Source organism: Protomyctophum bolini (genome assembly GCF_963924005.1).
Source record: "Protomyctophum bolini genome assembly, chromosome: 15".
Lineage (NCBI taxonomy): Eukaryota > Metazoa > Chordata > Actinopteri > Myctophiformes > Myctophidae > Protomyctophum > Protomyctophum bolini.
In genome coordinates this window covers 1,868,038-2,012,216 of record NC_137876.1, presented here as the reverse complement: position 1 = coordinate 2,012,216, position 144,179 = coordinate 1,868,038, and the positions used below count along the sequence as shown (strand labels likewise).

At 44.8% G+C, this 144,179-nt stretch overlaps 8 protein-coding genes across 9 annotated transcripts; 7 read left to right on the top strand and 1 right to left on the bottom strand.

The window, feature by feature from the left end:
• Window positions 1-333: 333 nt before the first annotated feature.
• Window positions 334-2,046, top strand: LOC308329193 (general transcription factor IIF subunit 1-like; the record flags this gene model as incomplete). The annotated part of the gene is made up of 2 exons (XM_080783396.1): window positions 334-1,315; window positions 1,445-2,046. 2 exons carry the CDS (start codon window positions 334-336, stop codon window positions 2,044-2,046), a joined length of 1,584 nt encoding a protein of 527 aa, XP_080639522.1.
• A 5,321-nt stretch (window positions 2,047-7,367) lies between these two features.
• On the top strand, window positions 7,368-18,626 carry pnn (pinin, desmosome associated protein). The gene is made up of 9 exons (XM_080783536.1): window positions 7,368-7,506; window positions 9,219-9,302; window positions 10,845-10,925; window positions 11,905-11,980; window positions 12,094-12,188; window positions 12,973-13,048; window positions 14,354-14,509; window positions 15,100-15,238; window positions 15,778-18,626. Exons 1-9 carry the CDS (start codon window positions 7,391-7,393, stop codon window positions 17,445-17,447), a joined length of 2,493 nt encoding a protein of 830 aa, XP_080639662.1. The 5' UTR covers window positions 7,368-7,390; the 3' UTR covers window positions 17,448-18,626.
• Window positions 18,627-35,005: 16,379 nt separating this feature from the next.
• fbxo33 (F-box protein 33) lies at window positions 35,006-50,269 on the top strand. The gene is made up of 6 exons (XM_080783860.1): window positions 35,006-35,929; window positions 41,402-41,509; window positions 45,865-46,061; window positions 47,483-47,691; window positions 48,068-48,395; window positions 49,787-50,269. The coding sequence occupies exons 1-6, from the start codon at window positions 35,316-35,318 to the stop codon at window positions 50,089-50,091; spliced, it is 1,761 nt and encodes a 586-aa protein (XP_080639986.1). The 5' UTR covers window positions 35,006-35,315; the 3' UTR covers window positions 50,092-50,269.
• A 15,793-nt stretch (window positions 50,270-66,062) lies between these two features.
• On the top strand, window positions 66,063-97,276 carry wdr91 (WD repeat domain 91). Its single transcript, XM_080784001.1, has 18 exons — window positions 66,063-66,119; window positions 67,257-67,379; window positions 68,104-68,283; window positions 71,737-71,944; window positions 72,390-72,472; window positions 73,700-73,845; window positions 79,475-79,661; window positions 80,670-80,831; window positions 81,863-82,047; window positions 87,426-87,480; window positions 88,016-88,111; window positions 88,339-88,433; window positions 89,593-89,728; window positions 90,844-90,952; window positions 91,460-91,572; window positions 94,252-94,359; window positions 95,565-95,654; window positions 95,778-97,276. The coding sequence occupies exons 1-18, from the start codon at window positions 66,117-66,119 to the stop codon at window positions 95,946-95,948; spliced, it is 2,250 nt and encodes a 749-aa protein (XP_080640127.1). The 5' UTR covers window positions 66,063-66,116; the 3' UTR covers window positions 95,949-97,276.
• Window positions 84,786-85,547, top strand: LOC308329124 (density-regulated protein-like; the record flags this gene model as incomplete). The annotated part of the gene is made up of 1 exon (XM_080783331.1): window positions 84,786-85,547. The coding sequence occupies one exon, from the start codon at window positions 84,786-84,788 to the stop codon at window positions 85,545-85,547; it is 762 nt and encodes a 253-aa protein (XP_080639457.1).
• Window positions 97,277-98,689: 1,413 nt separating the features above from the next.
• Window positions 98,690-104,926, top strand: LOC308329605 (uncharacterized protein). Of its 2 annotated transcripts, XR_013965414.1 has the most exons (4): window positions 98,690-99,025; window positions 100,065-100,268; window positions 102,278-103,691; window positions 104,365-104,926. XR_013965414.1 is itself a non-coding variant. In XM_080784002.1 (3 exons), exons 1-3 carry the CDS (start codon window positions 98,881-98,883, stop codon window positions 103,630-103,632), a joined length of 1,704 nt encoding a protein of 567 aa, XP_080640128.1. In that variant the 5' UTR covers window positions 98,690-98,880; the 3' UTR covers window positions 103,633-104,234. The 2 variants fall into 2 exon arrangements, 1 of the variants encoding a protein (XP_080640128.1); XM_080784002.1 differs by lacking the exon at window positions 104,365-104,926 and having other exon boundaries at window positions 102,278-104,234.
• A 7,494-nt stretch (window positions 104,927-112,420) lies between these two features.
• LOC308329192 (uncharacterized protein) lies at window positions 112,421-115,427 on the top strand (the record flags this gene model as incomplete). The annotated part of the gene is made up of 3 exons (XM_080783395.1): window positions 112,421-112,769; window positions 114,633-115,322; window positions 115,417-115,427. Exons 1-3 carry the CDS (start codon window positions 112,625-112,627, stop codon window positions 115,425-115,427), a joined length of 846 nt encoding a protein of 281 aa, XP_080639521.1. The 5' UTR covers window positions 112,421-112,624.
• Window positions 115,428-126,873: 11,446 nt separating this feature from the next.
• Window positions 126,874-134,250, bottom strand: LOC308329191 (uncharacterized protein; the record flags this gene model as incomplete). Its single annotated transcript, XM_080783394.1, has 2 exons — window positions 126,874-128,647; window positions 132,610-134,250. The coding sequence occupies 2 exons, from the start codon at window positions 134,248-134,250 to the stop codon at window positions 126,989-126,991; spliced, it is 3,300 nt and encodes a 1,099-aa protein (XP_080639520.1). The 3' UTR covers window positions 126,874-126,988.
• Between the last annotated feature and the right edge of the window lie 9,929 nt (window positions 134,251-144,179).

Genomic DNA, 144,179 nt, shown 5'->3' with positions numbered 1-144,179 from the left:
CAGCCAGCGTACCTCGGTTCATTGACCAATCAGAATCGATCGTGTCCCTGTGACGTCAGAGCCCCGGGCTGAATAAAATTCTCCTCGGTCCCTCTAGAGGCTCACACCTCTCAGTGCTCCCTGTGGTGATCAGCCAACCCGTCGCTCTCAATCTGACTCTCTTTGAAAAGGAGGAGATTAGAAGCAAAACATTGATCGATTTGATGATATGAAAGGTGCTCGTCATCATTAAGTCAAAGCACGTCATTATTGGGATACCTGTAGTGAGTACAGTAAACACAGAGCTTGCCTTGCCTTGTGAGACAGTCACAGATATACAGTACACACCCAGCCATGACGTCACTGCAGGGTTGCGTTAGCGGCGTAGGACACGCGGTAGGCCTACGAGTCCACTCGGACACCTCCAAGACGTACAGCGTCATGGCGTTCAACGCGGGCGACAACGTCGACTGTTCCAGCTGGACGCGCGCTCGCATGGGGCGAGAACCGGAGGAGGCGGAGGAGAGGCGTGACGGCGGCGCGGCGGATCCGGCGGCGGCTGGCAGGAAGCGGCGTTGGCGCCGCAAGAGGAGGACGACGACGAGCGACCTGAAGGCGGAGGACACGCCCTGGATCCTCAACGTCAGCAACAAGGGGAAGGCCGGCAAGAAGCAGTTCAAAGGTCAAAAGAAGGGCGACGTGGCGGAGAACGCCTCCTACTACGTGTTCCGTCGGCGTGCCGACGACGGGTCGTTCGACGCGTTCCCCGTCCGCGGCGGCTGGTACGCGTTCACGCCGCGGGCGAACCACCGCACGCTGACCGACGAGGAGGCCGAGGCGGAGTGGGCGCGGAGGAACAAGGTGCTGAACCACTTCAGCATCATGCTGCAGCGCCGCCTGCCCGAGGAGGAGGAGGAGGAGGAGGAGGAGGGCGGAAAGGGAGGCGAGAAGAAGAAGAACTGCGGCGGAGGCGACCTGCGAATCACCGACCCGGAGGAGGAGGAGGACCCGGGGATGAGCAGCGACGACAGTGACGACAGCAGCGTGGGAGGAGACGGCGAGGGCAAGGCCTCCAAGGTGGGGAGGAGGAAGGAGAGGGAGGGAAGCGACCTCGACGAGGCCGTGGAAGACAGCGACGATGGAGACTGCGAGGGCCTGGAGGTCGACTACATGTCGGACGAGAGCAGCAGTTCAGAGGAGGAGGAGGAGGCGGAGGAGGAAGGACCTAACAAGCCTGACAAAGGAGAGCAACTCCCCAAAGGAATTGACGAGCTGAGCGAAGAAGAGAGTGAGGAGGAGGAGGAGGAAGAGAAGGGGAGGATGACTCCAGTCCAAGGTGAGGAGGAGGAGGAGGAGGAGAAGGGGAGGATGACTCCAGTCCAAGGTGAGGAGGAGGAGGAGGAGAAGGGGAGGATGACTCCAGTCCAAGGTGAGGAGGAGGAGGAGGAGGGGAGGATGACTCCAGTCCAAGGTGAGGAGGAGGAGGAGGAGGAGAAGGGGAGGATGACTCCAGTCCAAGGTGAGAAGAAAAACAGCAGTGGCGAGTCGGACAGCTCCGACGACAGTGACATTGAAGAATCGGCTTCTGCTCTCTTTATGGTGAAGGCGCCTCCCAAGCGCGCGGCGACCGGCGACCGCGGCGGCTCCAGTCGCCCGGGGACACCCCCCCGGTCCATAGACTCCGCCTGCTCGACGCGGCGTGATTTCGCCGCCAGCAAGTCGGAGCAGCGAGGTAAGAAGCGCCAGCCTCCGAGTGGCGCCGGCACGGACACGCCGGCTGCCAACAAGAGGCTGAAGACGGAGCCCCTGCAGCTGCCCGCCTCTGGCAAACCGACCCCCGCCAGCGCCAGCGTTACTGGCGACCTCCTGCAGCCGATGGAGGCGGCGGTGCGGCGATACCTGCTCCGCAAGCCCATCAGCACCAGGGACCTGCTGAGGAAGTTCCACACCAAGCGCACGGGCCTGAGCGGCACGCAGACGGTCAACGTGCTGGCGCACATCCTGAAGAGGCTCGCCCCCCAGCGGAGGACCGTCAGCGGCACCGTGCACTTCTACCTGACCCAGTGAGTGACCCGGAGGGGCCCCATGCACTTCTACCTGACCCAGTGAGTGACCCGGAGGGGCCCCATGCACTTCTACCTGACCCAGTGAGTGACCCGGAGGGGGCACCGTGCACTTCTACCTGACCCAGTGAGTGACCCGGAGGGGCCCCATGCACTTCTACCTGACCCAGTGAGTGACCCGGAGGGGGCACCGTGCACTTCTACCTGACCCAGTGAGTGACCCGGAGGGGCCCCATGCACTTCTACCTGACCCAGTGAGTGACCCGGAGGGGCCCCATGCACTTCTACCTGACCCAGTGAGTGACCCGGAGGGGGCACCGTGCACTTCTACCTGACCCAGTGAGTGACCCGGAGGGGCACCGTGCACTTCTACCTGACCCAGTGAGTGACCCGGAGGGGCGCTCTGTGGACGGGACGAGAGGGGGGGACGGGGACGAGGGGACGAGGTTAGACGATGGGAGGCTGATGTGCATCATTGAGGACGCGAGGGAGAGACGAGCCAGGACAGACTGACCGTCACGTATAACCGCTGTTCTAATGGACATCGTTGCCATGGACGGTTAATTGGCCTTATAATAAAGTGTTTTAAAATCTACACAAACAAATAAATGTACTTTTGTTAAATGTATATTACGACACTTTAGCCTGTAGATTATGTATTATATGTATTTATGTTTAACTTTTTTTTTAACTTTTGTTAAATGTATTCAAGCACTTCCTTCTTGTAACGTGAAATATTAATAAATTGAACATTTTTAAATGACTGTTCTGTCTTCTTATTTACTAAATAGTAAGTGTGTATTTTTGGAGAGGGGGATGGGGGGGGTCCTTGAGGAGATTGTTGTGGTAGTAGTGGGTCCAGATCTTGAAGCTTTGATCTACAAGACCACAAGGGAATGTAATAATAATAAGAATACATTTGATTTGTAAGGGGAATGTCACCTCCTTTCTGTACGTGTATCTGTGCTGGCTGTGTCAGTGCATTCTAGAGTGACAGTTTATAATGGAACAATCACAATTCTTTGTATTTATTTGACAGGGACAACGCTCATTAATCAACATGTCAGTTTTCACCTCAATGTAAATGGGCCAGAGTTATAGCCAAAGCTAAAATTTCATCTGTAGTCCCTGAGCAGGCTCTTAAAAAAGGAATGATAAAAGACAGAGTGTATAGTGTGCCTGCATACAACACCATGCGTTGATGCCATGTGTGCATCATGTCCAACCACCCAACACTACGTCCATACAAAAACACAATACAGTACAATACAGGAACAGATCAACATGGTACAGGCCAGGGGACAGAACAAACTGCAAAGTGAAGTGAAAAATGACACCGGTGATAAATCACATTTATTGTCACATCACATGGTATAACAGGTGTAAATGAACACGGTTCAAATAGGCGATATGGACATCAACACGTCGTGAGCTTAAGTAGATCAGCTAAATGAGAAAGAGAGAGGTTACACATCAGCAATGGTTTTCAGTGGAGTGTTAAACCCAAATAAAATAAAAAGCTAGTGTTGTGTTATCTAGTTACGGGACCCTCGTCCGGTTCTGGCGATCGACGGTCCCAGGAAAACGATAATAACGGGACACTCAGAGACAGTATCTCGCCAAAGGTTCACAATTTATTATACATTCACAGAATCATATACAGCTCTGGATCCTCGTGTCCTCATGACGTGCCACTGAGACACAACAATAACAACCGGCTAGCAGCAAGTTGACCTTGCTCTCTGAGATTGGCTTCAGTGGCTAACTAGAATGTATGTTACAGTTCAGGCAATGCGAGTACATTTGTATATTCACGTACAAGTACACAGCATAGGCACTCATACACATATCAACACATATCATGTTGTATATTACAACAGGTATAGCACATCCAAAAATATAATAAATGGCGGACAAAGTAGCCCTATACTCACGTTTCCAACTAAGGAACTCTTACATGTTTGGGCTACGCAGCCTTCATCAGAGCATTCAAGTCAAGTGAATTCAAGTCAATTCATACAAAAGGGTCAGAGTTCACCTACAGCTGGAATCAATCAACAATTAAGGTGTATATCTAATATTGAGTGAGGTGTGTATCCACTGCATTTCTCTTTGGGCTTGTCTCTTTAGAATCTGCTTTGATCCATTCATAAATATGATAAATAAATGGGTAAATAAATATATGAGAGTAGGAAAACAAGATTTTGTTTCGTACATCATTACATAATTTAATGTTTTTTTTTTTTTAAGTAACCGGAAGTGATGTCATCACTCCAATATGGCAGAGTCACTGTTACTATGGGACTCCTGAGCCCTCATTGACTTGTTGTGAAAGGAATGGGACGGTACTTTGAAGATGATAGTCCGCCATTCATGACACTTTGCATCACTTATTCACAGCCAGTGCTTTGAACATATACTGTATGTAACACCAAAAAGGTGTAGGCTGAAGCCGAGGCCTTATTATGCCTAGTTTGCCCACCCTGTTTGAAGAGTAAAGACCCACTCATAGTCTGGATTTTCGGTGATGAGGTGACCACCGCTCCGGTGGTGAGGTGACCACCGGAGCTGAAATAACGTTGAGCGGTGGCGAGTAAAAACAGAGAGAAGGGCTGGAGCGGTGGCGGTGGTTTGATCTTCACCGCGGCTGATGTTGTAGTTCGATGGTAAACTAACCACAGAAAATCTGAGCCTTAACTTTCTTAGTTGCAAAACAAAACGCTTAGTTCAACCGAGTGGCGCGCCACGAGCTTGTAGGTCTGCTATTTTTGAAAAATCGACTGACATTCTTAGAATCTGATCTCAGGTCAGAATGGGTTAATCAGACCAGTGTGTGTCCAGTGGAAACCTCGTATGAATCTGATCTCAGGTCAGAATGGGTTAAACAGGAGTCTATGGGAGACATCAGCCAAGTGCTCACTCCACTGTAGCCATAATCAGCGTCACCATGGCAACGTACACAAACGTCTTGTCGACGTGCAACGTCACTCAGCGTGCCTCGGTTCATTGACCAATCGTGTCACTGTGATGTCAGAGCCCCGGGCTATATAAAAGGTCGTTGTACTCCATCCGTTCTGTTATGCAGCATCACCAAAGTCCATTGTTTGTTTTACAGATACTTTGAGAACTATCCTTTTTTTTATCCCACAATAAACCATCTTCAGCCAATCATAGCTCCACTGAGACTGAGCAGCATCATTAGAGAGAGAGAGAGAGAGAGAGGTAGAGAGTCATCAAGCTATAGTACAGGACATGGCCATGGCGGGTAACATGACCCAGCAGCAGCAGAGGTCATCCGATGCTGACCTCGGCAGCGGTGGCCTCAGGCGTTGGCGTTGTCCTAAATGTCCTCAATGTTCCGTCGCCATCAGGGGCATCCTCAGCGACATCGGGCTCAACCTCCGCAGGGAGGACGACAACCCGGCGGACGACACGTTCCGCTCCTCCTGCAGGGACGCCATCTTGGCCCACGCCGCTGCCGGCTGCCCGCACGCTGTCGCCATCCGCCCCATCGTCCACAGGCTGACGCCCGCGGGGTTTCTGACCTCCATGGGAGCCGTCGGGGGGATATTCCTGGGGCTGTGTTATGCTGTGGCCGCCGGGGCAGTTCTGTGGGTCACCGGGTATGATCTGTTGCTCATCGGACTCACATGTGTGTTTGCGTGGATTGGAAATGATATGCTGTGGTTTGTTGTGTTCAACTCGTGGTTGGAAATCCAGGCTGAATCCATGCTGAATCCACTGCTGTGGATTTCCCCTCCATCAGGCGCCCCGGCTGCCTAGGGGGAGGCAGTTTAGTGACCAGGATTACTGCATGTTTTTGTGAGGGTACCTACCCTAGGGGACACGGGGAGAACATGCAAACTCCACAAAGAAAGGCCCTTTCGCCAACCCCGCCTTCGGGTATGGGCACTGATGACGCGTATAATTGTCTTTCGTGAAAGTCTTGCTTAATGTTGTTGCTTATATATCATTTCCTGATCACTTTCACCTTCAAATTATTGACATTTTTATTTTACAGTATGCAGAATGGGTACATCTCACACGAAAGAACCAGAAAAACCACAAAGACTTTACTTTACGTTTACATGTTCAATTCATCAGAACATTAAATGACATTATACACTTCATCATACAGTTAAAAAAGGTAAAAAAAATAAAAAATAAAATAAAAGACATGGACAGTATATGGAAAGGAAAATAAGGGCCTTTGTCGCCCAAATGTGGACAAAAGGGGAAGTCTTCAATATAAATCCTGTTCAATCAGTCCAATGAAATAATTAGAAACGAGATGACGTCACCATGGCGCTTTATTAAAAAAAAGGAAAAAAAGGGGAAAAAAAGCTATTCAGATCTACAAGCTCACAGTGAGATGCATTGCCAGCTTGTAGATCTGCTATTTTAGGCGCACCATCCTAAAATGTCCTAACTATGATGTCACTGAGCATCATGAAGCCACTGAAAGACCCGCCCACCTCAGACATCAGCAACATTATGAAAATTAGGTTTGATTGATTGATTGAAGTAACAGTTTGGAGAATTACAGTACATTTTCAAGCACAACTCAATACAAAAACTGTTCACCGTGAGTGGACGACACCATAAAGCATTATACACTCGTAATATAATAGGGCCCACCGTTTTCAATTCATCAAAACATTTAGACATAGAAATATACACTTCCAAAAACAGGAAATCATAGAGGTCTACCTATATGGGTTTACTTTAGTGTTCTGGGTCGATAAGTACAAGTATCAATACTGCAATCCATCCAACGTAGAAATATGTTAGTAAATGTTAGTAAATGCAAAAATGTTAGTAAATGTAAATGTTAGTAAAAGCCCGGAATTCAACATTTAGCCTACTTGAGTAAAAGTACAAAAGCATTGCTATCAAAATGTTTTCAAACGTATACAATGAATAAAGATCTTTGTATTGAGTGCTTGAAATGTACTGTAATTCTGCAAACTGTTAATAAATACTTCAATCAATCAATCAATCAATCAATCAATCAATCAAAAAAGTAAAAATCTAGTGGAGTAGAAGTACAAAGTAGGCCTACTAGGAAAACTGGAAATACCACCAGGGCCAGGGTCACACACACGCACGCAAACTCACACACACACACACACACACACACACACACACACACACACACACACACACACACGCACACACACACACACACACACACACACACACGCGTCTCCCTGGAGGAGGAGGAGCATGACTGGGGAAGGCTGGTACAAGGAACGGGAACAGGAAGCAGAACAGGAACTTCAAGTCTTCAACTTGGTCATTGTAGTTCTTTTCGCCACACTGTTCCACACACACACACTCAGTGAAAGATGGCGGTGGTGGCGGTGCGGAGTCTGCAGGACCAGCTCGAGAAGGCCAAGGAAAGCCTGAAGAACGTGGACGATAACATCCGCAAGCTGACGGGACGAGACCCCAATGAATCCAGGTGAGGCCGCAGAGGAGACCGGTCGTTCGACACGGGGCCGTTTTTTATCCGTTTGTTTAGCAGCATGTCGTCTAGCTAAAAGAAGGCCGGGCTAAAGCCTGTGGTAGCCTGCTTAGCTCGCCGGCTAACGTTTAGCATTAGCATCATGCTAACGGTCGGTCCACCCACCGCCCAGCCCGGGGCAGCGCGTGCTGCTGCCCGGACCCCGGGCCGCTCGAGCGGTGCCTCGAGCCGAGAAGAAGCGGTTGAAATGATTCATGCTTGTCAGTTTGTCAGATAATGTTTTCGATTAAAAAATATATGCAAAGCGGTTTTATAATGCATGAAAGCGCAACAAAAAAAAACGACGTTTAAAACGTGTTTATTATGTTGTATTGTATTGTATGTTTTAGGAAGGAGGCCTGGTTTATTTATGCTGCGTCCAAAGAGAACAGATCTACAAGCTCACTTTGGGCTCAGCCTCTAAGCTGCCGAAATAATGGTCAAATTAAACTAACTAACTTGGCTTCTTTCTACTTGCAAGATCATTTAAAAAAGGATACACAGAGTCGGTAATAAATGTGAAGGAGTAGAATGCTTTAAACAGTGAACACACTACAGGGGTTTGAGAATGAAGATGCTTCCCTAGTTACTGTTTGTACATTAAATGGGATAAATTAAATTAAAATTAAGATTATTGCATCAGTGTTGAATATAATACACAACTATTACAAATAAAACTAGTCACAAAAAGTTCACCACCAGGGGAAATGTTGCATGGCATGGACCTCAGGTTCATTTGGTAGCACACTTTTTTATTGATTGAAATATGTATTAACAGTTTGCAGAATTACAGTACATTTCCAGCACAACTCGATACAAAGACTGGTAACTGTGAGTGGACGACCCAATAAAGCATTACACTTGTTTACAAGAGGGTCCACCTTATGCAATTCATCAAAACATTTAGAGACGTACAAATAGACACTTCTATATAGTCAACGAACCGAACAGGAATGAACCATAATGGAGGTGAAAAATAAACACATACAGTGAGGGGGAAAAGGGGGTTTGGGGGGGATTCTGAATTTACACATTACTGAAAGTATCTGGTTGTTACTTTAGAGAAAGGATTTCATATCCTCCTTGAATTCGGTGAGAACTGAGAAGACTACTCCCATATAGAATCAGAATCCATCTGTATTGTCAAATCACATTACAAGTAAGGTGGGTGAAAAACGTGGTATACTATGACATTTGTGGGAGAATATTAATAATATATAAAAGTCATGAATTAATTAAATGTACGAGTTATTATAAATAACGGGAGTCCCTATTAATCTACTTTGATCCTACACTTTTCTCTTCCAAATCATGACACTTTTCTGTTTCTATATGAAGTTTAATATTAAAACGTTTATCCCTGTGTTGTCCAGACCGGGTCAAGTGTTAATAATTAATCCATTTTGGGCGGGAACCCCTTTTGTGTTATGCTTTAGCTATCGAAAAATAGCAGTTTTAGCTATCGAAAAATAGCAGATCTACAAGCTCATAGCGCGCCACCGAGTGGCGCGCTACGAGCTTGTAGGTCTGCTATTTTTGAAAAATCGAAGAACGACTGACATAGAAACATAGCTTTTTCAGAAAACTGTCAGGATGTAGAAGAGTTTTAAAAAGAAATCTGATCTCCGGTCAGAATGGGTTAAATACCTGTGTATCTCTGTGTTCTCCAGACCGGGTCAACTTCGCCGTCTCAGCGGCCCATTGGCAGCAGGCCCAGGTGGAGGTGGTAGAGGCAGAGGACTCAACCTGCTCAGGTGTGTGTGTGTGTGGAACCACCTGGTACCGTTGTTTGTGTGTGTGGAGTGATGCAAATAAAGCCTGCATCCTTAGGGCCGATTCATACTCCTATTTTAGAGCCGAATAAAAGTCGGTTCGGATCTGTAGAGCCTACAATGTGACGTCATTTGGCTCTGTAGAGCCTACAATGTGACGTCATTTGGCTCTGTAGAGCCTACAATGTGACGTCATTTGGCTCTGTAGAGCCTACAATGTGACGTCATTTGGCTCTGTAGAGCCTACAATGTGACGTCATTTGAGGTTCGGGGGGGTCGGGTACCGTGCTAAAGTAGTCTCTTCGGTGCTACAGAACATTTCTGTTTCGGCACTACAGCGCAGAAACAGCGGTAAAATAGGAGTATGAATCGGCCCTTAGACAGAATCAACGTGCTCGGGACATGCGTAATAAGGGTTATTTACAGGGGTGACCTGGACCTGTAAGGGTCCATTTGGAACCCCCTCAGGTATCGTTTGATAAGCAAGTTATCAGTCTGAATCGATACTGGGGACAATTTTTCATTTATTGGTACATCACTAATTATTGTATTAATTCCAAAAACGGTTGGTCTCTGACTCTCTGTGCATATCAACTATAGTCCAGGGTTTTCAGAAGGTAATTTATCACAATGGGTTAAATGAAACTGGAACAGTTTCCTGTGTTTATTTCTGTGGACAAACCCCAACGACTCATTAAATGTTTGAACTTTGCCCTCCTCCTCACCCACTTGTAGACGAGCTAAGAGCTCCTATCTATAGTAGAGATGAACTGATGTATCGCTTTGTGTACACTGACATTAACCCATGGCAGTAGCACAATATCAACAGATAAATGCCGACATTTATCCCTCGATAAGCATACATTTTTGCGTTGGTTATGTGCAGCCCACCAAGCTGTACATTTTGAACATGTATTTCTTCTATTGAAGATGTATTTTTTCCCCTGGCACAAAAGGGGGTATCGTCTAAATTGTTGTTTTAAACATGGGTCTATATACTACTCTATATGTACCTGTACTTATCCTTAACATTTCTCCAATTGGTAAGAACTGTTCACAGCCACCAATGCAATAATTACTAAGAGATGATTTGCTAAAAAACGTTTTTTTGACATAGATTCCAGTTTCTGGTTGTTGAGGTGCATTCACACATCGGGTGTGACAATCTTATTATTTATTTAATCGCCGGCCCTTTTGTTGGACTCAATCTCTTGTTAAGTGTCTGGGTCGCCTAATTAACAAATCAAAAGATAACTAACGACCCGTCGAAACCCATTCATTCTGTGAAACTACAGTACTCATCAAGGTGATACCTGTTTATTCATGTCGGGGTTGAGTAGCTTCATGGGGCAATGGAGCCCAGGATGCAACACACTGAAGTCACAACAAAACGGTGACTAGCTGGCACTCAAAGTGTGTCGTATAGTGTGTGTGTACGTGGGTTAAGAGGTTGTGTGTGTGTGTGTGTGTGTGTGTGTACGTGGGTTAAGAGGTTAACACGTGTGTCTTTCTGTCGTGTCCTAGACGTGGTCTCTCGGACATGGGAACTGGTGGCCCCGGGGGCCCCCCTGCCAAGCAGAGAGACATCGAAGGAGCCCTGCTCAGGTAACTACACAACTACTGTGCTGTTCACTAAAAACGCCGGGACAACGCTCCACACGTCCCAAACTCTTCTCCCTTCTGGCTCCAAAACTATGGAATGCACTTCCCATTGCAGTCAGAACTGCAGCATCACTCCCAATCTTCCGCCGTAGTCTGAAAACCCACCTTTTCAGACTCTATCATGGCCCCATAGCACTTACCCTACCCCCTTAGATAGCATTTCTGTAGACTTAGATAGCATTTGATACAGACTTATAGCGTGTTATGTAGACAGCACTAGAATTGCATTGTATATAATCATAGCACGCCATAGTACATATGTATAGCATAGTAGTATATATGTATAGTTTATATGTATAGTTTCATTATATAGATATTCCACTGTTACTTTCTTAGCTTACGCATGTTTCATGATAAATGTTTTTATGTGATGTATTCCCATGCTTTTTTGTTCTTGCTTAATGTAAGTCGCTCTGGATTAAGAGCGTCTGATAAATGCCTACATTGTAAATTGATGTTGTAACTTGTTTATGTTGTGGTGCGTTCAGGTTGGCCGGGGACCAGCGAGTTGATGTGTTGTGTAACTTGTTGTGTTGTGGTGCGTTCAGGTTGGCCGGGGACCAGCGAGTTGATGTGTTGTGTAACTTGTTGTGTTGTGGTGCGTTCAGGTTGGCCGGGGACCAGAGAGTTGATGTGTTGTTGTGTAACTTGTTGTGTTGTGGTGCGTTCAGGTTGGCCGGGGACCAGCGAGTTGATGTGTTGTGTAACTTGTTGTGTTGTGGTGCGTTCAGGTTGGCCGGGGACCAGCGAGTTGATGTGTTGTTGTGTAACTTGTTGTGTTGTGGTGCGTTCAGGTTGGCCGGGGACCAGCGAGTTGATGTGTTGTGTAACTTGTTGTGTTGTGGTGCGTTCAGGTTGGCCGGGGACCAGCGAGTTGATGTGTTGTTGTGTAACTTGTTGTGTTGTGTTGTGGTGCGTTCAGGTTGGCCGGGGACCAGCGAGCCAGGAGAGACGTACGTCACGACAGCGACGCCGAGGATGATGACGATGTCAAAAAGGTAGCGGTCGGAGGACGAGAACATCGATGCTCTGGTACTTATTATACACACCCATATCTAGTACTTCCAGGCAGGTTGTTGACCCGTTTGTCTCCTGTGTGTGTGTGTTGCAGCCGGCGTTGCAGTCGTCAGTGGTAGCTACCTCCAAGGAGAGAACACGCCGAGACCTCATCCAGGACCAGACCATGGACGAGAAGGGCAAGCAGAGGTACTGTAGACCTGTCTTAATAGGGGGTTCACACTGAGGTACTGTGGACCGGTCTTAATAGGGGGTTCACACTGGGGTACTGTAAACCTGTCCTAATAGGGGGTTCACACTGAGGTACTGTAGACCTGTCTTAATAGGGGGTTCACACGGAGTTACTGTAGACCTGTCTTAATAGGGGGTTCACACGGAGTTACTGTAGACCGGTCTTAATAGGGGGTTCACACTGAGGTACTGTAGACCGGTCTTAATAGGGGGTTCACACGGAGTTACTGTAGACCGGTCTTAATAGGGGGTTCACACTGAGGTACTGTAGACCGGTCTTAATAGGGGGTTCACACGGAGTTACTGTAGACCGGTCTTAATAGGGGATTCACACTGAGGTACTGTAGACCTGTCTTAATAGGGGGTTCACACTGAGGTACTGTAGACCTGTCTTAATAGGGGGTTCACACTGAGGTACTGTAGACCCGTCTTAATAGGGGGTTCACACTGAGTTACTGTAGACCGGTCTTAATAGGGGGTTCACACTGAGGTACTGTAGACCCGTCTTAATAGGGGGTTCACACTGAGTTACTGTAGACCGGTCTTAATAGGGGGTTCACACTGAGGTACTGTAGACCGGTCTTAATAGGGGGTTCACACTGAGGTACTGTAGACCTGTCTTAATAGGGGGTTCACACTGAGACGGACTGATTTAAGTTGACTTAATTAAGTCAACTGAATTAATTGTCTCTCAAATCTGTTATGTGTGTTGTAAACATGTGTTGTGTTTTCTTGCTCCCAGGAATCGGCGTATGTTCGGCCTGCTGATGGGAACCCTGCAGAAGTTCAAACAGGAGTCCAACGTCGCTACAGACAGAGTGAGTAATGCTGATAAAAAAACGTTTAGACCTGAGGACGATTCCACAAAATGTACAAAAAATCCTGACAGTTTTCTGGTATGTTTCTGTGTCAGTGGTTTTCAAAATATTTCCATGTCAAGGACCCCCAAAGATTATATATAATCGACACCCCCCCCCCCCCCCCCCCCCCCCCATCTGAAAATATTCCAGGGAGGCAAAGATTTGAGTTGAAAACCTTTGCTCTGAAAGAATATACATTCAAAGATTTGCACCACATTTTCACGATTTCACGAAAAATAGCAGACCTACGAGCTCGTACGAGCTTTGTAGATCTGCTAATTTTTTTTAGAGCGAACTCCCTGGAAATAAAAACGTCTGTTTCCGAGGCTAGTCTGGTGGTAGCCTCGGAAACCCAGACGTTTTTTGAGTGGTGCAACCACTCCTACAATCAGCAATGTCCATGTACCTACCTGTGTGTACACCTGTGTACATGAGCCTGAGTATGTTACCGATTTATACCAGTAGGGGGCGGCAGAAACAGAGGGAGGGGTAGTGCTGTGTAATGAGAGAGAGAGAGAGAGAGAGAGAGAGAGAGAGAGAGAGAGAGAGAGAGAGAGTGAGGGGGGGGGGGAATTGCACCACTCAGTTCACACGTGTGTGATTTTTGAGTGGTGCAACCACTCCTACAATCAGCAATGTCCATGTACCTACCTGTGTGTACACCTGTGTACATGAGCCTGAGTATGTTACCGATTTATACCAGTAGGGGGCGGCAGAAACAGAGGGAGGGGTAGTGCTGTGTAATGAGAGAGAGAGAGAGAGAGAGAGAGAGAGAGAGAGTGAGGGGGGGGGGGAATTGCACCACTCAGTTCACACGTGTGTGATTTTTATTTCCAGGGAGGGAAAAAAAAGTCTGGGTCCGAGTCCACTTCAATACGGCATAGAGTAGCGCAAACGTCGATCCCTCTCTGCTGATTTCTGATCGTCTGCACCTTTGTTAAATTGACGCACACATGTACACACACACACACACACACACACACACACACACACACACACTCACTCCTCTCTCTGTCGCTCTAATTAATCAGTTTCATGTCGCGCAGCTGTGTCTAGATGCCTATGCCATTGAAAGCATAGGTGGACCCCAGGCTAGTCTGGTGCTAACTCTTCCCTGGTTCTTTTTTTTTTAAAATATTTTTTATCCCACGATTTTTGTAATCCATTTTTCACCCCTGTGTCAATCATCTAATGTGATCCTGTGATTCTGGTGGTGACTCTTCCCTGGTTCTGGTGGTAACTCTTCCTGGTTCTTCCCAACAGCAAAAGCGTCGTGTGGAGATCGAGCAGAAGCTGGAGGTTCAGGCGGAGACGGAGAAGAAAAGGGTGGAGAGTGAGAGGAGGGAGCTGTTTGAGGAGCGGAGATCCAAACAGACTGAGCTCAGACTGCTGGAGCAGAAAGTGGAGCTGGCTCAACTGGTGAGTTCTGTAGTTCTGACCAGGAGTGGACCAGCCACGACGCACACCTGGTCAATAGTTCTGACCAGGAGTGGACCAGCCACAGCACACACCTGGTCAATAGTTCTGACCCAGAGCCTTGGATATAGACAGAGTTACGCAAACTGTGTTCACTTCATGCGGCTTCAGTCCAATGGAGGCTCTCCTACATAGTCTTCTATTGAGAATGGGGACAACCAACTGGGACAAGTCCTGGACCCGGACGTATAGGCAGAAATGCATTGGACTCAGGGCAACAGCCCAGCTTTAATGATCTTAAATCCCTTTATTTTAGATTGTTTTGTAGTAATCGTGCAACATAAACATTAAAGGGACTTTAGTTGTCACTGTACAATACTTTAAAACAGTTGTCATGTTGCACACATGCTTTAAAATAGCTCTTATTTGCGCCGGCCCTGGTTTAAAACAATGTATTTCCAACTTCCAGCTTGTCTCAGTTCAGGCTGCATGAACAGCGCTCGTGTGCTCGGTTTCTGCCCCCTCAATGTCGTAACTCTTCTATTAGATGGTTCTGGTTCTAACTAACTAAACTAAACCTCTCTCTGTTGCAGCAAGAGGAGTGGAACAGCCACAACACTCACCTGGTCAAGTACATCCGCACCAAGACCAAGCCTCACATCTTCTACGTTCCGGGAAAGATGTGCTCTGCGTCGCAGAAGCTCCTCACGGAATCCACCAAGAAACTAACCGGTGAGTTAAAGAATCCACCAAGAAACTCACCGGTGAGTTAAAGAATCCACCAAGAAACTCACCGGTGAGTTAAACAATCCACCAAGAAACTCACCGGTGAGTTAAGGAGAGAAAAAGACAAGTGGAATGAAATATTTGTATATTACTGCAGGTAGTTCTTCTGACCAAAGAAATTGGTTGAAATGGCTGGGCTATCCAGCCGTGTTGAAATGAGCACGACGGCACACCTAGGCGTTAATAGAAGATTTGAGAACGGATGAATCACGTTATGAATATCATCAGGTGTGCTGATTAGTGATTAGACAGAGTTTTGTCAGAGCAGCAGCATTTATTGGCTTATGGGAATGGAACAAAAAAAAGGCAGGTATGCAGGTTTACGCTACTGTATATTCTATCAGTTATTATGGAGGTACTTTGGAGAGACAGATATTTTCTGAGGTGGTACTTCAGTATAAAAAGGTTTGGGAAACGATGGTCTAATTAACCTGTGTCTCTGTGCAGCTGTAGTCTTAACTAACCTGTGTGTTGTCTCTGTGCAGCTGTGTTTGAGGAGAGGCGCGAGGCGTTCGCCGAGCACCTCAACAAGATGGAGTCTCGGCCGCGAGGCCGCCAGCCGCAGCAGAACCAGAACCAGAACCGCGAGGCCAACAACGCGTTGAAGACGGAGCAGCACCAGGAGGGTAAGCAGCCTCTAGGACTAGGACAGGTAGTCAAGGTGACGGGTAACATGGAGGAGGAGGAAGAGGAGGAGGAAGAGGAGGAGGAGATGGAGGACGAGGCAGAGCAGGAGAGGAGGAGGAAGGAGAAGAAGGAGGCAGGGAGGGAGAGGATGGAGGTGGACAAGGAGGCAGGAAAGGAGACGAAGGAGGAAGGAAAGGAGAGGAAGGAGGCAGGAAAGGAGAGGAAGGAGACGAAGGAGGCAGGAAAGGACAGGAAGGAGACGAAGGAGGCAGGAAAGGAGAGGACGGAGAAGAATGAGGCAGGGAAGGAGAGGAAAGAGGCAGAGAAGGAGGGGGGGAAGGAGGTAGGAAAGGAGAGGAAGGAAAAGGATGCAGAGAAGGAAAGTGAGAAAGGGAAGGAGGAGGAGGAGGAGGGGGGGGAGGAGGAGGTGAAGGGGGAGGAGCAGCAGATGGAGGTCAGCCAACAGGCCAGTGAGACGAAGCAGGGGGAGGGGGAGGAGAACAGACCAGCAGGAGGAGACGTAGAGATGGAGAGGAGCCAGGACTCCACAGACCTCGCCCCCCCGGCCCCCCAGGATGACGCCCCCCCACGGGACCCCCAGCCCGCGGTCGTTGTGATCCCCTTACTGGGGCGGGAGGAGGACGCGGCATCGGAGGAGACCCCTGCAGCCCAGGAGGGGGTCTCGTCTCTCCTCTCCGCCGGCCCCACACCGGACCCTCAGCCCTTCCTCGTCCTCCCCGCCCTGCCCCCTGCAGGGGGCCCCGCCGGCCCCACACCGGGCCCTCAGCCCTTCCCCAAACCGGCCCCTGAGCCCTTCCTCGTCCTCCCCGCCCTGCCCCCTGTGGGCCCAGAGGAGACGATGGAGGAGGAGGAGACCACCACCACCACCTCCGACGGTCCTGGCCAGGACGCCTCCAACCTCGACCCCCTCCTCGCCCAGACCCTCCCCGCCGCTGCAGAGCCCTGTCCCCCAAACGACCTCCTCCCCACCGTCCCCCCTGGTACCCCCTCCGTCCCCCCCCCCTCTAAGGAGGAGGAGGAGCAGAGCAGAGGGAGGAAGAAGGAGAAGAGTCGCAGCTCGTCCTCGTCCGGAGGCTCGTCCTCCTCGTCCTCCGGCTCCTCTTCTTCCTCCTCCTCGGGCTCCTCGCGCTCCTCTTCCTCCAGCTCCTCCTCTTCCTCCTCCTCGTCGGGGAGCGCCCGGAGAGGAGGAGGAGGAGGAGGAGGAGGAGGAGGAGGAGGAGGAGACGCGGGCGGTGGCGGCGGTGGGAACAAGCGACGACACCACAGCGAGAAGCGCGGACGCGACCGCAACTCCTCCGAACGTCACCGCAAAAAGGGAGGAGGAGGAGGAGGAGGAGGAGGGTCGGAGAGGAGCGCTCGCCGTAAGAGAGGCAGCGGAGGAGGAGGAGGAGGAGGAGGAGGAGGAGGAGGTGGGAGGGACTCTAAGAGCGGCAAGGAGAAGAGGAAGGGAAGGGGGCGGGGCTCCAGGGAGCGCAAGGACCGAGACCGCAAGGACAAGAGGCGCTGACGTCTCTCTCTCTCTGTCGCTTCGCTCTGCCGTGGAACCCCCTCCGTTCGGTCACCCACCGCCGTGTGACACGGCTTTATAACCAACGCAGTGACGATGACGCTCAGACGTATTGATTTAAAACGTCGCATGCTTTAGGCTGCAGACCCCCCCCCCCACTCCCCATTTCATACGGTTTCCGTCTCTGACACGCCAGTCTTATCTATTCCATAACGATCCTCTTTGGTGTTGATTTAACTCGGAGAGAGAGTTTACTGTCCTTCGGCTTCATGACACGATGTCCGCCACTTCTATAGCGCCGTAACATTGTCCAACACAAAAACATGTTTTTTCTTTCTTAATTTTTCTTTTTTTTAAAACACTGGTAATTTGTCCCTGTTTTACTAACGGGGGAAGTAATGAATGTCCTTGTTTTTACCGATATTGACACTTATCTATTGACACTTATCTATGCTATCTGTTGATTCAGCAGGATTTCTGTGTTTTACTATGTTTGGAGGGGGGCGGGGGGGGGTTAATCGGACAATCTCTACAAAGGTAGGACATGTCAAAAGGTTGTCATTTTCTCCATGTGTCAAATGTCACACAGTTTCACCACGAGATTCAAATCTCTATCTGCCTCGTGTCATTCTCGGGAAGATGTTGATTCATCTGTCTTGTATCTCTGGAGAAGGTGTTTAAATTTAAGATGGTGAGGCTTCTCAGAACGATTCGTTTCACTGCCGCCTTAAAAAAAATCTCCCAACGCGTGCGTTCTGTTTTCGGTGGCGAACAGTCTTTTGGTTTAAAAGTGAGTCCAACGTATTTTTGATCTTCCTCCCCAACGTTTTATTATCATTTGTTTTAATTTTGAAGTTCTTTCTAGTGTATCGCGGCGGCAGCAACACCGGGCGGGAATTAGATGTCTCGTCGTCTCCTTAACCTTTTCTTTGGGATTTAATATACGGGCCGAGTTGGTCGTGTTCGTCTCTGTAACGGAATGAGTCGTCGAGGTTTAGTTGACGTCTTTAGTTGCTGTGAAATTGTGCAAAATGCTCTGCAAGGTTTTCATTGTCTGAGCAACGTGTCGCCTAGGCCTTCCTCCTGGTTCTAGGTAAGATGATGAAATGTACTGGCTTCTGGAAAGGATTATTCCCTTTTTTTTTTTTACCAATAAAAAATTGGCTTAAAGTTGATCATAATGGAATTTGTCTTGTGTTTTCTTTGTTTTGTGTGACTGTGTTCACCTGCTAGGTTTCAAGGTTGTACTTTGTTACTACTTGTGTGTATTTTCTTTGACATCACGATGTAGGCTACAATGTACAGTAATTTACGAGCAATAACCCCCACTATCTCCCAGACTCCCTCCACAGTCAGTCAAGGAGTTTGAATGGATGTAGAATTATGCGCACGATGTAATTTGCATACAAATTATTTTAGGTGAGACGCTACAGGTAAAAATGTCAACTAATAATAAGCTATCGCAATGAAACCAGCTATAGAGAAACTCCTTTTTGAGAGAACGTCCTTTAAAGATTTGTATTGTAAAATTCCAAAACGTTGTGAAGCCACTATTTTGAGACCAATACTTGACGACAACATATCACCTGTGGTTTGATCCAAATATGGTCATTCCCTTCGTATAGTAGGTATACTACTACGGTATAGAGAGTCCTTTAAAGATTTGTATTGTAAACATTCCAAAACTTTATGTGAAGCCAGACGATACTTGACGACAGATCACCTCGAGCTGACTGTGGTTCGATCCAAATATGGTCATTCCCTTTTGTACCAGCAACCAATCCATGAACATGGAGAGGGTGGATTTTCACCCACCAAAACGAGCTGTCATTGGCTAAAATAAACGTCTAAATGTGTATTTTGAATGTTTTATTTTGCATTAGTTTGAAAGAAAACATGTTTAGGAAGCTAAAATAGCACAATCTCAAAATTGAAAAATGATTTTTACCTGCCAAAACATTTTAAAATAAAGATGCCAGTGATCATACCCCTTCATGATTGGTTCTGAAAACGACGTACTTTTATTGTTACATTTTCTGTACAGGTGCATAAGAGTAACACTTTTTTTGTTTGGCTTCCTTCCAATCCACTTTATTTATAAAGCACATTTTTATACAACAGAGTTGAAACAAAGTGCTCTACACAAAGAAATACTAAAATATCAAAGAAAAAACAGGGCAACATATCTAGGGACAGTCACATAATGCAGTAGAACTCTTAATCAGTAGGCTTATATGTTCAAATGCCAAGGAGTAGTTGGTGAGTTTTCAGACGTGATTTAAACACGGGCAAGGTTTGAGAAGCTCTGACATGAGGTGGAAGCTGTGGGTGCTACAGCGGAAAATGACCTATCCCCACCGGGCGGGATTTCAGCTTTGATTTAGGGATCTTGAGAAGAAGTGACTGGTCAGTGAGTCGACCTCAGGGCCCTTAATGTCGATACTTTGGGAGCTACAAGTTCCGATATATAGACTGGTGCCAAAACCCAGACACAATGCAGCAGCATAGATTAAAAAACAAAAACACAGCAAGCACAGCAAACAAAGAGAGCAATCAAAGAGTATGTTTTCCCTGTAGTAGCAAAGTTAGGTAAACTTTTTGTGAACAGCTTCACATTCATGCATTCAATGACTCTTCCCTTTGAGTTTGTAGAGTGTAACTTGTAGCTTATTATTTACACAAAGTAGCGCCATCTCGTTTTTAATTTAATTTTGTGAACACTGGATTTATTGACGACTTCAATAATAAATCCCACTTTTGGCCACATGAGGGCGGCATAGGCCTTTGAATATAAACGGATCGGCGATGTAAACCAAGACTTTCATTTATATCACACTATTAGTTCAGTGGATTTAGATTCTATTCTATGTTGTGTTGTTGTACTCTCCCACTATTAGACGTCCGTATACAAATGGATTATAACTAGTCTAAAAGTTTTTTTAGACTTTAGTCTAATCTTAGCTTTAATATAATTAACAATTAGCAGTTTGTAAGGAGGAACACCAGTGCTCATTTCTGTGACCATGATGGTGATGATGGCCAGTATGCAAAGTGTTAAAAACACATTGAATTCAATACTACAGTGGTTCTCAAAGTGGGGTCCGGGGACCCCCAACTTGGCCCAAGGATTCCTTGAGGGAGTTCCAAGGGTCCACAGCTAAATTATAGCTTGGAAGCAAATAGTGTGTACAAATGGAACCAAATCCATTTTGGGTTTTACAATATGGGATCTCAGAGATAGAAATGCCATTAAATGGGGGTGTATGGCGACGAACTTATTAATGTACTGCCAGACGCGCTGCATGCCAAGGACTCACTTCTCCAGCCTACTGCGTTTTATTCATTTATTAAAGGTAGTTAAAAACAATGGCTTTGGCATCATAACAAAGTGCGTTGTGCAGAATCCTATACAGATAGCAGCATGGTGTTGTCTTAGCGTTTGTGTTTATAAAGCGGTCAGCAAAGTTGGACTTCCCCGTCATTCACCCCCTCTCCTTCCATTCCATTCATGAAACGCCACCTGGTGAACAGCTGACTTTACTACCTGTCTGACACCACCCAACACCACGTGACCATAGTAACCATAGCAAACCATCCCAGCTAACATGTCCATATGGGCCCCACTTGGGTTTTGATATGGGCTATGGGCTATGGGTTTTACCTGGGCCGTGCACCCACTTTTTGCACAGCACCCACCTGTGTTAGCCCATATGGGCTTACGTGGGTTTCTAACTGGGTCTTAGGTCGTATCCAAATGGGCCATTTGATGTCAGAACCATGTGTGCGCCACCTGTGTTTGCCTATATGGGTTTGAACTGGGATCTGACTGGGCCTTAAGTGGGTACCAGCAGGGTGAATTATATTTTACCCATGTAGGCCACACTTGTGTCTGCCCATTAAGGGCTCCAAGTGGGCCGTGCACCCACTTTTCACAAAGCACCCACCTGTGTTAGCCCATATGGGCTTACGTGGGTTTCTAACTGGGTCTTAGGTGGTATCCAAATGGGCCATTTGATGTCAGAACCATGTGTGCGCCACCTGTGTTTGCCTATATGGGTTTGAACTGGGATCTGACTGGGCCTTAAGTGGGTACCAGCTGGGTGAATTATATTTGACCCATGTAGGCCACACTTGTGTCCGCCCATTAAGGGCTCCAAGTGGGCCGTGCACCCACTTTTCACAAAGCACCCACCTGTGTTAGCCCATATGGGCTTACGTGGGTTTCTAACTGGGTCTTAGGTGGTATCCAAATGGGCCATTTGATGTCAGAACCATGTGTGCGCCACCTGTGTTTGCCTATATGGGTTTGAACCGGGAACTGAATGGGCCTTAAGTGGGTTCCAGCTGGGCAAATTATATGCGACCCATGTAGGCCAGACTTGTGTCCGCCCATTAAGGGCTCCAAGTGGGCCGTGCACCCACTTTTCACAAAGCACCCACCTGTGTTAGCCCATATGGGCTTACGTGGGTTTCTAGCTGGGTCTTAGGTGGTGTCCAAATGGGCCATTTGATGTCAGAACCATGTGTGCGTCACCTGTGTTTGCCTATATGGGTTTGAACCGGGATCTGAATGTGGGTTCCAGCTGGGCGAATTAAATGCGACCCATGTAGGCCAGACTTGTATCTGCCCATTAAGGGCTCCAAGTGGGTTTTCACCCAGTATACACTCAGGGCCCAGCTGTGGGTTTTAGGTGGGGTCCAAATTGGCAATTGTATCTCAAACCCATGTAGGCCTCACCTGTGTTTACCTATATAGGCTTGAAGTGGGATCTGAATGGCCCTTTAGTGGAGTCCAACTGGGCACTTTGAGACCGATGTAGATCCCACTTCCAGCAGCACAAGTGGGTAACACCCGGGAACTTTGCCAAAATGGGTTTCAAGTTGGTCCTGAAGGGATTTAAATGGAAGAATTTAGCAGTATATTGACATGAACCCTGTTTAACAACTGCAAACACATTGACACAAGATGTAAAAAGTGCCTAAGGTTTAGCCAATTTAAATTTTACCAGAGTGAAAAAGCTATATCAGAGAATATATCTTTTGACAAAGTTTATTGAAAACATGGTCACATGGAATCTATTGGTTGCAATATAAAAACAAGCTTTGTTCTTTCAGACCAATTTTCTGTTAATGTTTTAACATAACTGTCATAAATGAAACATATGAAAAACAAATTATTCACAAATTGTGTAAATAACACTTGTGTGAAGTGATGGGCGATCATATCATACATCACATTCCGTGCTCAGCCAATCAAATCATCGTACACATTGTTCAGCCAATCAAATTGTCGCAATGGGGTACACACATTGCTACGCCAATCAAATAATAGTTATGTGGAACACACAAACCTGGGCATAGGACGGGCTAGCACCCCTCAAAATAAATAAATAAAACACTATTGCAAGCTTATTGGGCAATGTTGATCATTTTCAAGAACTTGAACCATCAAGTGAAGATAGGGTTAAATTAAAGGATATTTAACTCTCAAACATGTTTGGGGTCATTCTAACATTGTGGTGTTTTTTGTCACTGTACCCATCCTTTAACAACTAGGAGTAAGGAGCAGCCATTATCTCTGGGAGCTGGCGCTCAGGCAGCAATTAGGGGTTACGAATTTTTCTCAGGGACACACTTTGACACATCGCTGGCCTAGCATCGTGCCAGGGACAACCAGGGGCTCTGGGTCCCCAGGCACGTTCACTAACTTGTGAGCACCCAGTTAAGTTGCTTGATTCAGTATTTAAATATTTGATATTCATATTATCAGACACGCCTCCTTCCTATGTAAACCTATGGTAACGTTAAAATCCATTTTAATCATGTTAGATTAATTGAAAACAACACTTAACCTACTGCAAGACATAGATACATTGACAGACAATATGGAGGAAGCACTTATAGAAACCCCAACTGAAGTACTAGGGCAGGACTGGAAGAAAAACAAACCATGGGCCACTGATAACATCCTAGATCTACCGGGAGGCAGTAAAGTGGATCACATAATCCATGTGTGGAAGCATAGATGCAGGGAGAAGACAGGGCAACAATAAAGCAGCCTAGAAAACACAAAATAAACTGAGGAGGACACAACAACATACAGCCACAATAATAGAAGACAAGCATGACTCTACTAACCGAGAAGGATCTTGAAAAAGGAGATATTCAAAGTCAGAATACTGATTGAGAAGCACCTTTAGCACCAGCACAACCTGTACCACAACAGGTAATCCAAGCACTATACCCAAGCAGTGCAGTTCTTATAAACAACATCATGGCGGAAGCACTCATAGAATATCACACCACCATATCCATCAGAGGAAGACCCTACCATCTCCAATGACATCAAACTTATGGCATGGAGATGAAGAGAAAAGTAATAACCTGGTCACCAGCCACAGCCATACAGTACATATATCACCAAGGAACAGGCCACTTGCCTGAAGGAAGTAAAGGGCTTGGGTCCTTTGTGAGTGAAGATGGCAGCTCCACAAAAGATAAAAGCAATAATTGGGATAGCAACATCAGCTATGACTAGACTATACAGTATTTGGAAACATAACAAATAATAAATCAGCTTCTCAGTGAAGCTGAGATTACAAGTCACTTGTAATCTCCACCCTATTCCATTGGCTCTGAAAGCTGGACACTTACAGCGGACACCGAGCACAGGATACAGTCATTTTAAAGCAATTGTGACAGAAGAATGCTACATATATCGTATAAGAAGACCAGTCAAATGATTATGTTAAGACAGTTTAGCTACCACCCATGCTGGAGAACAGGAGCCTCTACTCTCATGGTCATGTCACAAGACATACCCTCCCTGTCAAAGACAATAGTACAGGGGACAGTAGAGGGAAAGTGGAGAAGAGGCAGACAGGCAGATTAAGTCCCGAGTGGACAACATCAAGGAGTGGACTGGCTGCAGCTTTAAAACCCTGATATGCACAACAGAAGATCGAAAAGCACTGGAGAGTGCCCAAGCATCCACCATGACACCTGTACAACCCCCTAGGCCATGGGATGAGTGAGTGAAAGCAATTTAAACTGTATGGGGCGTTCACAGAAGCCTGTGTAGGCGTTAAATTGAGCCCAAACATGTTTGAAATGAAACTCCCCATAACTATTGTAAACAATAATTTTAGAATAGTGTATAAATTGGCAAACTACATGAGGAACTTAAATATTCTGAACACAAAAAGTAAGAGGAACCTGACACAATCACGACTTGACAATAATTTAAAATTGAACACAAAAAAGCCAACTGGAGAAAGAGACAGATTAAACTTGAACTCTCAACTTGAACTAAAATAAGAGGGTTCTTATGAGGAGGTAGTTGTTTGCGTGCGTGTGTGTGTGTGTGTGTGTGTGTGTGTGTGTGTGTGTGTGTGTGTGTTACCAAGACTGTCAGATGGTGTTTTTTCTATTGGGGCTGTGCCCCATTGTCCTATGTGTTCTCAAGTGCTCCCTCTCCCTCCTTCTGCTGAATGTCCTGTGTGACTGCCACTGTGTTCTTCTTTAGTGTCCCTAAAAATAAATAACAAGAAGCTGACTTAGTAATGCTAGCTTGATTCTTACATTATGAAACATCATGAGACATGTGTATATTTAAAAAATATATATATAATAGAGTGTGATTAGGGACTAATGGATTGGCCACCACAACCATCTTATTAAAGGCCTATTCATAGTCTGGATTTTCAGTGGTGAGGTGACCACCGGAGCTGTAATAACGCAGAGCGGTGGTGAGTAAAAACAGCAAGAAGGGCTCTTCACTGCGGCTCTGTGACGTCATGTTGTAGGTGCGGGGTCACCTCACCACCAATAAATCAGACTGAATAACGCTTAAGAATTTATCATGAAAGTTGTACTACAATCTAATCACACGGCCAAGTGCTACAATAAATTACATGATTAATTATACATCAATAATAGCTATGGTCTGTAAAGATATTTTTGCTGCATATTGAGGATTATTTTCTGAACAGAAGATTAAAAACAAACCAAAAAACTGTCATTTTAAATGTCTTGAGCTATGGTGGCAAATTTGTTTTCTATGTGAAATACATGGTGGCAAATTTGTTTTCGGTGGCCTCTGTTCAGAATTGTGATCCCTTTTCAGCAGCTACAGCTGTAATACTGTGGCATGCTTCTACTTGTGTACATCAAACATCAAATGTTTTGCCAAACACCATTTCAAGTTAGAATGACAAGAGGAAAGTTCAAGATAAATTTACAGTGGAGCAACCATTATGTGCATGCAATCAAAGGGCCAGATTCTATCGACTATGCATGTGATTGTGATTCGAAACTACATTTTGAAGTGAATATATTTCAACTTACAACTGGTTCCAGTAGGGCGGCTCTGTGTCCCACATTCAGGTGCTCACATTCAGGGTTCCAGCAGCTGATCAGGGTTTCAGTTGGGCAGCAATTCCACTGTGACCCAGGGTTCCTACACATCATTTTACATTTCAAGATGTCAAATTCTCAGTATGTTTATGTTTTTTTTAAATGAAATAAATCTAATTCCATAGTTTACATACTTGCATGAGAACCTCCAGGACACACACTGGGGCTGCTGGTCATACTAAAGTGGCGGACACAGTAGTCTCTCTGGGACACAGTAGTCAGTCCAACGCTGTTCATTCCACAGGGAGGTGTAGGTCACATGTCTTTGCGATGGCCTACAGTACATTCAATAAAGAAAACGTACATTTTAGCAAACATAAAAAACTAACTTTAAGCAGTAGCATGGTGTGGGCCACAATGTCAAACAGCTCAGGAGAAATACAGCATCACATCACATGACATGTGGAGGAGTGAGCGAGCAGGAGTGTGCGGAATTGGAATGTGGCAGCCTGTCAGTCCAACCTACTTGATTCATGCAGACTCACATTTAATCCTCACTTCCTTGCTCAGATCGAGGTGGGACTTATGCGTCTAATAATAGAAGGGAAATTCCAGGTTGTGTGCCAATGTACTTGGCAAGCACCCCAACACAGTGGTTTTTAAAGTGGGGTCTGGGGATCCCCAGGGGTCCTTGAGGGGATTCCAGGGGTCTCTACATAAATTATGGATAGTTGCGATCCGAATGGACCCTAATGTTGCTGCAACTCCGAGAACCAAATCCATTTTGTTTGACCACCATAACTGTACACTCTCAGATAATTATGGTGGTCCATATTCTAATGCAGGAGTTCTCAAAGTGGGGTGCGATGACCCCCACGGCCCTATATTGCCACAAAATATTCTTAGAACCACTGCCCTAAAACAGCCATTGTTACCTCCTCGGTCGTTTCAACATCAGTCTGTACATCAGATGGAGTCTCTGCTTCTGACGCATGTGTCTTAAAAAGAAAGATCACAAAAACAGGGGAAAGAGACATTAAAGTTAAAGCAATATTATGCCGAACCTTTGAATAGCATAGGGCTATCATACGCCTATCATATAGCCTCTCATTGCCTACTTACTTACACACGTGTTGTATTACACCTTGTAAAAGCTTAAAAGCTACTGGTGGGAAACTTGTCAAAAGTAACAAGTTGGGTTTATGATGACAATATTAAAAAACTATGTGAAACGCTAACGGTGGCCTATTTACAGATCTGTCGCACTCCCTATTCCACCAGTTACATAGCAGCTGTATGCTGTGGCATGCTTTTACTAGTGTACATCAAATGTTTTGCAAAATTACATCATTAACTCATTCTAGGCGGGAACCCCTTTTTGTAACGCTACCCTTCTGGTCAGGAACCCCTTTTGTGTTTCTCTACACTATGTACAGTATTCAAAAAAAAGAATGATGCCGCTATATAAATATTTGAAGTTTTTCAGAAAACTTGGGTCAGGATTTACAAGGATTTTTTCGGCCTCAGACCAAAATGGGTTAATCCATTAAGATCCGTCACTTTAGTGTTTAACCACATTAACAATTATTTTATACTTTAGCTAATGAGAGGAAAGCTGAGTGACAACGTTTCAGTCTAAAGCTGAAATAAACTGCGGCTCTATAAATTAATACAGTGTGCGGGACATCTTTCCTCTCATTATTTGCATTTTTTTGCCAGCTCTGTCCTTGTAGGTGTGCGCAAGGACTTTTCTCTACATACTTTAGCTAATGAAAAATAGCAGATATGCAAGCTTATAGATTTGCTATTTTTGGAAGAAAATGTAAGTCTTTGAATATATATTCTTTCACAGCAAACGATTTTAACTCAAATATTTGCTTCTGGTCGGTCGCTGAAACAAAATATTTTCAGCTTGGGGTCCAGAGGGACATGAAAACATTCAAGCACCACTGATAGGGTTTTCAAAAAACTGGCAGGACTTAAGACATTTTGTAGAATGTGGTCTCATGTAGAAATGTACATTTTAAAAACTAAATTTTACCTTATGCACCATGAAAAAGAAACAGGTTTTGGAACTTCTTGTTATGTCCAGACATGGACACAGAACACAGCTAGTAATTTGTTTACTGGATCACTGGACATCTTCATTTCCAATTTACTTAAACAAATAGACAAAGAGAAGAGAAGAATGAACCAAACACATAAAAACAAAAACATTGATTAATCGACGTTCGTTCGATAAATGCAAAATGCTGTAGGCCTACAGCACTTTGGTCAGCTTCTATTGTTTTAAATGTGCTATATAAATAAAGTTTGATTTGATTTAGGCCTATATTGGAGCAGGTGCTGGCAAATAACTAATTACTGTAATGCCAGTCAGATCAATTAGCAGAGCGGCGCTGCTCTCACTCTGCACTGTCTGCAGCACAATAACTGCAGATCTCTTCTTAAAGTTGACTTATTATGGTTTACTTTCAACCACAAACCATAATATGATTGACAAACCTTGGATTATAATTCTTCATCGACCAACAGCGCATGCAGCATAACTATGAGGTAACTTAACTATATGAAATCGCATTGCTTTTTCCCATGCCTGCGTATACGCACACTTACAGTCACATTAACTTTATGATCAATCAAATCAATTTTTTTGTCGAAGCGTCGATCTCCAAAACCGTGATCGAAGGTCAGCCCTACACTGTACCACCCCTCTGAGTGTACAGATTTGTACACTCAGAGTTAAAGACCTGTCAGGGTCCATTTGGTTCCATGTGTTACACTCTCAGACAGTTACAGACCTTATAAGGGTCTATTTGGTTCCTGTACTATCAATCATTTAGCTGGGGACCCCCTGGAACTCCCTCAATACAGTAGGACCCCACTTTGAGAACCATATGGTTATCCCACCTGGCTCCCACATAGGAGCCAGGTGAGCCCACCTCTAAACCACATGGGACCCATGTTGGCGTGCTGGCTGGGCACTGGAAACAGACCTGTAAATATATAGATATAGATTAACTGATATGTAAATATATCAGTTCATCTTATGTGCTGTATTTCAGGGTTGAGCTGCTTAACGACCACACTGTTTTAAAAACGTTTTACTACCGGTATTATTATTATAATTTGGTGGTACTATCAATCATTTGTGTTTCGGGACCGACACACATGCATTCATGGACACATTACTACTGTTGTTAGCTAAGCTTACCCAAGCACTGTATAGCCACTTCCAAATGCCAGCAGCTAACTCATTTTAGTTATTGAATCAAAATGCACAGCAGATAACAGAAGTTAAATGTAGATGTACTCATCGCAAAAATAATGATAGTCAAATGAATAGGCATGCTAGCTCTTACCTACATGTCCTGTAGCAGTAGCTGCCTGTAGGCTACATTGCATGGACACGCACCGGCGTCTCCTGGTTTTGTCGGCCATTGCTCCCTTCTCTGCTGCTGCTTCTGCTGCGAGACCTGACCTGAGCCCTGGTCGACGTCTTCTTTGTCTTTTTGCGGGCACGGCCCTTTCCTCGTCCATAACGCTGGTATATACAGTATAGTGTATAGTAGCCTATATTATATATAGCCGCGCCGCGCCGGTTGATCAACAAAGCCGCGCTTCTTCCATGTCAGTGACAGCCGGGCAGTGAAAGAAAGAAAGAGCGGGCTAACTTCGAGATAGTTGCCTGTTGACTCAGGAGCCAATCACTGCAACCAACGTCACACAGTCAGTCATAGTATGACCACACAGCCAATCACATCCAAGCGGGACTTGCAATGCACTCTGGGTGTTTTACTGGGTTGCCAAACCACCTGCCATTTCAAAGTATTTTAGTACATAGGCTTAATGGGGGGGAGATTTATTTATTTATTCAAACCTGGTAGTATGTGGTTTTAACTTGCACATGATAATGACAAGTTTGAATATTAAACTGTGGCTATATACATTTAGGCCATACTAGAGCTTTAACTCTTTCATGTTACACTCTCAGGAGTACCATTATAAATTAACATTGCATTTAAACAAAATATTTACACAATTAGAGAATGTAGAAGAATGTGTTATTTTGTTCAACGTTTGCCTGCAGCAGATTGTCCTAATTAATTAGAGAGACAGAGAGAATTGTGTGTGTGTGTGTGTGTGTGTGTGTGTGTGTGTGTGTGTGTGTGTGTGTGTGTGTGTGTGTGTGTGTGTGTGTGTGTGGCCGACTTATCCCATGCTTAAACTTTTATACGTTCTGTTATTTTTGGCAAGGCAAAACTGGCCACCCTTGTCTGGGTCCTGTATGGGTTCTGTATGGGCTAAGTGGGCCTGGGTTAGAACTGGTCACTCATGTCTGGGTCCTATATAGGTTATGTATGGGCTAAGTGGGCATGGGTTAGAACTGGTCACTCATGTCTGGGTCCTATATAGGTTATGTATGGGCTAAATGGGCATGGGTTAGAACTGGTCACTCATGTCTGGGTCCTATATAGGTTATGTATGGGCTAAGTGGGCATGGGTTAGAACTGGTCACTCATGTCTGGGTCCTATATAGGTTATGTATGGGCTAAATGGGCATGGGTTAGAACTGGTCACTCATGTCTGGGTCCTATATAGGTTATTTATGGGCTAAGTGGGCATGGGTTAGAACTGGTCACTCATGTCTGGGTCCTATATATGTTATGTATGGGCTAAATGGGCATGGGTTAGAACTGGTCACTCACGTCTGGGTCCTATATAGGTTATGTATGGGCTAATAATACATGGGTGACCAGTGCTAACCCATGCCCACTTAGCCCATTTAAACCCATAAGGGACCCAGGTTTCGTAAATGTTTCGTTATTTGTCTAACCTCTTTAACGCTTATAAGTCAAAAACCGTTCGATATTACGGGCCCATCTTTTAGTATGTTATATAGCTTGTCGGGACGAACAATCTGATATGTGGTTCGCCACACACGGTCGTGTGCTTTAGGAGCTTAGGGTTACACTTTGAAGCGCGATAGTTCCTCCCACAAAGGTCGTAAATAAAAGTTAGTTGCATCCACGCGTAGCTATCGATAAGACGAACGCCCTGATATGTGTCTCCTTGCTGGTACTCAATTTTAAATTTAGCATTTCAACCATAAACACACTCTTTGGTTCACTATGTCTATAAGGCTTCCAGACAGGTAACCCTAGGGTTACCTAGGGTTAGGGTTACGGGCTACGGGGGTCGCACGACAATGGCGGACATATCGGAGCGTAGATCTCGGAAAACTGAACACGCCCATGTCAATTACTTGGCTGACGGACGTATCGTTCTCGAGCTATCGCGCGTTGAAAACTAACCCTAGGGTTAGCCAATTAAGAGAACCGTAAGTCCCTGTGCTGGGAAACAGATATCAGCGTCTTCAGCTCGTCGTGCTGAGTCCGAAAATGGTCTCGGTTTTTTCCACAACATTTCGGGGGGCTGGGGACAGGAAGTTGGCGTTTACACCCACTTCCTGACGTCGTAGAGAGATAAGACCACCACCGTTGGAATCGGGGCAAAAAAGTAAGTGGGAATACATGCCCCTTCATTAGAAAAAATCACAGGAAATATGTTGTTTTTGGATGCAAAGGTGACATTTTTACAAACTTTGGCGCCCTTTTTCACCACTTTCCCCACAAGGGACCCAGGTGTGGATGCCCAGTTCTTACCCATGCACACTTAGCCCATACATAACCTATATAGGACCCAGACATGGGTGACCAGTTCTAACCCACGCACACTTAGCCCATATATATCCCACAAGACGCCCATATATGGATGACCAGTTCCAACCCACGCCCACTTAGCCCATATATATCCCACAAGGGACCCATACATGGGTGACCAGTTCTAACCCATGCCCACTAAGCCCATAAATAACATATATAGGACCCAGAAATGGGTGACCAGTTCTAACCCTTGCCCACTAAGCCCATAAATAACCTATATAGGACCCAGACATGGGTGACCAGTTCTAACCCACGCACACTTAGCCCATATATATCCCACAAGGGACCCAGGTGTGGATGCCCAGTTCTTACCAATGCACACTTAACCTATATAGGACCCAGACATGGGTGACCAGTTCTAACCCACGCACACTTAGCCCATATATATCCCACAAGGGATCCAGGTGTGGATGCCCAGTTCTTACCAATGCACACTTAGCCCATACATAACCTATATAGGACCCAGACATGGGTGACCAGTTCTAACCCACGCACACTTAGCCCATATATATCCCACAAGACGCCCATATATGGATGACCAGTTCCAACCCACGCCCACTTAGCCCATATATATCCCACAAGGGACCCATACATGGGTGACCAGTTCTAACCCATGCCCACTAAGCCCATTAATAACATATATAGGACCCAGAAATGGGTGACCAGTTCTAACCCTTGCCCACTAAGCCCATAAATAACCTATATAGGACCCAGACATGGGTGACCAGTTCTAACCCACGCACACTTAGCCCATATATATCCCACAAGGGACCCAGGTGTGGATGCCCAGTTCTTACCAATGCACACTTAACCTATATAGGACCCAGACATGGGTGACCAGTTCTAACCCACGCACACTTAGCCCATATATATCCCACAAGGGATCCAGGTGTGGATGCCCAGTTCTTACCAATGCACACTTAGCCCATACATAACCTATATAGGACCCAGAAATGGGTGACCAGTTCTAACCCATGCACACTTAGCCCATATATATCCCACAAGAGGCCCATATATGGATGACCAGTTCTAACCCATGCCCACTTAGCCCATATATATCCCACAAGGGACCCATACATGGGTGACCAGTTCTAACCCTTGCCCACTAAGCCCATAAATAACCTATATAGGACCCATACATGGGTGACCAGTGCTAACCCATGCCCACTTAGCCCATATACACCCATAAGGGACCCAGGTGTTGATGACCTGTTCTAACCCATGCCCACTTAGCCCATGAATAAACCACAAGGGACCCAGGTGTGAATGCCCAGTTCTTACCCATGCACACTTAGCCCATACATAACCTATATAGGACCCAGACATGGGTGACCAGTTCTAACCCATGCCCACTTAGCCCATACATAACCTATATAGGACCCATACATGGGTGACCAGTGCTAACCCATGCCCACTTAGCCCATATAAACCCATAAGGGGCCCAGGTGTTGGTGACCAGTTCTAACCCATGCACACTTAGCCCATGCATAACCTATATAGGACCCAGACATGGGTGACCAGTTCTAACCCATGCCCACTTAGCCCATACGTAACCCATATGGCACACAGACATGCGTGCCCAGTTCTAACCCATGCCCGCTTAGCCCATATATATCCCACAAGGGACCCATACATGTTGACCAGTTCTAACCCATGCCCACTTGGCCCATTTGTAACCCATATCGAACCCACAATATTTGCCCAGTTCAAGCCCATGCCCACTTAGCCCACATAGAACCTACCTGGAACCCAGTATAATTGCCCAGTTCTAGCCCATGCCCACTTGGTACCCATAAACACACATACACCCCATATGGTGCCCACATGGACATGTTAGCTGGGATCGAGCTGTCTAATCTGTCCCCAACTGGGGGTCCTTGAAATTTAACGGATTTGAGAAGCACTGCTAGATCCGTAAACATCTTCTCTTATGGGGGTCCCTGGCATATCTCTTCAAATGGGAGGGGGGGGGGGTCTGTGGGCTAATTAGTGACAATTTGGGGGTCCTTGACATGAAACCGTTTAGGAACCACGAACTACTACGTAGTTCGACTCAACGACTGCTATTGTATTAACCATGGCTCACATGACGCTCGTACTTCACGAGCATGACAGTCATGTTTCAGGGCTACTATAGATGATTGATGATGAAGCAATACTTATTCCATTATTGATTGATTGATTGATTGATTGATTGATTGATTGATTGATTGATTGAAGAGTTTTTTTAAAACAGTTTTGGAGAATTACAGTACATTTCAAGCACAACTCAATACAAGACTGTTAAACTGTCTGTGAAATCATACATTGCCAAAGCAAATGTACACAAAATAAAGGAGAAAAAAAAGCACAGACACAGCAGCGCCCTCCCGTGGCGCATGGTGGTATGGCAAAAATATCAGCGATTTGGACGAAACCAAAATGGGACAAAATAATCGCTTTAATATAGAAACATAATTAATAAATAAGAGAAGATAAACATGACCGATTCATATTATCATGTCCTTTTACATCGCAGAGAGCGGGGGTCAAATCGGTTCCGAAATGAATCAAGACGCATACCCCCCCCCCCCCCGCCGCCCCGCCCCCCCATGGAATGGTCCAGCAGTGTTGCCACGTCTGCCTATTATAAGAGACTTTGGGCTTGTTTCTAAAGTGTAGTAATAGTTCTGTTGCTTATTTCTGAGGTTCCCAAACTTTTTCATGTCAAGGACCCCCACATTGGCACTAATTAGCCCGCGGACCCCCATTTGAAAAGATATGCCAGGGACCCCCATAAGAGAAGATTTTTACGGCTCTAGGCTCATTTGAAGGACGGGCAGTTTAACATGCATTAGTCTATACTATGGGCTCCCATTTAATGGCATTTCTATCTCTGGGACCCCCAATTTATATTGTAAAACAATACAATGTTAATTTAACTCTGAGAGTTTACAAATGGAACCAAATGGGTCCATTTGTACACTCTCAGAGTTACAGTTGAAAATACATAATAGAAGTGTAATTCTAGTTTAATTATTTTATGGTGTCGTCCGTCCACAGTTAACAGTTTTTGTATTTTCCTACGAGGTGGAAAGCCTGGTGACACGAGGTTAGTTTTTGTATTGAGTTAATTGTGCTTGAAATCGAAATGTACCCATTCTGCAATCAATCAATCAATCAATCAATCAATCAATCAATCAATCAATCAATCAATCAATCCAAGCGTTGTGAGCTTGTAGATCGGCTATTTTCAAATAGCCCCCCCAGCAGCCAGGCTTCTTTTGGGCTTGTTTTACCTGGTTGTCGTATTTCTCTCACACAATCTGGCAACATTAACAGTGGAGTCAGGCTGCTCTCAGATCAGATCAGAGGCTCTGGTTCAGAGCAGGAGGCGGTGTGTGTGTTTTCATTTCCATGTCGTTGTTGTTGGAGTAGCAAGAGAACAACAACACCACACACACAACAACCACAAGAAGAAGAAGATCTAAACAATTATTAAGGATACAAAAAAACCCAGACCATTTCTCAGGCGCGATTCCACCCAATTCAGCTGGGCTGGTGGTTCTTCTGGTTCTGTAACAACAACAACAACAGACCCAGAAGAGAGGCGTGTGTTTCGGGCAGAGTAGCCCCAGAGAGAGGCGTGTGGTTCGGGCAGAGTAGCCCCAGAGAGAGGCGTGCGGTTTGGGCAGAGTAACCCCAGTGAAGAGGCGTGTGTTTCGGCCAGAGTGACCCCAGAAGAGAGGCGTGTGTTTCGGGCAGAGTGACCCCCAGTGAGAGTCGTGTGTTCCGGGGGGTTGACTCCATGGCTCTGTGCGGAGGCGGCGGTGTGGGAGCCATGGCTCTGCCCAGCGAGCTGATCGTGCACATCTTCTCCTTCCTCCCGGAGCGGGACAAGCTCCGGGCCTCGGCCGTGTGCTCCCGCTGGAGGGAGTGCCTCTTCTACCCGGCGCTGTGGACCGAGCTGCGGCTCCGGGTGCGAGGCGGAGGCTCCGAGGCGGCGGCGGGGGACCACAACAACCCGAGGCTGGAGTTCCTCATGCGGAAGTTCGGCTCGTTCGTGCGGGAGCTGCAGCTGGAGCTGGCCCCGGCGGACCCCCGGTTACCTGCCGGAGGACCAGCGGACCCCCCCCGGCTACCCCCGGTGGAGGACTCCTCCAGGCCGGACCCCCGGTTACCACCCGGAGGAGCCCCGGTGGAGGGCTGCCTCGGCCCGCTGTCCTCCTCCTCCTCCTCATCATCCCGGGGGCCCGGTGGTGGTGGTGGGGACGGGTCGGGGACCACCACCTCCTCCCCCGGTGCTACTCCGACCCCCGGCGGACCCCCGGACAGCCCTTGGCCGCCGCCCCGGTGGAAGGACGCCATGGACGGATACCTGGAGCAGCTGCTGTGCGTGCTGAGCAGCATCCGCAACAACAGGTTCATCACTTTGATTTGATTTGATTTTCTATTATTTCCATTTCAACCTCTTCTTATAATTTAGCCGTGTTGTCCCCTAAAGAGCACAGAAAGAAAGTGTGTTTTTTTAAATAAAAAATACATATTGATTCATTAAAGTTTCAATGCTACTCCTTGTTGCATTTTCCCAATATCTTCTAAATTATTTGGACAATTAAATAGCCTCTAGAATAGATCTACAAGCTCACAAAGCGTTGGTCGCGAGCTTGTAGTCCACCCCCCGCCCCCCCCCCCACAAACACAATGTGATTTCCATAATCATAATGCTAATAATAATAATAATACCATTTTAACGATATAATAATGAATTATCCATAAATGTTTACACTGAATGACTATAGTTGGTGCGTAGCTGCTATGCTAATGCTAGCATACCTTAGCATAGCATGGCTAAAGCTAGCTGGCTGTAAACAAACCGTGTCATTTTAACAGTTACGTAACGAGGTCGTGTCTCTCTGCAGGACCGTTATGTACAGTAACAGTACAGCAGTGGTTTTCAACCTGTTTCCATATGCAATGTCCATTATTTATTCAGTATTTGAGCCACGGACATGTTTTGATGAATTGAACATGAATTGGACCCTCTTGTAAACAAGTGTATGAATGAATGAAATCATTTTTAATTTCGTGTCTTGTCGTTTAATTAAGACCCATCCCTTACGGAATTATAAGACACCAACAACGTAAATAAACAATATCACACAAGTTCACTTCCCACACAGAAGTTACACCAAGTATCTGTCCGTATGTCTCTATATATTCTGCTAATGCAAATATATTTTGTTCGAAAATCCATCTCAGTCGCTCTGCATCACTTAACCACATGTCATGCTTCATGGTGTCGCCCACTCACAGTTAACAGTTCTTGTATTGAGTTGTGCTTGAAAATGTACTGTAATTCTGCAAACTGTTAATATATCAATCAATCAAGGGCCACCATTTGATGACATTTAGCCTCTCAGACCCATTTGAGCCACGGGCCACCATTTGATGACATTTAGCCTCTCAGACCCATTTGAGCCACGGGCCACCATTTGATGACATTTAGCCTCTCAGACCCAAAACTAAAGATGATTTTGTTCACAATTCCATGGGCTGTATTGATGTTGGTACATTAGGAGAGATACATTTATTCAAAATAACAATTCCTTCTACATTCTCTAATTGTGTATAATTAACTTAAAGAACCACTTCACCACTTTTCAACATCTCTTCATATAATTGGTCCTCACTAATGTTCATGATAAAACACCACAATTATTTCCTACTCAGTCTGTGTCTCATAGGAGGGCTGTGGGCAGTTCAGAAACCAGTCTGTGTCTCATGGGAGGGCTGTGGGCAGTTCAGAAACCAGTCTGTGTCTCATAGGAGGGCTTTGGGCAGTTCAGAAACCAGTCTGTGTCTCATGGGAGGGCTGTGGGCAGTTCAGAAACCAGTCTGTGTCTCATAGGAGGGCTGTGGGCAGTTCAGAAACCAGTCTGTGTCTCATAGGAGGGCTGTGGGCAGTTCAGAAACCAGTCTGTGTCTCATAGGAGGGCTGTGGGCAGTTCAGAAACCAGTCTGTGTCTCATAGGAGGGCTGTGGGCAGTTCAGAAACCCGTCCGCCAATGACATCATCGATGGGGAATCCAAGCTAATAGAAACTGAAGGCTTTCTAGTCCTGAAAAGTTGCAATGCAAAAATGGAAGCCATCGTTCTCACGATAATAAAAAATCTAATCTTTATAGTACTTTTGTAATTTTTTTTAACTCAAGTAAAGTTTGAATACAGATTGTACCGGAGTACTTCCATCACTGCTCTGTACAAAGTATTCAATTGTAAATACTAGCATTCAAAGAGCTTCTCCATGATTGATTGATTGATTTGATTTGATTGATTTAAAAGCACAGTAAAGTACAGTTCAACACACGAGGTCTGCTGCTATTAGAGGACTTTAAACCCAAGAAAGCGCTTGAAACGGCTTGTTTCCATTGAGGTCCTTCATATTCAATTCATCATAATATTCTGGGCCCGTTTTGGATTGGAAGCCTCCCGTGACACGGCTGTTTTGTGGTGTGTGACTGTGTGTGTGTGTGTGTGTGTGTGTGTGTGTGTGTGTGTGTGTGTGTGTGTGTGTGTGTGTGTGTGTGAAGTCCAAATAGCTTGCCTGTGTTTTTCTTTTGTATACAAACCCCCCCCCCCCCCCCCCCCCCAGCCCAGTCAGTGTAGCTAGGGTATGTAACGTTGCATTGGTTTTCATAGCACACACACACACACACACACACACACACACACACACACACACACACACACACACACACACACACACACAACAATGCTGCCCCTAGCTCTAACCCTGGAGAGAGAGAGAGAGAGTGAATGCTGATTGGTTGGGCTTTGAATTGCTGATATCAGCGATTGAAGCTTTTGATTATTATGTATGTATGTTTTTCCTCTGTTGTGTCTGAATGTATCGTGTACATACATTATATTCTCATAGTGTACTATAGTCTGAAACAGTGGCCGCTTTCTCGTGTAACTTTATGTATTCAACAAAACAGCCATGCAGAAAAATATTGACAGCTGCGAGGTGTCGAAAGCTTGCCGTCCTTAACAACGGTTGCTGAACCATACGGACGGATTGGCATTGGTTGGACAATGGCTTTTGGAGCGGAGGTTTAGCGAAGGGCTAATTGTCACTTTACTGTCATCTGGGCGACTCTTAACGACTTTAAACATCCGTCCTGTCTTCATGAAATAGCATCTCTACATAGCACGCACGCACCCACGCAAGCACGCACACACACACACACACACACACACACGCAAGCACACGCACACACACACACACACACACACACACCATCCCTTCTCTTCTGGGTTCTTTCTAGGTGTGTGTGTGTGTGTGTGTGTGTGTGTGTGTGTGTGTGTGTATGTGTGTGCGTGTGCGTGTGGGTGTGTGTGTGTGTGTGTGTGCGTGCGTGTGTGTGTGTGTGTGTGTGTGTGCGTGCGTGCATTGTTGGAACTGGAAGCCTTCCAGAAGCACGTGGCCGCTACTGTACTGTCTCTCTCTTACTGCTGAGAGCGCTGAAATGCACACACACACGCACACACACACACACAGTGCACACACACACACACACACACACACACACACACACACACACACACACACACACACACACACACACAGGTGATCAGTGTTGTAAGTGCTAAGCGTGTGATGGCCTCATAGTTCATTCATTGGGCGTGGGAGGTCTGATGATCGTGGAAAACAAGCTTGGACAATAAGTAATTAGTTAATTTACATAATCGCCCAATTATTTGGGATGATTGTTTTAAAGATATTTTTAAAAAATCGTGCGTGCGTGTGTGTGTGGGCGTGCGGGGTGTCACAGGCTAAACAAATGTTGACTGAATGGGTGGATGGATGCGTAGATGACAGGGAATCCCCATTGACGCCTGGTGTAACGTATACGTTGTTCTACCCTTGATGCCGGCCGCGCTCTCTGTGTCTCATCAGCTATTGCTATACACGTAGCAACATAAATATAAAAAAAAAAAATCATCAGAATTTGAAGGTTTTCAGAAACCTTAGGTCAGGCCCTAGAAGGCATTCCCAGATTTGGCCTCAGGCATCAATGAGTTAAGGGTCCACATAGAGTTAGAAATAATAGAGAGGACACCTCCCATCCACCCAGCGCGTCATTCCATTGTACAACACTGTTGCTCAACGACCCGCAGCCGCCCTGCCTAAAGCTGGCGAGCTCTTAACTCTTAACTCTTAACTCTTAACGGGGCAATCATCAAATCCTGTATTCTGTTGTAGTTGTAGTATCTCCAGGGCATCAGTATAGCCTCCTTTACACTGCAGTGGTTCCCACCGTGGGGTCCGGGGACCCCCAGGGGTCCTTAAGGGAGTTCCAATAGGAGTAGTGCATCCCGTGGATGCAGAGGTCGTTGTTTTATCGCGTGCCTTAACCCATTCTGAACGGGAACGCATTTTGGTGTCAGCATCATGTTATGCTTTAGCTATTGAAAAATAGCAGATCTACAAGCTCGTAGCGCGCCACCGAGTGGCGCGCTACAAGCTTGTAGGTCTGCTATTTTTGAAAAATCTAAGAACGACTGACATTTTTTTAGAATCTGATCTCAGGTCAGAATGGGTTAATCAGACCAGTGTGTGTCCAGTGGAAACTCTCGTATGAATCTGATCTCAGGTCAGAATGGGTTAACTGTACACTGCGTTTTGGGATGCAACATGCAGCCTATTTTAATCTCTGAAGGTGCTATATAATATAAATGCACCATTTACAATACATTACATACACTACATACTGATGTGTTAACCCATTCTGACCTGAGATCAGATTCATACGAGGTTTCCACTGGACACACACTGGTCTGATGAACCCATTCTGACCTGAGATCAGATTCTAAAAATGTCAGTCGTTCTTCGAATTTTTCAAAAATAGCAGACCTACAAGCTCGTATCGCGCCACTCGGTGGCGCGCTATGAGCTTGTAGATCTGCTATTTTTCAATAGGTAAAGCATAACATGATGCTAACACCAAAATGGGTTCCCGTTCAGAATGGGTGAACAGGCTGTACACATACAGTAAGTCATGGAATCATAAGATCTGGCATATTTTATTGCCCGGGAATCGGGATACTTATATCCCAAAATGAATGGTCATGTAATATGGATATGGATATGAACAGCAAAGACATATAGATGAAAGCAAATACGACCTGTTATACATCACGAATCAGATTGGATCACATCAGTCCGTTGGTCGGGGGGCGCCCCTCGAAGCGCAGGCCGGAGGGGGAGGGGGTCGTCTGTCCTGGAGAATTCTGACGTGTCTCTACTTTTTCAGACACTATATAGGAATCTTTCTGTCACTCTGTGAGCTTGCTTGAGCACAGCTTAGGGTGCACACTCTTATGAGTAATGGTAACTGCTTACAAGGTCTACTTTATCCCAACAATACATACATACATACCCAGCCGATCGCAGTAATGCAAGTAAACGAGCACGTAATCCAGATCCAAGCGATCAGATGCAATAGAACAGCGCTGCATCCACGATCAGAAATCAGCAGAAATAAAAACGTCTGGGTTTCCGAGGTTAAACCTCCCCTGTCTCTCCCGTACAGAAACCTGTCTCTGTGTAACATTATCCTATAGAAACGTGTATCCTGTCTCTCCCCTACAGAAACCTGTCTCTGTGTAACATTCGCCTATAGAAACGTGTCTCCTGTCTCTCCCCTACAGAAACCTGTCTCTGTGTAACATTCTTCTATAGAAACGTGTCTCCTGTCTCTCCCCTACAGAAACCTGTCTCTGTGTAACATTCGCCTATAGAAACGTGTCTCCTGTCTCTCCCCTACAGAAACCTGTCTCTGTGTAACATTCTCCTATAGAAACGTGTCTCCTGTCTCTCCCCTACAGAAACCTGCAGAAGTTGAGTCTCTATGGAGACACGTGCGTCCTTCAGGAGGAGGGAGTGGACAACTCCGGTCTGGACCAGATCCACCACGGAGACAAGAAGATCAAAGAGTAAGACCCTGACCACACCCCTGACCACACCCCTAACCACACCCCTAACCACACCCCTAACCCTAACCATCAGGCGAGAGAAGAATATTCTGAATTTTCAGAGTAAAAAAAGGGGAGAAAAAATGATAAACAAAACAAACACCTTCACTTGCGGGGAACCCACAGGGCTGTGCTATCTGTGTCACACACACACACACACACACACACACACACACACACACACACACACACACACACACACACACAGGCACTGATGGCAGAGCGTCCTTGAATGTGCTAAACATTATGTGGAGACAGACAGTCATGAACTGAGAACAACAACAGGAGTTCTTTCTCAGAACAAAAGCTCTTTCATTAGTTCAACCTCCGTCTTCCGGAGGAGAGAGAGAGAGAGAGAGAGAGAGAGAGAGAGAGAGAGAGAGAGACAGTAAGACAGCAGGCAGAGGAAGAGAGAGAGAGAGAGAGACAGTAAGGCAGAGGAAGAGACTGTTGAAGGAATGGCTTTCAAATGTTCTTTTTTTTTTTTTTTACATTGAATAGGTTTTCAATGTAATGAGTCCCGGGATGCAGGGATGATCTTTAAGAAATTAGTCCCACTTCAACCACGTTAGGAGTCATATTATTTTGCCATTAAAAAAAAATAATTTGCAGCATTTAACTTCATAATTTAATTTGATATGGTTATAATGTGGTTATATTCATGTAGAAAACAGAAGAAGAAATAATTATTATAACTAAAGATATAGCAAAAATAAACTAGAATATAAAAAACAGTACAGTAGTTACCGTAGTGCATCCCGTGGATGCAGAGGTCATTTTTATCGCGTCCCTCAACTATAAACCGTGTTTTGGGATGCGAAAGGCACCCTATTTTAACCCATTCTGACCTGAGATCAGATTCATACGAGGTTTTCACTGGACACACGCTGGTCTGATTAACCCATTCTGACCTGAGATCAGATTCTAAAAATGTCAGTCTTTCCTCGATTTTTCAAAAATAGCAGACCTACAAGCTCGTAGCGCGCCACTCGGTGGCGCGCTATGAGCTTGTAGATCTGCTATTTTTCAATAGCTAAAGCATAACATGATGCCGACACCAAAATGGGTTCCCGTTCAGAATGGGTTAATCTCTGCAAGCAGAGGAAGAGACTGTTGAAGGAATGAAGAGACAGTAAAGCAAGCAAAGCAAGAGAATGTTTTTTATTCAAAATGAGTTAACACAATTTTTACATACAACGCCTCAGGCCGTCATACGGATTCGAACCGAGAGGTGCCTTGGACGTGTGTGGCCGTCCTAGCGCACCCTCAAAGATACGGGGCGAGATAAGAATATTCAGAATTTTTCCTATTTTTTTTTTTTTTGTCAGTTCGCTTTTCGCCTGCCCTATGCTAACGCTCTGTGCAATTTTTAGCTTTCCGCTAAACTCCCATGTTAGCGTGGCGGAAAGAATGACTCGTATCTCCTAATCCAGGGCGCTGTAAGGATGGAGAAGGTTCTTGGTCACAAGAGCAGAAAGTGCTGACCGGCTGGTATTATCAAGGAGTTTGGTCTTGGCGATGTTCTTCAGTTTTGGGAGAAAATTAAGAATGCTTAAATTGCAAGGTTTAGTTTTAGAATCTCATACAGACTAGGTTGACAATTAATAATCGGACGGAGATTGGTGCTGGCAAGGTGCCTTATACAAGGAGGGAATGACGTCACAACTAGGTAGGCGTGACGACATCCCTGACAGGTGCTCTCCGTGGTGATGAAAGCATCGATATGCTGGCGCTTCATTTCTGCTCCTCATCCGTCTCTCCCGCAAAATATGAACACTTTTTGGATCATTATATCCAAACTTTTTTAGGAAAGTGTTTCCGGTTCATGGCTTTCAGAGAAAAAGCGATCAGACAACTCCGGCACCCCCAGAGCTCCTATTTTGAAGCACTTCCGGCACTAAAAGTTAATAGCACAGCAAGACACTAGACATACTAACTATAGAGTATGTCTGACAAAGTGAAATAAAAGCTTATAGTTATAAGAATAAGTGCTTACGTTTCTTTATTTTTTAACTTGACTTCAAACTTGACGTCTATAAGCGGTTCAATAAACTAATAAACTACTATATTAAAGGACTTCTTTAACACCTTTTTAATGAGATCCTGCACCGCCAACGAGGCCATTAACCCATTAGGAGAACAGGCAAACGTTGGTCAAAATAACATAAATATTCTATACATTCTCTAATTGTGTTTAGACTTCTTGTAAATTAAGTATCGTAAGATGTTTAAGAATAACTCAACTCTTGAGAGCGTGGAACGGAATGGACCCAGGAGGGTCCATTTGGTTCCATTTTACGCTCTAAAGTGTTCCAGATCTAATATCAGGGTCCATTTGGTTACCAACTGTCCATCATTTAGCTGCATGGGGACCACCTTGAACCCCCTCAAGGACCCCTGGGGGTCCCCGGACCACATGGTGGTTACCACCTGGAATCCCCTCAAGGACCCCTGGTTGAAAACCACTGCTAACTATCGATTCATCCTGTCCTAGTCTGCCCCCTGGTGGCCAACTCATGTACCTGTAATGTACTCCCAAACATAGATAAAGGTAGTAGGCAGTGATGAAAATATCGAATATTTTGGTATGGTCTTTTAGATGAGTCCCAGGGACATTCTATGAGTCCCACTTCAACAACATTAGGAGTCATATTTTGCCATTTTTTACAAATTGCAGCTCAAATTTCATTTAATGTGGTTATATAGAAAACAGAAGAAGAAATTATTATTATAACTAAAGATAGCAAAATAAACTAGAATAAAGAAACAGTACAGTATTACAGCAGTGCATCCCGTGGATGCAGAGGTCGTTGTTTTGTGAACTATAAACTGTGTTTTGGGATGCAAAATGGGATGCAAAATGGGATGCAAAATGGGATGCAAAATGCACCCTATTTTAATCTTTGAATAGATGTATATAATGGTGTTAATTAGTGACGCACCGAATATTCGGCTGCAGAAAATATTCGTCAGAAAATAGCTAAAAATGCATTTTCTGCCTATTCGGTTTCGGCCCCGAATAGGCAGAACATATATCACCGAATAGTGTAAATGCAATTAATGCATTCAAAAGAGCTGAATAAATGTTTTTATGGACCCATAATAGTGATTATTATTTAACTTAAGTTTTGCCATAACCATTTATTTTGCCATAAGTCAGGTAGCTTTAAAGGTACGGCCATGACAGCAATGGTAGGAAAAATGATATATAATAATATCAATCATATTCGGATATTCGGTTTTCTATATTTGGTATTCGGTTTCGGCAAGAATTTCCCTTTCGGTGCATCCCTAGTGTTAACCCATTCTGAACGGGAACCCATTTCGGTTTCAGCATCATGTTATGCTTTAGCTATTGAAAAATAGCAGATCTACAAGCTCATAGCGCGCCACCGAGTGGCGCGCTACGAGCTTGTAGGTCTGCTATTTTTTGAAAAATCGAAGAACGACTAACATTTTTAGAATCTGATCTCAGGTCAGAATGGGTTCATCAGACCAGTGTGTGTCCAGTGGAAACCTCGTATGAATCTGATCTCAGGTCAGAATGGGTTAATGAATATAATAAGATGCATAGAGCGTCACAGTCCCGCCCCCTTTCATGACGACGTGAGACCGACAGAAGTGAATTCCCCGTTCATTTTCCACCATAGACATTTAACCCATTCTGACCTGAGATCAGATTCATACGAGGTTTCCACTGGACACACACTGGTCTGATTAACCCATTCTGACCTGAGATCAGATTTAAAAAAATGTCAGTCGTTCTTCGATTTTTTCCAAAAATAGCAGACCTACAAGCTCGTAGCGCGCCACTCGGTGGCGCGCTATGAGCTTGTAGATCTGCTATTTTTCAATAGCTAAAGCATAACATGATGCTAACACCAAAACGGGTTCCCGGTCAGAATGGGTTAAAAAAGTATTTATTTAAAGACGTTTATACGCCGCGGACAAAGACAACTCGAGTCGTGACAAATCAATGACAACAAACACAACATTGTGGACCAAACAAATAATTACAAAGAAGAAAAAACAACAAGAAAAGTGTTGTAACCGGCCGTTTTCTTCTTCTTGGTTTTAGCATTACGTTATGCTTTAGCTATTGAAAAACAGCAGATCTACAAGCTCATAGCGCGCCACCGAGTGGGGCGCGCTACGAGCTTGTAGGTCTGCTGTTTTTGAAAAAAATCGAAGAACGACTGACATAGAAAACATAGCTTTTTCAGAAAACTGTCATTTTCAAACAGACATTTTTTAAAGAATCTGATCTCAGGTCAGAATGGGTTTTAATGAACAGATGTATCTATAACCTCCTCCAGGATCCAGCAGATGTTCCGGGACCTGCTGTCCAACAGCAGACAGATGACCTGGCTGTCCTGCAGCTTCATGCTGGGCCTGCTCACGCCCTGCTCCCTGCTCACACCCTGCTCCCTGCTCACGCCCTGCTCCCTGGCCTGCCTCTCCAACGCGTCTGCAGAGAGCCTGCAGCACCTCAGCCTCATGGACCACCAGCTGGGTACGCTGTCTGTCTGTCTGTCTGTCTGTCTGTCTGTCTGTCTGTCTGTCTGTCTGTCTGTCTGTCTGTCTGTGTTCACTCTGTTCACATCCTGCTCACTCTCTGTTAGTGTGGTTCTCTGTTAGTGTGGTCCTAACAGGGCAACCAGACTATTGTAATTGTAACACTTTATTACTTGCGCAAGCAGAGCGCGCAAGTAATAGTTTCGCCCGGCTCGTATGCACCGTCCCAGCCAACCCGCCACTTTTGATGCGTATGCACCGTCCCAGCCAACCCGCCACTTTTGATGCGTATGCACCGTCCCAGCAAAGTGTGCCTGATTTGCTGGGACCAGATTACATGGTGTGTATATATGTATAAACTAGCTCTCAATGATGACGTAAGAAATATGTGGATTAAAGGACCCAATGCCAGAGTGTAATTGGTTTTCGATGGTGACGTAATGACACATATACAGATCACCTAAAACAGACCTTTCGAAATTAAACACATTTCTCGAAAACATGGTAAAGTATCTATCATCTCCGACTTCTGCAATTATGATAATACGACATTTCAATGAAGACCAATATAGTGAGAAAGTATAAAGACCTTCATGTCAAGATTAGGCTTTAAACAATTAATCACAAATCCAACTACAGATTACGGAAGTATTTTTAGATCATGTATATTTTAACAAATGTTATTATTACAGAAATTGAAGTTAGAGACACCTATTACTCTGATCATGATTTAGTATTAATATCACTATAGTGATATAGTGAAATACATTTAAAACAATTGACAATTTACAATAAATAATAAAATAATGATACTGTATACGTGATAACATATTTTAATTCAGTTTATATACCTTTTTTCATCACATATCAATGATTTATTTTTCTTTGATAAACTAAAAAGGGACCCAGAATATTTCTAAATCGATAAAAAACTGTATTTCTTTTATAGATAGAAACTTGAACCATACTTAATAATACTAGTTTTTTACATGCATAAAGTAGGTAGGTAGCAAATAGTTACACCTAATAATTAGACATTTCAAACGCTCCTTCACAGAGATACTGAGATGTGACGGTTTACGGCGGTCGAAAGTACTTGCGCGCTCTGCTTGCGCACTAGTTGGCCATTCATGGCCTACTAGTGTGCAACAAGCAAGTATGCACTCGACAGAGTGCAGTTCTAGTTTATTCTAGGATTGTATGTTCTATGTGTCTTTTCTCACCTGTTTAATGCTAACACTGGGAGCTGCGCTCCAACATTTCCTATTCACTTTTGCAAATGGCAAATAAAGTCTATTCTAATCTGTTCTACCATAGGTTCTAACCTATGCGCTCTCTCTCTCTCTCTCTCTCTCTCTCTCTCTCTCTCTCTCTCTCTCTCTGTGTGTTCTAACCCATGCTCTCTCGCCCCTCCCTCAGCCCCTCTCATATCCCCGGTGGAGCTGGGTCGTCTCTCGTCCCTCCGCTCCCTGGCTCTGGACTTCAGTGACCTGACGTCGTCGCTCTGCCACCTGCTGGCCGACCCGCGCCGCGCGCCCCTGCACCGCCTCTCCCTGCTGCTCAACGGCCAAGGCCTGGAGTTCAAACCTCTGGACGGGACGGCCAGCGAGGACGACTGGAAGGCCCTGGTAAACCCCTCACTCTTAAAGGGACACTTCACCCTTTTTGCAAAAAGATATATGACGTTAAGAAGCTTTAGAACACTTTCCTGGGGGTATTTATGTGTGTAATATGTGGTTTTAGATATTTTAGATTGTAGCAGTGAGCCCGGTGTCTCTGATGTCATGGACACTGGGCTCACTTCCTTCCTGGACTACATGTAAGACAGCTCTCCCCCCTATCCACAAGGAGGAGCAGTGCACCAAAGAATTATGAGAATTGTAGTCCAGGAAGGTAGTGAGACCAGTGTCCATGACATCACTCAACAGTTTTGACATATAATAAGGGTAATAAATATTCAAATTTGCCCCTTAACGTCCTGCCCGTCCTCCTCTCCTCCAACAGATGGCGGTGAGTTCCAACCTGCGCGTCTACCTCATGGCGCTGGAGGTGGACACGGCGGACCTGCTCCGCGTCCTGAAGCCCAGCCTGCCCCTGCAGCGCCTCCACCTGGACAGCTACGGTACCGCGGTGAGCGCCGCGGCCCTGGAGCTCATCTCCACGCAGTACAACCGCACGCTCACGCACTTCCTGCTGATGAGGGACGACTGCGCGGACGCGGGCAGCGGCGGCGGCGCGCAGGACTTCCCCGACCTGAGCGGCGGGCGCAACGAGGACCCCCTGGTGCTGCTGGCCTGGCGCTGCACGCAGCTGGCCGTTCTGGTCGTCCACGGTGAGTCTGGTTGGAATCTGTGTTACGATTTATTAGGGCTGGGGCGGTGTGGGATTTTTATTACCGCGGTTATTGCTGACCCCCTATACCGCCGGTATGGTGGTTATTACCTACCCTTCTTTTTCCTTTTGGGAATAATAAGAGGGCTAATACAAATTACAGTTATGGTGTGTGCGATATTAACCCATTCTGACCTGAGATCAGATTCATACGAGGTTTCCACTGGAGACACACTGGTCTGATTAACCCATTCTGACCTGAGATCAGATTCTAAAAATGTCAAGTCGTTCTTCGATTTTTCAAAAATAGCAGACCTACAAGCTCGTAGCGCGCCACTCGGTGGCGCGCTATGAGGTTGTAGATCTGCTATTTTTCAATAGCTAAAGCATAACATGATGCTAACACCAAAACGGGTTCCCGTACAGAATGGGTTAATTGTGAGATTACCATAATGACGGTAATCATTAAAGGACCACTTTTCAACCTATCTTCATATACTAGGTCCTCAATAATAATCATGATAAAATGGCACGTTTTTTTCTACTCGGTCTGTGTCACTTTTCATTTCATAATATAAAAAAAAAAAAAAAGGTTTTTTTTTGTATTTCTTTCGCGGTAATGAACCCGATACCGACGGTATTGCGGTTATTGCACCCAGCCCTACGATTTATCAACATTATTCAAGGAGACTATTTAACATCAATATTAGGCTAATATAGCCATAGAGATATATATATATATATATATATATATAATAAAGCTAGATGGCGCTAGAATGGAGAGCGACGTCGCTACGTGGCGGCCATCTTACCTCAGGGCAGCGTAACATTGTGTCTATGGGGCGTGTACTTTATAAATAACCATAACATTGTGTCTATGGGGCGTGTACTTTATAAATAACCATACCATTGTGTCTATGGGGCGTGTACTTTATAAATAACCATAACATTGTGTCTATGGGGCGTGTACTTTATAAATAACCATAACATTGTGTCTATGGGGTATGTCGTTTTTAAATAACCATAACATTGTGTCTATGGGGCATGTACTTTATAAATAACCACTCATAACATTGTGTCTATGGGGCATGTACTTTATAAATAACCACTCATAACATTGTGTCTATGGGGCATGTACTTTATAAATAACCACTCATAACATTGTGTCTATGGGGTACTTTATAAATAACCACTCATAACATTGTGTCTATGGGGCATGTCGTTTTTAAATAACCATAACCTGCTCAATTTTCAACCGATTTTCAAACGGTTTGGTCTCTATGTCTCTCTCTGTCTCTCTCTGTCTCTCTCTGTCTCTCCCTCTCCCTCTCCCTCTCCCTCTCCCTCTCTCGCTCTCTCTCTCTCTCTCTCTCTATCCCTCTCTCCCCCCAGGCTACATCGTGTTCTCCCACAACCTGGTGGCCATCTCGCGGCTGCGCGGCTCCAGCCTGCGCGTGCTGTCTGTGTCGGAGGAGAGCATCGACTTCGACCCGGAGCAGGTGGAGGGGGGTGGGGGCGGTGGGGGGGAGGAGGGGGAGGGGGAGGGGGGGGCAGGCGACCCCGTCCACCACCTCGTCAAGGAGGTGTCCCTGGGCCTGGGCCGGGCCTGGCACCCCTGTCTGGACAGCAGCCTGGTGCTGGCCGAGCCCACCGCGCACTTCCACCGCGAGCTCCAAGCCTTCAGCGCCGGCCTGTAGTCGGCCTGTAGCCGGTCGGTCGGTCGGCCTGTAGTCGCACGGGTAGGTTTTTGTGGGTAGATTTAGTTTTTTTGCCCCCGCCCCCTACCCCCCGAATCCCCCGATTCCCGAATCATTTGATTTTGAGTATCTGAGTATCTGAGTATCTGAGTATCTGCCGATACCGAATTTATTTTCTTTTTCTTCCCCGATCCGATATATTTATATATATTTTTTATGGAACACTTAATTATGCCACAATGTCACAATAATAGTACAATACTGTATATCCCACACATCACAGACAATATCTATCCAGTCTCCATCCCATCTCCAACCGCTTATCTGTAGTCGGGTCGCAGGGGGAGCTCTCCATATCATGATATATGGATATGATATTTATACGATGTCTCGTCTTCTTTTTGCTCATTTGAAAAACGACGTGATCGGAAACCCACTTTCCGATCACGTGATCGCAGAGCCAAAACGGGACGCGACCCAACCCTGAAATGATCACAACCCCCCCCCCCCCTCCACCTCCCCCCAGGGTTTTATTATTAAAGTTTATTTTTTATATATATAAACATATGCAAATCCATCCGTTTACGTGTTTAGTTTTTCTCCTGCATTTACCCAGACAGCCGTATCTTAACGAACACATTGAGCGACGTGGACGGAGATCTCCGTCTTTTAAACTCACTCGGCGCCGAGATCGCCTTTTCACGCCTGTTTTAATATCCATCGATTACGGTGTAGTCCTGTATGCGCTCATAACACACACATCCGGTTCATACGGTGTAGTCCTGTATGCGCTCATAACACACACATCCGGTTCATACGGTGTAGTCCTGTATGCGCTCATAACACACACATCCGGTTCATACGGTGTAGTCCTGTATGCGCTCATAACACACACATCCGGTTCATACGGTGTAGTCCTGTATGCGCTCATAACACACACATCCGGTTCATACGGTGTAGTCCTGTATGCGCTCATAACACACACATCCGGTTCATACAGTGTAGTCTTGTATGCGCTCATAACACACACATCCGGTTCATACGGTGTAGTCCTGTATGCGCTCATAACACACACATCCGGTTCCAGGAAATGGAAAATCCGCTGTCTTGTGGCGACGCAGTTTTTAGAACGCTAGACCAGAACCAAGCTTTATTTTGTGCGTCTCATTTCTCGAAACGATTTGATCACCCTTCGCTTACAAACGGCATGTTTTGGGTGAATTAAATGACAACCGCGGGACATACGGTTACATAGCGGTTCGCGTAGCGATCTCTAATAAAAAAACTAGCTTTATTTCACGGCCCGAGTCGCTGGTATCTCGGATGGTCCGCGATCCTCCCACTGGTCCATCTGTGAGGGAGCTAACTTCCGGTTAAGACCCGGGGTAATTTTCACACCCTTGAATAAAATAAGGCACCTCACTTCATCATTATTTTTTATTTTTTGTTATTATTATTATTTTCAAATGATTTGTCAAATCTCTCTTTGAACCCGGAGAAGGTTGTCAGGTGTTTGAACCTGGGTTCAGAACCACCCCCCTTCCCCCCCCCCCCCTCCCCCCCCCCCCCCCCCCCCCCCCCCCACACACACACACACACACACACACACACACACACACACTCTCTCTTTATGTATTGGGATTTTGTTTTCTAGTTAGAATGTTTTTTTTTATTTTCTTCTCTGTACTGTGTCGTTTCCCCTGCCGGTTGAAATGTCTGTGTAATATTTAAATTCAACCCATAATAATATATAATAATTATAATAATTATTATTTTTATTATAATTTGCTCTGCTCACGACTACAAACGGGGCGGGCGGGCGGGGGGGGCGGGTCGAGTGAATAGTGGCGTTTGGAAAGGGGGCGGGGCTACTAGCTGTAGTTGTGTAAACTCTTAGTTTCTGTGTGTGTGTGTGTGTGTGTGTGTGTGTGTGTGTGTGTGTGTGTGTGTGTGTGTGTGTGTGTGTGTGTGTGTGTGTGTGTGTGTGTCGGTGATTCACTCTTTAGGCCCAAAAACCACACCCCAGTGCAACAGAACGGTTTTTCACGGAACCCCCTTTTGGTGTTTTGAAGCATTGTGTTTTGCTTTAGCTGTTGTAAAAAAATAGCAGATCTACAAGCTGGCTCGTTAGAGAACATCAATGAGGAGCTGTTGTGTTAGCCCATTCTGAACGGGAACCCTTTTTGGTGGTAGTTAGCATCATGTTATGCTTTAGCTATTGAAAAATAGCAGATCTACAAGCTCATAGCGCGCCACCGAGTGGCGCGCTACGAGCTTGTAGGTCTGCTATTTTCTTGAAAAATCGAAGAACGACTGACATTTTTTTTAAGAATCTGATCTCAGGTCAGAATGGGTTAATCAGACCCAGTGTGTGTCCACAGTGGAAACCTCGTATGAATCTGATCTCAGGTCAGAATGGGTTAACGTGGAAGCTACACACAGAGCTCTGCTTTTCTTCCTGGTTGACGCTGGTGGTTGAAAATATAGCTCCGTAAACCAGTGGCTCAGAAGTTCCTCTCAGTCGGTCACTCTCTCAGGCAAGGATTTGCAAAACGTCTCTCTCTCTCTCTCTGTCTCGGCCACGCCAAAAACAGCTACGGCTATGATGAAGATGAGGAGGAGGAGGAGACGGTCGTGTGTGAAACAATCATCCATTTGTCGTGTTATGTGCGTGCGTGTAATGCTGGTGTCTTGTTTTTAGGTTTGGACTCTCTGAGTCAATGTTGTTGCCTTTGTTGTTATATAAACCCTCTTTTGCGTTGTGTTTTCACCAGTTAATATCGATGATAATGTCGTGTCATATCTTTGCCATCTGAACTACCCCCCTCCCTCCTCCCTCCCTCCCCTCCCCACCACCAGGGGGGGGGCAGCGAACCTAAGTCGTACATTTGTTTTCAAAGATTAAGGTTGACAACGAGATCGGAAAGGATGGCAAAAATAACCGAGCTGCTCGTGTTAGATATCTGTGGCGTGCTCAGGGTGGAGCGCTGGAATCCATGCTGTTGGAAAAGGACCACCCGTTCTGGTGTGCTCAGGGTGGAGTGCTGGAATCCATGCTGTTGGAAAAGGACCACCCGTTCTGGTGTGCTCAGGGTGGAGCGCTGGAATCCATGCTGTTGAAAAAGGACCACCCGTTCTGGAATCCATGCTGTTGAAAAAGGACCACCCGTCCTGGCAGGGACATTACTTTGGCCCTACTATATATATATTATAGGTTTAAATATACTATATTTTTTATTTTCTCTGGGACAGATAAACAGTAGATGTCGGTATAGCTTTGCTTTTCTCGAGCAGCAAGCAAGCGTTTAACGTGAGCACGAGGACAGTGGGATGTCTTTGATTCAGACTCTTTGTACGCGACGTCTAGCAAGCATATGACTCCAACCAGCGATATGGCTAACGCTAGCTAGGGCTAATGCTAGCCTAGCCGTAGTACACAAGCATATGACTCCAACCAGCGCTATGGCTAATGCTAGCCTAGCTGTAGTACACAAGCATATGAATGCAACCAGCGCTATGGCTAACGCGGCTAGCCGTAGTACACAAGCATAGGAATGCAACCAGCGCTCGTGGCTAACGCTAGCCTAGCCGTAGTACACCAGCATATGAATGCAACCCGGCGCTCGCGGCTAACGCTAGCCGCTAGTGTAGTCGTAGTACACCAGCATATGAATGCAACCGGCGCTCGCGGCTAACGCTAGCCATAGGACACCAGTGGCAGAAAGTAATGAGATCCATGAGACTGTTGTGGCGTGTGGATCCGGTTGGAAGTACCGCCAACACCGTTTGTCTCCCAGGCGGTCATTCTTTAACCACTAGAAGAACCCCAGCATCTGTATTCTGTGGGGAACATTAGCCCAAATATATATACTAATATAGACAGTCGTGGATCGGCTGTTTGTGGCAAAGAAATGTCGGAGTGTGTTTTTTGATATAGAAGTGGTTTTAAAGTGAGTACTTCAAGGAACACAAAGCTCACCTTGTGATGGAAATGGTCTTGGATTGATAAGACGCGTCGATTCCTTCCAGTTTGTTGTTAAAGTTGTACTAGCGTAACATCCGTCGTTTTTGGTTGTTGTTGTTTGTTGTACTGGTGTACTGCTCTGTGGATGTCAGGGCAGCAAGCAGGTCCTTTAACAAGACCTCTCCATGACCAGGTGGGCTGACCTCTGGATGACCAGGTGGGCTGACCTCTGGGTGACCAGGTGGGCTGACCTCTGGGTGACCAGGTGGGCTGACCTCTGGATGACCAGGTGGGCTGACCTCTGGATGACCAGGTGGGCTGACCTCTGGATGACCAGGTGGGCTGACCTCTGGATGACCAGGTGGTCTGACCTCTGGATGACCAGGTGGGCTGACCTCTGGGTGACCAGGTGGGCTGACCTCTGGATGACCAGGTGGGCTGACCTCTGGATGACCAGGTGGTCTGACCTCTGGGTGACCAGGTGGGCTGACCTCTGGATGACCAGGTGGGCTGACCTCTGGATGACCAGGTGGGCTGACCTCTGGATGACCAGGTGGGCTGACCTCTGGGTGACCAGGTGGGCTGACCTCTGGGTGACCAGGTGGGCTGACCTCTGGATGACCAGGTGGGCTGACCTCTGGATGACCAGGTGGGCTGACCAGGTCGTTAGGAGAGGAATTCTGGTGTTGGTCCCCTAAACTGTGTGACCTCCCCAGTCCCCACGTGTGTGCGTGCGTGTGTGTGTGTGTGTGTGTGTGTGTGTGTGTGTGTGTGTGTGTGTGTGTGTGTGTGTGTGTGTGTGTGTGTGTGTGTGTGTGTGTGTGTGTGTGTGTGTGTGTGTGTGTGTGTGTGTGTGTGTGTGTGTGTCAGAGAGCACGCATGCACAACTCTGCTGTCTATAGAGCTGATCATCTCCAGAGCTTGGTTCATATCTCAGGATTAATGCACTTAGAAACCAAGAATCTCTTTTTCCGAAGGCTTTTCTAATGCGTGACTGGAGCTACACACAAACACACACGCACGCACACACACACACACACACACACACACACACACACACACACACACACATGCACAGCACACACTGTAGTCTGTATCATCAGCCCTTGTCTCATTATCTCTCTCTCTTTAAAGAGGCCGTGCGAGGTGTCGCTGGCATCAAGTCTGTATTGTGTGTGTGTGTGTGTGTGTTTTGTTTTTCTTTAATAAGGAAAACAAAGGGTGTTGGTTGGTGGGAGTGGAGGGAGGTTTGGCGCCACCTGTGGAATGTAATGTGAACTACTAGCCAGTCTGCTAAGCTAAAGCCCTCCCTCACCCCCCTGCTGCGCACACCCCGGGAGCCAGTTGATTATATGTATATATTCTTTGGAATAGCAACAAAAAAAAACACACAAAAAAAAGGATTGTAGAACAACAGACGGGAGAGGAGAGCTCTGTCCATCTAAGCATTGAGTGTTGTGCTTGTTGTTGTTGTTGGTGTTGTTGTTGTTAGTTTGCGTTTAGTGGAACCAGCTGCCGTTCCACCATCTGTTTGCAATTAGCGGCAGTATTTAGGCTTTTTTCTTTCTCGGCCATGTGCCTGTGTTTCCTCTTGTGTGTGCGTGAGATCATCGGAGATGATCTTGTGTGGCATCAGGCAGCGCGTGCGTTGACTCGGTATGTATCGTTTTAAATATGACTTCCACACAGGAAGAACAGGAAGTATAGCTCATTCTCAGCCTCGGTAGACTCGCGTAGGCCAGAATGTTCAGTCTTGCAATGTTCAGCAACGGAAGTAAAATATAAATGCTTCCGTCGTACAGTCTGGAGCAACGGAAGCTCTGATCATGAGTAAAATATAAATGCTTCCGTCGTACAGTCTGGAGCAACGGAAGCTCTGATCATGAGTAAAATATAAATGCTTCCGTCGTACAGTCTGGAGCAACGGAAGCTATGATCATGAGTAAAGCTGAAGTGGAGCCTCCTCCCCATTTCCATTTCATCTTTACAGTCGCACACCTTTATCCTAATATAAATAGAAATCATCTAAACATATATAAAAGAAAGAAGCTCTAAAGATATTTTCAAATATATTTTTGTGAACGGAAATGACAAACGGATCACTGGGATTTCGGGAGGTGTAGTTCCAGACTCTATATAGCATTCTGGGAGGTGTAGTTCCAGACTCTATATAGCATCCGGAGGTTTGGGGAATAGTTGCATGGCTACGAGACACTACAGCCTCAGGGAGGGAGGAACAGGAAGTGGCTCATTCTCAGGGTTTCCTAAGAGAAGGACAGTCCGTTGTCGGAATAAACTCAGGCTGCTAGCTTCACACTCCACTTGCAACGTGACCAATCAGATTGAACGGTACTCAACACTCCGCTTGCAACGTGACCAATCGGAATGAGCGGTCCTCACACTCCGCTCGCAACGTGACCAATCAGAATGAGCAGTCCTCACACTCCGCTTGCAACGTGACCAATCGGAATGAGCGGTACTCGACACTCCGCTTGCAACGTGACCAATCGGAAAAGGAGCTGTGGGTGTTTTGTTTTTATCGTGATTGATTTTCCTGCATGGAGGCTGCGCTCGCCGTGTCCATGCTGCCAAAGAAACACCGAAACCGACGGACCGCCACGGGCGCATAAACGCGCACGTTCAAGCGCACGCACACAGGGCGAGGCTGGACCAACCCGTTCAAACATTAGAGCATTTGCTTTTCTTTCGTTCATTTTTTTTCTCCCATTGTACTGCTGACATGTTCCAAACCGGAAGTGTACAGATGCTTGTCCGACATGATGGAACTGTTGCCCTGGACCAGATACCAAGGAGGGGTCACTGCTAAATTAACTGTTGCCCTGGACCAGATACCAAGGAGGGGTCACTGCTAAATGAACTGTTGCTGGACCAGATACCAAGGAGGAGTCACTGCTAAATGAACTGTTACTGGACCAGATACCAAGGAGGGGTCACTGCTAAATGAACTGTTGCTGGACCAGATACCAAGGAGGGGTCACTGCTAATGAACTGTTACTGGACCAGATACCAAGGAGGAGTCACTGCTAAATGAACTGTTGCTGGACCAGATACCAAGGAGGGGTCACTGCTAAATGAACTGTTGCTGGACCAGATACCAAGGAGGAGTCACTGCTAAATGAACTGTTGCTGGACCAGATACCAAGGAGGGGTCACTGCTAAATGAACTGTTGCTGGACCAGATACCAAGGAGGGGTCACTGCTAAATGAACTGTTACTGGACCAGATACCAAGGAGGGGTCACTGCTAAATGAACTGTTACTGGACCAGATACCAAGGAGGAGTCACTGCTAAATGAACTGTTGCTGGACCAGATACCAAGGAGGGGTCACTGCTAAATGAACTGTTGCTGGACCAGATACCAAGGAGGAGTCACTGCTAAAAGAACGGTTTTTCCTTATCGGCTGCATTTCTGCACGGCCAACGGCGTTGGAGACACAGTGGACCAAAGCAGAGCTGAATGTAGTCAGAGGTGAGGTTTGAGGTGACCGCCCCGCGTGGTTCCACCTCCCATCAGTTCGACCGTGCCTTAAGGTAGGCGACCGTGCGTTAAGGTTGGCGACCGTGCGTTAAGGTTGGCGACCGTGCGCTAAGGTTGGCGAACATGCGCTAAGGTTGGCGAACATGCGCTAAGGTTGGCGAACATGTGCTAAGGTTGGAGACCGTGTGTTAAGGTTGGTGAACATTTGTTAAGGTTGGCAAACGTGCGTTAAGGTTGGCGACCGTGCGTTAAGGTTGGCGAACATGTGTTAAGGTTGGCAAACGTGCGTTAAGGTTGGCGACCGTGCGTTAAGGTTGGCGACCGTGCGTTAAGGTTGGCGAACGTGCGTTAAGGTTGGCGACTGAACGCAGCCATCAGCACCGGCCATACTGGCACCACATTATCTGCCCGCGGCCACCTGTCGTTCAGTAACGTGAAGATTCTACACCAGCTGGCTTCTATAGAAATGTCAACGCACCTTACTTTACCTGCTGAAGGAATCTATTCTATTCTCTAATATATATATTTTTTACAAGTACTCCGATCCGTCGCGAGCTTAGATGTGAACCATCCGTGAAAACCAAAGTGACATTTGGTATCTCTAAACCTCAGACGGGAACTTCATGGTGGAAGTCCACTGAGCTTCCAGAGCAGTCTGGTGGCCAGACTGTTCAAATGTTTCCGCTCGTACAGTCTGGAGCAAACGGAAGCTCTGATCACGAGCAAGCGAAGTGAAACCTCCCCACTTCCGTTTCGTCTTCACAGTCGCTGCACATGTATCCTAATATGAATAGAAGTCATCATCTAAGCAGGCATATATATATATATACCTCGCTGCTAGTTGTGGAGTAGTTCCGGAGCGTCCAGAGATTGTGGAGCAGTTGTCTTGCTACGCGAGACGACACTGCCAGAGCACCGCTGCGTGTCTTTTAACATAAGAGGGTGGGTTAAAGTCACTGTGAGCCCCCTCCATGAAGCCCTGGGGTGCCTCCATGGACTTTCAGAGCCACTGGTCAACCGGTTCCATTTGGAGGTCTGCTCAGCATACTTTGTTACAATATCACTTCAGTTTTAGCCACTTTAAACCCTACATACTTTGGTAAGAGGGACCACCGAACCTCCTCGACGAAAATGGGGCATGCGTTTCCAACTTGTCTCATTTCTAAGTAGGCACAAGTAGGCTCTGGAGTCTAGTAGGAGATAAATGTCAGGTTCTATAAAGTATCGGTTAAATTCAGGTGGTGCCTTGGATGAAAAGGTTGTTTACAGGAATGACGAGACGAAAAACATTTCGAGCCACTGCTCGTAAATGGTAGAGGAACAGACCCACCATCAGAGAGATCCCCCTCCCCCCCATCATCATCATCTACTCAGAGGTGACTGACAACGTGGCCTGGTTCCTACTTGTCTCTCCGCCCCCCAAAAAAAACCGTTTGAAGAGCATCATGCAAGCGAGACGGTTCTGTCCAGACTGAGTCTCAAGCCAACCAGCAGCCCCAGTATGAGGCGAGACGGTTCTGTCCAGACTGAGTCTCAAGCCAACCAGCAGCCCCAGTATGAGGCGAGACGGTTCTGTCCAGACTGAGTCTCAAGCCAACCAGCAGCCCCAGTATGAGGCGAGACGGTTCTGTCCAGACTGAGTCTCAAGCCAACCAGCAGCCCCAGTATGAGGCGAGACGGTTCTGTCCAGACTGAGTCTCAAGCCAACCAGCAGCCCCAGTATGAGGCGAGACGGTTCTGTCCAGACTGAGTCTCAAGCCAACCAGCAGCCCCAGTATGAGGCGAGACGGTTCTGTCCAGACTGAGTCTCAAGCCAACCAGCAGCCCCAGTATATGAGGCTGCGTTCTCGGGTCTCGACTCCGTGGCTGCAGGTTTAAACGCATTTTGTTTAGAACCCGGTGCCGGGGCTTTTATATCGTGTCGCTGCCTATAGCGACGGCTAGCAGCGGAACATTCCATGCAATCGGCCAAAATGTCTGCACAACTGTACGTGTATTAGAATCTATTTTTATTGTGTATGTGTTCCGTTTGAGACTTTGTTGTTGTTGTTATGGGTCAGGATGACAACAGGCAGTACAGGTTGACCAGCTGGACTGACCATAATGGAGACCATTAGTTAGCATGTTGTCTAACGCTATGATGTAGCATTAGTTAGCATGTCGTCTGAGGCGATGTAGTAACATTAGTTAGCATGTCGTCTGAGGCTATGTTGTACCATTAGTTAGCATGTTGTCTAAGGCTATGGTGTAGCATTAGTTAGCATGTTGTCTAAAGCTATGATGTGGCATTAGTTAGCATGTTGTCTAAAGCTATGATGTAGCATTAGTTAGCATGTTGTCTGAGGCTATAATGTAGCATTACACTGTTACCAGCTCCACCTACAGACCAGAGCCAATCATAGACACTGTTATTAGCTCCGCCTACAGCCCAGAGCCAATCAGAGACACTGTAGGTTTTTCTTTAGTCCACATTCTCAGTAACGTGGCCATCCATTAATTTACTGCAGTAAGTGTCGTGACTTGTTGTGATGAAATGCCAACTGTGTGTGGGTTTTTTTGCCGTTGTTTGTTTGTAATATTATTATGTTGAGAGCATTGTTACATTTGGTGTAAATAGAAGACGAGGCTATAGCAACGCGCACGGTGCGTCCCAAAACGTCTGCAGCAGCCAAACCCTCTTCTTGTTCGTACTGGGTCAGCCCGACTGGCGTCGTGTTGAGGCAGGTCAGCCTAACGGAGCGCTCTATGCTAGTCATCGGTGAAAATAGCCTGGCGAAAAAGTTCCTCCCTAGAATACGGTGTCGTTTTAGCGTGGCTAAATAAAAGATCATGGCGGGGGTTTTAGCGTGGTTAAATAAGGGTCGACGTTTACGAGAGAGGGCTTCTACCGATCGATGTTTTCCTTTCTCCTTTTGTTTCTGGCAAAGTGCTGAAAACCCAGTGAGAGATCGTTCTAGCATAGCATACTGTACAGCCCCAACAGCTAGCATTCTGGAATACCCTACACACCACTATACAGCTAGCATTCTGGAATAGCCTACACACCTACAGCTGACAGTGAAGTCCCTCTGGCCTGCCTCACACACACACACAAACACACAGGGCCACCAAAGCTCATGTTTCTGATAGCATAACGTGACCCGGGTGGTTTTGTGAGTAACTGGCTATTAGCTACACATGGACTAGCTAGCCAAATGCTGGCTATACGTAGGATGGTGTGACGTTATAGAATATATAGAATAGTAACGAGACGTGACTTGTAATGTACAGTGTAGTACAGTAGCAGCCATGTTTGTTGGCTCCACCATGCGGTTCTCTCAGTGGGTCGTTACAGGAACCTAAACGGACCCTTAGAAACCCAAATGATCCTTGACATTAAATAACTTCTGGCCCGTGTAATGGTCTGTAACTCTGGGAGTTTACCAATGGAACCAAGTGACTTATGTTATGGGAGGATGTTGAAATGAAAGAATGTTTGATAAAAACCACTGGGCTACTGTTTTTTTTTTAGAAGGACGCTGACAGTGGTTGAGGAGATGGTGAGGAACTATATCCGCTGACTGTCGGTGTGTCTCTGCTGTGGAGTCATCTCGTCTCAGGCTGCTCGACAGCAGTGTGTCTCATGTGTAGAGTAATAAAAGGAGACTGAACCGGAGCGTTAGCCGGTATTCGTTTCAGTGGAAGTTGCTCAGTGGCGTTTTGAAGCACCCGGAAGAACCGTCTCTACTTCCGCATTTGCCAACAAAATTTTGTTTTGGTTCACGCTTCAAACACTAGGGCCGGGCCGAGTGGTGCTTCAACGCTGGAGAGCCTCACTGGGTGGGGGCGTGGTCTCATGGAGCGCTCTTAAAAAACGTCCTGATGAATACCCAGGCCGTCCTGCCCCGCCCCCAGCCCCGCCCCCCTCACACCACTATGCAAGAGGAATGCATACCAGCCGTTTATACGTTAGTTTCTCACAGTGAGTCGACCGCGGGGGGGTTATAGGAACAGGGACCCACACCATCTCTTAATTAACGATAAGAACTCGCACATAATAGACAACACGTTGGCCTTATATATCTATCTATATATATATTATACACTGATTCTATTTCTGACAATTTGTGTTTTGTTTTTCTTTTCTTTTTTTCTGAGATTGTTCTTATATTTTGAGTTTTAAGATCTTTATTGCTTCTGGTCAGTCAGCCCAGCGAGCGGAAACACGTACAGCACGCAGTGGCTAGCATACGGCGGGCTCACTCTTGGTCTCTGTGAGACTAGCTAGACAACGGCTCCAGTTTCATCTGAGATACTGGCTAGACATGGCCCCAGTTTCATCTGAGAGACTGGCTAGACAACGGCTCCAGTTTTATCTGAGAGACTAGCTAGACAACGGCTCCAGTTTCATCTGAGATACTGGCTAGACAACGGCTCCAGTTTCATCTGAGAGACTAGCTAGACAACGGCTCCAGTTTCATCTGAGAGACTAGCTAGACATGGCCCCAGTTTCATCTGTGAGACTAGCTAGACATGGCCCCAGTTTCATCTGTGAGACTAGCTAGACAACGGCTCCAGTTTCATCTGAGAGACTGGCTAGACATGGCCCCAGTTTCATCTGTGAGACTAGCTAGACAACGGCTCCAGTTTCATCTGAGAGACTGGCTAGACAACGGCCCCAGTTTTATCGTGGTACGAATGTTGTACATTTGTTTAAAATCAGGACAGTTTGCAATAACAGCAGGTGGCCACAAGGGGGGCACAAGCAGTGCTAAGAGCGCCCGGCTGCGTCTCATTGAGAAATCCTAGAGGGAAAAATGATGAATATATATTATAACACACAGTGCATATATCAACAATGCATTATGGTGGCATACCAACCGTACTCTTAATATGCAACATCTGTCCAAGTTCAATTTATGAACGTATATTGAAACTATATATTGAAAGAAATCAAAACGGTTTGTAAAAAAACAAAAACTATTTTTTTTCTTTTCTCTTTTGTGTGGCAACAAGAAGTGGGTTTTTTTAGCATCTTAACTGTGTAATACTCTGAGCTCTATGTTTCAGTGTGACTGTGGATTAGTGACATCTGGTTCTCAATGGAAGTGGGGATGCTTTTAGAGACGTTCACACACACAGGGCACCCTATAACAATATGGTTTTTAAAAGTCGTAATAATTCTAGTTCACACCACAAATATATATATATATAAAATCATGTAATACAATACCGTATAGTGCCCAGAGGTCCCTTTTTCACACCCCACACACACACACACACACACACACACACACACACACCTACATTTGAACCAGATTAATTTATTAAGATTCTTGATTCTTTTGGTGTGAAAAGGAACCGGTTCTAAATCCAAATTCCCTTTGGTGTGAAAAGGAACCAGTTCTAAATCCAAATTCCCTTTGGTGTGAAAAGGGGCCTAGTGTGAACCGCTCTTTAATAATATCTGTAACTCTGAGAGTGTATACAAACTTGAAACCAAATCTGGTTCCATTTTGTACACTTTCTGAGTTGTGGGGCTCCTTTTAAAACATAAATAAATAAAACCCAGTTTGAGAAGCACTGTCTTAGTGTTGTAAGTGAGCACATTATATTATAGCAATGAGTTTTATCCTGTAAACTGTAAAGAGCCACAGCCAAAATGCAGCCCCACTGTATTTCACCGTGTAAAAAAAACACCTTTTAACTTAAATCTGCATTTAACTCATTTATCGAGCAAAATAAACGCTCTATCCAGTCTTGAGTTGCGTTTGAAATTGCATTATATCACGTTTGTGTTACACAACATCGACTCAAACGTTCCAATTTTGTTTTTGTTTTTGTTTATTTGCTAATATCATATGATGACCTGAATATTGTCTGAAGTGAAATGTGTTGAAGTTGGAAAAAAAGAGGAGGATTTCAAAAAGCATATGAATATTGTTTTCAAATCTCTAACTGTACCTGTGAAGTATTTGGATGAACCCTTGTGATAAACGGATTAAAAAGTTCCAAAATAATAATAATAATAATCATTTTAAAAAGCATTCTCTCAAACGGAGATTTCCACTAGAATGGAACTTTTTAGATTTGTGTTTGAATTAGAGTCGTAAAGTTACGCTGTGCTGCTTTTTGTACATTTTTTTGAATTTGAGACATTGCACAGCGGTGGTTCTCACAGTATGTCTGCCGTCTGGCCTGGGGGAACCCCAGGGGGTCTCTGAGGGAGTTCCAGGGGGTCCCCCTGCTAAACGGGGAACCCCAGGGGGTCCGTGGTGGGGTTCCAAGGGGTCCCCCTGCTAAACGGTTGACATTTGGGAGGGGAACCAAGTGGACCCCTTGTGTGGGGGTTCTACGGCCGTAAAACGCATGCTAAACGACGTTGCATACGAGATGTTTGAGAACCACTGTTGTTATAGCATTTCATACGAGATGTTTGAGAACCACTGTTGTTATAGCATTTCAAGACGCTTGTTTCATTTGAAAGGTACTTTGTTTTTTGTTTTTTTTTGTTTTATTTTACTTTACGTACTGTTTGTAAAATCGGTGTGATTTGTCGTTTTGGCTGTGGGTCTGACGGCCAGCTGTTAAAGGGACATCAGGACACATTTGATTGGTCCATGCTGGTTGTAAGGGGAGGGGCTTGTTGAGTTGAAGTAAACACTGAATGAATGAAACGCTTCTCTTCTTTTAATCAAGTGAATAAAAAGCATCAGAAAATATAAAAAAGAAATAATGATGTGTCTTCATTGCTGTGTGTGTGTCTGTTATATAAAGATTTAAACAATTATCACAATATATCGAAGAAGAAAATGATTGTTTTGGCCTCAAGTCAGCTCCTTGTGACACCTGGGTTTGAACCGGCACGCTACGGCGGGCGCGTTCGGAGATACCGTTAGTATGGCGTAAGTATACCCCGCCCCCGGCCCCACACGTGTTTAACATGTTAAGACACACACTTCACAACATGTTAAAGGGACACTTCACCCTTTTTGCAAAAAAATATATGTTAATGACGTTTAGAAGCTTTAGAACACTTTCCTGGGGATCTTTATGTGTGTAATATGTGGTTTTAGATATTTTGGATTGTAGCAGTGAGCCCGGTGTCTCTGATGTCATGGACACTGGGCTCACTTCCTTCCTGGACTACATGTTTTCTCAGTAAGACAGCTCTCCCCCCTATCCACAAGGAGGAGCAGTGCACCAAAAATTATGGGAATTGTAGTCCAGGAAGGTAGTGAGACCAGTGTCCATGACATCAGAGACAACAGGCTCACTGCTACAATCTAAAATATCTAAAACCACATATTACACACATAAATACCCCCAGGAAAGTGATCTAAAGCTTCTAAACGTCATTAACATATATTATTTTGCAAAAAGGGTGAAGTGTAAAGCAGCAGGGGACTCCCCCATACCAAATTTGTGTTAACTGATTTTATTTCATTTATTAGACTCGCTATTATTTTCTAATATTAAAAAAATAAGTCACTTTTCCCCCAATATCTTTTTTTTTTTAGAAAATAGCAGATATACATGAAGTTCACAAGTCACAACTCGTCACATCATAAGCTATGATGACTAAAACTAAGACTTGATAGGCCTATAGAGGCTATTCACAATTTCTTCAAGTTCAACAAATAAAAACAATGTACGATTAAAAGTAACACTGAGGCTAGACTATAACTCCATGGAATTCAATTCAAAGGGCTTTATTGGCATGAGAAAACATACGTTTACATTGCCAAAGCAGAAAGAACAATACAGCAATACAATCAAAACAAAAATGATGTACACTGCACACTGCAGTTCACACAAACAGACAGCAGAGAGCAGCAGGGCACTTCACAACTTGAGTAAATAAAATATTGGCGGTTGGGGGTTGCTTTTTTTATCGTTATGTAAGCCTATATGTTTTTATTTTTGGGCTTTTTTTTTCTTCTAAAGTTTAGTTGCTTATTTGGGGGTTTGTTTCCTAAATGTGATTCTCACACAGTTTCATGTTAAAGGACCCCCATATTAATATTGTCCAAGGAGTAGGCCTATAAAGGACCCTAGGCCATATCTAAACATATTTTGTGCCAGGGATCCCCATAGGCCCATATTTGCGTTTTTTTTTTTTTAAATATTCCGAAATATTCTGCATGTGTCACTTTTGTTATTCTCAGTCGCTTCTTTTGGGTTTATTTTCATAGACCCCCAAGGCCGTTTATATCCCTCACACAATCTGGCAACACGGGTGAGCAGCAGGGTTGCCAAGTCTGCTTATTTCCCGCGACTTTTGTCTTGTTTTCTTTTTCCAGAGATCCCTTTATTTTCTTTATAGGCTAATTATTAGTATAACAAATTACTAAAACATTAATTATCATAGACATACATGGTATTTATAATGATAAATGCATCAACTACTTTTTTATTAGGATTATATGGTCATATTATTGGGTTTGTTTTGGCTTGTTTTTGGAGGTGAGTTTTCTTACTTCTCGCACGAGAGTTGGCAACACGGGCGAGCAGCGTCGCGTCACATGACTCTGGTCTCGAGACGCCTTGAAGTAAACACGGAAGAGGTTCTGTTGTTCATGCATGGTAAAACTATATTTATCATTATTATTATTATTAATTAACACATTGTTATTATATTATAGTTACATTGACATACTAGTAAACATACTCGCGTGTAGAGAAGTTGGAGAATATCTGCTGCTACAAAGAACGTCAATAATAATAGTAGTACTAGTAGTAGTAGCATTAACATGCTAGCATCATTCTGAACATGTAAGGACCCCCATCTGAACATGTGTGTCGTGCCAAAGACCCCCATCTAAACATATGTTGTACCAGGCACCCTCATCTGAACATATGTTGTACCAGGCACCCTCATCTGAACATGTGTCGTACCAGGGACCCCCATCTGAACATGTGTCGTACCAGGGACCCCCATCTGAACATGTGTCGTACCAGGGACCCCCATCTGAACATGTGTCGTACCAGGGACCCCCATCTGAACATGTGTCGTGCCAGGGACCCCCATCTGAACATGTGTCGTGCCAAGGACCCCCATCTAAACATATGTTGTACCAGGCACCCTCATCTGAACATATATGTTGTACCAGGGACCCTTGTAGATATGCTTTTTTATTAGGCTTGTTTCTAAAGTGCAGTGGTTTATTTAGGCTTGTTTCTAAAGGTTTTGCATGGGTTTGGTTTTCATAGAGCTGGTTTCTTATTATTGTTATTATTGTTATAAGCCTACTCTCTCCCTGATGGATTAAGTCAGACCTCCACCATTTGTGTAAATACACTTTTCGTCCAGAAATAAAACACTCCTCAATAACGGGAGACCTTTTTTTTTTTCATTCACTCAGATGATCTGGTGTGGTTGAAAAAGGACCAGATCTGTAGAGTGAATATAATAATTATGTCTGTCTGGTGGAAGGGCATGGTTGGCGTAATGTTGATTCATTTATTTTTCTGCCAGAAAGCTATTTTAATGATGTCACGTGAGCTTGGCACGAGTACAGTACGTTGCTTGCATTTTATTTAACCCTGGAACAGTGGTTCCTGGCGTCCGGGGACCCCCAGGGGTCCTTGAGGGAGTTCCAGGGGGTCCCCGGCTAAATGACAGTTTGGAACCAAATGGACCCTCATGGGTCTGTAACTCTGAGAGTGTACAAGCTATCGTGTCATATATTTTCATATATATTGTGTGATATATTTCATTAGATGGGGTCTTCGGTTGAGAGGACGGATGAGAACGTCCGTGAGTATCTTCTCTACAGAGGGTTCACGTCCACCCTGAGACACCTGGACACGGAGATCAAAGTGGACAAAGACAAAGGATTCAGGGTGAGTGGAACTAGTTTCCTTTCTTAAACCCATCATTTAGGCCCGACATCGAAAAAAAAAAAAAAAGTCTTCTAAATAAAAGAAATCACACCTGTGTGAACCGAGTGGTGCAACTCATATATAGATATACAAGCTCGTAGCACGGCACCCAAATGCATTAACCGTTTCAGTACATAGGACGCACCTGAACGTCATAAGGATTGGAACCGAGAGGTGCCTTCGACGTGTGTGGCCGTCCTAGCGCACACTCAGATACGGGGCGAGATAAGAATATTCAGAAATTTTTTCCTATTTTTTTTTTTGGCATTTCGCTTTTCGCTTGCCGTATGCTAACGCTCTGTGCAATTATTAGCTTGTCATTGACTCCCATGTTAGTGCGGCGGAAAGAATGACTCGTATCTCCTCATCCAGGGCGCTCTCCGTGGTGATGAATGGATCGATATGCTGGCGCTGCGTTTCTGCTCCTCATCCGTCTCTCCCGCAAAATATGAACGCTTTTTGGAGCGTATATAAATAAATTAAGATGATCGGGGATTGTGAGGTCACTTTGTAAAGTCAACTTTTTTAAGAAAGTGTTTCCGGTTCATGGCTTTCAGAGTAAAATTGATCAGACAACTCTGGCACCCCGGAGCTTCTATTTTGATGCACTTCCGGCACTGATTGTGTTTTAAAAACTAAATACCATGTAAAATGCATTCCTGCCTTTCTGCCCCGTTGTCTACAGGTGGACAAGATGGTGGACCAGCTGCTCCACCTGGTGGCCACCTTCGACCTCGCGGGCCTGCGTGAATACTGGTCGTTTCTGGACCGCCGACTGTTCAGCCGCCTAGAGGACGTCTACAGGACTACAGTCAACAAGCTGCGGACCAGCGTCTACCGATACTATGTGGTTAATACCATACAGGTCAGCAGACCATGTAGTTACGTTAGTTATTAGAATACCATGCAGTTACGTTAGTTATTAGAATACCATGTAGTTACGTTAGTTATTAGAATACCATGTAGTTACGTTAGTTATTAGAATACCATGCAGTTACGTTAGTTATTAGAATACCATGTAGTTATTAGAATACCATGTAGTTACGTTAGTTATTAGAATACCATGTAGTTACGTTAGTTATTAGAATACCATGTAGTTATTAGAATACCATGTAGTTACGTTAGTTATTAGAATACCATGTAGTTACGTTAGTTATTAGAATACCATGTAGTTACGTTAGTTATTAGAATACCATGTAGTTACGTTAGTTATTAGAATACCATGCAGTTACGTTAGTTATTAGAATACCATGTAGTTACGTTAGTTATTAGAATACCATGTAGTTACGTTAGTTATTAGAATACCATGTAGTTACGTTAGTTATTAGAATACCATGCAGTTACGTTAGTTATTAGAATACCATGTAGTTACGTTAGTTATTAGCAGACCATGTAGTTACGTTAGTTATTAATACCATGTAGTTACGTTAGTTATTAGAATACCATGCAGTTACGTTAGTTATTAGAATACCATGCAGTTACGTTAGTTATTAGAATACCATGTAGTTACGTTAGTTATTAATACCATGTAGTTACGTTAGTTATTAATACCATGTAGTTACGTTAGTTATTAATACCATGTAGTTACGTTAGTTATTAGACCATGTAGTTACGTTAGTTATTAATACCATGCAGTTACGTTAGTTATTAATACCATGCAGTTACGTTAGTTATTAGAATACCATGTAGTTACGTTAGTTATTCATACCATGTAGTTACGTTAGTTATTAATACCATGTAGTTACGTTAGTTATTAATACCATGTAGTTACGTTAGTTATTAGAATACCATGTAGTTACGTTAGTTATTAGAATACCATGTAGTTACGTTAGTTATTAGAATACCATGTAGTTACGTTAGTTATTAGAATACCATGTAGTTACGTTAGTTATTAGAATACCATGTAGTTACGTTAGTTATTAGAATACCATGTAGTTACGTTAGTTATTAATACCATGTAGTTACGTTAGTTATTAGAATACCATGCAGTTACGTTAGTTATTAGAATACCATGTAGTTACGTTAGTTATTAATACCATGTAGTTACGTTAGTTATTAGAATACCATGTAGTTACGTTAGTTATTAGAATACCATGTAGTTACGTTAGTTATTAGAATACCATGTAGTTACGTTAGTTATTAGAATACCATGTAGTTACGTTAGTTATTAGAATACCATGTAGTTACGTTAGTTATTAGAATACCATGCAGTTACGTTAGTTATTAATACCATGTAGTTACGTTAGTTATTAGAATACCATGTAGTTACGTTAGTTATTAATACCATGTAGTTACGTTAGTTATTAATACCATGTAGTTACGTTAGTTATTAATACCATGTAGTTACGTTAGTTATTAGAATACCATGCAGTTACGTTAGTTATTAGAATACCATGTAGTTACGTTAGTTATTCGAATACCATGTAGTTACGTTAGTTATTAGAATACCATGTAGTTACGTTAGTTATTAATACCATGTAGTTACGTTAGTTATTAGAATACCATGCAGTTACGTTAGTTATTAGAATACCATGTAGTTACGTTAGTTATTAGAATACCATGTAGTTACGTTAGTTATTAATACCATGTAGTTACGTTAGTTATTAATACCATGTAGTTACGTTAGTTATTAATACCATGTAGTTACGTTAGTTATTAATACCATTTAGTTACGTTAGTTATTAATACCATGTAGTTACGTTAGTTATTGATACCATGCAGTTACGTTAGTTATTAATACCATTTAGTTACGTTAGTTATTAATACCATGTAGTTACGTTAGTTATTAGAATACCATGCAGTTACGTTAGTTATTAGCAGACCATGTAGTTACGTTAGTTATTAGCAGACCATGTAGTTACGTTAGTTATTAATACCATGTAGTTACGTTAGTTATTAGACCATGTAGTTACGTTAGTTATTAATACCATGCAGTTACGTTAGTTATTAGCAGACCATGTAGTTACGTTAGTTATTAGACCATGTAGTTACGTTAGTTATTACTTGCGCAGGCAGAGCGTGCAAGTAATGTTGTTTGTCCGTGGCTGCGTATGACGTAATGATTATTTTTTGCTTGGTATGACATTGGTTTCAGATTACATACGTTAGGGGCATTACCTTTAATCCACCCGACACTGAAACATATCTTTATTACTTCACCATAGAGAGCCAGTTATACCCTGGCATTGGTACATATCTTTATTGCGTCACCATTGAGAGCCAGTTATACCCTGGCATTAATAAACTTACAACTTACATAATCATACATGTATGTATGTAATCTGAAACCTATCTTTATTACGTCACCATTGCGAGCCAGAGATTTGAAAGTTCATAGCGGTCGACAGTACTCTCTGTAGTCGGTCATTTATGGCCTACTAGTGTGCAAAGCGCACTAGTAGGCACTCGACAGAGTGCAGTTCTAGTTATTACTAATTTAGGCATGTATCAAATGCATATAAATAGTCATCTAGGATCATAAATAAACCAAGAACCTATCATCAGTCTAACAGTAGAATATCCTCAGAAAATCTGGAATATGTACGTCATGTCATGATTTGATTATTCATATCATGATTTTTGTTAAACAGAACATGCACTTTCTGAAACTGGGATACCAATTTCATCCAACCAGGATAGAGAACTCAGTCAGGATTACAGATTAAACACACAAAATACGACGACACAAATAAATGAGCAGAACAACATTGGAACTGGAACAGTACACAAATAAACTCATAAATAGCTACTCTCTCCTGATTGGCTGAAATGTTGTCACCTATACCTGAAAATGTATTTTCTGTTTATCAACCCATTTAGACCTGAGCTCGATTCTACAAATATCTTCTAAATATAAAGACAGTTTTCTGAAAAACCCTATGTTTACTATGTCAGTGGTTCTGAAAGGGTTAAAACCCTATGTTTACTATGTCAGTGGTTCTGAAAGGGTTAAAACCCTATGTTTACTATGTCAGTGGTTCTGAAAGGGTTAAAACCCTATGTTTACTATGTCAGTGGTTCTCACAGGGTTAAAACCCTATGTTTACTATGTCAGTGGTTCTGAAAGGGTTAAAACCCTATGTTTACTATGTCAGTGGTGCTCAACCTTTTTCATGTCAAGGACCCCCAGAATTATCTTTATTTGGCCGCGGACCCCCATCTGAAAATATGTTGTTCCAGAGACTCCCTGGAAGCAAAGCAATTTGAGTTAAAAACGTTCGCTCTGAAAGAATATATATTCAAAGGTTTTCAACACATTTTCACAATTCTGTCTGTCTGTCTGTCTGTCTGTCTGTCTGTCTGTCTGTCTGTCTTGCAGAAAGGCAGCCTGGACAAGACACAGGAGTTCTTCCAGAAGCAGGGGGCGGAGCTTCATGGGCAGGCGGAGTGGCGTGATTGGTTCGTGCTGCCCTTCATCCCATCCCCCGAGCAGCACCCCGCCTTCTCGCCCTACTTCTCCCGCCAGTGGGCCGACACCTTCCTGGTGTCGCTGCACAACTTCCTGTCCGTGCTCTTCCAGTGCATGCATATCCTTTTACCCACAATGCACCTGGGTCAACAACAGGCCTATCGTGCTTAAGCAATTCTGACCTGAGATCAGATTCTATAAAAATGTCAGTCGTTCTTCGATTTTTTTTTAAAATAGCAGAACTACAAGCTCGTAGCGCGCCACTCGGTGGCGCGCTACGAGCTTGTAGATCTGCTATTTTTAAATAGCTAAAGCATAACATAATGCAAACACCAAAAGCTCTCCCACATTTTCACGATTTTTCTAAAATAGCAGACCTACAAGCTCGTAGCGCGGCACTCGGTGCCTCGCTACGAGCTCTCAGAGCTCTCAGAGTTACAGAACTGTAAGGGTCCATTTGGTTCCGTTTGTCACACACTCAGAGTTAGTTATATTATACATTTTATAATAGTTGATATTAATAGTTTTACTTGTAATATTATTCATCTTAACGGCTCCTTCACCCCAGCCTGCTCTGCTGAGTTTCGACGCTGAGGTTCAGAGAAGCAACGGTCTCACTGAAGAGAATGAACAGCTCCGACAACTGGTGAGAGGTAGTTTTATATCTAGGGTGGGCCACTTTGACCAGGGAGAGGGGCCACTATAGTTCCACACTCACTCCAGAGGGCCACTATAGTTCCACACTCACTCCAGAGGGCCACTATAGTTCCACACTCACTCCAGAGGGCCACTATAGTTCCACACTCACCCCAGAGGGCCACTATAGTTCCACACTCTCTCCAGAGGGCCACTATAGTTCCACACTCACTCCAGAGGGCCACTATAGTTCCACACTCTCTCCAGAGGGCCACTATAGTTCCACACTCTCTCCAGAGGGCCACTATAGTTCCACACTCACTCCAGAGGGCCACTATAGTTCCACACTCTCTCCAGAGGGCCACTATAGTTCCACACTCACTCCAGAGGGCCACTATAGTTCCACGCTCACTCCAGAGGGCCACTATAGTTCCACGCTCACTCCAGAGGGCCACTATAGTTCCACATTCACTCCAGAGGGCCACTATAGTTCCACACTCACTCCAGAGGGCCTCTATAGTTCCACGCTCACTCCAGAGGGCCACTATAGTTCCACGCTCACTCCAGAGGGCCTCTATAGTTCCACGCTCACTCCAGAGGGCCACTATAGTTCCACACTCACTCCAGAGGGCCACTATAGTCAGATATTGTCCTTCTAATGAACGTTAATGAACGACTGGTTGAAAACACACGTCTCTGCTTCTGGTGACTGATATTGTTCTTCTAATGCGTGATGTCACGTGGGAATGAAGAGAAAATTGTTGAATGAATTAACCTTGGCACTGGTATGGACTAGTTGTGTCATTATTAAAGAAAATGGTAGATGGTGCATTTATATAGCGTCTTTATCCAAGGTGCATTACATTCACACATTCATACACCGATTGCGGCGGAAGCCATGCAAGGTATACCAACCAGCACATCGGGAGCAATTTGGGGTTTAGTGTCTTTGCCCAAGGACACTTCTACATGTAGACAGGAGGAGGAGCCGGGATTCGAACCGCCGACCCATGGATCATTGGACGACCTGCTCTACCTCCTGAGCCACAGCCGCCCGAAATCACAGGATATATTCACGGATATAGTTATTGAATAAATCCCAGAGCGATACATTCAGGAATTGACCAATCATTATTCAAGAAATAACAGAGCGATAAATTCAGGTTGTTTGGACCAATCAGAATCATTATTAGTAAACTAGTTCAGGGATTATTAACCAATCGCAATGTGTTTTCAGGTGTTTGCGCTGCAGGGCTCCTCCTCCTCCTCCTCCGCTGGGTTGAAGGACCAATCAGAAAGCAGCACAGCAGACCAGGCTCCTCCCCCGCACCACAAACTGCCCGCCTACGTCCAGAACATGGACCGCCTGGGAGACACCGAGCTGTGAGATGTTTTTACCTATCTGTTAGGACCTTCTATATGCTTTACCTATCTGTTAGGACCTTCTATATGCTTCACCTATCTGTTAGGACCTTCTCTATGCTTTACCTATCTGTTAGGACCTTCTCTATGCTTTACCTATCTGTTAGGACCTTCTATATGTGTTTTTTACCTGTCTGTCAGGACCTTCTACACACCTTTAAATTAAAACACTATCCTGTGAGCTGTGAGGACCTTCAGCTTTAAACACTACAGGCTCTATTTTCGTCATCGCTAAACCCCTTATCCCTAAACTTCTTTGCCTTTATACCGAATACCGGTAGTTCAACTAGCCAATCTATTGCAAACATATATTTAACCCATTCTGACCTGAGATCAGATTCATACGAGGTTTCCACGGGACACACACTGGTCTGATTAACCCATTCTGACCTGAGATCAGATTCTAAAAATGTCAGTCGTTCTTCGATTTTTCAAAAATAGCAGACCTACAAGCTCGTAGCGCGCCACTCGGTGGCGCGCTATGAGCTTGTAGATCTGCTATTTTTAAATAGCTAAAGCATAACATGATGTGAACACCAAAACGGGTTCCCGTACAGAATGGGTTAATAAAAGGCAAAGAACTTTAGGGATAAGGGATTTAGCGGTGACGAAAAAGGAGCCCTATATACGGGTCCTATTTTCACCACTGCCTTACCCCTTATCCCTAAAAAGAAAAGAAGCCTTTTTTTTATATTTTTACTATTTTGAAAAACATTTTACAATAATTGTTCAACTGTCCGATCTACAGCGATCTACAGATCTACTATGAACACGTAGATGTTCATGTTGTAGAGAGCTTGTACAGTACATTGGCTGTTTGAACTATTTATTTTTTTATTTTTACGCCACGCCAAAACTTACGTCCGGTCGTTATATTGATACCGGGTATTCGATAAGCCCAAAGCTTTATTGATAACAGGTACTCTTCACACACCTTTTGTGCTATTCTCTTTTAACCCATTTAGGACTGAGGCCGATCCTAAAAACCCTGACCTAAATTTTCTGAAAAAGAAAATAATATATATATATTTTTTGTTGCTAAATACTGTAATGTAAATGGCCTGTTTAACCTAAATGGGTTAAAGTGTTTCTACTGCTGAAAACATGTGATCTGTGTTCTATGAGCTGTGAGGATGAAACGAACACCTTCTGCTCCACAACTCATTTATATTCTACAGTCTTTAACATGTTGATCTAAACATGCTACATTCTTTAACATGTTGAATTGAACATGCTACAGTCTTTAACACTCGCCTGACAGTTTTCCAACGGTGCTCAGTATCAAGAACGTCTCTCATTGGTCCAGAACGGTATCCCGCTGATATCCGCCGACGCTATAGAGCGCAGCAGGCCCGCCCCCTTTCAGAAAAGCGAGTGGCCCAGGAAATGAAACTCCAATGCATTTTTCCATCGGCACTTCGAATATAATTTATTTAAAGACGGTTACGCCGCGGACAAAGCCAATTTGGATCGTGACAAATCATGACAATGAACACAATGTTTTGGGACGATCAAATAATTTATAAGACGAAAAACAAAACAAATAGTGTTGTCTCCTGCCTTTATTTTCTTCTTTCTAATGATTTGATCGGCCCCAAAACATTGTGTTCATTGTCATGATTTGTCATGATCCGAATTGGCTTTGTACACGGCGTAACCGTCTTTAAATAAATTATATTAGAAGTGCCGATGGGAGAATGCATTGGGGTTTCATTTCCTGGGCCACTCGTTTTTCTGAAAGGGGGCGGGACTGCTGCGCTCTATAGGCAACGCTCTGCTCGCCTGTGGTCCGTCTATGAAATGCTTCCCCCGCCCGTCCACTGCCATGTTAACACCTTTGAGGGGCGCGTTGCCACATTGTCGCTACCTCGCGGTTACAATGTTTAAGCTGCCGATGACAAAAAAAAAAGAAATAGATTGCTAGATTAACTTTAGCTGATTTAGCTTCCGGTTCATTTTGGGGTCTTCAAAGCGATGGCAGGACATTCGTTTTTTTTTTAATACCGTACAATTTACAATTCAGCCATTTATCAAACGCTCTTAATCCATAGCAATTTACAGTAAGCTAGAACAACACATGGCAATACATCAAATACATAATAATCATAATAAAGTAATAATCATCTAGGATCATACGTATAATAAAATCAGTAGCATATCTCTACAGAGTACACACTATAGAGTGCTATGTCTACATAAAATGCTATTTTGCTAGTTTAGTGTTTGCATACGCCTGCAAGGTCGTCAAGGCTAGGGCAAGTGCTACGGCAAATGACCCCACTGAGCATTTTAACAACCGATAATCAACGTCTAATCTAAAAATAAACCTCTAAAAAACTTACATTTTTAGCCATTTTTTATCGCATTTTTAAATGGCCGTCTATTGCTCAGTGGGTACGTTCATACTTACATTATTATTGTATTATTTACATTATTTACATTATTATTTGTAGTATTAATGTTACAACACGCCCCAAAACCACAGTTTGCACGTGAAGCTTTATCTTATTATATTTTAATTTGTTTTAAACAATATGTTAATATTTAAATTGTTGTTGGAGCAGATTGACCATCATTATTAATTTGTTTGAACTAATTATATCAATTAAAAGCATGCGCTGTTTTTCTTTCCATAGATAATCTATTTATTTATTTTCGATAACAATGAGTGTTTTGTAAACAGCATGGAGTGTATATTTATTATTATTATTATTATTATCACATGTCCATTATGTTAATGATCATGAAATGTCTTTTACTAAAAGTTTATTAAAAAAAACAACGTCTTTAGGAAACATGAAAGTCTGGCCTTTGTTTACTTTGGACTGTGCTGTTGTTAATCTCACATTCAAACGTTTAAAAAAAAGAAAAACCTTATTCACTGGTCCTCAGCCCCCCCGGGACTTTCAGTCAGTGCGACGTTTTATTTTGAAAACCCCAAAATTCAACCGGACATAGTTGTCGGCCATTACGGATCTGCCGCTGGACACGTTGCTTTCACCAGGAGCGTTGATATTGTAACGGCAATATTGTTTCATTGAGCTCCTAACCTCGATGTATTATCGACTCTTAACGCCACTAACCCATTCTGACCTGAGATCAGATTCATACGAGGTTTCCACTGGGACACACACTGGTCTGATGAACCCATTCTGACCCGAGATCAGATTCTAAAAATGTCAGTCATTCTTCGAATTTTTCAAAAATAGCAGACCTACAAGCTCGTAGCGCGCCACTCGGTGGCACGCTACGAGCTTGTAGATCTGCTATTTTTCAATAGCTAAAGCATAACATGATGCCGACACCAAAACGGGTTCCCGGTCAGAATGGACTAAACATCGCGCTTCTAATGGAAATAGGACGGAGGGAAAACAACCCATTGACGGACCACAGCGGAAAGCGAGCCTTAGCCTTAGCCACCCCCCCCCCCCCCCCCCCCTCCCCCCCCCAGGTTGGCAGAGGAAGTGTAGCGCCCAGGATTACATGATTAGATAATTGGCACTGGGTGGGAAAAAATGGGTTGCAGAATTGTGGGATAATTTTTTTTTAATTTAAAATGCATTCAATGTCAAAGTCACACAGCATCGTGTTACTGTGGGACGGGACCCCAGGGGGTCAAAGTCACACAGCATCGTGTTACTGTGGGACGGGACCCCAGGGGGTCAAAGTCACACAGCATCGTGTTACTGTGGGACGGGACCCCAGGGGGTCCACACAAAGTCACACAGCATCGTGTTACTGTGGGACGGGACCCCAGGGGGTCAAAGTCACACAGCATCGTGTTACTGTGGGACGGGACCTCAGGGGGTCCACACATGATCTTGGAGAGAGGTCTCCGGATGATTCATAAATAATAATAATAATAATAATAGCTCAAATTTATATAGCGCTTTTCTAAATTCCCAAAGTGCTTTACAAGGGAACATAGGATTAGCTTAAAGGTCAGTTTTTCAACCCCTTCACATTCAGTGATCTTTTGTCGCCAGATTTCCTGGGATCTATAGTAGGATTATAGTAAATAATGAATAAAATAAATCGCTATAAAAGGTTGTAAAAATAAATGAATACATATTTAGCCCCATGCTCGAATGCCCCCGCCCCCCCTGTCAAAAACAGCTCAAATCCCTTAAACGAAAGAAAACAGCAAATGAAAACGTGCGGGCAGACGCAGACAGCATGATGGTGCGTTCGTACAGGGCAGACGCAGACAGCATGATGGTGCGTTCGTACAGGGCAGACGCAGACAGCATGATGGTGCGTTCGTACAGGGCAGACGCAGACAGCATGATGGTGCGTTCGTACAGGGCAGACGCAGACAGCATAGTGGTGCGTTCGTACAGGGCAGACGCAGACAGCATGACGGTGCGTTCGTACAGGGCAGACGCAGACAGCATGGATGGTGCGTTCGTACAGGGCAGACGCAGACAGCATGATGGTGCGTTCGTACAGGGCAGACGCAGACAGCATGATGGTGCGTTCGTACAGGGCAGACGCAGACAGCATGATGGTGCGTTCGTACAGGGCAGACGCAAAGACGAATGAGAGTATCGTTTGGAGCGGCTGCAATGTATTCGAGTAGGATTCGCAGGGGGAGGGGCCACAAGTGTAGTATGTTTGTGTGTGTGTGTGTGTGTGTTGGGCCACACGCACACGCAGAACATTTGTGGCTTCTCAAAATGCATTTTGTGCTCAAACACGAAGGATTTACGTAAATCATTTGTATACGGGTGTATGCTACCTTAGAATAAATGTAGACCTATTTGACAGTGCATAACACACACACGCACACACACACACACATGCGCGCGCGCACACACACACACACACACACACACACACACACACACTTGCCATCTGCAGAGCTCTAGTCTAAAGTGACTGGAGTCTGTCTCATTTCTCTTCAAAAGTCATTGAATATGATGGATTGTGATTAAGGATTACTGTCATTATGGTAATCTCACACTTCATATCACACACACACACACACACACACACACACACACACACACACACACACACACACATATATAACCCACTTAGAACTGAGACCAGATTCTACACAAGGTCTTCTAAATCGTGAGAGTTTTCTGAGAAACTCTATGTTTCTACGTCGGTGTCAAACATTCACAGTGAAAGAATATATATATTCAAAGATTTGCGCCACATTTTCAAGATTCTGTCAGAAATAGCAGATCTACAAGCTCTCGTAGCGCGGCACTCGGTGCGCAAGGGTTCAGGACGAGCCTGAATGGGTTAACCCATTCTGAACGGGAACCCATTTTGGTGTCGGCATCATGTCGTGCTTTAGCTATTGAAAAATAGCAGACCTACAAGCTCATAGCGCGCCACCGAGTGGCGCGCTACGAGCTTGTAGGTCTGCTATTTTTTTTTTTAAAGAACGACTGACATTTTTAGAATCTGATCTCGGGTCAGAATGGGTCGATCAGACCAGTGTGTGTCCATTGGAAACCGGCTCGTATGAATCTGATCTCAGGTCAGAATGGGTTAATATATTATATATATTATTATATTTCCTAGAGACATGGTAGCCAATCGGAAGACTTCATATTTTATATATTATATTTCCTAGAGACATGGTAGCCAATCAGAAGACTTCCAGCGTCTCGACCACTCCCTCCAGGAACTTCTTCTCCACTCTCCTGCCTCAGGGGAAGCGCTCCACACTGCCCCCTGCTGCCGGAAACAAGGTGGGCATGTCGCCCAGTCAGAGCGCAGTGGGCAGGAAGGAACCTTCTGCCCACGCCGCGGCCAATCAGGTGAGAGCAAGACGATTTAACTCCCGATTTAATTCGAACCCCGGTTGCCAACTGTGTTCAGAGTCGGCTTTTATTTTAAAGGACGATAAGTTCACGACCACCGAACAGGAAGTAAGCGTCATGGCCAAAGCATTTCCGGGGGTCCCCAGCCAATCAGCTTTGTGTGTTTGTGTGCGCCACATAGTGATGTTTTCATTGGCTGAGCATGGCCATGTGATGCAGTGTTGTTTTTTGTCAGCAAATTTCTATTCTGGTTTTAGTCGTAGTCTCTTGAATAGAGCGCCGAAGTCTGACGTCACTTCCAGTAGAGGGCGTCAGTCCCCAGGTTCTTGTTGCATTGAAATCCCCATTGAGGCGATTTTAGATCGCCTCATATAACAACTGTGTTTGAAAAAGAAACATGTCACCCCGGCCGCTTCACTCATATGGATATGAAGAATCAACTGACTGAGAGAAAACGCTAATGTTACTGCTGCTGAATTAGTTAGATTTTCCCTAGAAGCAGACTGTATCATATATGAGTGACTGGCTGTTGCAAACGATACAGAGAGACACCTCCCTGACAATAACACCGGGACAGCTTGTTTATTTTTGGACCACAACGCTTATAGTAGACGATGTTAAGATCACCCCATGTTATTCTCCATAGAGACATTACTTCCGCGAACCAGGGGAATCGAAGGGATGAGCGAGTTACGTCAGGACTTCGGTGCTCTATAGTTTTCATTTAGTTCTTTATTTATTTTCAGCATGCAACCAAGTGTAAAAAAACCAAGAGTAAAATAATTACTTACCGGTATACTGGACCTCTTGTCCACTATAGAGTCCCTTCCTAACATTTTAGTCTAGTTTTTATCTGTTGACGAAATTGTCAGTATATTTAGTCTTAGTTTAAGTCGCCGTAGCTTAGTTTTAGTCGACGAAATCAACACTGTGATTTATGATGACGATAAGAGCGCCCCTCACTTCACACAAGTGTGATTTCATTATGTGTTTTTATTCTTTCAGGCCAAATCCAAAGACGGCCCATCGGCGAAGGAGGTGAAACCTGTGTCCAATCAGGCGGCTCCCAGTGACTCCCAGGCCCCGCCCCCTCAGACCAGACAGAAACGAACGCAGGACCACGAGAAAGAACGCAAAGAGCTGTTCTCCAAGCCGCTCCTCTCCCAGGTCCTAGTGCCCTCCTCTCCCCTAAACCCTAAACCCTAGGTCCTACTGCCCTCCTCTCCCCTAAACCCTAAACCCTAGGTCCTACTGCCCTCCTCTCCCCTAAACCCTAGGTCCTAGTGCCCTCCTCTCCCAGGTCCTAGTGCCCTCCTCTCCCCTAAACCCTAAACCCTAGGTCCTAGTGCCCTCCTCTCCCAGGTCCTAGTGCCCTCCTCTCCCCTAAACCCTAAACCCTAGGTCCTACTGCCCTCCTCTCCCCTAAACCCTAGGTCCTAGTGCCCTCCTCTCCCCTAAACCCTAGGTCCTAGTGCCCTCCTCTCCCCTAGGTCCTAGTGCCCTCCTCTCCCCTAAACCCTAGGTCCTAGTGCCCTCCTCTCCCCTAGGTCCTAGTGCCCTCCTCTCCCCTAAACCCTAGGTCCTACTGCCCTCCTCTCCCCTAAACCCTAGGTCCTAGTGCCCTCCTCTCCCCTAAACCCTAGGTCCTAGTGCCCTCCTCTCCCCTAGGTCCTAGTGCCCTCCTCTCCCCTAAACCCTAGGTCCTAGTGCCCTCCTCTCCCCTAAACCCTAGGTCCTAGTGCCCTCCTCTCCCCTAAACCCTAGGTCCTAGTGCCCTCCTCTCCCAGAAACCCTAAACCCTAGGTCCTAGTGCCCTCCTCTCCCCTAAACCCTAGGTCCTAGTGCCCTCCTCTCCCCTAAACCCTAGTTCCTAGTGCCCTCCTCTCCCCTAAACCCTAGGTCCTAGTGCCCTCCTTTCCCATAAACCCTAGGTCCTAGTGCCCTCCTCTCCCATAAACCCTAAACCCTAGGTCCTAGTGCCCTCCTCTCCTCTCCCCTAAACCCTAGGTCCTAGTGCTCTCCTCTCCCCTAAACCCTATGTCCTAGTGCCCTCCTCTCCTCTCATCATCCTCTCCTCTCTAACAATCCTCTCCTCCAATCACGGGGAGAGGAGAGCAGAGAGTTAATAATGCTCTCGTCCTATCAGGTGGATAGGTGAGAGTTCAGAGGCGGCGCTAATAATCCTCTCGTCCTATCAGGTAAGAGCAGATAGTTCAGAGGCGGAGCCAATCACAGTTGAAGGTCCAGGGAGTGACGGTGCTCCTGAACCCTCCCCCTCAGTATCGACCAATGAGAAGGATGTGGGCGTGTCTGTGGAGCAGCCGTTCATCAAGCTGAGCCAGGAGGAGTACGGAGAGCATCACTCATCTATCCTGCACTGCAGGTAAAACAACTACAATAACCACAATGCACTGCAGGTAAAACAACTACAATAACCACAATGCACTGCAGGTAAAACAACTACAATAACCACAATGCACTGCAGGTAAAACAACTACAATGACCACAATGCACTGCAGGTAAAACAACTACAATGACCACAATGCACTGCAAGTAAAAACTACAATAACCACAATGCACTGCAGGTACAAAACTACAATGACCACAATGCACTGCAAGTAAAAACAACAATAACCACAATGCACTGCAGGTAAAAACTACAATAACCACAATGCACTTCAGGTAAAAACTACAATAACCACAATGCACTACACGTAAAAACTACATTATCCATGATGCACTGTAGTGTAAAAACTACAATATCCATGATGCACTGCAGTGTAAAAACTACAATATCCACAATGCACTGCAGGTAAAAACTACAATGACCACAATGCACTACACGTAAAAACTACATTATCCATGATGCACTGTAGTGTAAAAACTACAATATCCATGATGCACTGTAGTGTAAAAACTACAATATCCATGATGCACTGCAGTGTAAAAACTACAATATCCACAATGCACCGCAGGTAAAAAACTGCCCTGAACAGTCATATCTATTAAACAACGTCAAACTTACTCACCAGCATTGCAGCTGTACGGAAACCTTGAATGATCCTCTTTATATCCCATTGTTTCATCAAAGAACACTGTAGACTTTCCTTTGTTTAGTATTGGAGTAGGGAAGAACTCGCTTTTAGAAACAAAAGAACACTGTAGACTTTCCTTTGTTTAGTATTGGAGTAGGGAAGAACTCGCTTTTAGAAACAAAAGAACACTGTAGACTTTCCTTTGTTTAGTATTGGAGTAGGGAAGAACTCGCTTTTAGAAACAAAAGAACACTGTAGACTTTCCTTTGTTTAGTATTGGAGTAGGGAAGAACTCGTTTTTAGAAACAAAAGAACACTGTAGACTTTCCTTTGTTTAGTATTGGAGTAGGGAAGAACTCGTTTTTAGAAACAAAAGAACACTGTAGACTTTCCTTTGTTTAGTATTGGAGTAGGGAAGAACTCGTTTTTAGAAACAAAAGAACACTGTAGACTTTCCTTTGTTTAGTATTGGAGTAGGGAAGAGACTTTCCTTTGTTTAGTATTGGAGTAGGGAAGAACTGGTTTTTAGTAAAGCTACCTCCTGCTGCCTCCTGCGTTATGTGCAAATTGAAAACAGGTGGTACACAGGGGCTGTTGAGTGATATCCATCACGCACTCCCAAACTCTGACAATAACCTGCACAGAATGTATTGTACAGGAAGTAGCTCATAGCATGTCTACGGTGGATTTTTATGAAACAAAGACTTTACAGATTGAAAAAGGATAATTCAAGCTTTCCGTACAGCTGCAATGTTGGTGAGTTTGACGTTTGTTTAACCCATTCTGACCTGAGATCAGATTCATACGAGGTTTCCACTGGACACACACTGGTCTGATGAACCCATTCAGACCTGAGATCAGATTTAAAAAAATGTCAGTCGTTCTTCGATTTTTCAAAAATAGCAGACCTACAAGCTCGTATCGCGCCACTCGGTGGCGCGATATGAGCTTGTAGATCTGCTATTTTTCAATAGGTAAAGCATAACATGATGCTAACACCAAAATGGGTGCCCGGTCAGAATGGGTTAATACAATTAGACAGACTTTTCTGTTTGGATGAACGTACCGACTATGGAAGGTTACACCTAGTTAGCACCTCGCTGGCAAGATGGCAGCATCACTCGGAAATGGAGAGTCAGGAAGTGAACAATCACTATGTAACGGCTCCAGCGAATGTTAATCACACCTGTGTGAAGTGAGGGGCGCTCTTGTCATCATACAACATCATCTCACCATTTCTGATTGCTTAGCCGATTTGCTCGTCTACATATGATTGCGAATGCAGTGAGCACTTACTATGAGACCTAGCAGATCATGTCTGTCTGTCTGTGTGTGTGTGTGTGTGTCCCCTCTGTGCCCATATATGGAGCTGAGTGATTTGTTTGTGATTGATGCAACACACTCCATATTTGGACGTATAGCTGCTTTGGGGACTCCTTATATGGTTATGGCTAAGTTAAAAACGTAACTTAAAAATAACTTAACTTAAAAAAATAATAACTTAAAAATAAATCTTAAAAAAACCCAAATATGTACGAGCTGCGTTCGCTTCCCGCGTTTGCGCGTCTTACTGGTGTCAATTGTCCCTTCATTGTCAATGACATTTAACACTAGCCTATGTCTTAGAGGTCATTTTGACCGTTTACTTTAGATTATGAAGTTGATTATCTTTGGCCCGTGAAGCTTTCAGAAGGTTCCCCTTCCACGACCGTCGTCATCCATCACCGTTCCATCATCTCAGAAATGTCTGACATCTGAGATAGAAGATGAAGAAGTCCCGCTGAAGTGAACTCTCTAATGGAAGGCTCTGGTGCACGCCAGAAGAGTTGCGACATTGAGGGGGCAGAAAACAGCCCGGTCATGTGGTTCATGTGCGAGCCACCATAGACCAGGGTTTGCGTAACTCTGGTGCACGCCATCTGAAAGCCCCACTGGAAGGAAGTCCATCTTTGGGCGAGGCTGACCACATTTTGATGACGTTGGCGTGGAAGGTCCGTATTTGGGCATGATAGACACGCCCCCCCGCCCCCACATAACACGTTCGTTAAAAAGACAGCGTTTCTTGTTCGTTAGAGGAACATTCAACATGGCCGCCACAGAGGACCCCGAGCCCATCTCGACAGGAAACAAAGACACCGCAGGCGACGCCAGCGAGGACGAGACGCAGTGCGTCTCTCCGGACAACGACGGTGTCGCGGAGGCCGCCGCCGCCGAGGGCGGGACGGAGCGCGGCGTCTCCTCTCCGGAGGAGGAGCGCCGCGGAGGACCACCGGGGGGCGCCGCCCACGCCCAGTATCCCCTGAAGGTAACGTACTGCGGCGTCTGCTCGCTGCCCACCGAGTTCTGCCAGTTCACGCCCGAGGCGGCCAAATGCCGCCAGTGGCTGGAGAAGAACGTCCCCGACGCCTTCGCCAGGATGAGCCTCGGACGAGGAGGAGGAGGAGGAGGGGGGGGAGGAGGGCTGGACGGCCGCGAGGAGGAGGAAGAGGAGGAGGAGAGGAAGAGGCAGACACGAGGAGGCCGCGGTCAGATCAGAGCCAAGAAGAAGACGACGACGTCGTCGTCGTCCGCGGAGCCCCAGAGGGTGACGATCGCCCGCGTCCCGCGCGCCAAGAAGAAGTTTGTGACGCGCGTGTGCGGCCTGGCGGCGCTGGGCGTGGACCTGAAGGACGCCAAGCGCTTCTTCGCCCAGCGCTTCTCGTGCGGCGCCTCGCTGGCCGCGGCCGCCGCCGACGAGATCGTCGTCCAGGGAGACGTGACGGACGACCTGGCCGCCGCCATCCTGGAGCGCTGGCCCGAGGTCGTCCGCCCCGAGAGCATCCACGACCTGGGGGAGGTCAAGAGGTGAAAGGTCACGACCTGGGACGAGGTTCGAGAGGTGAAAGGTCATCATGACCTGACTAGAGGGATCGAGCCATGCCCCCCAAGGAGGTTGAAGCTGCCACTGCCCCTACTGGCCAGAGCTGGAACTGCAGCACGTTGAAGCTGCCACCGCCCCTAATCTAAAAAGGTTCTATTTGGTTACCAACTGTCCATCATTTAGCTGGGATGTGTAGTTCTCTGTATACTCTACCAGTCCATAGACATAAAGGCTAGAGGGCTCAAGGCGGAGTCTCTGACGTATAGTTGACGCGGCGGCCATCTTGCCTCAGGGCTACAGTACAGTACAGTACAGTACAGTACAGTACAGTACAGTACAGTACAGTACAGTACAGTACAGTACAGTACAGTACAGTACAGTATGTTCAACGGCAGCTCAAAGACAAACAGTCACAAGTCGCTCAAATCTGGACGGATTTGGTTTATTACGAACGTTATCAACGTGACTATGATTCAGGATTATTATCTGCTTAACCCATTCTGACCTGAGATCAGATTCATACGAGGTTTCCACTGGACACACACTCGTCTGATGAACCCATTCTGACCTGAGATCAGATTCTAAAAATGTCAGTCGTTCTTCGAATTTTTCAAAAATAGCAGACCTACAAGCTCGTATCGCGCCACTCGGTGGCGCGCTATGAGCTTGTAGGTCTGCTATTTTTCAATAGCTAAAGCATAACATGATGCTGACACCAAAATGGGTGCCCGGTCAGAATGGGTTAATGTTATTTTTTTTATATGAATGTCGCCTATAATAAAAGTATAACAGGCCGCGGTCTATTGTGCTTATATTATCCGCATACTTATATTACGAGTAAGACGCGCGAACGCACTCAGCTCCATATATGGGCACAAAAGGGGCCAGGTCAAACAAACAAATCACTGGCCCCTTTTGTGCCCATATATGGAGCTGAGTGGACCTGGCCCCTTTTGTGCCCATATATGGAGCTGAGTGGACCTGGCCCCGTTTTGTGCCCATATATGGAGCTGAGTGGACCTGGCCCCGTTTTGTGCCCATATATGGAGCTGAGTGGACCTGGCCCCCTTTGTGCCCATATATGGAGCTGAGTGGACCTGGCCCCTTTTGTGCCCATATATGGAGCTGAGTGGATTGCTGATGCAACACACTCCATATTTGGATAGCGGGACAGACACACGGACAGACAGACAGACGCACGCACAGACATGATCTGCTAGGTCTCACAGTAAGTGCTCACTGCGTTCGCAATAAAAGTATGCTGACGTCTCTATCACAAACCAAACCGTTTGAAAATCGGTTGTAAATTGAGCAAGTTATGGTGATTTAAAACGACATGCCCCGTAGACACAATGTCATGCTGCCCCGAGGTAAGATGGCCGCCACGTAACGACGTCGCTCTCCGTTGGCCAGCAGCGCGGGAGAGTCTTCTAGCTTTCTTATAAGGGGGACAAACCTGGAGCCCCCTCAAGGACCACTGGTGGTCCCCGGAACACTGGTTGACAACCCTTTGTTCATTTTGTCACTCACTCACAACAGAATTACAATCAATGTGTGAAGTGAGAGGCTAGCGCCACCCTGTGGCTGTCACATGACGTCACTGTTTAAAGATTTATATTAAGGGCACATGTGTATTGTGTTTATACAGGGTGGGTTGCTATATTAAAGGTGTGTGTATATATATTATATATATATATTTACACACACACACACACACACACACACACACACACACACACACTCATGTACACACACATTAAAGGTTTATATTAAGAGTGTGTTTATGTTTTAAAGGTATGTTAATGTGTTAAGGCCAGGGTGCGTACTATATTAAGGGTGCATGTGTATGTGTTTATAAATAAACAGGGTGGATTGCTCGGGGAGGAGAGTGGCCAGCCTGGACGTGGATGGAGTCGTGAAGGTACCGTTTATATACCTATATTATACATTGTTGTTAATTCAGTGATGTAAATAGGTTTATACGTTGTATGTTGTGTCCGTAATGTAAATAGGGTTTCAATGCCTCAGTGACCTCAGTACAGCATTCCTAACTAACTATTTAAAAAAAAGTGAGCGACACCCACAGCCACAACACTAGAGGGAGAACAACGACCTGGTACCACCCACTTTCTGCAGCACTTGCGTCAGGGATATTTGCATCATTGTTGTTTACGTGCAATATTCTACGTGCTATGTGGTATGAATTAATACATTATTGTATTTAATCCAGACCAGACTAATAGATACCGTATTTAATGTGTATTAAAGGTGTGGTCATCCAGACCAGACTAATAGATATTTAATGTGTATTAAAGGTGTGGTCATCCAGACCAGACTAATATATATTTAATGTGTATTAAAGGTGTGGTCATCCACACCAGACTAATATATCTTTAATGTGTATTAAAGGTGTGGTCAAACAGACCAGACTAATAGATATTTAATGTGTATTAAAGGTGTGGTCATTCAACCCGGTGATCCAGACCAGAGCCACCATCATGTCCAAATCTCCTCTACTGTCTCTGGAGTGGGCGACCAAACCTGACCGACTGGTGAGAGACAGAACCTCCATACGCCTCATTGTGTGTCACACATTCTGACCGGTTGCCATGCCTATATCCCCGTTTGGGGCGGGAACCCCTTTTGGTGTTTTAAGCATTATGTCATACTTTAGCTATCGAAAAATAGCTAAACGTGTGTGTGTGTGTGTGTGTGTGTGTGTGTGTGTGTGTGTGTGTGTGTGTGTGTGTGTGTGTGTGCACGCGTGTGCGTGCCTCAGTTGTTGCTAGGCAGCGGGCAGGGGACGGTCAGACTTTATGACACTGATGCCAAGAAGAACCTCATTGAGATGAACGTTGACGAAGCTCACCCACGGTAAACATTTTAAGTTTTATAGAGGTGATCCCGTCTCTAAAACACTCTGGACAACGCTCCACGCGTCCCAGACTCCTCTCCCTTCTCTAAAACACCCTGGACAACGCTCCACGCGTCCCAGACTCTTCTCCCTTCTCTAAAACACTCTGGACAACGCTCCACACGTCCCAGAACTCTTCTCCCTTCTCTAAAACACCCTGGACAACGCTCCACACATCCCAGAACTCTTCTCCCTTCTCTAAAACACTCTGGACAACACTTCACGCGTCCCAGACTCCTCTCCCTTCTCTAAAACACCCTGGACAACGCTCCACGCGTCCCAGACTCTTCTCCCTTCTCTAAAACACTCTGGACAACGCTCCACACGTCCCAGAACTCTTCTCCCTTCTCTAAAACACCCTGGACAACGCTCCACACGTCCCAGACTCTTCTCCCTTCCCTAAAACACCCAGGGCAACGCTCCACACGTCCCAGACTCTTCTCCCTTCTCTAAAACACCCTGGACAACGCTCCATGCGTCCCAGACTCTCCTCCCTTCTCTAAAACACCCTGAACAACGCTCCACACGTCCCAGGCTCTTCTCCCTTCTCTAAAACACCCTGGACAACGCTCTAAACTATGCAATTAACTCCCCATTGCAGTTAGAACCTCTTGAACTAGCAGGATGCAAGACTATTGAATTCACAAAAGTAGCTACGCTTTGCGCTACCAGAGCGAGCCACATAACTTCCTTGTTGTGCTCGGCAAGTAGGCTATGTGACGGGAGAATAGCGCTTGATGTTTTTACGGGGCTGCCTGGAGCCACACATTCACAGTCATATGAGCCAGGCGGTGCTTAGACGCCCGCACGGCATGTGTTTGTAAATCAATCAAGCGCTCCCCTTCCCCAGTTCAGCTACAAGGCTGCAGGATGATACAAAGTGATTGAAGGAGTGGGTTATCGGTGAAATTTACACCGGTCACGTGACGGTAACCAGCCAATCAGAATGAAGTATTGGGACTACCCGTTTTAGAAAATGTATTTTAGAACGCAGTTTATGTCATCTTATGTCAAGTACAATGTCATAATTACCAATCACATCAAATATGTGTGCAGTATGTACACATGCATGAACCAATCAATCAATAATCAACCAATCAACCAATCCCTGTGTTCCAGGATCCTGTCTCTGGCCTGCAGCCCCAGTGGCTCGTCCTTCGTCTGCTCGGCGGCCGCGGCGGAGTCGAACCTGCGCCGCCCGGCGCCGGCCGACGGGAAACTGCTGCTGTGGGACACCAAGACCGTCAAGGAGCAGGTTATTAACCCATTCTGACCTGAGATCAGATTCATACGAGGTTTCCACTGGACACACACACTGGTCTGATTATAACCCATTCTGACCTGAGATCAGATTCTAAAAAATGTCAGTCGTTCTTCGATTTTTCAAAAATAGCAGACCTACAAGCTCATAGCGCGCCACTCGGTGGCGCGCTATGAGCTTGTAGATCTGCTATTTTTCAATAGCTAAAGCATGGCATGATGCTAACACCAAAATGGGTGCCCGTTCAGAATGGGTTAATATTAATATTATTACTACAAACTGCTGCTGTGGGACACCAAGACGGTCAAGGAGCAGGTCGGTACTTTAGTTTATTGATGCACCGAATATAATCGGCCGCAGAAAAGATTGGGCAGAAAATGGCAAAAAAATGCATTTTCGGCCTATTCGGTTTCGGCCCGAATAGGCAGAAAATATATCACCTAATAGTATAATGCAATTAATGCATTCAAAAGAGCTGAATAAATGTTTTTATGGACTCATAATAGTGATTAATATTTAAGTTAAGTTTTACCATAACCATTTCTTTTGCCATAAATCAGGTAGCTTTAAGGTACGGCCATGACAGCAATGGTAGGAAAAATGATATATAATATTAATCATATTGGGTTTTCGGCCAACTGTTTCCTATATTCGGTATTCGGTTTCGGCCAAGAATTTCCCTTCCGGTGCATCCCTACTTTAGTTATTATAGTAGTAGTAGTAGTATTATTATTATTATTGGTATTACTGTTATTATTAACCCATTTAGACCTGAGGATAATTCTACAAAATGTCTTCTAAATCCTGACAGTTTTCTGAAAAAAAAACTCATGTCCCATATCAGTGGTACCTCCATATTTCATGTCACGGAACCCCCAGAAATATAATGTAATTGGCCGCCATCTGAAGATATCTTGTTCCAGAGAGAGGACCTCCCCCAAGAAGCAAAGATTTGAGTTAAAAACGTTCGCCAAGAAAGAATACATGTTCAATGATTATGAACAAGCTTATAGATCTGCTATTTTTGAATAGCTAAAGCATAACATAATGCTTAAAACACCTCTCTCTCTCTGTCTCTGTCTCATGTATTCTCTATGTCTCTCTACCAGCTCCAGTTCCAGTTAGAGCCCAGGCCCGTAGCCGTTAACTGCACAGCGTTTAATCACAATGGAAACCTTCTGGTGACCGGAGCAGCGGACGGAGTCATACGACTGTTTGGTAATTATTATAACTATTACTAGTATATATAACTAAACCTTCTGGTGACCGGAGCAGCGGACGGGGTTATAAGACTGTTTGGTAAATATTATAACTATTACTAGTATATATAACTAAACCTTCTGGTGACCGGAGCAGCGGACGGGGTTATAAGACTGTTTGGTAATTATTATAACTATTACTAGTATATATAACTAAACCTTCTGGTGACCGGAGCAGCGGACGGGGTTATAAGACTGTTTGGTAAATATTATAACTGTTACTAGTATATATAACTAAACCTTCTGGTGACCGGAGCAGCGGACGGAGTTATACGACTGTTTGCTAATTATTATAAACCTTCTGGTCCTCGCTGAACAAAATGAATGGAGTATTTTTTACGTCATAGTGTCTTTACTTTTGTCCTATATACACAAAGTAAAAACATCCCATTCATAGTGTCTGATGTTATACGCCCCTCCCTTCACAGGGGTGTGATTGTTTTCATTGTGACGTTTGTGTTCTCAGACATGCAGCGGTACGAGTGTGCCATGTCGTGGCGCGCTCACGACGGAGAGGTTTACACCGTGGAGTTCAGCCGCGACGAAAACACCGTTTTTACTGTCGGAGAAGATGGAAAGGTACCTGTGGTCCCCTCTCTGCATTCTATGGTCCTATTCTGAGACGCTACACCCTCTCTCTGCATTCTATGGTCCTATTCTGAGACGCTACACCCTCTCTCTGCATTCTATGGTCCTATTCTGAGACGCTACACCCCCTCTCTGCATTCTATGGTCCTATTCTGAGACGCTACACCCTCTCTCTGCATTCTATGGCCCTATTCTGAGACGCTACACCCTCTCTCTGCATTCTATGGTCCTATTCTGAGACGCTACACCCTCTCTCTGCATTCTATGGCCCTATTCTGAGACGCTACACCCTCTCTCTGCATTCTATGGCCCTATTCTGAGACGCTACACCCTCTCTCTGCATTCTATGGCCCTATTCTGAGACGCTACACCCTCTCTCTGCATTCTATGGTCCTATTCTGAGACGCTACACCCTCTCTCTGCATTCTATGGCCCTATTCTGAGACGCTACACCCTCTCTCTGCATTCTATGGTCCTATTCTGAGACGCTACACCCTCTCTCTGCATTCTATGGTCCTATTCTGAGACGCTACACCCTCTCTCTGCATTCTATGGCCCTATTCTGAGACGCTACACCCTCTCTCTGCATTCTATGGTCCTATTCTGAGACGCTACACCCTCTCTCTGCATTCTATGGTCCTATTCTGAGACGCTACACCCTCTCTCTGCATTATATGGTCCTATTCTGAGACGCTACACCCTCTCTCTGCATTATATGGTCCTATTCTGAGACGCTACACCCTCTCTCTGCATTCTATGGTCCTATTCTGAGACGCTACACCCTCTCTCTGCTTTCTATGGTCCTATTCTGAGACGCTACACCCTCTCTCTGCATTCTATGGTCCTATTCTGAGACGCTACACCCTCTCTCTGCATTCTATGGTCCTATTCTGAGACGCTACACCCTCTCTCTGCTTTCTATGGTCCTATTCTGAGACGCTACACCCTCTCTCTGCTTTCTATGTTCCTATTCTGAGACGCTACACCCTCTCTCTGCTTTCTATGATCCTATTCTGAGACGCTACACCCTCTCTCTGCATTCTATGGTCCTATTCTGAGACACTACACCCTCTCTCTGCATTCTATGGTCCTATTCTGAGACGCTACACCCTCTCTCTGCATTCTATGGTCCTATTCTGAGACGCTACACCCTCTCTCTGCATTCTATGGTCCTATTCTGAGACGCTACACCCTCTCTCTGCTTTCTATGATCCTATTCTGAGACGCTACACCCTCTCTCTGCATTCTATGGTCCTATTCTGAGACGCTACACCCTCTCTCTGCATTCTATGGTCCTATTCTGAGACGCTACACCCTCTCTCTGCATTCTATGGTCCTATTCTGAGACGCTACACCCTCTCTCTGCATTCTATGGTCCTATTCTGAGACGCTACACCCTCTCTCTGCATTCTATGGTCCTATTCTGAGACGCTACACCCTCTCTCTGCATTCTATGGTCCTATTCTGAGACGCTACACCCTCTCTCTGCATTCTATGGTCCTATTCTGAGACGCTACACCCTCTCTCTGCATTCTATGGTCCTATTCTGAGACGCTACACCCTCTCTCTGCATTCTATGGTCCTATTCTGAGACGCTACACCCTCTCTCTGCATTCTATGGTCCTATTCTGAGACGCTACACCCTCTCTCTGCATTCTATGGTCCTATTCTGAGACGCTACACCCTCTCTCTGCATTCTATGGTCCTATTCTGAGACGCTACACCCTCTCTCTGCATTCTATGGTCCTATTCTGAGACGCTACACCCTCTCTCTGCATTCTATGGTCCTATTCTGAGACGCTACACCCTCTCTCTGCATTCTATGGTCCTATTCTGAGACGCTACACCCTCTCTCTGCATTCTATGGTCCTATTCTGAGACGCTACACCCTCTCTCTGCATTCTATGGTCCTATTCTGAGACGCTACACCCTCTCTCTGCATTCTATGGCCCTCATTTATCAACCGCGCGTACGCCAAAATATGGGTGCACGCCGAAATTACCGACATTTTCGGCATTTACCATTTCCGCCAAAGCTTGAAATATAGCTTGACAAAGCTTCACAAAGTTCAAAACTCACGTCTGGTCGGGAGCTGTCGTACACTTTGTCCTCGCCTGTTTGTTCTGTCGTAGAACAGCGGAGCAGCATTGTTTGACCAGCTGAGAGGCTGTCACAGGCATCTAAACATAATGTTCTCACTCCTAAAATGTATAAAACTAATAATAGCCTATACATGTGAAAAGAATATATTTTGTAAAAGGCATGTCATATGAAATTGGTAGGATATTACCAATAGGTGTGCAAGCTTATTAAAATTGCGCAATTAAAAACAATGCTTTAAGCCAATTAAATAGTGTTTTGCATACTGAGCGCATACCGGTAGCCGCCCAATGCCTAGTGTGTGCGTGTGCGTGTGCGTGTGCGTGTGTGTGTGCGTGTGTGTGTGTGTGTGTGTTACTTTCTTAGCTTACGCATGTTTCATGATAAATGTCTTTATGTGATGTATTCCCATGCTTTTTTGTTCTTGCTTAATGTAAGTCGCTCTGGATTAAGAGCGTCTGCTAAATGCCTAAATTGTAAATTGTAAATTGTAAATTGTGTGTGTGTGTGTGTGTGTGTGTGTGTGTGTGTGTGCGTGTGCGTGTGCGTGTGCGCGTGCGCGTGTGCCAGTTCGTCCAGTGGAACATCCACCGCTGCGGGGTGAAGCAGGCGGAACAGGAGTTACCTCAGGACGCCACCGGGCCGTTCGTTCTGTCCGGATACAGTGGATACAAACAGGTAACCAATCAGCTGCCCTCCATTAACAAACAGGTAACCAATCAGCTGCCTTCTTGTTCCTCGTTTCTGGCGGACGTCGAAAATGATCTTCTAAATCCTGACAGTTTTCCGGAACGCCTCATGTTTCTGTATCAGTGGTGCTCCATATGCTCCTGCCAAGGACCCCGTTATGTATGTCATCAGCCGCAGACCCCCCCCGTCTCTAAATATGTTATTCCAGGGAACCCCACTTCCCAGTGTACACGTTCACTTTAACCCATATTGGGGCGGGAACCCCTTTTGGTGTTAGCGTTGTGTTGTGCTTTAGCTATTGAAAAATAGCCGATCTACAAGCTCATAGGCTAGCGGCGCGCTACGAGTTTGTAGGTCTGCTATCTTTGTGAAAAATCGAAGAACGACTGACATAGAAACACGGCTTTTTCAGAAAACTGTCAGGATGTAGAAGACGTTTTTAGAATCTGATCTCAGGTCAGAATGGAAAACTGTCAGGATGTAGAAGACGTTTTTAGAATCTGATCTCAGGTCAGAATGGAAAACTGTCAGGATGTAGAAGACGTTTTTATAATCTGATCTCAGGTCAGAATGAAAACTGTCAGGATGTAGAAGACGTTTTTAGAATCTGATCTCAGGTCAGAATGAAAACTGTCAGGATGTAGAAGACGTTTTTAGAATCTGATCTCAGGTCAGAATGGAAAACTGTCAGGATGTAGAAGACGTTTTTATAATCTGATCTCAGGTCAGAATGAAAACTGTCAGGATGTAGAAGACGTTTTATAGAATCTGATCTCAGGTCAGAATGGAAAACTGTCAGGATGTAGAAGACGTTTTTAGAATCTGATCTCAGGTCAGAATGGGTTAAACGCTTTTACATGGCGGCAGCGTCGCGGTACAAAAGGTACAAGTTACATCCAAAACGTGGAAGGCAGAAAATCCACCAAAGACAGAGATCCTGATCCTGGAGTCGGACTTATTATGGAGGTTTGAAAACCCTCCTTTCAACTGGTTTGCACTGTTAATATATTTGCATTCCCATAGTTGGAACGGCTGGGGGGGTTGCTATGGGAACCGGGACCAATGTTATAAAAGCTTTCCGTAGGCCTCAACCATTATATAGAATAGTTAATGATGTTATGAACTATTCATATTTATAATGATAATGTCATTAATTATTCATATTTATAATGATGATGTTATGAATTATTCAGGTCCAGGTTCCTAGAGGTCGTCTGTTTGCGTTCGACTCTGAAGGTCAACACGTTCTGACCTGTTCCAACTCTGGAGGAGTTATCTACCAGGTACCACACACACACACACACACACACACACACACACACACACACACACACACGGAGGAGTAATTTACTGGCTAAACGTGTCCTGCACACAGTCAGTGATCATCATTTTTTCCCTCCCTCCAGCTGACCAATGGGGAGGAGCCGTGGCTGAACAGCGTGCTGTCGCTGGGCGGACATCGCGTCTCCGTGGTGACGGTGGACTGGTGCTGTGCCGTGGACTGTGGCGCCTGTCTGACCGGCAGTATGGACGGGAAGATCAGACTGAGCACGCTCCTCAGCCACAAGACCTACTGAGCACGCTCCTCAGCCACAGGACCTACTGAGCACGCTCCTCAGCCACAGGACCTACTGAGCACGCTCAGTGGACACCAGGACCTACTGAGCATGCCCAGTGGACACCAGGACCTACTGAGCACGCTCAGTGGACACCAGGAACTACTGAGCGCGCTCAGTGGACACCAGGAACCACTGAGCGCGCTCAGTGGACACCAGGAACTACTGAGCGCGCTCAGTGGACACCAGGAACTACTGAGCGCGCTCAGTGGACACCAGGAACTACTGGACACCAGACATCAGTCTGGTCACTGATGGGTGGCCCAACCGATCGGTGCACCTTTAAGGCTCATACATAGTCTGGATTTTCGGTGGTGAGGTGACCACCAAACTACAACATGACGTCACTGAGGTGACCACCAAACTACAACATGACGTCACTGAGGTGACCACAGAACTACAACATGACGTCACTGAGGTGACCACAGAACTACAACATGACGTCACTGAGGTGACCACAGAACTACAACATGACGTCACTGAGCTGCGGTGAGGAGCAAACCACCGCCACCGCTCCTCAGCCCTTCTCTCTGTTTTTACTCACCACCGCTCAACGTTATTTCAGCTCCGGTGGTCACCTCACCACCGGAGCAATGGTCACCTCAACACCGGAGCGGTGGTCAGCTCACCACCGGAGCGGTGGTCACCTCACCACCGGAGCGGTGGTCACCTCAACACCGGAGCGGTGGTCACCTCACCACCGGAGCTGTGGTCACCTCACCACCGGAGCGGTGGTCACCTCACCACCGGAGCGGTGGTCACCTCACCACCGGAGGGGTGGTCACCTCACCACCGGAGGGGTGGTCACCTCACCACCGGAGCGGTGTGGTCACCTCACCACCGGAGGGGTGGTCACCTCACCACCGGAGCGGTGGTCACCTCACCACCGAAAATCCAGACTATGAATAGGCCTTTAGAGTGAAGAGTGTCAGTAGCTCCAACAGTGAGTGACTACACATCTTTTTATTTGTCATATCATTTTTGGGGTCCTTGTCACGAAGAAGTTTGAGTAGCGCTGATTTAGATTAGAAGATATTTGTAGAATTGGCCTCGGGTCTTAATGGTCAATCTTTGGTCCAAGACTCGAGATGGTTGACCACTGACTGGACGCGCTTTCCGTTAAAAACCCGGTGGAGAAACGTCGCTAAGAATCCGCGAAAAACACGCTCCGTGTGCCTTTAGGGACCTTTATTACTACTTTCATTTTTGATTCCTTACATGAAATACCTTTTGTTTGTAATTTACATTTGACTGTATGTGAAATATTAAAACAGATCCACGTGAATGTGCTTTGCTTTTGACTTGTTGTGGTCATTCAGGCGAGTTGTGTTTCTGCTAATGTATTATTGTATTATTCGTGTATCAAAAATATATATGAAACATTTCTAAAGGGAGCTAGGGGACAACTTCATGTTTTAAACACATTCAGGCCTGACATCGGGGGAAAAAAATCTACATCATTTATTTTTAATTTTCTGACAGATTTGATGCACATTTTAACCCATTATGACCTGAGATCAGATTCTAAAAATGTCTTCGATTTTTCAAAAATAGCAGACCTACAAGCTCATAGTGCAAGCTTGTAGATCTGCTATTTTTCAATAGCTAAATTATAACAACACCTCACTTTTCATTGTGACGTCATATGGCAGCCAAGTCTATGGACTTTGTGCGTGCCCACAAAGGCACCCCTCACTTCACACAAGTGTGATTTTTGAGGGGCGCTGGTCAACTCCAGCATGGCGGTGAAATATGTGGCCCTCTGGTGGACTTACACACACGGTTACATGCCAGCATTTCGACCTACCGCCATTTCGACGTATCGCGTGGAAGGAACACGTTATTCCGACCGGTTCCTTTCCCCTCCATCAGGCGCCCCCGGCTGGCTGGCCAGGGGGAGGCAGTTTAGAGACCAGTACTGCATGGTTTTTGTGAGGGTACCTAACCTATACCCTATAGGGGACACGGGAAGAACATGAGTAAACTTCTTATTAAAGGACTATATTAATTTTGCCTCTATTATACACGTGAATCCCTTGACTCCTTCAAAACTGCTCTCAAAGGGCACCTATACGGATGGCTGCAATTCGAAACTGGCCTCTGTAAAGTCGAGTCCCCCCCCCCACCCCCCTCGTTTCCCCTTGTACACAAGCCAATGCATCTCAGTTATGTCACAGGCCAGCGGTGAATACATTATTACTAAAATAAATAAATGACTCCTCCTCCAGATTCGGTCCAAAAATCCTGCAAATCGTTTCACAGTGTCATGTGCTCAAGACGGATCTGTCCCATATTTCATATTCCATCCTAATTGGCTATAATTGGCTTTCAAAGTTTGCATGATTTGGCCCGGTTGGAACCACACAAACAAAACAACTTTTAACACAATGATTTATAAACACCATGGATGTATATGACTGTATTTCCTTTTTCCATATTCATGAAATCCACATGTCACACAAAGATACACGATGCAAATTGCAATGCAATATAACTGTACAAACAAAATAACAATAACACAATATGACAATTGCATGATGGTAACCATGGCAACGAATGGTGTCTGTTTCCTGTTTCTGCACAAGGAGGGCGGGTGTATTTTCAACAGTTGTTTATACCCAACTTGATTCAGCTGGTATTTTCTCCACAGTGAGCGGTGGGACTGGGAGGGGCGTCTGGACGGCAGGCGGCTGTGGCGAAAACAGGAGAAAGGAACAATCAGTAAAAACGGGGACGCGTTTCAGACAGTCAGACAAACTATTGTTTAGCTCTGTTACAGACTACATTAGATTAGATTAGCATTTAGTCACTGTTCTGTCCACTACGTTGAACTTTGAGAGTTTAGTCAAGAAGCAGAGGCTGCAGAGCAGAGGACTGGGACAAAGACCACAACATGTCGGCGAGTAAAGTCACATCCCAGACGGTAAAAGCGAACCTCAAACGTGGACCATCGTCGGAGTGGACCGATGCTGCGTCAGAGAAGGAACGGATCCAGGCAGCCATGCTGAAGCAGCCTGTGATAAAGTTACACAGAATAAGTATGTGCATGTTTTCATGTCACTGTATTGTACACTTTGATTTAATCTTCAACAGACAGCACATGCACACACATTTTGTGCTGGAGTAACTGAGTAATGCTTAAGTTCCTCCTAGGAGTCCTAGCACTAAACTCAAACTGTAGTGAATTGTCTCCACCAGGCCGAAGGCATGGGGAGAGTATGTTTTGCACTCCGTCCGTCTGTCTGTCTGTGGACAGCTCATCTCTGGCACTGTTTGCTTGATCGCAGCCAAACTCTGCACACACACACTCTGTGGATGCCAGAGCTGAAGCTCTATTCGTGTTTTAACTGCACCAGATTGTAAAGTAAAACGTTGTATGCACACTCCCTAGAACCGTTGCCCTGTATTGTTCACATCTGCTGTTTATAGCGCCACCAGGAGGCCGTGTGTAAAACCTTTCTTTTATTACTCCTTCAGATTTGATAAAAAAATACACATGATCTTTGTAGTCATGTGATCAACAAGGGTCTGTTTGATTTCTCATATTCTAGACCAGTGTTTCCCAACCTTTTTTCTGCCAGTGCACACTTTTCATAGTCAAAAAATCCCAGGGCACACCTAGATGTGGGGGGGGGGGGCAATATATATATGCGATTTGTAAGCCCACCACAGCCGCTTTTGCAACACATGTGTGTGTGGGCTTGTAGGTCAGCTTTAAAGATCGACACCAGCTAAAAGCAAGCTCCACGTGATCAACTCACAACGCGTTTTGCATCGTTTGATTCGTTTCAACCGCACGTGGGAATTCACCAGCAGGAAAACACTGAAAGCCTGGTGACGCGAGGTTAGGAATGCACAGAGGCAAGCGGTGTTTTTTGATACAGTACATGCCAGACGAGTAGGTGATCCCCTCATGTAAACAAAGCCACACATTAGCATTTATATGGACTATACTGTTCCTAATTGGAACCCAATTTCGGTACCCAATAACCATCACGAAATACCAACAAAACTTGCATGTTATTTTTAAAACATCTTATTTAGCCTCTGTTTCTCTCTCCTCATTCTCCATCCCAGATGTCTTTCCTGCCAGAGGCAGAGGCTGCAGAGCAGAGGACTGGGTCAAAGACCACAACATGTCGGCGAGTAAAGTCACATCCCAGATGGTAAAAGCGGACCTCAAACGTGGACCGTCGTCAGAGTGGACCGATGCTGCGTCAGAGAAGGAACAGATCCAGGCAGCCATGCTGAAGCAGCCTGTGATAAAGTTACACAGAATAAGTATGTGCATGTTTTCATGTCACTGTATGTATTGTACACTTTGATTTAATCTTCAACAGACAGCACATGTACACACATGTTGTGGTGGAGTAACTGAGTAATGCTTAAGTTCCTCCTAGGAGTCCTAGCACTAAACTCAAACTGTAGTTAATTGTCTCCACCAGGCCGAAGGCATGGGGAGAGTATGTTTTGCACTCCGTCTGTCTGTCATCATCTCTGGCACTGTTTGCTTGATCGCAGCCAAACTCTGCACACACACTCTGTGGATGCCAGAGCTGAAGCTCTATTCGTGTTTTAACTGCACCGATCGTAAAGTAAAACGTTGTATGCACACTCCCTAGAACCTTTGCTCTGTATTGTTCACATCTGCTGTTTATAGCGCCACCAGGAGGCCGTGTGTAAAACATTTCTTTTATTACTCCTTCAGATTTTATAAAAAGAATACACATGATCTTTGTAGTCATGTGATCAACAAGGGTCTGTTTGATTTCTCATATTCTAGACCAGTGTTTCCCAACTTTTTTTCTGCCAGGGCACTTTTCATAGCCAAAAAATCCCAGGGCACACCTAGATGTGGGGGGGGGGGGCAATATATATATATATGCGATTTGTAAGCCCACCACAGCCGCTTTTGCAACACATGTGTGTGTGGGCTTGTAGGTCAGCTTTAAAGATCGACACCAGCTAAAAGCAAGCTCCACGTGATCAACTCACAACGCGTTTTGCATCGTTTGATTCGTTTCAACCGCACGTGCGAATTCACCAGCAGGAAAACACTGAAAGCCTGGTGACGCGAGGTTAGGAGTGCACAGAGGCAAGAGGTGTTTTTTGATACAGTACATGCCAGACGAGTAGGTGATCCCCTCATGTAAACAAAGCCACACCTTAGCATTTATATGGACGAGGGTCGTTAGACTGGTGGGGATGGGCAACAATGATGCAAATTGTAAAAGGAGGAGGAATGCAGAGCGTGTGCTCGGACTATTCCAGCTGTTTACTCCTCCATTCGACGGTGTGTTACAGAGAGACACGCAGCTATACATCTCCGTACAACGGTGTGTTACAGAGAGACACGCAGCTATACATCTCCGTACAACGGTGTGTTACAGAGAGACACGCAGCTATACATCTCCGTACAACGGTGTGTTACAGAGAGACACGCAGCTATACATCTCCGTACAACGGTGTGTTACAGAGAGACACGCAGCTATACATCTCCGTACAACGGTGTGTTACAGAGAGACACGCAGCTATACATCTCGGTACAACGGTGTGTTACAGAGAGACACGCAGCTATACATCTCCGTACAACGGTGTGTTACAGAGAGACACGCAGCTATACATCTCCGTACAACGGTGTGTTACAGAGAGACACGCAGCTATACATCTCCGTACAACGGTGTGTTACAGAGAGACACGCAGCTATACATCTCCGTACAACGGTGTGTTACAGAGAGACACGCAGCTATACATCTCCGTACAACGGTGTGTTACAGAGAGACACGCAGCTATACATCTCCGTACGACGGTGTGTTACAGAGAGACACGCAGCTATACATCTCCGTACAACGGTGTGTTACAGAGAGACACGCAGCTATACATCTCCGTACAACGGTGTGTTACAGAGAGACACGCAGCTATACATCTCCATACAACGGTGTGTTACAGAGAGACACGCAGCTATACATCTCCGTACAACGGTGCTTTACTGGAGTTTGCTGTTAAATAAATAAATAGTGCTTGACTGCACGTTTAGGTCAGGAACCGATAGGCAGAACCGAAATTGAATTATTTCTATGGGTACCCGGTACCAACCATGTGTTCATTGGGTACCTGGTACCAACCATGTGTTCATTGGGTACCCGGTACCAACCATGTGTTCATTGGGTTCCTACTTGGAACCCAATTTCGGTACCCAATAACCATCACGAAATACCAACACAACTTGCATGTTATTTTTAAAACATCTTATTTAGCCTCTGTTTCTCTCTCCTCATTCTCCATCCCAGATGTCTTTCCTGCCCAACTCAAACATGTCTACAGCAGAAATAGACATGTCAACCAACACCAGATAATTCATACAGGAGAGAAGCCCTATGCCTGTGACCAGTGTGGGAGCAGGTTCAGCTGGAGTAGTCACCTAAAACGTCACCAGAGAATTCATACAGGAGAGAAGCCCTATGCCTGTGACCAGTGTGGGACTAGGTTCATCCAGAGCAGTGAACTCAAAAGTCACCAGAGAATTCATACAGGAGAGAAGCCCTACGCCTGTGACCAGTGTGGGAGCAGGTTCAGCCAGAGCTATGAACTAAAACGTCACCAGATAATTCATACAGGAGAGAAGCCCTATGCCTGTGACCAGTGTGGGACTAGGTTCAGCCTGAGCAGTCATCTCAAAAGTCACCAGAGAATTCATACAGGAGAGAAGCCCTACGCCTGTGACCAGTGTGGGACTAGGTTCAGCATGAGCAGTCATCTCAAAAGTCACCAGAGAATTCATACAGGAGAGAAGCCCTATGCCTGTGACCAGTGTGGGACTAGGTTCAGCCAGAGCAGTCAACTAAATGTTCACCAGAGAATTCATACAGGAGAGAAGCCCTACGCCTGTGACCAGTGTGGGACTAGGTTCAGCCAGAGAAGTCATCTCAAAATTCACCAGGGAATTCATTCAGGAGAGAAGCCCTACGCCTGTGACCAGTGTGGGACTAGGTTCAGCGTGAGCAGTGCTCTCAAATGTCACCAGAGAATTCATACAGGAGAGAAGCCCTACGCCTGTGACCAGTGTGGGACTAGGTTCAGCGTGAGCAGTGCTCTCAAATGTCACCAGAGAATTCATACAGGAGAGAAGCCATACCACTGTGACCAGTGTCGGCGTAGGTTCCGCCAGAGCAGTGAACTCAAACGTCACCAGATAATTCATACAGGAGAGAAGCCCTACCACTGTGACCAGTGTGGGAGTAGGTTCCGCCAGAGCATTGAACTCAAAAGTCACCAGAGAATTCATACAGGAGAGAAGCCCTATGCCTGTGACCAGTGTGGGAGCAGGTTCAGCCGGAGCAGTCATCTCAAAAATCACCAGAGAATTCATTCAGGAGAGAAGCCCTATGCCTGTGACCAGTGTGGGAGCAGGTTCAGCGTGAGCGGTCATCTAAAAGTTCACCAGATAATTCATACAGGAGAGAAGCCCTACGCCTGTGACCAGTGTGGGACTAGGTTCAGCCGGATCAGTAATCTCAAACGTCACCAGAGAATTCATACAGGAGAGAAGCCCCATGCCTGTGACCAGTGTGGGAGAAGGTTCAGCCGGATAGGTACTCTCAAATATCATGAGAGAACTCATAGAGCGAAGACCAGCTACCACTGACTCTGTAGTTCTGTAGATTTCTCTGTAGTCTCACCTCAAACAACATCCCATCTCTGGTAGTGGTGCACCGTGCACACTTACCCATGCACAACATCCCATCTCTGGTAGTGGTGCACCGTGCACACTTACCCATGCACAACATCCCATCTCTGGTAGTGGTGCACCGTGCACACTTACCCATGCACAACATCCCATCTCTGGTAGTGGTGCACAGTGCACACTTACCCATGCACAACATCCCATCTCTGGTAGTGGTGCACCGTGCACACTTACCCATGCACAACATCCCATCTCTGGTAGTGGTGCACAGTGCACACTTACCCATGCACAACATCCCATCTCTGGTAGTGGTGCACCGTGCACACTTACCCATGCACAACATCCCATCTCTGGTAGTGGTGCACAGTGCACACTTACCCATGCACAACATCCCATCTCTGGTAGTGGTGCACCGTGCACACTTACCCATGCACAACATCCCATCTCTGGTAGTGGTGCACAGTGCACACTTACCCATGCACAACATCCCATCTCTGGTAGTGGTGCACCGTGCACACTTACCCATGCACAACATCCCATCTCTGGTAGTGGTGCACAGTGCACACTTACCCATGCACAACATCCCATCTCTGGTAGTGGTGCACAGTGCACACTTACCCATGCACAACATCCCATCTCTGGTAGTGGTGCACAGTGCACACTTACCCATGCACAACATGCCATCTCTGGTAGTGGTGCACAGTGCACACTTACCCATGCACAACATGCCAGTGGTGGAAAGTAACTTAAGTACAATTTTGAGGCATTTGTACTTTACTTTACTTGAGTATTTCCAATTTCCAATACTTTTACTTCTACTCCACTACGTCTCGGAGACAAAGTTTGTACAGTTACTTCACTACAATTATTTGAAAACTTTAGTTACTTTGGAGATTTTAATTTTGATTAGAAAACATACATTAACCACTTCAACCCTATACATTTCAGGCCATTTGAAAATAGCCGATCTAAAAGCTCACACATTCTAAGCTTGTAGATCTGCTATTTTCAATAGATTTTGTACACATTTTTAACTTGTGACTGAAATGGCACATTCTGCACAATGAGTACTTTTACTTGTAGTACTTTAAGTACATTTTGATGCCGATACTTTTGTACTAAACAAAGTAGTAAAATTGCAGTATTGGTACTTTTACTTAAGTAAAACAATTGAGTACTTTTTCCACCACTGCAACACGCACGCGTACACACACACGCACGCACGCACGCACACACACACACACACACACACACCCCACCCTAGAACATGATCATCAGGTCTTATTGTTATATAAGGAGGAAGATTTTTTTTTTAAATGTGAATTCACATGTGAATCCCTAGACTCCTTCAAAACCGCTCTCAAAGGGCACCTATACGGACGGCTGCAATTAGAAACTGGCCCCCGTAAAGTCGAGTCCCCTTTTTCCACCCCTTGTTTCCCCTCATTGTGTGTGTGTGTGTGTGTGTGTGTGTGTGTGTGTATATATATTTATATATATATATATATATATAATTATCCTTTTAACCTCCTTTTATGATGATTTACATTTTTATATAGAAGTGTATATTTGTACGTCTCTAAATGTGCTGATGAATTGAACATGGTGGACCCTCTTGTAAACAAGTGTAAAGCTTTATGGTGTCGTCCACAGTTAACAGTTTTTGTGTTGAGTTGTGCTTTTAGTTTGAAATGTACCCATTCTGCATATACTGTTAATAAAATACTTCAATCAATCAATCTACATCTCAGAGACTTATTGTAGGCTATACCTTTAATTATGCCACTGCAATTTAAATGGAACACTTTTATTTAATTAGTATTGTAAAGAGCCATTTCCTTTCTATGTTTTTTATTTCTATAATTGACGTCACGGTCAAGGCCAAGGCCAACGCCCTGTCTATATGAGGAAGTGAGCAACAAGGCACAGGTGGCGCTACTGAAGGGAAAGAGGCAACAGTTTGTTGACCGTATCGAATCATGAGAACAAAGGCTGTTGAATTTGTCGTTGTTTAAACCTGCTGAGTGACGGTAAATAAATACCAGTTCAATTCAAAACGAAGTCATACGTTTGGACATCAGTTCTTTGTTTTTATTATTATACACAGACGTCTAAACTAGATCTTTCAGTAACCAGCCAGTGGTGTCAGTTCAGGACTGACATTACAAGTATTATTATTACAGTGGTTTATGCTTGTTCTGACTGTAACCTGACCTGCGTCAGATTATTATTTGTATTTTTTTTGTTCTACTTGTGTGTAGGATGCACTTAATCTGCATAACCACTAGAGGGCGATGCAAGCCAATGCATCTCAGTTATGTCACAGGCCAGCGGTGAATACATTATTACTAAAATAAATGGCTTTTGAAGTTTGCATGATTTGGCCCGTTTGGAACCACACAAACAAAACAACTTTTAACACAATGATTTATAAACACCATTGATGTATATGACTGTATTTCCTTTTTCCATATTAATGAAATCCACATGTCACACAAAGATACACGATGCAAATTGCAATGCAATATAACTGTACAAACAAAATAACAATAACACAATTGCATGATGGTAACCATGGCAACGAATGGTGTCTGTTTCCTGTTTCCGCACAAGGAGGGCGAGTGTATTTTCAACCGTTTTTTATACCCAACTTGATTCAGGGCTCCGTCTTATGAGCTAATTTAGAACTTCCTGTCTGAGAGCTAGCTAATTTAAGACATCCGGTTGCCTTCAGAATAAAATAAGGATATTTAATTCGTTATTTAAATAATTATTACACTACATTATTAGTATTATTATTACATTACAGTTATTGTAAAGACACACATTATGTTTCTGTGTAAAAATAAGTAATTAAATAACATAAAAAAGTTATCTAAATGGATAAATGCTATTCACTGGAGTGCATGGACTTTATAAAGTGGACACTGGACAAAAGACGGCTCCGCGAGGCAACTATCTGGACATACCCACGCGTTCGGGAAGATGTCCTCTACCACCCCACAGTCTCCGCTAAGCGGGAGAGGTGTAAAATTCACAGCAGCAGAGCTTCTACTGGGGTCAATGCAAAAAAATGTACCGTTTCCGGACCCAGAATGGACACTGGACAAAGAGGCCTCCGCGAGGCAACTATCTGGACATACCCACACGTCCGGGGAGATGTCCTCTACCACCCCACAGTCTCCGCTAAGCGGGAGAGGTGTAAAATTCAGAGCAGCAGACCTTCTATTGGGGTCAACACTCAAAAAAGTGCCGTTTCCAGACCCAGAATGGACACTGGACAAAGAGGCCTCCGCGAGGCAACTATCTGGACATACCCACGCGTCCGGGGAGATGTCCTCTACCACACCCCACTCTCCACTAAGCGGGAGAGGTGTAAAATTCACAGCAGCAGAGCTTCTACTGGGGTCAATGCAAAAAAAAATACCGTTTCCGGACCCAGACTGGACACTGGACAAAAGACGGCTCCGCGAGGCAACTATCTGGACATACCCACGCGTCCGGGGAGATGTCCTCTACCACACCCCACTCTCCGCTAAGCGGGAGAGGTGTAAAATTCAGAGCAGCAGACCTTCTATTGGGGTCAACACTCAAAAAAGTGCCGTTTCCAGACCCAGAATGGACACTGGACAAAGAGGCCTCCGCGAGGCAACTATCTGGACATACCCACGCGTCCGGGGAGATGTCCTCTACCACACCCCACTCTCCACTAAGCGGGAGAGGTGTAAAATTCACAGCAGCAGAGCTTCTACTGGGGTCAATGCAAAAAAAAAATACCGTTTCCGGACCCAGACTGGACACTGGACAAAAGACGGCTCCGCGAGGCAACTATCTGGACATACCCACGCGTCCGGGGAGATGTCCTCTACCACCCCACAGTCTCCGCTAAGCGGGAGAGGTGTAAAATTCACAGCAGCAGAGCTTCTAATGGGGTCAATGCAAAAAAAAATACCGTTTCCGGACCCAGACTGGACACTGGACAAAAGACGGCTCCGCGAGGCAACTATCTGGACATACCCACGCGTTCGGGGAGATGTCCTCTACCACACCCCACTCTCCGCTAAGCGGGAGAGGTGTAAAATTCAGAGCAGCAGACCTTCTATTGGGGTCAACACTCAAAAAAGTGCCGTTTCCAGACCCAGAATGGACACTGGACAAAGAGGCCTCCGCGAGGCAACTATCTGGACATACCCACGCGTCCGGGGAGATGTCCTCTACCACACCCCACTCTCCGCTAAGCGGGAGAGGTGTAAAATTCACAGCAGCAGACCTTCTATTGGGGTCAACACTCAAAAAAGTGCCGTTTCCAGACCCAGAATGGACACTGGACAAAGAGGCCTCCGCGAGGCAACTATCTGGACATACCCACGCGTCCGGGGAGATGTCCTCTACCACACCCCACTCTCCGCTAAGCGGGAGAGGTGTAAAATTCAGAGCAGCAGACCTTCTATTGGGGTCAACACTCAAAAAAGTGCCGTTTCCAGACCCAGAATGGACACTGGACAAAGAGGCCTCCGCGAGGCAACTATCTGGACATACCCACGCATCCGGGGAGATGTCCTCTACCACACCCCACTCTCCGCTAAGCGGGAGAGGTGTAAAATTCACAGCAGCAGACCTTCTATTGGGGTCAACACTCAAAAAAGTGCCGTTTCCAGACCCAGAATGGACACTGGACAAAGAGGCCTCCGCGAGGCAACTATCTGGACATACCCACGCGTCCGGGGAGATGTCCTCTACCACCCCACAGTCTCCGCTAAGCGGGAGAGGTGTAAAATTCACAGCAGCAGAGCTTCTAATGGGGTCAAAAAAAATTTTGAAGGGAGATGTACTTTCACTGACATCCTCAAAATCACCAAAGAAGTCATGATCAATCACAGTGTCATATGGACTGTCTTGTCAATCATGCTTTGTATCAACATTTTCTTTCTGTGGCGCTAGTTTCTGTGTCTCAGACATGATGGTGTCAAGACTGGCTTGCACCACGCTAGAGTTCCTTTTACTACCAAGTACAATACAAGCAGCTTGTACTATTGTACTTGTTTGTTGTAGTGTTTTGGCATTAACTAAAGTGCTGAAGATGTACATAGCCAAATTATACCTCTTATCTCTGTGTATGTATTGTTGTTTGCAAATGTGACTTGCCTGTTTCATCAAATGACTTTTACATGCCCTTATGGTACAGAAATCTAAATCTTTGTTATCTGCCTTTCCTACCACTATTCTCCAGCAGCGTAACAAGTACATACTCATGCTATCTTGATTGAAGATACGCATACTGGCTTTTAAAAGCACTATGGACCTGTCACTATTAATCTGAATCGGTGTTGTGTTTGTACCAAATATCTCCTTCTCTTTGCATCTCAATTGTGTGAGTAGTTCCTCTATAGCCGATTGAGTATGTTCTTCAGAGATCATGAATGCAACAGGAGTTGATGAATTAAATGAACTTACTATACAGTGTCCCATTCTGAAGACTTCAAAGTAAAGGTAGTAGGTTCAATGGCACTGTGTTTGAAGGGTCCTAATGTAGCACTAGATAGTCCCATGACACTCTGAACAGTACCATCATCTAGACTCAGAGTCTGTACAGACTGATTATGTACAGTGCTATACGAGTGATCTATTTCTACAGCATCTAGACTCAGAGTCTGTACAGACTGATTATGTACAGTGCTCTCATGAAATGCGTGGTGCACAACAACTGGCTTTATAGGCACATGAACACTGCTGGTTTGATTTAAATGTGATTCATCTACACTAGTGCTGTCTTCCTGCACATGAACACTGCTATTCTTTTCAGTATATAAAAACGGTAAACGGTACATTTTTTTGCATTGACCCCAGTAGAAGCTCTGCTGCTGTGAATTTTACACCTCTCCCGCTTAGCGGAGAGTGGGGTGTGGTAGAGGACATCTCCCCGGACGCGTGGGTATGTCCACATAGTTGCCTCGCGGAGGCCTCTTTGTCCAGTGTCCATTCTGGGTCTGGAAACGGCACTTTTTTGAGTGTTGACCCCAATAGAAGGTCTGCTGCTCTGAATTTTACACCTCTCCCGCTTAGCGGAGAGTGGGGTGTGGTAGAGGACATCTCCCCGAACGCGTGGGTATGTCCAGATAGTTGCCTCGCGGAGCCGTCTTTTGTCCAGTGTCCAGTCTGGGACCGGAAACGGTAATTTTTTTTGCATTGACCCCAGTAGAAGCTCTGCTGCTGTGAATTTTACACCTCTCCCGCTTAGCGGAGACTGTGGGGTGGTAGAGGACATCTCCCCGGACGCGTGGGTATGTCCAGATAGTTGCCTCGCGGAGCCGTCTTTTGTCCAGTGTCCAGTCTGGGTCCGGAAACGGTACATTTTTTTGCATTGACCCCAGTAGAAGCTCTGCTGCTGTGAATTTTACACCTCTCCCGCTTAGCGGAGACTGTGGGGTGGTAGAGGACATCTCCCCGGACGCGTGGGTATGTCCAGATAGTTGCCTCGCGGAGGCCTCTTTGTCCAGTGTCCATTCTGGGTCTGGAAACGGCACTTTTTTGAGTGTTGACCCCAATAGAAGGTCTGCTGCTGTGAATTTTACACCTCTCCCGCTTAGCGGAGAGTGGGGTGTGGTAGAGGACATCTCCCCGGACGCGTGGGTATGTCCAGATAGTTGCCTCGCGGAGGCCTCTTTGTCCAGTGTCCATTCTGGGTCTGGAAACGGCACTTTTTTGAGTGTTGACCCCAATAGAAGGTCTGCTGCTCTGAATTTTACACCTCTCCCGCTTAGCGGAGAGTGGGGTGTGGTAGAGGACATCTCCCCGGACGCGTGGGTATGTCCAGATAGTTGCCTCGCGGAGGCCTCTTTGTCCAGTGTCCATTCTGGGTCTGGAAACGGCACTTTTTTGAGTGTTGACCCCAATAGAAGGTCTGCTGCTGTGAATTTTACACCTCTCCCGCTTAGCGGAGAGTGGGGTGTGGTAGAGGACATCTCCCCGGACGCGTGGGTATGTCCAGATAGTTGCCTCGCGGAGGCCTCTTTGTCCAGTGTCCATTCTGGGTCTGGAAACGGCACTTTTTTGAGTGTTGACCCCAATAGAAGGTCTGCTGCTCTGAATTTTACACCTCTCCCGCTTAGCGGAGAGTGGGGTGTGGTAGAGGACATCTCCCCGGACGCGTGGGTATGTCCAGATAGTTGCCTCGCGGAGGCCTCTTTGTCCAGTGTCCATTCTGGGTCTGGAAACGGCACTTTTTTGAGTGTTGACCCCAATAGAAGGTCTGCTGCTGTGAATTTTACACCTCTCCCGCTTAGCGGAGAGTGGGGTGTGGTAGAGGACATCTCCCCGGACGCGTGGGTATGTCCAGATAGTTGCCTCGCGGAGGCCTCTTTGTCCAGTGTCCATTCTGGGTCTGGAAACGGCACTTTTTTGAGTGTTGACCCCAATAGAAGGTCTGCTGCTCTGAATTTTACACCTCTCCCGCTTAGCGGAGAGTGGGGTGTGGTAGAGGACATCTCCCCGAACGCGTGGGTATGTCCAGATAGTTGCCTCGCGGAGCCGTCTTTTGTCCAGTGTCCATTCTGGGTCTGGAAACGGCACTTTTTTGAGTGTTGACCCCAATAGAAGGTCTGCTGCTGTGAATTTTACACCTCTCCCGCTTAGCGGAGAGTGGGGTGTGGTAGAGGACATCTCCCCGGACGCGTGGGTATGTCCAGATAGTTGCCTCGCGGAGGCCTCTTTGTCCAGTGTCCATTCTGGGTCTGGAAACGGCACTTTTTTGAGTGTTGACCCCAATAGAAGGTCTGCTGCTCTGAATTTTACACCTCTCCCGCTTAGCGGAGAGTGGGGTGTGGTAGAGGACATCTCCCCGAACGCGTGGGTATGTCCAGATAGTTGCCTCGCGGAGCCGTCTTTTGTCCAGTGTCCAGTCTGGGTCCGGAAACGGTAATTTTTTTTGCATTGACCCCAGTAGAAGCTCTGCTGCTGTGAATTTTACACCTCTCCCGCTTAGCGGAGACTGTGGGGTGGTAGAGGACATCTCCCCGGACGCGTGGGTATGTCCAGATAGTTGCCTCGCGGAGCCGTCTTTTGTCCAGTGTCCAGTCTGGGTCCGGAAACGGTACATTTTTTTGCATTGACCCCAGTAGAAGCTCTGCTGCTGTGAATTTTACACCTCTCCCGCTTAGCGGAGACTGTGGGGTGGTAGAGGACATCTCCCCGGACGCGTGGGTATGTCCAGATAGTTGCCTCGCGGAGGCCTCTTTGTCCAGTGTCCATTCTGGGTCTGGAAACGGCACTTTTTTGAGTGTTGACCCCAATAGAAGGTCTGCTGCTCTGAATTTTACACCTCTCCCGCTTAGCGGAGACTGTGGGGTGGTAGAGGACATCTCCCCGGACGCGTGGGTATGTCCAGATAGTTGCCTCGCGGAGCCGTCTTTTGTCCAGTGTCCACTTTATAAAGTCCATGCACTCCAGTGAATAGCATTTATCCATTTAGATAACTTTATTATTATTATTATTATTATTTAATTACTTGTTTTTACACAGAAACATAATGTGTGTCTTATAGCATCATTTAAATGCTTAATTTGTAGTTCTAATGTGCAAATTAAACTTTTTTTCAACGCTCTAGAGGGTACTCTTATTTTGAAGAGATCGTCCACCGCAAGTCTTAAATTAGCTCACTAGATTAGCTCACTAGACAGTGCCTTGATTCAGCTGGTATTTTCTCCACAGTGAGCGGTGGGACTGGGAGGGGCGTCCGGATGGCAGGCGGCTGTGGCGAAAACAGGATAAAGGAAGAATCAGTAAAAACGCGGACGCGTTTCAGACAGTCAGACAAACCATTGTTTAGCTCTGTTACAGACTACATTAGATTAGATTAGCATTTAGTCACTGTTCTGTCCACTACGTTGAACTTTGAGAGTTTAGTCAAGAAGCAGAGGCTGCAGAGCAGATCGAGGACTGGGACAAAGACCACAACATGTCGGCGAGTAAAGTCACATCCCAGACGGTAAAAGCGGACCTCAAACGTGGACAGTCATCGGAGTGGACCGCTGCTGCGTCAGAGAAGGAACAGATCCAGGCAGCCATGCTGAAGCAGCCTGTGATAAAGCTACACAGAATAAGTATGTGCATGTTTTCATGTCACTGTATTTATTGTACACTTTGATTTAATCTTCAACAGACAGCACATGCACACACATGTTGTGGTGGAGTAACTGAGTAATGCTTAAGTTCCTCCTAGGAGTCCTACCACTAAACTCAAACTGTAGTTAATTGTCTCCACCAGGCCGAAGGCATGGGGAGAGTATGTTTTGCACTGCGTCTGTCTGTCTGTCTGTCTGTCTGTCTGTCTGTCTGTCTGTCTGTCTGTCTGTGGACAGCTCATCTCTGGCACTGTTGGCTTGATCGCAGCCAAACTCTGCACACACACTCTGTGGATGCCAGAGCTGAAGCTCTATTCGTGTTTTAACTGTACCAGATCGTAAAGTAAAACGTTGTATGCACACTCCCTAGAACCTTTGCCCTGTATTGTTCACATCTGCTGTTTATAGCTGGGGAAGATTTTAATCTCTGGCCTTTCACCTTTAACCTCCAAGGAGGTACAGACAGAAAACCAGATATCAATACGCGTTCGTTTTTCATGATTAATATTTCCCATAATTGTACCAACCTCTGGAATAAATACACAGCAAAGAGTTATAATTATCTATACGTTTTAATAATCAAAGCCCTAATAACTAGTGTACATTTATGTTTGGTCCTATAGTCTACAACAATATAATATGAGCCTATTACAATCATAAGGAATCAAATATGGATGTGGACAATGTTACCGACAGAAGTCACCGGAATTAGCCACCGGTAGACCTCTGGACTCTCCATTCCGTCAGTGACCTCGGTGCCACATCGTTACTAGAGAGTGAAGCAGTGCCGGTTCTAGGCCTTTATAGTGGCCCCAAGCAACATAATATTTTGTCCCCCTGGGTCCAGAAAAATCTGTAAATTTGCCATGAAAATGCTTCAATCTGGTGCACTTTGAGATAAAAATTAAGAAGCTAGGTGGGGGCCACATGTGGCCAGTATAGCCCATGTAAGGGATAGGGGATACATACATTTAAAAAAATCTTCTCCCTGTGATGAGGCCCCCTCAGTGGTTGAGGCCCCAAGCGACCGCTTAATTGGTTCGCCTATGCCTAGAACCGGCCCTGAAGTGAAGATTCCATGGGATCGAGATATATTTAATAGTTCCAAGTTGTGAATATAGTCCAATCAGAATAGTTCATTTCTTCAGCGGGTGCATCCTCCCTCTTTTGTCGCGTTGGTCCTCTCTTCCGGACTCTGCTCCCTATGTGTGGGTGTATGTGATGTGTTTTGTTCAATTAAATGTGCCAGTCATTATGAGATCATGTTTATGTGTGTGTATGTGAGCTTTCTTAAATGTGCCAGTAGATCAACTAGTGTGTGTGTGTGTGTGTGTGTGTGTGTGTGTGTGTGTGTGTGTGTACCCTGTACCCTGTGTACCACCCTCCCTTATGTGTGAGTACGTTTCCCCAATCCTGCCATCTCATTGTTTGCACAGTCCAGTCGAGAGGCCGGGCTGACCTGTTTTGGGGACCTGAGAGAGAGAGAGCGAGTGTGTGCGTACACCAGCGTGCACACGTGTGGAGAAAGATGTGTCTGTGTACTTTAGCTTTAGTGAGGCCTGCCTGGTGAAATATGTGACCCTCTGGTGGACTTACACACACGGTTATCCACGTTAATCACCAGTGACGGCCCACTCATTTCATAGACCAAACATAATAAACCAATTCATGGCTCCTACACCAACCATGTGTTCATTCGGTTCCTACTTGGAACCCAATTTCGGTACCCAATAACCATCCCGAAATGCCAACACAACTTGCATGTTATTTTTTAAGGGCAGACGTTATTTTTCTAAACATTTTATTTAGCCTCTGTTTCTCTCTCCTCATTCTCCATCCCAGATGTCTTTCCTGCCCAACTCAAACATGTCTACAGCGGAAATAGACATGTCAACCAACGCCAGAGAATTCATACAGGAGAGAAGCCCTACGCCTGTGACCAGTGTGGGAGCAGGTTCAGCCGGAGCAGTCATCTCAAAAGTCACCAGAGAATTCATACAGGAGAGAAGCCCTACGCCTGTGACCAGTGTGGGACTAGGTTCAGCATGAGCAGTCATCTCAAAAGTCACCAGAGAATTCATACAGGAGAGAAGCCCTACGCCTGTGACCAGTGTGGGACTAGGTTCAGCATGAGCAGTCATCTCAAAAGTCACCAGAGAATTCATACAGGAGAGAAGCCCTACGCCTGTGACCAGTGTGGGGCTAAGTTCAGCGTGAGCAGTACTCTCAAAAGTCACCAGAGAATTCATACAGGAGAGAAGCCCTACGCCTGTGACCAGTGTGGGACTAGGTTCAGCGTGAGCAGTGAACTCAAACGTCACCAGAGAATTCATTCAAGAGAGAAGCCCTACCACTGTGACCAGTGTGGGACCTGGTTCCGCAGAAACAGTACTCTCACTAAACACCAGAGAATTCATACAGGAGAGAAGCCCTACGCCTGTGACCAGTGTGGGACTAGGTTCCGCCATAGCAGTGCTCTCAAAAGTCACCAGAGAATTCATACAGGAGAGAAGCCCTACGCCTGTGACCAGTGTGGGACTAGGTTCCGCCATAGCAGTGCTCTCAAAAGTCACCAGAGAATTCATACAGGAGAGAAGCCCTACGCCTGTGACCAGTGTGGGACTAGGTTCAGCGTGAGCAGTGAACTCAAACGTCACCAGAGAATTCATTCAGGAGAGAAGCCCTACGCCTGTGACCAGTGTGGGACTAGGTTCAGCGTGAGCAGTGAACTCAAACGTCACCAGAGAATTCATTCAGGAGAGAAGCCCTACCACTGTGACCAGTGTGGGACCTGGTTCCGCACAAACAGTGATCTCACTAAACACCAGAGAATTCATTCAGGAGAGAAGCCCTACGCCTGTGACCAGTGTGGGACTAGGTTCAGCCGGATAGGTACTCTCAAATATCATAAGAGAACTCATACAGGAGAGAAGCCCTATGCCTGTGACCAGTGTGGGACTATAGGTTCAGCCAGAGCAGTGAACTCAAAAGTCACCAGAGAATTCATACAGGAGAGAAGCCCCATGCCTGTGACCAGTGTGGGACTAGGTTCAGGGTGAGCAGTCATCTCAAAAGTCACCAGAGAATTCATACAGGAGAGAAGCCCTACGCCTGTGACCAGTGTGGGACTAGGTTCAGCCGGAGCAGTCATCTCAAAAGTCACCAGAGAATTCATACAGGAGAGAAGCCCTATGCCTGTGACCAGTGTGGGACTAGGTTCAGCCAGAGCAGTGCTCTCAAACGTCACCAGAGAATTCATACAGGAGAGAAGCCCTACGCCTGTGACCAGTGTGGGACTAGGTTCAGCGTGAGCAGTGAACTCAAAATTCACCAGAGAATTCATTCAGGAGAGAAGCACTGACTCTGTAGTTCTGTAGACTTCTCTGTAGTCTCACCTCAAACAACATCCCATCTCTGGTAGTGGTGCACACACACACACACACATGCACACACACACACACACACACACACACACACACACACACACACACACACACACACACACACTCCCCTCAATACATCTTCCCCCTGAAGAAGATCTCTTGGAATTCCTTAAATTCTTCTACCACCCAAAGTACTCCCTTGATTTCCTGTTTTCACTTAATTACCTGTTTTCTTCATTACATTATAAAAGTACTCCCTTTATTACCTGTTTTCTTCATTACATCATAACTTGATTACCTGTTTTCTTCATTACATCATAACTTGATTACCTGTTTTCTTCATTACATCATAACTTGATTACCTGTTTTCTTCATTACATCATAACTTGATTACCTGCTTTCTTCATTACATCATAACTTGATTAACTGCTTTCTTCATTACATCATAACTTGATTACCTGCTTGCTTCATTACATCATAACCTGATTACCTGCTTTCTTCATTACATCATAACTTGATTACCTGCTTGCTTCATTACATCATAACTTGATTACCTGCTTTCTTCATTACATCATAACTTGATTACCTGTTTTCTTCATTACATCATAACTTGATTACCTGCTTGCTTCATTACATCATAACTTGATTACCTGCTTGCTTCAATACATCATAACTTGATTACCTGCTTGCTTCATTACATCATAACTTGATTACCTGCTTTCTTCATTACATCATAACTTGATTACCTGCTTGCTTCATTACATCATAACTTGATTACCTGCTTTCTTCATTACATCATAACTTGATTACCTGCTTGCTTCATTACATCATAACTTGATTACCTGTTTTCTTCATTACATCATAACTTGATTACCTGTTTTCTTCATTACATCATAACTTGATTACCTGCTTGCTTCATTACATCATAACTTGATTACCTGCTTTCTTCATTACATCATAACTTGATTACCTGCTTGCTTCATTACATCATAACTTGATTACCTGCTTTCTTCATTACATCATAACTTGATTACCTGCTTGCTTCATTACATCATAACTTGATTACCTGCTGTCTTCATTACATCATAACTTGATTACCTGTTTTCTTCATTACATCATAACTTGATTACCTGCTTGCTTCATTACATCATAACTTCCAGTGACAGCAGTAGATTAAAGTTAACCATGAAGATGATGAAACTTTGCTCGTTTAAAGATGGAGTGCCGTGGTTTCTTCCCCACCCTAGAACATGATCATCAGGTCTCATTGTGATATAAGGAGGAAGATGTTTTTCAAAATATTGTACAGTATTTGTTAAAACTTCGTTTTTACGTGCACATGCCCACCTACGCCTGGTTTGCCTGATGGGTGGTGATCCACCTGAACTGGAGCCACAGCTGTTTGCCTGATGGGTGGTGATCCACCTGAACTGGAGCCACAGCTGTTGTACGATAACGGGTGAGGGGTTAGGGGAGGGGCTGATAGTGTGATGTCACTATATTAGAATTTGGTCAGAATTTATTGAAAGGATAGCCCCTTGAGATGCAGCATCTCATTTTAGAGGGGGTCCCGTACACAGGGAAAAACATTACATACATTACAGTGCAGTTACACAAATAGACAGTGGGCGATAGACAATACAGACATGTACAGATACAGTTTGCTTGCTCATTCTCTCCCACCCACTCCCCCATCCCTCAACTCTTCTTGGACAAGCATATGGAGACTAGTACAGTACAGTGATTTGAAACAGGTAAACAGCAGTATGGGCAGTGTTAGTAGCATGAACAGGTTGTTTTGAGGTGTGAATAAAGAGAAGTCCTGAAGCGGCCGGGGATTACAGTTTTCTTCATTGGCACGTTTGACTGTCAAGGTTTCAGCCTCCAGGAAGAAACCCTAAATACAAAGGGAAGACATGTCATTGCACATAATGAAGTACTGTCACCTCTTAAACACATGAAAAATTTGAGTTTTCTGTTAAATAAATAAATAGTGCTTGACTGCACGTTTAGGTCAGGAACCGAATGTGAATTATTTGTATGGGTACCAACTGTTGAGCGACTACAGGAGATGAATGTAATAAGTCGCTGGGATGGGCCAGGTTGTCAGACGCGCTCCGCAAACAAAAGGATTTCGCTGGGTCCAAAACGATGCGTTTAAGGTGTTTTATTGAAGCCAGGTGCATAACTCAAAGGCTGCTCAAACCTAAAGCAAAGTAGCCACAGCGATCAAACGTAAATCAAAGTAAATAAAAGAAAGCAAAATAAGCGGTAGCCTATAAAGCGGTCAACAAAAGTGCGGCTTCCCACACAACCACCTCTCTCTCTCACTGTGTGAAGCAGGTGAACTATAGGTGAGGTATTGAATGAATCAGGTCCATCCCTGTGCCCTTCAACCCTTACACACCTTACATGGAGGTCTTTAAATATGTGGCCTCGGGAAACCCAGACGTTTAATTTATTTCCTGGAAGAAAGAGACATTAAATACGTGGCCTGAAATTATACCACTAGGTTGAACTCTGCATAAATGAACAAACTGCAACGATTTACATTCGGACACTGACGTTATACAGTGGTCGTCAACACGATTGTAAATGGAGAAAATACCAACACACCAAAATCTAAAAGTGGTTAGTGTTGTTTTCGTCGACTAAAACTAAGACGAAAAATGTTCGTCGACTATACCTTTTCCACTGAAGAAAACTAAATGGAAACTAAATAAAAACTAAGCTAGGGTGACTAAAACTAAGACTAAATATAGTGACAATTTCGTCAACAAATAAAAACTATAGACTAAAATGTTAGGAAGGGACTAGTGGACAAGTATAAGTCATTTTACACTTGGTTGCATGCTGAAAATAGCAGATCTACAAGCTCACAACTGTGAGCTTGTAGATCGGCTATTTTCAGCAAGTGTAAAATAAGTCATTATGATGGCAACAAAGGCCCGCAGAAATACATTTTAGTCGACTAAATCACCTGTAGATTTAAAATGTGACTAAGACTAAGTGAAAACTATTCAGGAGACTATGACTAAAACTAAAAGTGAAATTTGCTGCCAAAAACAACACTGGAATGGTAACGGTAGATGTGCGTGTGTGTCCTTTATGGCTGTTTGTTCTACACCAGAGGTGCATGCCCAAAGGCTGTGCAGGTAGATCACATGACATGCCCCTAAAGAATATTTAATTGAAATATAAAGAATAGATATAGAGATATTTTTGGCATCTATAACCACTTTAATTGAGGTGACTTGATCGATATCAAAAAGGGGCCTTTCAGCTCAAACCCACAATGCAATATTTTTGTTTTCAAGAGTGTTGCTGCTGTGCACATTAAAGGTCGGTAGCATTACACATTTAATACAAATAAAACCCCTTACCTACCGGTATTCCATTTCTCTCCCTCTATATTTCCCATTCCAAGTAGACTACAATGGTCTATAATTATTTAACAACAGCTCTGCTATTCCAAAGCCACCTCAGGTACATATTTAAACTATTTTCAGCAATGGTTTAATAATTCTTTAGGTGGGTAGATCTTGTGTTGAGCGGGTCATTTTGAAAGTAGCTCTCTCAACAAGTCAGAAAAGTGTGGGCACCCCTGGTCTACACACCATTGTGACATATTTCAGCAGGTCACCAATTCCACCGTAACACCACCATGCTGGAGTGCACCGAGTGTGAGTCAGTCAGTGGCCGAGATTTGGAGTTTTGGAATTTGACTCTCTCTCCTCCTAGGCTGACTCTGGAACGGTAGTTGATCCATGACTGCCTGGGAAACTTTATGCTGACAAACGTAAACGGAGGACCGTCATATTTACATTCGGACACGGACATACCTTATGTGGTAACAGGTAGGCTACGGTCGCCCCTTTTCCATCTCGCCCCACTACTCTACCTATAGCTGTAAATAACAAACATGATTCATGTTGGTGATTATATAAAAGGTATTATCATATTAATGTATCATTGTTAAGTTCACTCTGTATATCCACGGGCATAATAGCATGATGATGCCATTACAAAACAAAAACATGGGCTACATCATGGAAATGTGTTTAATAAAACGTGTAGTGGCTCTGTCAGCTTTCAAACAAACAGACACAATAACTCACTGATGCACCCAGACGTGGGCTGTGTATACGCAGGCAAGAATAAACCATTTTCCACAAGTTTAATTCTTTTTTGTTTGCATATTTACTTCGGCATTAATGTGCATTATTACTGAACAAAGTAACAGCTTCTCTCTGTGGCTGCATTCTCCTGGCTGGCCTGCTAAAAGCCCTAGCCTCTTTCCACCCAGGTGCATATAACCATTCCAAATTACCCCAGCCTGGGGAGGCGTGCCCTTGGTGTCAATCATCAGCCAATAATTCAGTCCACAAGATTTGATATCATACACCACCAAGATACCCGTGTACCTGTCTAAATAGTAAATACTTCCTTAATGTCAACGAAGTCCACACCCACAAGTTAGTGCAACACACCATGTGCAACCCAGATTCAGCAATTATTATCTCTCCTATGCCACCAAGATGTGGAACGCCCTACCTAACAGTCATTAAAGACATGTGAATCCCTTGACTCCTTCAAAACTGCTCTCAAAGGGCACCTATACGGACGGCTGCAATTCAAAACTGGCCCCCGTAAAATCTGAATCCCCACCCCCCCCCACCCACCCCTGTTCCCCCTCACTGTAAATCTGAATCCCCCCCCCACCCACCCCTGTTCCCCCTCACTGTAAATCTGAATCCCCCCCCCCCTCACTGTATAATTATGTTTCTTTTCCCTTTTTACCTCCTATGATGATTTACTTTTGACTATATTTTAGTTGTGTATATTCGTACGTCTCTAAATGTTTTGATGAATTGAAAACGGTGGCCCCTATTGTAAACAAGTGTAATGCTGTGTGGTGTCGTCCACTCACAGTTAACAGTTCTTGTATTGAGTTGTACTTTAAATGTACTGTAATTCTGCAAACTGTTAATCAATCAATCAAAGTACCCCTGGGAACTTTGGGAACCACTGAGGTCACTCGCTCATCCCCTGGTTCTAAAGTCCTGAGGTCACTCGCTCATCCCCTGGTTCTAAAGTCCTGATGTCACTCGCTCATCCCCTTGGTTCTAAAGTCCTGATGTCACTCGCTCATCCCCTTGGTTCTAAAGTCCTGAGGTCACTCGCTCATCCCCTGGTTCTAAAGTCCTGATGTCACTCGCTCATCCCCTTGGTTCTAAAGTTGTGAGGTCACTCGCTCATCCCCTGGTTCTAAAGTCCTGACGTCAGAACTGGAGGCTGTGGCTCAGGAGGTAGAGCAGGTCGTCCAATGATGAATGGTCTACTCCGTAGAGAGCTAGTTCTATGTTACAGTAGACTCTACTGTACCATAGAACTAGCTCTGGTCCAGAACCATCCTAGAACTAGCTCTGGTCCAGAGCTATATCCTATAGAACCATGGTGGGATTCATGCATTGAGACATGCGACACACTTTATATGTGAAAGTATGAATGAGGCTTTACAGTGATCTGATAATTGTATATATTTTTTCTTCTCCCTCCAATCTTACAGATCTGTGTAGTTTGATACAATGAGTGGTTCGTTCAGTCCCAACCTGCCTCTAAGGGAGACCTCCTCCTCCTCCAGCCCTCCAGTCACCAAGGCCTTTCCTACAACAGGTATCTTTTACAGCTGCAACTATCCATTATTTTTATTATAGGTTAATCTATCGATTGACTTTTTGGATTCATCGAATAATCGAGATGTTGATTTCCGAGATCCAAACGATTGATTTTTAGGAACAGTATATGTGTGCCTCATAAGTTCCAGCTGGGTAGGGTATGTGTGGAAACTATCCATTATGTTCTCAGTGATTATTCTTTGGAATCTTTTTTTTTTTAATTATTAATCGAATAATGGAGAAGTGGGTTTTCTTTGACCCATTTAGGATGGGAACCCTTTTGGTGTTTTAAAAAAGAATATAAGGTTTTCTTAATTTCCTGAAAAATGTATATTTTTAATTTCCTGAAAAATGAACATTTTGTAGTTAGGAGGTTTCATCCCGACAGCAGAGATATGTTTTAACCCATTTTGGGGTGGGAACCCCTTTCTGTGTTAGCATTCATTATGTTATGCTTTAGCTATCTGAAAAATAGCAGATCTACAAGCTCATAGCGTGCCACGAGTGGCGCGCTACGAGCTTGTAGGTCTGCTATTTTTGAAAAATCGAAGAACGACTGACATATAGAAACATAGCTTTTTCAGAAAACTGTCAGGATGTAGAAGACATTTATAGAATCGTTCCCAGGTCAAAATGTGTTAATGTGTGTTTTGTGTGTTCTCAGTACACGGTGGTCGTCCTCCCAGAGGTCTGCTTGGAGATCGACCCAACGACCCCAGAGGAGGAACGCTGCGTACGGCCACTGGAGAGCCGGTTGTAACGGCAAAGTAAGAACTCACATAAACCCTCGTTTTATCAAACCTTTTCATGACAAGGATCCGATACCGATCCGAGAACGAGACCGAAGGGTTGATCCAATGCTCCATTAATTTTTTTCCCAGTACTTGTACAACCACTCCAAGGAACAGCAATGTCCGTGACTCTGTGTCCGCCTATGTGACGTTAGCCTACAGTATGTGATGTTAATGAGCACGAGTATGAGTATACCAGTAGGGGTGCTGTTGTGCCAGAAACAGAGAGAGAGGGAGTGCTGTACTGTTGCCTGCTAATATGAGAGAGAGGGGAGGGGGAGAGAGAGGGGAGTTGCACCACTCAGTTCACAGTGTTTTTTTTTAGGAGTCTATGGGCTCACCGCGCAAGTACATGAACCACGTAACCAGGCTGTTTTCTGCAACTCTGTTCTATTATAGATGGCTCTGGGCTCCACCATCCCACCCGGGACCACCCATGCACACGGGCCGGACGGGAGGTGGACCCCCTCCCGATGCCAGAGGACGTCCGCATGCCGGGAGAAGCCCACCTGTGGCCGACCTCGGGACCACGATGGGAGACCCCACCACAGGGCCTTCATGGATGGAGCTGCAGGGTAACTAACTAACTAACGCCATTTCTAGCGAAAATGTAACTAATTTCAGCAGCAGTAACAACAGCGTTTTCTCTCAGTCAGTTGATTCTTCATATCCATATGAGTGAAACGGACGGGGTGACATGTTTATTTTTCAAACACAGTTGTTATATGAGGCGATCTAAAATCCCCCCCTATGGGGATTATATTGCAAATAAAAAGTACAGGCCCAGGAAATGAATCCCAATGCATTTTCCTCATAGACATTTCAAAATGTATTTACATAAAGACGGTTACGCCGCGGACAAAGCCAACTGGAGTCGTGACAACTCATGACAACAAACACAATATTTTGGACCAAACAAATAATTACAACGAAGAAAAACAACAAAAAAGTGTTGTAACCTGCCGTTTTTTTCTTCTTTCTAATTATTTGTTCGGCCCAAAAAATTGTGTTTGTTGTCATGAGTTGTCACGACAAGAGTTGGCTTTGTCCGCCGCGGCGTAAACGTCTTTAAATAAATACTTTTTGAAATGTCTATGAGGAAAATGAACGGAGAATCATTTCCTGGGCCCTGGTAGGGGGCGGGACTGCGACACTATAACAGGGGACTGCGACCTTTTTTAATTATGTGCCATGTTTTTATTTTCTAGATCTTCAGTGTGCCATATCAACATTAATTAATTTTAATGACACCACGTGAAAAACTCGTGTCCACAAATATAAAGTTTTCCTTTCTTTTTAAATATTTTCTTTCACGTTGTTATAATGATCATTAGACTCAGAGCAATAACAGAGTTCAGTTTTAATGCATGTAGAATGCAGGATGTAATTTACACACAAATGTGAGGGACTGCATTTTTTTTACTGCATTTTTTTTAATAGTTTATTTAAAACCAGAAATACTCTCTCTCACACACTTGCCAGTGTGCCAGTGATCACCCTGCTTTGTGCCAATGTTGGCACTGGTGCCTAATGTTGCCTACCCCTGCTCTATAGCGCGTCGCGAGTGGCCCAGGAAATGAAACCCCAATGCATTCTCCCATCGGCACTTCTTATTTAATTTATTTAAAGACGGTTACGCCGCGGACAAAACCAACTCGGATCGTGACAAATCATGACAATGAACACAATGTTTTGGGCCGATCAAATCATTAGAAAGAAGAAAATAAAGTCAGGAGACAACACTATTTGTTTTGTTTTTTGTCTTATAAATTATTTGATCGGCCCCAAAACATTGTGTTCATTGTCATGATTTGTCACGATCCGAGTTGGCTTTGTCCGCGGCGTAACCGTCTTTAAATAAAAACTTTGTGAAATGTCTATGGGGAAAAATGCATTGGGAATTATTTGGTGCTCCATAGAAGCTGCTATGGGGACCATCACAGGTGTTTTCATCTCCTCATTCGATCTCTCCAACAGAACTGCACAACACTGGCAAAGACAGGCTTGGAAAAACATTATGTATTATTGTTTCTGCATGCCCATTTAGGGGTGACATTGAAATGCAGTTAAAAGAACAGCCACTAGATGGCAGAGGAGGGCTACTTCATAACAACAGCTTGAGGTTCCTCACTGAAACTGCGCTGAACATATTAGTTATTTTACCAGGTTTATCAGGGTTAAAGGTCATAGGTTCATAAAATAATAAAATAAAAAAGTCAAACTGGAACTGGAAGGCAGTCCTCTTAAATAATAAAATCACACCTGTGTGAAGTGAGAGGCGCTCTTATCGTCATACATCTCCTTCCGGCCAATCTCACTTTTCTCTTCAATGTTTGTGTTTAAGCAATGTTTGTCTTTACACAAACACTCCAAAATGGCCATTCATTTTCAATGGCATTTAATGTTTGTGTTAGGAGTAGGACAATGTTTGTGTTTACACACACCCTCAAAGCTGATTATCAGAGGAGCAGAGTTGTCACCACCATATTTCAAACTGGGACTGAAGAATGGATAGTCTCTCTCAGTGAAGGAGCAGCCAGTGTAAGAGTAGAGATGGACTCTGGACTCCACATCATAAAAGGAGACCAGACCCTCCTCATAGTCCACAAACACTCCCACTTTCTGGAGCTTCTCTCTTACAGGGAGGAGGACACGAGGGCTAGCAGCAGCCTCGTACTCATTTACATTATTCAACCATATAGACCAGTAACCGTTGTTGGGGTTCAGTGTGATTAGTCCCTTCCTGTCGATGGACTCTCTGGCCACTCCTAAAGCCCACCCAGTCTTCCCTTTAACCTGAACCTCATAGTAAAACCTTCCAGAGGAGAAGCTTTGTTTTCCTAAGACACAGACACATGAATAGAATCTCTCTTTGAGTCTTGGAGACGTGGTGAAGAATCTCCCAGACAACACTTGTTTTCCATCCTCAGACAGGATGAGGTAGGGGTGTGCCGTATCAGGGTCCAGAGTTACATCCACAGCATATTGCTGGACCCTCCTCAGCTCAGCATCACGCAGATCCTTCTCCATTCCTGCTCATTTAAGACGTGCGACGTGTGACAGAAAGAAAGCCTTGCATCCAAAGTTAGTTTCTATGAAAGTTATTAACCCATTTCGGTGTTGGCATCATGTCGTGCTTTAGCTATTGAAAAATCGAAGAGCGACTGACATAGAAGACATTTTTAGAATCTGATCTCGGGTCAGAATGGAAAACTGTCAGGATGTAGAAGAACATTTTTAGAATCTGATCTCAGGTCAGAATGGGTTAAATCAGGACGTGTGTGGTATGACTGTGTACTATGATAGAACTCCATGTGTGATCATTGTTACTGTACATGTGCAGATAGAAAATACTAGTGTATGTAATCATATTATCGGCCAAATCCACATCTTTTTCATTACAAAATGAGTACAATTAATATTGGTGCAAAGACGGCACAGTGAGTGTACACACACAGATACATAATTATTACAATGACTGATTTATTTTTAAGAAGCACATGTTCTATTTTTAATTGATAACACACATCCACATATACACAAAAAAAGCAAATATTAACATCATAATCTTTACATTATTCTTAATTTACAATTCTGTAGTATTTGCATTAATGTCAACTGACAAAAACACATTGCAATTCCTGATTCAGAATTAATTCACACTAATGAAAATATTTGGTTTAACTTAAACTTGAACGCAATCAAATAAAACCATAAATCAATTCCTTGTATGAAGAAAATAATACAGATAAGATTTCAACGTCTCACAGACGGAATACATTTTAAATGAAATACTTTATCATACTCAAATACTCAATTTATCATATTAGGCTGTACTTCAGACAATCATGTAAAAGCATGTCTGTTTATAACCTGACGCTGCCATATGAGGGCGGTATTGCGGAAACATATTCCCCAACACAACACTCATCTGGGATCTCTGACGGAGTTGAGCCCTGAGTCAGATCTGCTTCGTACCGAACCAATCAGCGTGAGCTAAAGGCGGGATGCGGATGTGACGGTATATAGACACGTCGATATGATTGGTTGTGTTTGCACGCCCACACGGTGATAGACAGACGCTCCCATCCAATCATCTACCATGTATCTTGAAAAAAAGGAACAGCCCCGTCATCGAATTTGCTTCCGCGATCCCAGATCCAAATAAGCTGTGAAACAAATTTGTGTAGCAAGCTTTTTGGATCTGGCAGCGTCAGGTTAGTCTGTTTATGCAGTAGAATATGAAAAAAAAGACTTGATTTGAGCAGACAGTTGACTGAAAATAAAACCGTAAATCAACATTAATTTTCTAAATGAAAACTAACCTGTTCATGTTAACCTGAGATTTAATCAGTGTGACTGACGGGAGAGATGATCAGAGGAGCTGAGTTTTCACCATCATCATTCAAACAGGGACTGAAGTATGGATAGAGTCTCTCAGTGAAGGAGCAGCCAGTGAAAGAGTAGAGATGAACTCTGGTCTCCACATCATAAAAGGAGACCAGACCCTCCTCATAATCCACAAACACTCCCACTTTCTGGAGCTTCTCTCTAACAGGGAGGAGGACATCAGGGGCAACAGCAGCATAGTACTCATTTCCATTCTCCAACAATATAGACCAGTAACCGTTGTTGGGGTTCAGTGTGATTGGTCCCTTCCTGTTGATGGACTCTCTGGCCACTCCTAAATCCCACTCTGTCTTCCCTTTAACCTGAACCTCATAGTAAAACCTTCCTGAGGAGAAGCTTTGTTTTCCTAAGACACAGTTACATTCAGAGAATCTCTCTTTGTTGTCTGGGAGATTCTTCTCCACGTCTCCATGACTCACTTGTTTTCCATCCTCAGACAGGATGAGAGTGCACTGTGCTGTATCAGGGTCCAGAGTTACATCCACAGCATATTTCCGGACCCTCCTCAGCTCAGCATCACGCAGCTCCTTCTCCATCTCTTTTGTGAGTGTCTTCTCCAGCTGAGCCACAGCTGTCTTCACTGTCCCCAGGTGTGGAGACTGATTGACCTTGACCTTTGTCCAGTCCTTGGTGGGTCTCCATCCAGTGTTGATGGATGTGAAGTTCTGGAGGAGGTGGAGGTGGTCTTCAGTGAGTGAGAGCTGCTTCAGCTCAGAGCTTCTCTTCTTTAACTCAGAGATTTCCTGTTGCAGTTCTTTGATGAAGCCTTCAGCCTGTTTCTCTGTTGTTTTCTGCTTCGCTTCAATCCCACCAATGAGCTCAGCCTGGCTTCTCTCAATACAGCTGATCAGAGCAGTGAAGACCTGCACACTGCCTGCTATCTCTCTGTCTGCATCTTTCTTACTGAGATCTACTGAGTGTTTGACCTCCTGGACCTTCAGTTGTCTCTCCTGGATCATCTGCTGAACTTCAGCCTCTGTCTCTCCCAGCTCAGCCTTCTTTCCTTCATAGGCCTCTTTCATAGACACAATCTGATGTAACTTGTGGTCTGACTGAGTGCAGAACTGACAGACACACGTGTGGTCGGTCTTACAGAACATCTCCAGAGGTCTGTCATGTTTCTGACACATATAATCCTCCAGGTTCTTCACGGGGCCGATTAGTGTGTGTCGTTTTAACGCTGGGACTGTGCCATGACGCTCCAGGTGAGTCTCACAGTAGGAGGTCAGACACATCAGGCAGGACTTCACGGCCTTGAGCTTGTTCTCAGTACAGACGTCACAGGAGACGTCATCTGGTTCAGCAGGTTCTGGAGTTGTGGCTGAAGCTTTCTTCAGCCGCTTTGACTTCCTGAACTGATCGGCCATCTCGGAGAGGACTTTATTAACGGAGAACGCTGGTCTCTTGTAGAAGGTCTCTTTGCATAGCGGACACTGACACACATCCTTAGTGTCCCAGTAACGTGTGATGCAGGCGTTGCAGTAGTTGTGTCCACATGGAGTGCTGATTGGATCAGTGAACACCTCCAGACAGATAGAACACAGGAAGTGCTCTTCAGACAGGAGGCTGCTGCCGGCACACGCCATCTCTACACGCTGGAAATAGAAAAGTGAAAGAAATGTAGTTCTTGAATAATACTATTCACAGTAGTAAGGTTGAAATCTCTTTTTTGCAAGTAGATTGGAACAATGTTAAGTTGACAGTCAGGAACTTATTCATTATAACAATGAGGCCCATATTAGATACATTGTTCTATAATGTCTACACATTACAACAATGAGGCTCATATTAGATACATTGTTCTATAATGTCTACACATTACAACAATGAGGCTCATATTAGATACATTGTTCTATAATGTCTACACATTACAACAATGAGGCCCATATTAGATACATTGTTCTATAATGTCTACACATTACAACAATGAGGCTCATATTAGATACATTGTTCTATAATGTCTACACATTACAACAATGAGGCCCATATTAGATACATTGTTCTATAATGTCTACACATTACAACAATGAGGCTCATATTAGATACATTGTTCTATAATGTCTACACATTACAACAATGAGGCTCATATTAGATACATTGTTCTATAATGTCTACACATTACAACAATGAGGCTCAAACTAGATACATTGTTCTATAATGTCTACACATTACAACAATGAGGCTCATATTAGATACATTGTTCTATAATGTCTACACATTACAACAATGAGGCCCATATTAGATACATTGGCGTAGATAACGTACATATAGGGCTATATCTTGCTCCACCCCTTAACCCTGATCCCTAAACCTATTTGCCATTTTTTTACTATTTAAAAAAACGCTTTTAAAATAGTTCACAAATAGCTGATCTACAAGCTCACAACGTGTAGCTGTAGATCGGCTAGTTGAACTATTTTTAAAATCATTCATACCATCACACAACTCTATGGTCCTTTAAGTATGTTAGTGGCTGCGGTTACATGAGGGCTTTTTCATTCAGAATGAAAACTTCAGAATGAATTAATGTCAGAAGTAATGTTTTTTGCTGCGTGTTTACATGGTAAAGGTCATTCCGAATGAGTGTTTACATGGACAATACTTTTAAATCCCATCATTTCATTCCACATCAGGTTTGGGACTGGAAAGGCTTCTGATTGGATAGGGGGCGGGGCGGATATGTTTACGTCCAGTGGTGGAAAGTACATTTACTTTAGTACTAAAGTACAATTTTGAGGTATTTCTACTTTACTTTCCAATTGTTTTACTTTTACTACACTACATTTCAGTAAAACAAAATAATAATAATAATAAACACTTTTATGCCATATTACTTTATATTTGATTTATCCTGTAGCCTATGAGAGGTTTCGAATATAATTTCTTAATATAATTAATCTCAAAACAAGAGCATAATACGGCCATACCAATTACATGGAAACAAGCATGCACAGAAAGACCAGAATGAACTTCAATCCGAATGAGTGTTTACATGAGTGCACAATTGTTTCAATAGGATTTAAAAATGGAATAAACCGGTCAGTTACATCAGATCTAAGTTTAAATCAGATTGATCATTTTCATTCCGATTTAAGTTTTTGTAGGTGTTTACATGAGAACTTTTAATAGGATTTAACTTTTATTCTGAATGAAAAGGGGATTTAACTGTCAATGTAAACGTAGCCAATGTTAGGCCTTATACCTGGCTGGGACAAGTGAGATTACTACATAAAAAAAACTATGTGTTGTTGGCTTTAATAGCGTGTAAATCCTGTCTAGTTGAAATACAGGTGCATTTACTTGGCTTTTGCGTGGCGGTGGTTCAGGGCCCTTAATTTATATATCCGGCATAGTACATTTACTCTAGTACATTTACTCTAGTACATTTACTCTAGTGTTGCTATAGCCTAATTTCTTTTAAATTTCAACTTTAGTTACTTTGCAGATTTATTATTACAAAACGCACATTAAGCACTTCAGTCCTATAATATAGGACTGAAGTGCTTAATGTGTGTTTTGCGTATATAGCCTACTATATATCTTCTATACTATCTTGGCCATTGTAAAGACAATACAAGCCTACTGGGAATTCAATCTTTTATTACATGGAACATGGTGGTTACGAGAGGGGGGGGGGGGGGGTGGAGACATACGGCCTTCATTCTGACTTCAACACGGCCCTGTTGACAGCTACATTATTGAAACCTGTGTTGTTGTTGTTGTTTTACTGAAGATATCAAAGAGTAAGAATAAGGTCGTACGTGTCTGGATACATTCTCTGTCAATGAATGATAATATCTGGTATTATCTAATATATTATTTGTTGTGCTCACCTGTCTTTAAGTATTGTTCTGTAAAAGTTGTGTCGAACGGAGGTTCTGTAGAGAGAGAGTGCAGTGAGCTGTCCTCCACCCAGAGGTTCTGTAGAGAGAGAGTGCAGTGAGCTGTCCTCCACCCAGAGGTTCTGTAGAGAGAGAGTGCAGTGAGCTGTCCGCCGCCCAGCTTCTGTCAGCGTTCTATACTTTCGGTTTACTGAGAAACCCTTCCTTGTTGCAGTTAACCCTTCACATCCACTCTCCACTCCTCTCTCCCTCATCCTTTCCTTTCCTCCTCTCCTCCTCTTGTTCTCTCTTGTCTATACCAATAGTTTGGTGTCAGTCACAGCTGCCTCTAGACCAGGGTTTCCCCAAACGGTTTCATCTTGAAACCCAACACAGCAATAGTTCTAAAGTGGTTCTGTTCGTTGTGAAGTGCACGCTGCAGTTAAAAGAACAGCCACTAGATGGCAGAGGAGGGCTACTTTATAACAACAGCTTGAGGTTCCTCACTGAAACTGCACTGAACATATATTTGTTATTTTACCAGGTTTATCAGGGTCAAAGAGTCCAGAGCTTTTTAATTTGTGTGAATTTCAGCCTCTGTGGGGGGTATTTATATGCAAATATCATGACCAATGGCATTGCAATGAACATCAATGATGACGTTTAGGTGAAAAAATTACATACTTTTTTATATAATTAATTAATAAAAATATGTTGTATTATTGAAAAGCTGGGTGTTACAGCGTTAATTGACATCATCTGAGTGGATGTTTGACCAAACCTTTCCTAAAGTGTTAGAGGTTCTATTTAAAGGACAACTTTAGTTTTTTTTTTCAACCAAGGTTCATGTTTTAGGTTGTTATTAGAGAAAGTAAATCTGATCTCAGGTCAGAATGGAAAACTGTCAGGATGTAGAAGAACATTTTTAGAATCTGATCTCAGGTCAGAATGGAAAACTGTCAGGATGTAGAAGACATTTTTAGAATCTGATCTCAGGTCAGAATGGGTTAAATCAGGATGTGTGTGGTATGACTGTGTACTATGATAGAACTCCATGTGTGATCATTGTTACTGTACATGTGCAGATAGAAAATACTAGTGTATGTAATCATATTATCGGCCAAATCCACATCTTTTTCATTACAAAATGAGTACAATTAATATTGGTGCAAAGACGGCACAGTGAGTGCACACACAGATACATAATTATTACAATGACTGATTTATTTTTAAGAAGCACATGTTCTATTTTTAATTGATAACACAGATCCACATATACACACAAAAAAGAAAATATTAACATCAGAATCATTACATTATTCTTAATTTACAATTCTGTAGTATTTGCATTAATGTCAACTGACAAAAACACATTGCAATTCCTGATTCAGAATTCATTCACACTAATGGAAATATTTGGTTTAACTTAAACTTGAACGCAATCAAATAAAACCATAAATCAATTCCTTGTATGAAGAAAATAATACAGATAAGATTTCAACGTCTCACAGACGGAATACAATTTAAATGAAATACTTTATCATACTCAAATACTCAATTTATCATATTAATCTTTGGCTGTATACTTCTGACAATCATGTAAAAGCATGTCTGTTTATGCAGTATAATATGAAAAAATGACTTGATTTGAGCAGACAGTTGACTGAGAATAAAACTGTAAATCAACATTCATTTTCTAAATGAAAACTAACCTGTTCATGTTAACCTGAGATTTAATCAGTGTGACCGACAGGAGAGATGATCAGAGGAGCAGAGTTTTTACCACCATCATGTAGTCCAGTATAGAAGAATTGATAGAGTTTCTCAGTGAAGGAGCAGCCAGTGAAAGAGTAGAGATGAACTCTGGTCTCCACATCATAGAAGGAGACCAGACCCTCCTCATAATCCACAAACACTCCCACTGTCTGGAGCTTCTCTCTTACAGGGAGGAGGACAGCAGGGTCAGCATTAGCCCAGTACTCATTTACATTATTCAACCATATAGACCAGTAACCGTTGTTGGGGTTCAGTGTGATGTCTCCCTTTCTGTTGATGGACTCTCTGGCCACTCCTAAAGCCCACTCAGTCTTCCCTTTAACCTGAACCTCATAGTAAAACCTACCTGAGGAGAAGCTTGGTTTTCCTAAGACAGAGACACATGAATAGAATCTCTCTTTGTTGTCTGGGAGATTCTTCTTCACGTCTCCACGACTAACTTGTTTTCCATCCTCAGACAGGATGAGTTTGCGGTGTGCTGTATCAGGGTCCAGAGTTACATCCACAGCATATTGCTGGACACTCCTCAGCTCAACATCACACAGCTCCTTCTCTATCTCTTTTGTGAGTGTCTTCTCCAGCTGAGCCACAGCTGTCTTCACTGTCCCCAGGTGTGGAGACGGATGAACATTGACCTTTGTCCAGTCCTTGGTGGGTTTCCACCCAGTGTTGATGGATGTGAAGTTCTGGAGGAGGTGGAGGTGGTCTTCAGTGAGTGAGAGCTGCTTCAGCTCAGAGCTTCTCTTCTCCAACTCTGTGATTTCCTGTTGCAGATCTTTGATGAAGCCTTCAGCTTCTTTCTCTGTTGTTTTCTGCTTCTCTTCAATCCCACCAATGAGCTCAGCCTGGCTTCTCTCAATACAGCTGATCAGAGCAGTGAAGACCTGCACACTGCCTGCTATCTCTGTGTCTGCATCTTTCTTACTGAGATCTACTGAGTGTTTGACCTCCTGGACCTTCAGTTGTCTCTCCTGGATCATCTGCTGAACTTCAGCCTCTGTCTGTCCCAGCTCAGCCTTCTTCCCTTCATAGGCCTCTTTCATAGACACAATCTGATGTAACTTGTGGTCTGACTGAGTGCAGAACTGACAGACACACGTGTGGTCGGTCTTACAGAACATCTCCAGAGGTCTGTCATGTTTCTGACACATATAGTCCTCCAGGTTCTTCACAGGGCCGATTAGTGTGTGTCGTTTTAATACTGGGACTCTGTGATGAGGCTCCAGGTGAGTCTCACAGTAGGAGATCAGACACGTCAGGCAGGACTTCACGGCCTTGAGCTTGTTCTCAGTACAGACGTCACAGGAGACGTCATCTGGTTCAGCAGGTTCTGGGGTTGTGGTTGAAGCTTTCTTCAGCCGCTTTGACTTCCTGAACTGATCGGCCATCTCGGAGAGGACTTTATTAACGGAGAACGCTGGTCTCTTGTAGAAGGTCTCTTTGCATAGCGGACACTGACACTGAGTGTCCCAGTAACGTGTGATGCAGGCGTTGCAGTAGTTGTGTCCACATGGAGTGCTGATTGGATCAGTGAACACCTCCAGACAGATAGAACACAGGAAGTGCTCTTCAGACAGGAGGCTGCTGCCGGCACACGCCATCTCTACACGCTGGAAATAAAAAGTGAAAGAAATGTAGTTCTTGAATAATACTATTCACAGTAGTAAGGTTGAAATCTTTTTTGCAATGTTATGTTATCTACTCCGATTCATCTAACTGGGGCCCCCCTCATTCATACCATCACACAACTCTATGGTCCATGTTAATGTTAGGCCTTATACCTGGCTGGGACAAGTGACATTACTACATAAAAAAACTTTGTGTTGTTGGCTTTAATAGCTGTAAATCCTGTCTAGTTGAAATACAGGTGCATTTATTTGGCTTAGTTATTTTGGCTGTTTATTTTGGTTAAATCAATGTGTGTTGTTGGCTTTAATAGCGTGTAAATCCTGTCTAGTTGAAATACAGGTGCATTTATTTGGCTTAGTTATTTTGGCTGTTTATTTGGTTAAATCAACGTGTGTTGCTGGCTTTAATAGCTTACTACGGTAGTTACTTTGCAGATTTATTATTACAAAACACACATTAAGCCAGAGGCGTCAACTCCGTGGGTTCAGAGGCGCAAATGAACCCACTGGCATTTTGGCAAAATATATCCATATGCAGTATATGATACACCCACTGTCCACTGAAATGTCAAGGCCCCAGGGCCCGCTGCCGCCACACCGACTCTGCACGTATATGCCGAGGCTGACAGCACTATCAGCGCCAGCACAACGGCTCTTTTAAGAGACAAATAAAACTAGTTTTCTTTCCACCGCGGGGGGGGGGGGGGGTGGCTGGGGGCGTGGCTGCATGTACCCACTGCCGTTTTAAGAAACTTCCGCCTCTGCATTAAGCACTTCAGTCCTATAATATAGGACTGAAGTGCTTAATGTGTGTTTTGCGTATATAGCCTACTATATATCTTCTATACTATCTTGGCCATTGTAAAGACAATACAAGCCTACTGGGAATTCAATCTTTTATTACATGGAACATGGTGGTTACGAGAGGGGGGGGGGGGGGGGGGGTGGAGATTGGGCTTTGCACATACGGCCTGCATTCTGACTTTAACACGGCCCTGTTGACAGCTACATTATTACTTGCGCAAGCAGAGCGCGCAAGTAATACTTTCGCCCGGTCTCTTCAACGTGACAGCCGTCAACCACTTTTCTGTGTAAGCAAATCTGTGCCTGGTTTGCTGGGACCAGATTACACAGATGACCATTTCTCTTACGTCATCATTGAGGGCTAGTCATACATATACACACCATGTACTCTGGTCCCAGCTCTCAACGATGACGTAAGAAAAATGGTCATCTGTGTAATCTGGTCCCAGCAAACCAGGCACAGATTTGCATACACAAAACAATGGTTGACGGCTGTCACTTTTTGGCACCAAGTAACCACAGTATACTGCTAATCAAATTACAACTACATATTCTATATAGTATGTATATGTACACGTATGTATACCAGAGTACGTGGTGTGTGTATATGTATGACTAGCTCTCAATGATGACGTAAGAAAAATGGTCATCTGTGTAATCTGGTCCCAGCAAACCAGGCACAGATTTGCTGCTTTTCTTGCATACCCAAATAAATGAGAGCTATATTAGAAAAAGTAGAACACGTATGTATACATGTAAAAGATAAAGATCTATATATCATTCTTATGTACAGATCACCTAAAACAGACCTTTCGAAATTAAACACATTTCTCAAAAACAAAAAACATGGTAAAGTATCTATCATCTCCGACTTCTGCAATTATGATAATAGGAGATTTCAATGAAGACCAATATACTGAAAAAGATAGAACTATAAAGACCTTCATGTCAAGATTAGGCTTTAAACAATTAAATACAAATCCAACTACAGATTTCGGAAGTATTTTAGATCATGTATATTTTAACAAATTTGAAAGTATTATTACAGAAATTGAAGTTAGAGACACATATTACTCTGATCATGATTTAGTATTAATATCACTATAGTCCAAGATGAAATACATTTAAAACAATTGACAATTTACAATAAGTAATAAAATAATTATACTGTATAATATATTTTAATTCAGTTTATATACCTTTTATTTTCATCACACATCAATGATTTATTTTTCTGTAAAAAAGTAGGTAGGTAGCAAATATATAGCATTATTGAAACCTGTGTTGTTGTTGTTTTACTGAAGATATCAAAGAGTAAGAATAAGATCGTACGTGTCTGGATACATTCTCTGTCAATGAATGATAATATCTTGTATTATCTAATATATTATGTGTTGTACTCACCTGTCTTTAAGTATTGTTCTGTAAAAGTTGTGTCGAACGGAGGTTTTGTAGAGAGAGAGTGCAGTGAGCTGTCCTCCACCCAGAGGTTTTGTAGAGAGAGAGTGCAGTGAGCTGTCCGCCACCCAGAGGTTTTGTAGAGAGAGAGTGCAGTGAGCTGTCCTCCACCCAGAGGTTCTGTAGAGAGAGAGTGCAGTGAGCTGTCCTCCACCCAGAGGTTCTGTAGAGAGAGTGCAGTGAGCTGTCCTCCACCCAGAGGTTCTGTAGAGAGAGAGTGCAGTGAGCTGTCCTCCACCCAGCTTCTGTCAGCGTTCTATACTTTGGGTTTACTGAGAAACCCCTCCTTGTTGCAGTTAACCCTTCACATCCACTCTCCACTCCTCTCTCCCTCATCCCTTCCTTTCCTCCTCTCCTCCTTCTCTCCTCTCATCCTCTTGTTCTCTCTTGTCTATACCAATAGTTTGGTGTCAGTCAATTCAATTCAATTCAATTCAATTCAAAGGGCTTTATTGGTATGAGAAAACGTACGTTTACATTGCCAAAGCAAAAAGAACAATACAGCATACAATCAAAACAAAAATGATGTACCTTTGAAGGTCAGAATCTTCAATAGATCAAATTCTATGTACCAAGATCACTCGATGCCGGTATAGTGCAGGAATATACACAATGATTAGTCTTTAGGGTGGTTGTGTTCCATTTGATATCCTTCTCCTATCACAGCAACTCACAATTCTTGCTGCTGTGTTTTGCACATTGTTGTACTTCGCCCAGCAGATATGGGAGTTTTTTGTCATTGGTCATGTTTTCAAACTCTCTGTGTGTGGTTGTAATCTGTGGGAAGTATGTGTCTCTGATGTCTTGGTACACAATGGACAGATGGTTAGGAAGTGTAGCTCGGTTTCCACTTCATTTTGTGTGCAGTGGGTGCATAGTCAGTCACAGCTGCCTCTAGACCAGGGTTTCCCAAACGGTTTCATCTTGAAACCCAACACAGCGATGTGGTGACCGCCGGGCCGGCACAGAAATAAGTATTGATCACTTCAGCGTGAATTTCAGCCTCTATTTATATGCAAATATCATGACCAATGGCATTGCAATGAACATCAATGATGACTATTAGATGACTAAAGAATTACATATTTTTTTATATAATTAAGTTGTATTATTGAAAAGCTGGGTGTTACAGCATTAATTGACATCATCTGAGTGGATGTTTGACCAAACCTTTCCTAAAGTGTTAAACAGTTAAACATGAACTCATGATGCATTCACTGTTTCTTTCCTTTACTGCAGGGTCTGAAGATCCATTGACTGTGAACGTGTGTAACTATTGCAGTAAGCAAGGTAAATACATAGTCATCCCTGACTGTGTGTGTGTGTGTGTGTGTGTGTGTGTGTGTGTGTGTGTGTGTGTTCAAACCTTTTACATTACCAAACTGGAGCCAGACCAAAGATGAAAGATTGTACTGCTCCTGATATTGATGATGATTTGCATTGTACGTCTTGTATGGAAACAATGACAAGAAAGCCCTCAATGATGCTCCAAACTGTATTTAGAGACAGACAGACAGACAGACAGACAGACAGACAGACAGGCATGCAAAAAAAATAAATAAGAAAGCCTGTCGCTAAATAAATAAAGTTTGGAGCCTCGTGAAGTGAGTTGCGAAGCTGCTTTCTTGTCACTGTTCACTGTTTCTACAGTTCTGTTTCTACAGTTCTGTTTCTACAGTTCTGTGTCTACAGTTCTGTTTCTACAGTTCTGGCTCGGCACCGAATGGAGGATGTGCTTTTTTGTCATCCTTTTCACATTATCCGCGCAATAAACTTCAATCAATCGATCGCTGTTGTATATATAAAGACACTTAGTTAGTTAGCTGCTGCGAGAGTGAGAGAGAGAGAGAGCCAACACCAACTCAGGATTCCTGGATCGCTGCCCTCCACAAATTCCTCTCCAACATCCTTGAGTTCTGCAGTGTTGTCAGCCAAGCTGTCACGCCGCAGCACGTCTAGATTAGGTGGTACGCTTCTTTCCCCTCCTGGCTTTGCCCTGTGGTTGGCTCTCATAGGGTCAATTTACTATAGCCTCAAGTTCTGGGTGCCTGACTGACGCAGTGCCTTGCCAGCCTCATCCTTCTCTCTCTGACTTTGTCCGTGACACGTGGTAGTAGGTCCCCATAGAGGTCCACGTTTCTGATGCGGTCCGTCCATGTGACACCTAGTGCCATTCGTAGCATTCTTGTTGCGAACCCAGTGAGCACTTACTATGAGACCTAGCAGATCATGTCTGTCCGTGCGTGCGTGTGTCTGTGTGTCCCCCCTTTGTGCCCATATATGGAGCTGAGTGACACTCCCTATTTGGACGTATAGCTGCTTTGGGGACTCCTTATATGGTTATGGCTAAGTTAAAAACTTAACTTAAAAATAACTTAACTTAAAAAAATAATAACTTAAAAATAAATCTTAAAAAAACCCAAATATGTACGAGCTGCGTTCGCTTCCCGCGTTTGCGCGTCTTACTGGTATACTCTGTGGTATGATGGTGTAGTTTTATGACATGCCAAATATATGGAGAGGTTGTGAAAGTGGTAAAGTTGTATGTTTTCAGATATAAATGGACAATGTAGCAAATGAGAGAGTACAGTAACGTCATCGTAATGTCGTTCTGTGAGGTGGAAGGTCAGGTAACACGACAATGAATGCCTTTAAATCATACACTTACACCCTATACACTTTTTAGTATGGACAAACCAGTAAGACGCGCAAACGCGGGAAGCGAACGCAGATCCCTGCAGATCATGTCTGTCTGTCCGTCTGTCTGTGTGTCTGTCCAGCTGTTACTGTATATGTGGACTTGGCCCCTTTTGTGCCCATATATGGAGCTGAGTGATTGCTGATGCAACACACTCCATATTTGGACGTATAGCGGGACAGACACACACACACACACACACACAGACAGACATGATCTGCTAGGTCTCATAGTAAGTGCTCACTGAGTTCGCAATAAAGAAAATAGCACTTTGGGTGGGTGACACGAGTGTACGACAGCAACAAGAGTATACGGTAAAAAGTTAATGACGCATCACTTCATAACAACCGCAGATCTCACGTCACTCCCGTGCGTTGCTGCACTCCATTGGTTCTGGTTGCCTGTCAAATCTAGGATAAATTTCCAAATTCTGTTAATAACATATAAGGCGTTACAAGGACTGGCTCCAACTACTGCATGCAAAGCCAAACATAAGATCTGTCAGGTCCTCTAGCTGATCTATTCCAACAGCTGTCTATTCCAACAACTAGACTCAAAACTAAGGGGGACCGGACCGTAGCATTTGCAGTGTGGAACGCCCTGCCCTTTGAGCTAAAAGAAAAATGCAGAGTCTGTCGACTGTTTTGAGAACTTGTTAAAAACGTATTTATTTCGTCAGGTCAGCACTTTCATTTTATGATGTATTTTTACTTGACATATTTGCATTTCAATGTTTTGCCTTCTTTTGTTTTTTGTTTGTTTCATGCCCTTGTTTTAACATGATTGTACAGCACTTTGTAACATTGTTTCTGTACGGTTTTACTAAATTACTCCTCAAATTTAGCAACTGCTTCCGCAAAGGGGTTATCGACGGGTGAGACAGTGACTTACTCGAGCATATTTGAAACACATTTATTAAACTCACATTATTTTCAGGCAGTTTCAACTAGTTTCAGCTAGTGGCTAGGTAATCGACAGCTCCACAACACCCGTCAACAACAATGTCCATTGTCCTTCTGAACTGCAGCCAGTCCTCGAATGCTCATATGAGCCTATCTTGCGTGTGACCACTACTGCCGACAGATGTCACTCTTAAACCACTCAATACAAAATAAAAAAGGAATGTTTAGATTAAAAATGGGATAAAACCCACACAGTTTCTAAATAAAATGTACTTACTTACTACACTGTCGCTGTGGTCCCGACAGGAGACTTCCGGTGTGTGCGCTGTAGGAACGCGTTCTACTGCTCCGTTCACTGCCAGACACGACACTGGCCGACGCACAGACACGGCTGCTGGCCCGGCGCCAAGGACGCCCGGGGCACGTGAGTCACCGACCCGACGTCACTCTGTTTGAGCGGTGCAACCACTCCTACAACCAGCAATGTCTGTGTTCACCTATTGTAGAGACCTTTTGTCCTTGTGGTGGTTGACTGAGAGTACCTTTTTCTAACTCTTTGTGCAGCAAACTTGACCAAAAAAGGGAAATGAGGAATGTCCAGATGAAGAGTTGAAGTTGAACTCAAAAGGTTTATTTCATCCAAGTTGAAAACAAAAATAAAGATACTTTTAGCATATAACTGTAACTGAGAATAGAGGGAGGTGTAGAACAAAAACCAGACGTAAAAAACTGTGAACCTCCAATCAACAACACCTGGCCCTCTGATGGCCAGGTAATTTATGTCCTCTCTGCCATGGCTGTAGGGGGTGACAAAGCACACTAACAGGAATGTTAGACATGGCATGATGGCACATACATGATGTGATGGCCTATAGTAGATCGGCTCCTACACCTATGTGTACACCTATGTATGTGTACACCTATGTGTTCACCTATGCATGTGTACACCTATGTGTTCACCTATGTATGCATGTGTTAATGAGCACCAGTATGAGTACCAGTAGGGGGCGCTGTTTTGCCATGCAGAAACAGAGAGAGAGAGAGAGAGAGAGAGAGAGACAGAGACAGTGCTGACAGACTGTTGCCTGCTAATGAGAGAGAGAGAGAGAGAGAGGGGAGTTGCACCATTCGGTTCACACAGGTGTGATTTTTGATATTGCTTTTGGACTTTTTGATAGATGGAAATGGGGAGAGAGAGGGGGGGTGTGTGTGTGTGTGTGTGTGTGTGTGTGTGTGTGTGTGTTTAACTCAAACAGAGTTTACAATAGAGCGCATGCATAAAGTGAATGGCAGATTCGAGTGGCAAATCGAGTGGCAAAGTGAGTTTAATGTTGTTTAAAGTCATCTAATGAAATCAGATAGGACTTTTCTGTGTGGATGTATCTGTCAAGGACCCAAAGTAGTGTTTTTTGCCACTCAGTAGGCGTTCCTGCAAAACCTCCGGGTATGATGATGATGTCAGGCGCATATACCCTCTAGGAATAAAATAATTTAAATTAAATATTAAATATGTCTTCTCTCCATTGACAGTGAGGCTCCTATGGGGAGCCGAGGCTCACCAGGGATGGGACAGACGTCTGCAGGGATGGGACAGACGTCTGCTCCACTGCAGCCAAAGGTAAAACCAGGGATGGGACAGACGTCTGCTCCACTGCAGCCAAAGGTAAAACCAGGGATGGGACAGACGTCTGCTCCACTGCAGCCAAAGGTAAAACCAGGACTTGTGTCTTCTGCCGTGGAAGACAAACCAATTCTTAATAATAAAAATGGAGGAATTCAAATACATTAAAACCACGTTTACACCAAATAAGATCCACATCACTGTGTCTGTCTGTGTCTCCTTTAGCTGAATGCCGCTGATGACTGCCCTCCCCAGCGGAGTCCCTCTATTGTAGGGGAATATCGGAGTACATTCCTGTCGGACCAGCGTTACGCAGCCAATCAGAGCCCACCCAGCAGCACCCAGGATGCAGCCCCTCCCAGCACCCAGGATGCAGCCCCGCCCCCTAAAGTGACATCACCACCACCAGGTCAGTCAGTAGATGTACCAGATGAACTGGACTGAGCGCTGATAGTGGACATGCGTGCACGCGCGCGCACACACACACACACACACACACACACACACACACACACACACACACACACACACACACACACACACACACACACACACACACACACACACACACACACACACACACACACACACACACACACACACGCACACACATTATGAGTGTTTCATGGTGTGGAGAGAGACTTAGGTGAATTGAGCACACCCTGTTTAGTTGATAATGTTGATACTTTGGCCCCCCTGTAGGTGGCGCTGGCAGGCCCGTCTGCTGCTGTGTGGAGCTGAAGGCCAAGGTCAGAGCATCCTCATCTTATTAACCGGGACTTTTAAGCATCGACGGCTACGGCAGTCCGCTACGGACTATATAATATATAGATGGATAGATAGATAGATATACTGTGTGTAGCAGACCTGGAGCAGAGCTGTCGTTGATACAGGCGACAACGTGTTGTCGCTGACCGTTTTGAAAGGACCCTTAAAACGTTTCCCCAAAATGTCTTAATGTTCAAAAAACTGCAAAGGTATATTAGGTATTCGTATAAAGGCATATTATACTATAAACACAAAAACATAAATTATAAACTACTATAAAAATTAATATTTTTATTGTATCTTTTTTTTGTAGGGAAGATTTAAAGAACAGTGTTTTTATGCCTGTAATAATGTTTTCATGCGTGATCTTTCAACAGATCTTCCAACAGGTGTCTCGTCTGGAGAAGCTGATGGAACAGCAGCTCTGTCGTCTCTCCAGCCTGGAGGAACACGTTTTTGAATGAATGCCCCCAACCGTCAATGTGTTGAACACTACACATACAAAGACTAACCCATTCTGACCTGAGGTCAGATTCTAAATCCTGACAGTTTTCTGAAAAAGCTATGTTTCTATATGTCAGTCGTTCTTCGATTTTTTTCAAAAGTAGCAGACCTACAAGCTCGTAGCGCACCACTCGGTGCCGCGCTACGAGCTTGTAGATCTGCTATCTTTTCAATAGCTAAAGCATAACATGCTTTAGCATGGGTTCCCATTCTGGGTTCCCACCCAGAATGTGTATAGTTGCAAAGTTACTGTGCAGTAAAATCTGATTATTACAATCTTAACCAATTAAGCTTTAATTTATAACTTTTGTCTGTTCAAAAGTAGACGATCTACAAGCTCACAAGGGATCGCATCCTGATAACTTGTGTGAGCTCATAGATCTGCTATTCTTGGAGAGTCTTGAGAAAGTTTGAAAACTTGTACTTTTACTTTTTGTCTCTTTAAGTATATTGTGATGCTAATACTTTTGTCCTTTTATACTTAATTTTGAATACAGGACGTTGACTTGTAAACGACTCAGAGTTATTTCTACACTTTTATTTAACCCATTGAGACCTAAGTTCGATTCTACAAATGTCTTCTAAATCATGACAGTTTTCAGACGTGGTTCAGTGGTCAGTGGTTCTCAACCTTTTTCATGTCAAGGACCCCAAAAATGGTACAGTTGGTAGTGCTGTCGCCTCACAGCTAGAAGGTCCTGTGGGTGCTGGCGGCGTGTTTCCTCCTCCGTGTCATCAGTGCCCATACCCGAAGGCAGGGTTGGCGAAAGGGCCTTTCTGTGTGGAGTTTGCATGTTCTCCCCGTGTCCCCTATAGGGTAGGTACCCTCACAAAAACATGCAGTAATCCTGGTCACTAAACTGCCTCCCCCTGGCCAGCCGGGGCGCCTGATGGAGGGGAAAGGAACTGGTTGGAATAACGTGTTCCTTCCACGCACTACGTCCAACCAGGGAAACTCCCCCCTGTCGGGTGTAAAGGAGCAACTTGGACACTCAGGCATGAAGGAAGCATGAGTTCAAGTCCGTTGCTCTCCCCTTGTCCCCCATATATGGGGACTAGGTTGGTCTCCCCTTGTCCCCCATATATGGGGACTAGGTTGGTCTCCCCTTGTCCCCCATATATGGGGACTAGGTTGGTCTCCCCTTGT

Excerpts from the sequence above, each read along its gene's own strand:
- pnn (XM_080783536.1), top strand. The coding sequence starts at position 7,391 with ATGGCGGTGGTGGCGGTGCGGAGTCTGCAGGACCAGCTCGAGAAGGCC. Across the intron at positions 7,507-9,218 it reads CGAGACCCCAATGAATCCAG|ACCGGGTCAACTTCGCCGTC; the intron begins GTGAGGCCGCAG and ends TGTGTTCTCCAG. Across the intron at positions 9,303-10,844 it reads AGAGGACTCAACCTGCTCAG|ACGTGGTCTCTCGGACATGG; the intron begins GTGTGTGTGTGT and ends GTCGTGTCCTAG.
- fbxo33 (XM_080783860.1), top strand. The coding sequence starts at position 35,316 with ATGGCTCTGTGCGGAGGCGGCGGTGTGGGAGCCATGGCTCTGCCCAGC. Across the intron at positions 47,692-48,067 it reads AGGACGACTGGAAGGCCCTG|ATGGCGGTGAGTTCCAACCT; the intron begins GTAAACCCCTCA and ends CTCCTCCAACAG. Across the intron at positions 48,396-49,786 it reads GGCCGTTCTGGTCGTCCACG|GCTACATCGTGTTCTCCCAC; the intron begins GTGAGTCTGGTT and ends CTCTCCCCCCAG.
- wdr91 (XM_080784001.1), top strand. Across the intron at positions 79,662-80,669 it reads CCCACGCCGCGGCCAATCAG|GCCAAATCCAAAGACGGCCC; the intron begins GTGAGAGCAAGA and ends TTATTCTTTCAG. Across the intron at positions 80,832-81,862 it reads CCAAGCCGCTCCTCTCCCAG|GTAAGAGCAGATAGTTCAGA; the intron begins GTCCTAGTGCCC and ends TCGTCCTATCAG.
- LOC308329605 (XM_080784002.1), top strand. The coding sequence starts at position 98,881 with ATGTCGGCGAGTAAAGTCACATCCCAGACGGTAAAAGCGAACCTCAAA. Across the intron at positions 99,026-100,064 it reads GATAAAGTTACACAGAATAA|ATGTCTTTCCTGCCAGAGGC; the intron begins GTATGTGCATGT and ends TCTCCATCCCAG. Across the intron at positions 100,269-102,277 it reads GATAAAGTTACACAGAATAA|ATGTCTTTCCTGCCCAACTC; the intron begins GTATGTGCATGT and ends TCTCCATCCCAG.